The sequence below is a fragment of the Cydia strobilella genome, chromosome 8 (assembly GCF_947568885.1).
Source record: "Cydia strobilella chromosome 8, ilCydStro3.1, whole genome shotgun sequence".
Taxonomy (NCBI): Eukaryota; Metazoa; Arthropoda; class Insecta; order Lepidoptera; family Tortricidae; genus Cydia; species Cydia strobilella.
Window position 1 is genome coordinate 13,243,643 of NC_086048.1, and position 119,177 is coordinate 13,362,819.

A 119,177-nucleotide genomic window follows, 5' to 3' on the forward strand; every position below is an offset into this window, starting at 1 on the left:
GATACTGTAACTTTATTTATAACAATTCTATGATGTATACCATGGTTGCAATAAAGTATTATATTATATTGTAAATTGTAACGTGTTTTTGCGCAAAATCATCCTCCAAAAAGCAGGACATAAAATATTCAGCAATCTTTACCAATTCTAGTCCCTAATACTTCTATGATAAAGGTAAAGATGAATTTAAAGGCAAGCGAGAAGAAAAAAAAACAGCCAAGTGCGAGTGGAACACGAAAAAACTGCAAAAAGATCACGTTAGTTGTACGGGAGCCCAACTTAAATATGAATTTTATTCTGTTTTTAGTATTTGTTGTTATAGCGGCAACAGAAATACATCATCTGTGAAAATTTCAACTGTCTAGCTATCAGGGTTCATGAGATACAGCCGGGTGACAGACGGACAGACAGACAGACAGACAGCGGAGTCTTAGTAATAGGGTCCCGTTTTTACCCTTTGGGTACGGAACCCTAAAAAGTGCCTTTAAAAATGTGGTTGTCTGTAAAGTCGGTTTACGGACGATAATTTTGCGTGATAACGTCATAAGAAAACATTGATGAAAAATTCTATACTTTTAGTTACCATGGAGATCTGTCCACAACGTTTTCATGGAGATCTGTACATAACGTGACACTTTTTCGTGCATGCCACCGGTGCCACAACGTAGTGATTATATGCTCTTTGGGTGCCACCGGTGTTCATCAATTTATAAGACGTAATCACGTCAAAATGTTCTTATTTTATATTATCTTATCTTTAGCTTACTAAATTTAATTATCTACATAACATATAACATTCATCACATGTACATGCTCGTCAAGCGAGCGTCAAGCAAAACAAGAAAACCAGACAAGTTCGTGTTTCCATCAGTTTGTTTCATTGAGTGCCTTTAATCTGTGGCGGCCTGGTCTATCTGGCCTTTTTGGCCACATGTCTATGGTTTTAAGCTGAAGCATGACATTTAGGAACAATCGCTGATTTTGATTATATGCTTAACGTAGTGATTATATGCTCTTTGTTTGCGTGTCATTTGAGTGTTATTGTATTTATTGACCGAAGCGTAGCGAAGGTCTACGGTTTGACTCGCGCATTTTGCTTTTGTATGTCCGGATGTTCTCCTCTACAGGTCGCAATTCTCAACCGATTCTCGTGAAATTTTGTGACCAAATTCTATGACTAAATAGAATTTTTTTGTCGATCCGGTTTTTGGAAATTTTTCAAAATGGCGGAGGCGTGATAGCTCGCGCCTAAACAAATAGTCGTATCGATATCATAACAGTATTTTCTATTTAAGATATGTTTAAAGATTAAATGTCGAAAAATGCAGACATTTTGTAATGCTGGCTTTGGCGGTATTTAGATATTTAGTTTATACTCGAGAATGAGTAGCTGAATTTCGTCAGCTTAGGTAAGCACTATCATGGCGTGTTTTGCAAACATTCGCTTTTTTCGTTTGCACCGGGTGGTCCCTGGTTCGATCCCCAGTAATTGTATGCTGCTACGTAACTTTTTGTATTTTGTTTTTTACACTTAAAGTTAAATTTCGTAATGTTTTTTTATTTGTTTTTTATTTTTCTATTTTCAAATTAATTGATCAAACGCGGGCTTAGCGTATTCGTTTCACTTTTACAAGCTTTTATTTAACTAGCCCTAAAAAATAAGTTTTATTTTTGTTATTTGAATTTTCTAAAGTGTTTTGAACGGCGGTTCTCTCCTTTTTCCGAATTTTATACAATTTTATTTACAGTTTTTCTTTTAAAATACGTAGATTTCTTACACCACAAACTTTGAAGTTTATGTAGTATAGATTCGTTTGTCTGAACGGGTTTATGGAGCCAATTATTCAATAATGTTATTGAAAAATTCAATAAAAATTTTAGAAAATATCACTCAACGCCTGTTTGTGTGAGTGACCTTTACACTATACATGTCAAACAAGTTGTTTAATAATAACTAACAAAGATGTCACTTTAACACAGGTGACCTAACTAAGTAGTACCTAATTTGTTCGACAGGTGGTGACATCGTCAGGTCGGAACGGGCCGATTTTTAGGGTTCCGTACCCAAAGGGTAAAAACAAGACCCTATTACTAAGACTCCTCTGTCCGTCTGTCTGTCACCAGGCTGTATCTAATGAACCGAAATTTTCACAAATGATGTATTTCTGTTGCCGATGCCGCTATACCAACAAATACTAAAACGTAAGGAACCCTCGGTGGGCGAGTCCGACCCGCACTTGAGCGGTTTTTAAAGTTTCGTGCGCTTGATTTCTTGAGGATCCCTTCGACATATCTCCACTACTAAGCATTTCAATACTTTTAGAAATTCAAAAATCAGCCAGGTATACAGGTTGGTTTAAAAACGGGACCCTATTACTAAGACTCCACTGTCCGTCAGTCTGTCACCGGACTGTATCTCATGAACCGTGATAGCTAAAATCTTTTTTGTTGAAATCTTCATAGATTACATACAGGGCGCCTGTGGCGCCCTTTACACTGTAAGGTCGGGCGAAACCCGACATTCAAGCGTGCGAAGTGCGCTCTTTCACACAGGCTTCAGACTGTAGGGTCAGACGAAGCCCGACATTCAAGCGCGCGAAGCGCGCTTTTACACACAGGCTTTACACTGTAGGGTCGAGAGAAGCCCGACAATCAAAAGCGCGCCTTACGTAAAGGGGGCCTGCGGCGCCTTTTACACTGTAAAGATTACGTACAGGGTGCCTGCGGCGCCTTTTTCCCTTACCTACATCAACCTTTTCACTGTAGGTTCGAGTAAAGCCCAACATTTAAGTCTTATATACAGGGCGCCTGCTTTACGCTTACGCATACGCTTCGCAATGACTGTTTAGATTAGCTACCCAAAATTTTTGTTCCCCAATAGCTTTTGTTCCATTCGCGTTTTTCTCCATTCTGCTTTTTAACCAGGCGTTAATTTTTTCAGTAGTTAATTTAGTCACACGCGTATGTCCCAGTCGCTTTTTTCCCCAAAGATTAATGTTTTCACGATAGTCACACTAAGTCGATAGATAGGTAGGTTAGGTTCGTTAGGTAGCTTCAGATGCCCGAAGGGCAAGCCGCCCAGAAATAGGTGTGATTTTAAATTAACTACTGAAAATATAAACGCCTGGTTAAAAAGCAGAATGGAACAAAAGCTATTGGGGAACAAAAATTTTGGCTAATTAATCTATAAAGTCTTCGCAATAACTTCCACGCCACGTTTCACATCAACCACTGCGGCTGTATCCCTGATACAGCCTATCGAGGAAAACTTTTCCCATACAGTTTGTATGAAAATGAAAACTTTTATTTTTCACATGCTATTTTTTATGACAATTATTTTTAAAGCGAAATTTACAAACCTACAATATATTATGCTGAAGCGATCAACATCAAAATCAAAGTGATCTGTTAAGATTTAGTTAATGGAAACCGTTTTCTGCCGAAATGAAAATTGTATGAAAAAAGTACCTATTGTATGTAGCTATTCTACCCTCTTAAACGTAACAGGACTGATTGGCGAGATAGAAAAATGTGAATAAAATTTCACGTTTTCTGCATAGTAAATGTAAAATTTTGTTACCTACTCAAAAATGTGACTCGCACGCCAACTGCACTAAGCTCTCAATAGAAGCGTTTTTGTAGTTATCGGTAGAAGAATTCGCGTCAATTAATTGGTAATAAGAATAACATACGCTTAACTTGAAAAAGAACGTTAAAATTATTTTTAAAAAATTAGCACCGTCGGGGTTTGAACCATGTAGGTATCTCAGCTATTATCTGTTTTTTTTTTCAAACACGAGATTACGGATGCTACGAGCACATGACTATTAATGTCTCAAAATATCAGTGCCTTGTCAAAGTCTCAAACAAGAATTTTAATTTATTTTCTAATCTTTTTTAACAATAAACATTCCATCCGCTATCTAGGTTACTTTACATTACGAATCTACTGATCTTTTGCAGGACAGCTCTACACATCCATCTTATCTTAAGCTATGCTCGCGAGGTCTACAGCTCACAGAGCCACTAGTTTACTAATTATAGGAGATTTATAATAACGGGAAGTTTATTAGTATAAGTAGATTATTCGACTCCACAAGTAGTTTCTCCTATAAATCCATCCTCATGAAATAATTATACAAGTTAGTTTATGTACCTACCCTGTTCACACAACTGAAATTGTTTATGTATTTGTGGGTTACCTATAGCCAGTTTTCCATTAGTTCGAGGCAACGAAAGTTCACACAGAATACTAAGTAGAAGGCAGGTGGAAGCAAGGAAAATCTTTTATATGACTGCTAACTAAACTTGTGAATCAGTTATAGAATGGCTGAAAAAAGATGTCATTTACTAAAAAATAAGTTTTTGGCAAAAATTTCATTTTTGGTACAAGCTGTACTGTTGACTGTACTTTTCTTTCCACAGGCAGCTAATACTCATTGAGACAATTCTAAAAACCCCAAACACAATTAGGTTGCGTTGTTTTATCACAGTTCCTATGGCCACCTTCTGTCTCCATCATCAGATCAGCTCGGTGGTACCATAATATTGTATTGTCACCCAACTTACATGTGTGCAAATTTTCAGCTTCATCGGAAACCGGAAAGTGGGTCGAATTTAACTTGCAAATTCTGACCCGTACAAACATAGTTACATACATAACTACATACATATTAATTTACTTACAAAGGTACACCGCAAAGTTAAATAAGAGCTTGTAATAAAAATAGCCAAACCCTCCAGTGGCGGAGACCAGATTCGAACTGGCGTCTTCAGATATTGCGGCTAACGCTCTGGACTGGACTATCCCTGGAACTTGCCGCAACCTCCAAGCCTACTCCATCGATGCGTGGCTATCGATAATGTCACGTATGTCATGTGCGAAAAATGAAGTGACGGTAAAATACGTTTATTTAAAATAATTTTATTAAATATTGATTTAGTATGTAAACCTACGGATGGACGAAGGAACATGAACATTAAATTTAATGTCGTTTCTTTTCGTTTTCAGGTAAGGATGTATGTAGATTTTTCTATAGTTATTTTGTACGAATGTAAGGTAAAGATAGAAACACAGAGTAAATGAAACATTTTGTTTTCAGAGCAACGCATTATTTTATTTACCGACTCGCCCACCGAGGGTTCCGTACATATGTAACTTTTTTTGGTTTTTACAAATTTATAGTTTTCTGATTTTATCCTGTACTTGTAGTGTACTAGATGTCAAAACAAAATTTTTGACCCGCAGTTCCTAAAAAAAAAATTCCCTTAGGAGGGGAGTGCTGAACCGAGGGTTCCGTACTTTATTCTGTTTTTAGTATTTGTTGTTATAGCGGCAACAGCGGCTGGTGACAGACAGACGGACAGACGAGTCTTAGTAATAGGGTCCCGTTTTTACCCTTTGGGTATGGAACCCTAAAAAGCATAGGCAAGAACGCGATTTTATAATAGTTGCGTGTGCGTGTAGAATAGGTAAACGGATTTTGGTGACTTAAATATGTTTATAGGTATTTATTTGGAAGAAAACTAGTTGGAATCCATGCGGCTCTATTACATACAACTTGGAGGATGCTGCGTAGACTGTTTGCGAGGCACAAAAATGTTTAATCCAAATAGGTAAATATCAAATGCCGTAAACGTTACAAATATTTGTCCGCCATTTTTGTATTGTATTACATTTTTTTATATATATCAATTAGTTTTATAAATTTAAGTACATGTAAATATCCATCATTTAAACAGTCATTTAAGGTGTTAGGTAACTTACAGATTTCTTTTTCATTCTTATATGCTAAACACTCAATTAAAATATGGCTAACAGTTAACTCCAAACCGCATTTATCACATTTATTTTTTCAGTCTTAGTGATAAGATAGCAATGGGTTAAGTTTGTGTGTCCTATTCTTAACCTAGTAATAGCGATCTGATCTCTTCTACACGTGAAAGGTATTGGTGGGGTTCCAAAAACTGATTCTCTAACACGCGATAAGCCGCTTGAGTTACTACTTTTCCAATAATTATTCCAAAATATTTTGATAGTTGATTTGATCAGTTTTTTAACTTCAGGGTAGCTGGATTTAATTGAATAATCTATCTGTTGATTTTTAGTAGCATTTTTAGCTTCGATATCAGCTTTTTCATTTCCAAGAATCCCTTGATGTCCTGGAATCCAGATTAATTCAATTCTGAAATGATTTTCTAATAGGTCAATAGTGTTTTGTTTGATATGTAAAACAAGTGGATAAAAACAACGGATATGTGACATGCGTGAAAAAAGTTTTCTTTGTCGCCATTTGACGTGCAGTTTCTTTTTTAATTACTTTGTAAGTAAACAAATAATTTGTTTTGTTGATTTTAAAATAACTCTAGCAAAAGTTTCGTGTAAAATGTGCGATAAAGATATTTCGGGGACGCCACCAATATCCGCGAATTTCGCCAGAGAGCAACTATGCCCCAATGTCGGCTGTAATATGAGGTTAGTGAATATATCATAGAAAGTTTATAATATGTGTGTAGATAATGCAGTGTATGTAACTGTACATAATTAGACATTAAAACACTAGTGTGATTCTATTATGAAACTCACTTCGTTCGTTTCATAAACCCACACTCCAGTTTTGCTGCCTTTCATTATGTAGCAGTCACATAAACTACTATTCTAAAAATGACTACTAATTATTATTAAATAATAATTATAATATTCGTACTTAAAAATATGTATGTGTATTATACTAGACTAAATCTAGACAGATCCCTACAAAACTTTATTTACAGTTTTGCAGGCATCTGTCTAGATTTAAGGTCTGTACTGTGTATTAATAAATAAATAATAATAAACAGATTTTAACCTACGCATATTATTATTTGTCACAGTCCGAAATAGGCAAAAATGTAGGTAAATGACAGATGAAACAAATAAAACTTTAATTTGTGATTTCGATTTGTGTTTGGGTGGAGGCTGTGATATTGGTTATTTAAAATAGTATCACTAATCACTAACACCTTATAAAATAAAGTCCTCCGCCACGTCTATCTGTATGTCTGTATGTTCGCAATAAACTCAAAAACTACTGAACGAATTTTCATGCGGTTTTCACCAATCAATAGAGTGATTCTTGAGAAGGTTTAGGCGTATAATTCGTGTTACTTTGTTTTTGTTTACCCGCTATCAAAATCAAGCAACATGTTCAATATCTTAAGAAAACCACAAGATCGACTTCAGAACAAAATCTTAGCGCTAAAAATTGAACATCGTCCTCGAAGTAGTTTTTCTGCAAATGCTCTACTGAATTCAATTGTACTGCTCCCCTTCCAAATTCTCGATGTTCCCCTCGTCGGCAAGTACCACGAAAAGGTCGTATCTCTAGAGCGAACTCTCCAGGAGTCTAGTTCGTTGATATCGCTCAAGCTCGTCAGACGTGGTCATTCGAAGATCCCGAAACTGAAAGTTTGATAACGAGCGTTTTTCATTTGCTTCACGATTATTCTTTTTAATAGTTTAATTGTAGCGAAATATTTATGAGTGGCGGATTTTAAATTACAAATTGTGCTGAGATTATTATTTGCAAAGAAACTTTGTGTGCTTTGAATGACTCCAAAAAGTTTACGGAGTTATTAGCTTTGAGTTTCAATGTTTTAGTAAAATGTGACTTTTTAATTTTGGAGGTGAGTTTTGTTGTTTCCGTACAATCAGTGATTAGTGAGTGCGGATTGAAATCTGGACAAAATTCAATGTCGTATGAAATAAAAACAACATGGTTATTTTTCATAAATTTTCATGTATTTTAAAAATGTATTTAACAACGTTAATTGCAAGATAAAGTTTACTCAAATGCGAGATTCTTAACGGAAGTTTTGGTACTTTAAAGCCATCGGTGTCAAAAACGCAAATGTTGGCATTTTTATAAGTTAAAATTTCATCTTCCTTAGGAAAATTTTGTTAGGAAACTTTGTAGGCTCGACATATTTCACATTGTCGTCCGTTAGACCATTGGTGTTCTCAAAATAATAGTTATCTTGCCATAAAGGATGACTCACGTTAGACCGGGCCGGAGCTTCCGGCGCTTACTTTTCTATGACATGACAGGTGATCACGTGATGCTTTCCATAGAAAACGAAGCGTCGGAAGCTCCGGCCCGGGCACAGCCCGGTCTAACGTGAGTCATCCTTAAATTTCCATTTTAAGTGACATATGATTAGTCCCCCATAAATCCCATTACGCAAAAATAGCTGTTTTTGTACATTTTTGTCGGTATGACGTACCCACATTTTCAAAGCCATTTTCTTTTCGGAGACGGTGACCTTAACTTTTCTTTAATGTTTGCCGATGTCTATATCTTCAAGATATTTTTGAACAGTTTTACTGCCACATTTGAATAATGGCCGCTCTGTAAGATTTTGTGACTCAGCGGGCCGTCATTTTCTTCAATCGATCTCGCCCAGGAAACTGCTGGAATGTTTACCTGAACCAGACTTTGTAGCGGTAGTTTTTTTTAAAGAAAATGTTCCGCTTCCACAAAATGTTCCAATATCTTTGCTTTTGGGCATAGGGAGTACTGGAGAAATTACATACAGTTTCGCGATGGTGGTTTGACCACAATTTCAAGAGAAAGAATCGAATGTCCATGAAACTTACCGGATTCATTGTTAGATTATAAACTTTAAATTGGAAGTTAGGAATAATTTCAGTTTCATTTTTTGTGTAATTTTTACATGGTTAAAACTTTGTCCAGATTTCACTCCGCATACGTTAATAATGATATTTAAAAAGTTAAGTGTGATGTATTTAAAAATTATTTTGCTTAAATTTAGTTTTTAGGGTTCCGTACCTCAAAAGGAAAAAACGGAACCCTTATAGGATCACTCGTGCGTCTGTCTGTCCGTCTGTCCGTCTGTCACAGCCTATTATCTCCGAAACTACTGGACCAATTAAGTTGAAATTTGGTATACATAATATGTAAGTTTGTGACCCAAAGGCGGATATGTAACGTAAACAAATGAATTTTAAACATGGGGGCCACTTTTGGGGGTAAATGAGAAAATTAAAAAAATAAGTTTTTCAAACTATATCGTGTTACATATCAAATGAAAGAGCTCATTGTTTGAATCTCAATCATATTTTTTTATAATTTTAGGATAAATAATTTAGAAGTTATTCAAGAAAATAGGCAAAAAATGACCATTCCCCCCCCCCTTTATCTCCGAAACTACGGGGTCTAAAATGTTAAAAAAATACACAAAATAGATCTTAACCTATAGATTACAGGAAAATCTATTAGAAACGTGCAGTCAAGCGTGAGTCTGACTTAATTACTTAGTTTTTGATCCGACCCCTACGGGTTTTTTAAAGACATTTCACTCACGTTTCACATGAAAAATACATTGTTTAAATTGTGTAATGTACGGAACCCTTGGAACGTGAGTCCGACTCGCACTTGGCCGGTTTTTCTTTGCTAGTCTGGTGAAAAACATTGTGTAACTCTGGGGGTAAAAATATTGCAAACTCGAGTTCGCTAAATTTTACTTACACCCCTCGCTGCACAATGCACTATTAACTATTGCTCTCCAATAACCAAGGAAACAGTATAAGCAAATTAAGTCCCCGGCAAGCACGGCCGAATTTCACCTTCCCAAACAAACGGAGTTTCGTTTTCATTTTAAAACTACGTGTTGGATTGTACATATACTACATAAGTTATCTAGGTCTGAAATTAGTTTATATAGCTCCAGTTTATAAACCAACCAAAATAGAGCAAAAACAAGTTTTGTATGAAAAACTTAAATACGCTGTATTTTTTTTAACTATAGTATCTGAAGCTACATAAACTAATTACAGATTCATCATCGTCATCATCATCATCAGCCTACTCTCGTCCACTGCTGGACATAGGCCTCTCCTATTGCCCGCCATTGAGCACGATTTGCGGCAACTGTGATCCAGCTCTTGCCAGCCACCTTGCGAAGGTCATCGCTCCATCTGGTTTGAGGGCGTCCTACGCGACGTTTGCCGATACGCGGTTTCCACTCGAGAACTCGAATTACAGATATACAGATTACCTTATCCTATTGTAAGTACAAAATTTCAGAGCAAACTAGCTACTCGTTTTAAAATGAGAGCGTAACTACGTTTTTATGAAGAACCGAGCTTGCCGGGGACCCTTAAGCATATAAATTTAACTACATAAATAAGACAGCAAGCGGGCTTATCGCTAAAGAGTCTATCTCAAAATTGGTGATACTTATATATTTTTTTATAATTTCATAATTATTTATTGCATCCATGGCACAGATATTTAACAGAGTGTTAGACCATGAAAACTCTGCAACGATTTCGATAGCATACGCAGTGCAAGTGTTATTTATACAACATAATTTCATACGTTTATATAACACTCGCACTGCGTGAGCTATCAGAACCGTTGCAGACTTATCTCGAACCATGACGAAGATATTTACGAAGGTACCTGGTCTAATAATACATTTAAACTTAAAGTTTATACAAAGCTTACCAAAAAGGTCAATCCCATTCTCGTCAAAACAATTCAAACAAAACCACAGGAACCATATTTCCGGAGACAGTCCCGCATCCTTTCTGAAATAGAAATGTCGATATAAAATTAAATTTAACACTTTACTCTCGCGTTTTGTACACATCAAAAAAAAAAAAAGAAAAAAAGGTAAAATAATGAAATTTAATCGCGTTAATGACATTAATTATAAACTGAATCTGTTGGACACTTCGCCGAAATGAAGATGCTTCGGTGGATGTCCGGAGTATCGAGGCTCGATAAGATACGCAACCAGTACGTTCGCGGTAGCCTCGGAGTACGTGATATCGCCGATAAGCTACAAGAGAGTCGACTGAGATGGTTTGGATACGTGAAAAGAAGACCTCCTGATTACATCGGGCATGTTGCTATGGATCTGAACATTGCTGGTCCAGAGGAAGAGGAAGACCGAAGATGACATGGACAGATACCATAGCAAAAAACATGAGCGCCTGCGACGGTGTCAGTAGACGACACGTCCGATCGTGCAAAGTGGAGAGAAAGGACAAGAAAAGCAGACCCCGTACTCAGATGCGAATAATAAATGCTAAAAAGAGAGAGAGTTGGACACTTCTTGTGTTGTGGTTTTCTGGGCTTCTACAGCTGTAGGCAGATTGATTTAGTTTAATGAATTTAATACAATTAAATGTTCCCACATACTCCCACGCTAGTTGCCAGAGTTAAAATGAGTAGGTAGCTTGGCCTTTACATACCAATTTGTCTAAGAGCATTGAAACGGGTTTGAGTTTCAAATAATGCTTCTATCAAAATTACAATATCGTCTAAAAAAAACGTATACAAGGAACACCAATATTATACACAGTTGTAAAAAAAATTATGAACTGTTTAAGTATAGAAAAAATATCAAGTATCACAAAAATACTAGTAAACCATAACCCGGTTTTAGCTGGCTGCGCGCAAATTAAAAATATGGACAAGGGGATGTTTTGCGGTTGAAAGCTACGTATTCTAGCAATACCTTACCCCTAAACCTAAAAAGTTGTACTACCTCCTTTTATGATATCCTTGCCAAAGGCCTGATGTGCACATTAATCAAAAATATGATATCCAAAGTAATAAGATACTTTAAATATCGCTCGTAAGGAAAATTGCCTTGACACTTTTTCGTCTGCCTTTGCAAATTTGTTATTCAATATATCGCCGATTTTGTCATTGATCATTAAATGATAGAATCAGATACGCGCTACAAGCCTATTAATAAATGGTCTGTCATTTTGACTTATGAGTTATGTATTTGTAAGAAAGGAATAAAGTTGGTAATCCGCGAAATAATAACGTGCTAATGCTAATAGTCAATCAGTGCCAACTCGTTTTACTTCATGTCACGTCACGAGCAAGTCAGTTACTCCGTGAAAATGGCATTATACAACTGTGCCCATGGTATAATAATAATATGGGGAACTCGAATCGGCACCCAACTGTCTGTGTTCGCGACACAACGGATTATGTCTCCAGCAGATATAGGTAGATTACTTATGTAGCGCCTCATAGTGCTTTATTTTCGCGAAATACGCACGCGTTTTCTCATTTGAAATGACGTTTATCGACAATAAAGTGTATTGGGAAAATTGTATAGATAGCACTTTATAGGCCTCTGCTATATAATATTGAAACTCACAGATATTAAATTGTAAGTAGGAATAAAATATCGCGGTGGTTTTGTTACCCAACAACTGATATCCGTGAGTGTGTATAGCGAATTCGTAGGTATAATACCCAAGCCACAAATATATCGTGTTTATCTGGAATATTTATTTTAATCCTTTGGCGAAGTAAGACCTCATTACTGAATGGAAGAGCATGGGCATAAATTGAAAAGGCTAGTCATATTCTACCTATACCGTGTATTCCTTGTACAATAGTATTTATACTAGCTGACCCGACAAAAAGAAGTACCTACGGTATTTACCCACCTAGCACTCAATATCGTCATGCCAAGTAGGATCCTCAAAATTGTTGTATCTGATACACCAACTAATGCAGCTAATTGTTTCTTTATAAGTCGAGCATCTTTTAGTATGAGTAAATATATTGATAAAGAAAAATACATATATATTATTGTTTTATTTAATTTGCAAATACTTCATTCCGCGAATATTTGTACTTCCACTTGTACGTACGGTATTTGCAGAATTTGTTATTGAAAGCAAGGAGCTTTTATATTATAAAAATATTAATTATTTAGCTACGAAAATGAAACAATTCCAATATATTCTGGAACAACAGGAATTTTAATTTCTTATCCTACGAGTATATTCTTATTTTTATAATTAACCGATATTGTACAGCTCTCACAAATATCTGAACGCGCCTCTATTATCAAGTGCGTGTTCAGATATTTTTGAGCACCTCGGCCGCTCCGATATACATATCTGATAAAAAGTGTGTACCATTGCTTTTATACCATATAAAATTAAATAACCGATATAAAGAACTTCACTACAAAGAACTATTTCGGTATTCTCGATAATCTTCATTTAGGTTACCAAATAAAATAAATATGATACGATAATCTAGTAGGTAAACTGCTAAATAAGTATCTATTTTTGTCTTAAATTGTCGTAAAATGTTAAACGCGCTGTGTAAATTGTTTTCATAGCTTCTCACCAATTCAGCTAACTTTAAATTAGAACATTTGGACAAAATTGCATCGATCTAGTTACTTTAGTAATAATAAGGCTATTCTAAAGATATTAAATCACATTTAAAATCGGGTCTATCGCGAATATATTTTGTTACCTTTATAAACGCGAAAGTTTTAAATGTTATATTCTAAAGATATTTTCTGGTGTTTTGTTACAGATAACGACAATGTGAAGTTTGTAACCGCGTAAAAAATACCTAGAAAAGGAAATTTCCTTTCTGCGGAGTTCACCTTCTAGGTCATTTTTGAGTTAGGTCACGTTTTGAGGACGACACTTTCGAGGTAGGTCACTTTCTGAGCACGTCACCTAGCTTTTAGGACGTCACATTTTGAGTAGGTTTTTACGTCACTTTTTAGGTGGGTACGTCACTTTTTTTTACCGTAGTACGATTTATATCCCTGCCGAGGTTTTCTCGAGGGGCTACAGTATGCGGAGGGAGTAGGTTACCTTCTAGGACGTCACGTTCGAGTCAGGTCACGTTTTGAGGACGACACTTTTGAGGTAGGCTACTTTCTGAGGACTTCACTAGCTTTTAAGACGTCACTTCCTGAGTAGGTATTTACGTCACTTTCTAGGGAGATAAAACGTAGGTGCTATGTTAAAATAAGTGACGTACCTAGTCCCTTTTTTAGGGTTCCGTACCCAAGGGGTAAAAACGGGACCCTATTACTAAGACTCCGCTGTCCGTCTGTCCGTCCGTCTGTCCGTCTGTCTGTCTGTCTGTCTGTCTGTCACCAGGCTGTATCTCATAAACCGTGTTAGCTAGACAGTTGAAATTTTTACACATGATGTGTTTCTGTTGCCGCTATAACAACAAATACTAAAAACATAATAATATAAATATTTAAATGGGGCTCCCTGTATGGGACACAAACGTGATTTTTTTGCTGTTTTTTTCCGTAATGGTACGGAACCCTTCGTGCGCGAGTCCGACTCGCACTTCGCCGGTTTTTTTACCATAGTACGATTTACCTATATTAAACGTTTGAGAAAAATACTATACATACATCGGCGTGAAAACGGGTTGTCGGCCTCATAACTATTCGGCCTCACTACGTTCGGCCGTATATTCTATTCGGCCGGCAGCCCCTTCCTTCCCGGCCTCTGTAGTAATGTTCTATTGTTTACGTTACCTATCCGTCTTTGGGTCACAAATTTACATATGCGTGCCAAATTTCAATTTAATTGGTCCAGTAGTTTCGGAGAAAATGGGCTGTGACAGACTGACAGACAGACAGACGCACGAGTGATCCTATAAGGGTTCCGTTTTGTCCTTTTGAGGTATGGAACCCTAAAAATACAACATTAAATATATCTCGATCTAACTGTATGTTATAAGCTACTTTTTTCTTGCAGATGCCGTTTCTCACGCTATTGCTAACAGTGTTGGGTCGCAAATAGCATGGATTTTATGAATTTTGTGACACGATGAGAACCACAGTGAATATAAGTGAACAATCGAATTGTTTTGTGTGAAATAATGGGTTTTAACATGACTGTGGATGCAGAAACAGAGTTTGCGGGATCGATAAAGAATCTCACGAAAATGCAAGAGGTTGAGGTACGTACCTTTTTGTATACTATGTTGTTACGACCCGCTTGATGATCAGTGGACAAACAGCCCATGGACGATGGGTGTCTTAACTTTAATACAATCTGTATACCTCTTTTGGTTTGTTACTGAGGAAAGCTTGGAATAATTAGCCAATCAATGCCTGTGCTCGAATCAATGGATGCCCTTATAAATTGCCGGTCCTGTCCTAAATAGAAGGTCAGTCCCGTGTCCATTACATTATGTACTAGCGACCCGCCCCGGCTTCCCACGGGTTACACAAAACCCTAACAAATTATACACCTAAACATTCCTCTGGAATCACTCTATTGATAGGTGAAAACCGCATGAAAATCTGTAAAAAATTTTTTATAGCGTGTGGCAGTGACTAAATTTCCATACAAATGGAACTATGCCCAAAGACAAAGATTAAAAATGGTTACAAAAACACAGAATTTGGCATTTTAAACAACATTGATCATTGAACATTGTAATTTATTTTTATTTAATGCAAATCGCCACACTGTGATTGTAACAGCCAAAATTGTCACAAAAATGTACAGAACATTATTTTTCGTATTTTTTTTTTGTATGGAAAGGTATAATAATTATTTCATAAATTAACTCCTCGTCCCTAAATTATACGAAAATAATATATAAATTGCCCTAGTTGCTAAGAACAGGAGGAAATTTAGCATATATTGAACCTGGGGAGCCGACCCTTTCACCCCCCCCCCCTTCTTTGGGGGGTATGCACTGTACGATCTCGTGGCTACCTGGCCAAATCAGCTTTGTTTGACCTAAGGAACAATCATGCCAAGCGGCATCGCCTGAGACAAAAGTGCATACTCAATGCACTTACTTACCCTACTCTACTTTGTTGGCATCGTCCCTCGGCTTTTGTTTCCATTTATGTCATTGTGTTTTAGTTATATTTTTGTATGAGGTTTTAATCGACTTAGCCGTCGTAATCTAGATTGTTTCTCTTTCGCTTTCCATATCTTAAGGTTGTGTTTACCTACTCGAATACTCGTTCATTATGTTAGGAATTGTAAATCGGCTTACTATTGCTATGTTAAAGAAGTAGGAATATGTGCCATTTTCAACCAAAAGTGTACTTAATGTCGGTTGTCAATAAGGCGCTATGTCCATATAGCTTCAATTCGAAATCAACCTTATCGACAAGCGACAATGTGGTACCTTTTGGTTGAAAACGTCACATATAATCACACAATTTCATAATATTTACTGCAATAATTTTGTACATAAAGATTTGGAGGTTTTAATATTTCCAAAAAAATTCAAAAACCCAATTGAATTACCTTTCTTTAAAATACGAGTATACTTTATGGAACGTCTGTAATGAACATTTTTATGATGAGTAAAAATTAAAATAGAATCTCACCTTTATACTGGAAAATGTCGTCAAAGTTAGAGCTATAAAAATTATTTTATGCTGCCCTGGATAATCTAAAAGCTTCCCCAAAATCGTAATCGTTTTAAGTGTATTTTCATACATTAAACTTACATGTAATAAGTTTTTAGTAAGTAGACGTAACGTGTAATTTTATCTCGTAAAGGAGACATTTGATTAAATGGAAACGTTACCTATAAATTTTATGAGCAATTTCACATTGGGTGCCTAATTTATCTATGTAATGAAATTACCCGGGGTCGTTTGTAGTGCCTACGTTCGTAGTTTACGGCCTTACTAGTTTACTTATTTCTACGAAGCTCCTGATGTGCCGTATCAGACTCGTATTTGCCCCTTTTAGACACAGAGGATCAACATCTAAAAGCTGCTGTCCATTACAACAATATATTTTTGCAAGTCGCTGTTTACTGCGAAGTTATTTACTAAATTAGCAAATTAAAGGTTACGTTACATATTTAAAACATTAACGTAAGTAAAGTAAGTTTCAAGCCTAGAAAAATACTTCATGGACCGTTAACTTTGAAACCTTGTTGAATAATTGTTGTTCCAAGTTATTATAAGCTCGTTTGATATCATTCAAATCATTGCATTTGAAGGAATAACAATATCAAGATGTTGGCGTCATTCTAGCTTCCGTTTTGCTGCCACAAAGTGCTGGAACGACTTGCCACCGCCAGTACCAAAGATAGAATGTTTTAATTTTATTACATTACATTCAAGAGTATGTTAAAAGCTTAAAGCTAGCTTAAAAACAAAACAAAATTACTTTTCAGTTGAATTTGTAATAGGGATGATGACACATGTTCAATTTTAAAACACAATCTAGTAAAATAGATAGCAAATGAGCAATTTATCACAATAATATGAATATTAAAATAATATATGGAAATAATACAAAAATGCAGGACCTGGAAGTTTTTTATCCAAAAAAAAAGATTGTATAGCAACTATACATAAACGCAATATTTCACCGACAAAAACGCAATTTTCTTGTTTTGTCCATACTTCAAGTAGGGCTCTCAGTGACCTTGACGTCACGTTCACTTATCGTTTTGTTAGAAGCGTTTCGCGAGTGAGTAGGTAGGACTGTCGGACTTTGACTATAATTTCTGACTTATGTATTGCTTTAATACAATGGGTCCCATATAGACATTTGATCCTAAAAACACACCTGAACAATTAGTATCATTAATGAAAATTTGTCATCTAGCCTATTTCTTATTATAAATACGTATATCGGGTGCGACGACCTTATAAACCCGATTTATTTTTAGCTCAACTTACTGCCGGGCCTTTTATGACATTTAAAATTTTCTAATGTACTAAATATACGAATACCTAATGCGTAAAAATAAGTTACTTTTGTAATTAAATGTTACGACTGAGGTACATGTGACGCTCCGTGATTGTTGAGCCATTTAGGGTTCTAGCTATATTGGACATACCATAGAGTAAGTATTGAACAACCAATTTAGCTAGGACCCTAAATTGCTCAACAATCACGGAGCGTGAATGTATTAAAATACAAATAGGTATAGTATTTTTGGAGTTTTGTATCCAGATGTTTTTACAGTACCATTATGTTAATCACTTTGAGAGATCCGAAAAGTTCACCGATTTGCAAATATACATTAAATGGCCCGTTTCTAGTGACATTGATTTACGAAGCTTTAAAGATTGATGTTTTAAAAGCATTTACATGGATTCAATTCACTAATTTTTAGGGTTCCGTACCCAAAGGGTATAAACGGGACCCTATTACTAAGACTCCGCTGTCCGTCTGTCTGTCCATCTGTCCGTCTGTCCATCTATCTGTCACCAGCACGGAAGAAAGAACGAGCGCGCCGCGCTCTTCAGCAGGCTGAATCTCATGAACCGTGATAGCTAGACAGTTGAAATTTTCACAGCTGATGTATTTCTGTTGCCGCTATAACAACAAATACTAAAAAGTACGACTCGCACTTGTTCGGTTTTTTTATGAGACACATGAGTTAACTATGTATTAATGGATACTTAATGGTATTATGTTTTAAACTTGAAAACGAGAAAAGATGTAGGCACTATTTCATTATATACATGGTTGGTGAACCATAGATGCATGTTGTTAAACATTTGTCTAAATATTTTCGGGAGCTCGGCTTCCGTATCCGATCAAGTTTTTTGATGAAACTGCTTATATCAGATGGCCGTTGTCTCAGATCGCGCCCGATGTCCTGAAGGCGCTTCGCGCAGTTTTTGGCCAAAAACTGTTACTTTTTAGAGCTTATAACTTCTAAATGAGTCAACCAAAAATTATGAAAAAAATATATATGCATCTTCACTCTATGGAAAACAATCGCAACATTTGACTTTCTTCCTGAAATTTGTAGTTTCACCGAAAAAAAATAACACGACAGGCCGTTTTGCGGCTAACTTTGCTTATAACTTCTAAACGGCTTAATCGATTAAAATTATTTTTAAACTACCAAAAATGTTTTAACAGGTTCTACAAATGCAACATAGCTTTTCTTAATCAAAAAATATTTTCTTAAGAAATCGAACGTTTTTCCACATTTCATGCGTATGCAGCCTGAAAATGGCGTGGCCGGCAGTCGTGTGCCAGATTTGAGACGAGGAGGCTGTGTCGCTCGTCGCTCCGTGCCTTCCTTGCACTATGTTCGCTTATGCACAAGCAAAGTGCTATAATATCGGAGTTATTGTGGCCAAAGAATAAATAACTGCAGAGCGCTGATTTGGTTGCGACGCGCATTAGCGAGCGCAACACGGTATTTTGCGGTCTATTACAATGAATGTAATGATAATATCCGCATATATTATACTATAATATACGTATGTTTGAGAAAACTTCATTTAAAATAAATAAATAAATGTTTTCTAACCGACATATTATAATGTCATTCAAGTTTTACGTTTTGAATAATGTTCCATTCCATCTCGAACCAATAAATAATAGATCATAAGCTACCTATTACCTATTACGTTGTATGTATGAATAGTACCTGTTAAAAAACATTGTTTTTGTAGTTTAAAAATAATTTTAATCGATTAAGAACTAGCAATCGTATTTTTATTTACGGAATTTACGGAAAAACTTAGTATTAAATTTATTGTAGGTTAAAAATTAATTTGTTTACGTTACATGTCCGTCTTTGGGTCACAAACTTACATATATATACACCAAATTTCAACTTAATTGGTTCAGTCGTTTCCGAGAAAATAGGCTGTGACAGACGGACAGACAGACAGACAGACGCACGAGTGATCCTATAAGGGTTCCGTTTTTTCCTTTTGAGGTACGGAACCCTAATAATGATGATATTCCCACGTAATGATTGAGAAAACTTCGAATTTCGAAAAATAACACATTTGTAGTAGTATATGAAGCTAGTAGGTACTTTAATTTTATAAGTTAACTATTAATTGCATTATTTATATTTATTTATTACGGATAAAAAAAAACTGTATAAAATAAACGCACTGTACGCCTCAATTTAGTACATACCAAGCTTTAGCTATAAATCTTAATCCGTCGATTTGACTTAGGTATTTATTTGTAAGAAACAGATAAAGCACAAATTAACTAATTGAGGCTTGTAAAGTATAATGCATAAGGGAATATATTTTTATTATAATTTACGACCTCTACACGCATGATCTACTCATACTCAAACAACAAAATATCTGCAAAAGATACACAAATACGAGGTATAGCGCCAAATGCCGCGCGCCTCTGGGCTGTAGGTTATTCTATGAACCTCGTTCCGCCGCAGTCGCCGCACCGAGACGAAATTCACGTACGATCGCAGTGAGCGGGGTGCGGGTACAGAGACGCTGAGACGCTCAAGGCCAAATCAGCGAGAATCGTCTGAATATTTTTTAATAATTTTCCGAGTGAATTACGAACTGTTTGGGGTAAATAGTGAAACGAACTTAGAGCCTAGAACAACTGGAGTCGGCTTTCAAAAACTTACCCCTCTGCCAAAAAACTTATACAATTTCAGATCGAAATAGATCACTGTTAACTAAAAATGCCCGTATGTGCTGTGAGCGCAAGTGTCATGACACTCAAGATGTAATAAACGTTCAACACTTCAAGCATAGACAAAGATGGTATATCATTCCATTAATTTTATTATTTTTGATGTAAGTAATTTTGGTTATTTTTATTGGTCTAATATTATTTTTATAAAAAATTAAATCCAAACCCAAAATCAAAATGGATTCAAATGAATCCATTATTCAATCGATTTACAATTCGAACGTAGATAAAACACAGCACTCCCACGAGACTTCCTCTTCATGTTTTGTAATACTTAATCTAAAGGTATTTGAAATAGAATCGACAATAATATTAGGATTTTTAAGTAATATTACGGAAAAATACGCACTCCCCCGAGACTTGATTTTCGTATTTTGGAAGAATGAACCTTATTGTAATTAAAACAGAGTTTAAAATGATGTTTGCAGGGTTTATCGGAAATGAATAATGATGAAATGATCACCCTCTCGAGACTTGAAAGTAATTATTATGATCGATACAGTCAATAATTATCGATAATAAGTGTGATTCACTAAAAAGCTGGAAAATTTCTAAGTGAACACAATTTATTTGAAATATACATTGTGCTGTTTTCCGAAAGACCCTGAAATAAAAAAAAATATGGACCGCCTCATGCATCAGGGAAGAAAATTGGATGCCTACGCGTACAAGTTCCGTATGTTCGAGACATTTTGATGCATCTGAATATCGAACTATGCCAAGTAAAAGGCGAAAATTAATAGATTTCGCCGTACCTACCTACGTTATTTTTTAAACGAGAAAGTTAGTAATTTTAGTATATTCTACTTTTGACTCTTAAATCAGTATTTATTTAATTAAGGTAAAGACTACTACCCGGTCGCTTCAAGTTGTCCGTCGGCGATCGTTACATAATTAATGTCACAGGTCCAGTTACTAGTACCATAGACAAAAAAAATTACGTACCTACCTTATTTTTGAATGCAGTAAATGTTTTTATTATTTAATAATTTTTGTGATTGTATTAAATGTAAAGTAATAAAAGTAAATTTTCTTGGAAGATCTACCTTTTGCGCCAACATTTTATAAATTAGCAGCCTTTTTCTACTGACAGAGTGGGTGTGCAAGAGTATGCTTTAAAACTTTCCTAACTGTGTCTAATGTGATCATATATTATACGGTCAAAGAGTAAGTTTTCAGTAACTTACCCTTCAGTCAAAAACCCTGCACAATGTGCAAAAAAACATATAAATACAATTCCACAATCGACAAAATTTACCTTAAGCTAGGTTTACACGGCGTAATTTTTCTCATCAGTCATAATATATTATGAACCGGAAGTATGGAGAATTAGAAATAATTTATAAAAGCTGATGTTTTTAGTTAAACAGATATATCATAATTCTAGTATTATATACAAATTAGAATCCAACAAAATATCGTTATATGCTTTCCGGTACAAGTATGTATGAACCTATTACAATTTTTTTGTCTGTAGGATTATTATTAAAATATATTTTCTAGATTGTTTAATAAGCATCGAAACAAAGTTCTACTTATCTGGGGGCACGGTAGTGCCCCCGCCAAGACGAGCGAAGTGCAAGGGCACTACCTACCTTTTCTCGAAGCGCTTCGTCGTTTTTTTGAACCCTCATAACTTAGGTTTGGATTACACCAGATAAACAAAATTCTCGGAATATGATGCCAATAGTGGACTTATTAAGCATAAAAAATTTCAATTGCATCGCTCTTATACTTTAGATTTTATTCATATCTAAAATACCCCGATTTCGTCACTCGCTCACTCACTCACTCATCAAAACCTTTAGGGTACTTCCTGAAGTTCTAGGAAGCTCAAATTTGGTACACGAACAACAAAAAAAAAACAAAAAATTGGAATTTTTAGCCCCTAAGGGGGTGAAAAGGGGGGTGGAATTTTGTATGGAAAATCAATAACCGCTTTGCCGATTTAGTTAAAATTAGGTTTGGTATGGTATGTAGATAGTTTTGGTTATAGGGAATGATATAGAATAGTTTTCAACCCGAAAATCACCCTGTAAGGGTGAAAAAGGGGTGGAAAAGGGCGTAATCAGTAAAAAGCAGATTTCAAAATATTTATCAGTACGGTTTTTACTCACTATTATTTTTAGTCGATTTTGGCGACTTGTTTCGGATTCTTTGGGAATCCATCCTCAGGCACGAGTGTCCGCGGCGGTTGTACGTCGTGCACTGAACATGTCGCCAAAAGCGACTAAAAATAATAGTGAGTAAAAACCGTACTAATAAATATTTTGAAATATGTCTCACAATAGTTTAAGTGCGATTGAAAAAGCAGATTGTATAAAAGATGCCCCCAGATACGAAAATTCAGGATTTATAATAGTAAATTACCCCCAACCCTTTAAATTAGGGGATGGAAGATTGTCATAAGCAACTTACAAAAAGAAGTGAAATCCCACCAAAAACATTTCGTGTAAAATGTTGCCAGGACGAAACCATAAGACTCGCACTGTCAAAAAGTTATCAGATCTTTTGTAGAGCCAAGCTTCTAACTCTACAGGCCCTAACTTCACAAACTCTACACCTTAGTTAAAATATGTGGCTTGGCCGTTTTGTTACATACAAAATAATTTACTTATATAGTGAATGCATTATTCACCTTACGCCCAAGTTATACGCCATAGTTAAGGGCCTGTATAGTTAGAAGCTTGGCTCTACAAAAGATCTGATAACTTTTTGACAGTGCGAGCCTTATGGTTTCGCCTTGGCAACATTTTACATGAAATGTTTTTGGTGGGATTACTATTTGTTTCTAGCAGTATGAGAGAATACCTAAGTGTTGTGTTTCGCGAGGTCACCTTACATTGGCCAGTCTGAAGATCTGCCTGTTAGGAGAGCGAGGGGAATACTCCACACGTAATAGGAAGCCCAGATGTACATACATTACGCAATCAGATTAAGGAATTTATTCGTGTCACGATACAGGATTCGCTGTCTCTGTAAAGCTACTAATGCAAATTGAGCGCTTTTTAGATACATTTTGAAGCAATACCTATTGGTAACAACTGAATATCTTTCTGACAATAAAATCAAGAATGTTTTCGATGTCAATGTATATAATTATTGATTGTTAAAACTTCATAATCTGACTTTGGTTCTTATTATTAATTACATATTATATTATGAAACTTGTGAACATCATAAAAGGATAAAAAATTTGTAAACAGTAAAAAATACAGCCTGTTGTTTCTTAATTTTTTGTGCTATGAATAATATTTACCTACTTATATTTAAATACCCTCGTGGTCCGCTAATCTGGCATTTTAGCCCTAAGGCAGCGTTTCCACCCAAGATGTGCAAGGATAGCCAGGAATATGTTTGTTAAGATATTATCAACTATAGCTGCGCTGAGCTACGAGTAAGATAGGTACGTAAATAAAAAGTTTTTGTTTTTGTTTTTTAACAAACACATCCCTCGCTACGTTACGCATCTTGGCCCATGGCTTGATGGAATCGCAGCCTTATAGACCGCCAAACAAATCATGAGTTTCAAGGGTAGGTGGCAGGTGGCAACTTGCCGTATAGTAAATCCAATTATACGGAATATTACACATACGAGTCACAAACGCGTGTAAAACGGGCACGTGTAGAATCAAAAACGTAGGTCATACGAGTCACAAACGCGTGTAAAATGGGCACGTGTATGTAGTCAAAAAAATAGGTATATATTTTAATGTATCTACTTTATTGCTGAACAATGAAGTTGAAATATTTATTGCTGACAGTAGTCGGAGGTTAAAGATGACCACATCAAGCCCTAAGCCCACATGTCCAACATTGCTTTAATTAGATGGCTGGATCGGCTTGTGGTTTTATAAGAAAATTCGTGAATCTTCGACTTTAAGTCGTGCGTACACGACATGAATTTCAAAGCACGAGGGTTAAACACATTTTGCCCCCGAGTGAAACAACATTTTTTACCACATCAACCCGAAGAAAATATTACCTGTAAGATATTAAACAAAATCAATTCCAAATGAAGGTTATTAAATATTTATTATTAAAAAACCGGCCAAGTGCGAGTCGAACTCGCGCACGAAGGGTTCCGTGCCATTACGGAAAAAAACAGCAAAAAAATCACGTTTGTTGTATGGGAGCCCCATTTAAATATTTATATTATTCTGTTTTTAGTATTTGTTGTTATAGCGGCAACAGAAATACATCATCTGTGAAAATTTCAACTGTCTAGCTATCACGGTTCATGAGATACAGCCTGGTGACAGACAGACAGACGGACAGACGGACAGACGGACGGACAGACGGACAGCGGAGTCTTAGTAATAGGGTCCCGTTTTTACCCTTTGGGTACAGAACCCTAAAAATCATCATTTAAAAGTCAATTCCACCAACTCAAAATTTGCATCTGATTACTTTGCCCCACATCTGGATAATATGCAACTTTCTCGTCAGATTTTGAACAATTAAGAGAGCTTTTACCAGCTGGTGTGGTGAAAAATATAATTTATATCGAACTTAAAAAAAAACGGGTAAGTATTTAAGCCCAAGTGGTAGCTCGACTCTCAAATATTCACTAGTCAGAAAAAAAAACAAAAATCAGAAAGGTAGCAACAAAACAGTCGGTTCCGTAAGTGCTTGTACTAGCCCTAAAGGAATACAAGTTTTCAAGATTATTCGTGAAAAGTGAAATGGTTCCTACCTATAATATTACTGTTGGGAAATCTCAGACAAGCGGACTCTTACTTCAGTAAAACTGTCACGTATATTAAATGATTTCGAGACCGGTGCAGAGACTACCGCCTAAAATATATTATAGACTCCGCAAAAAAAGTGATCACTGGCTTTAAACGTTTTTAACACTTTTACTGTCCGTGCATTACATGACATGCACCATCAAACTACTCTGTCACGTCTGCGTGACGTCAGAAATGGATAGCTCTATACATTTGTGCATTACGTGTAATGCACGGACGTATCGATCCATATATTGAGACGCATTTAAGATTGATGACATTAACATGTTAATTTATTTTGTTTGTTATCATTTAATTGTATTAATATTAATCATACATATAATAAAGGAAGTAAATGATTCATCATAATCGCCAACCCTAACATAAAACTGTCATATTATTATGGTACGCGTTTTTCTACCTCCGCTGCGGGGTTTGTAGATGAGTGATCTGGTCCCTTTGGAACGTGATTCGTTTTCTACCTAAGAGCCAAATTTGTGGAGGGTAATGTACCTAGTGGATCCTAAAGCACCTTGATATATTGAGCGGGTCATTCTCATTTCCGGGAATGGGAAGCCGTTTGAGGGAATGTTGAAGTGTAACTATATTACAGGCGAAAATGGTTCCACGTGGAGACCGCGAAGTATAAATTATGCTTAAAGTGAAAAGTAAGCGACACAGAAATTGTTTGTCTCGTATATTTCAAATTGGTTAATTATAATTCAATTGAATTAGTTTTAAATGCAACATATTGTTTTATTGAAGATAGAAAGCAATGCAAACTTTTATTAAAACCATTGAGCGGAAATCAAGCAAACACAATCATTTTTTTAGCATTAGTTTAGGTTTTTAGCTGCACAAAATTATTAAACCACAGACGGCATTCGACAAAAAAGATAAAGTATTAAGTTAACATTGGGGTTCATTATAATAAGCAACATTGCTAAGTAATGTAATTCTGTACAGATATACAGGTTGACCTTAGCCATTGGACAAACCCTGAAATCGCACGTAGGGTTACTTCTTAGGAATGCTCTAACGTTAACATTATTTTATTTAGAACAAAAGATAAAAAAATAAATTTTTAAACAAAAATTAATTCCAATGATCGACAACAAAAAGAAACATACTGTATTAATCATTGGCAGTGTTTTTGACAACTCATTCGAAAATGTCCGGCAATGATGACATTTGTCAATAGTCAGAATCTTATTAATGTCATAAATAAAAAAGATAATCAAAAAGGTCGAAAAAGGTTTCATACTATTCTATTCTATTGGGTCAGTGAGGGCAGCTACCAGATCGATCCCGTGCTGCTACGCGGAAATGGTTTATATTTTTTACCTACATGCTATTTATTTCTGCCCTGTCTTGTCCTGTTACCATTATACTGTATCATAGAGTAACTTATACTAGAGCGGTACTGTCATAGTAAATTTTGTAACCCCAGTAAATTCACTGCCATCTGTCGACACACTTTAAAACTAAAAATAAATATTTATAAAAATACGTTAAAATTTATTTAAATATGGATAAATGATTTTTTTTATTTGCATTAATTATTTTTATGATTTTGACCCATGTTCTTTCACTGATATGCGTTAAAATTATAAATAACAAACGAAACCGTCAACGCCCTCTATACGAGTGTAGGCCAAAACTAGTGGCGCCCTCTGATCGAGAATCAAATTTTCGTGATTTTCGAGGCACGTTTTTTCCTTAGACTGTATCCATCTATTACGGAGTTATATCTATCTTTGACTGTATGAAGGCATTACTGAAGGACTGATTGATGGGCGAGATAGATGAATGTAAAGGCATGGTAGAAGTTTTTTTTTTAATTTGTGGCTTTTTAGTAGGTACATTACCGTAAGTTGACCCCTAGAAAACTATTGATACTGGAATTAATTGACATAAAAAATAGCATGTAAAAAATAAAAGTTTTCATTTTCATACAAATTGTATGGGAAAAGTTTTCCTCGATTTGTGGCTTTTCTAGCATACAAGCTTTTGATCCTGGATAGGATTGGCACAAAAAAAGGTTGCCAAAAATGACCTTTTTCTCAATCAATCTCAAATCTTCATTAGTTTGAAATTGAGGGAAGGTCTTCTAAGACCATTTCCGAGTAGCAGCACGGGATCTGGTAGCTGCCCTCACTGACCCAATAAGAAAATCCACCCTGTATATTATATTATATATAGCGTTGCAAAATGACGCTGGTCTTTGCAACTATTTGTATTTACCCCTTTACATATATGAAACTAGTGTGGTGAAAACAATAATATTGTCTATTACTATGTGTCAGGGACACAGCCGCAGTGATTGACGTGAAATGTGGCGTGGAAAGTTATTGCAAAGGCCGTTTAGGGCCGCTTAACACGCAATTGCAAAGCCGCCCTTTACACTATGAGGTCCCTAACCTCATAGCGTAACAGGAGGCTGCGGTGCCCCTTATATAAGGTGCCCCGTGCAACCTACCGGTTGTTGATTAAACAATCGCATTACATTGAAGCAATATCGCAAAAAAACATCATCGAGATTGAAACTAAATTAAACTTTCAGCTGAATTGAGCAAAGTAAAGAACTTTTTACTTATTTACCTAAAGCTATAGCAGTTTGATAGACAATATTGAAAATCTCAGCCAGCGGATATTCACCGGAAATAAACCTGAAGATCACTTGAAAATAAAGAAGCGGAATGAAAAAGTTGAAAAAACTAGCCGCCGTTGAAGCAGATATCGAGTTTAATTGAAAGAGAAATAAATGATTTGCTAGATTTGGTCAATAAGCCGGGCTAGCATATGATTGGCGCGACAGTATCTCGCCCGCGAGATAAACTACCCGCCCCTCTTTGATTAATACAGTTAGAAAAAGACGGGTAGACTATCTCGCGGGCGAGATACTGTCACGCCAATCATGTGCTAGGCCTAAAGGAGTGGGTAAATTTGTAGTTCTGTTGCTATATTTTTTTATCAAATTGTCAAACTTTTGACCGTCTAAAACATTGTAAATTACATTGTACGTGAAGATCTGCCGAATTTATTAATTTAGCTAATGATAATGATATAAGTAATGTATAGATATGTAAGTCTCGCTTATAATCTTGACAATAAATAATAAATATATACAAATTTTCTAATTTAAATGAAATTTAAAATAAAAATATCACATCTAGTAGGTATTAAGGATGTATGATGATGACCAAATAGGCCGAGTTTAAGTCCTCGCTGCCTGAGGAAACCCGTTGGGTGGTCGCGTTGCGCTGACAACGCAATTTGCACTTTATAGTTAACATATTATGAATATAAATTTAAAATACGAAAATACTTAGAAAACATTACAAAACATATTTAAACACATTATTTGATTGATTGATTGATTGAAACAAAAGCCTAACCTACGGTGCCGCCAGCGGCGGGGCAGGGCCCAAGCTGCCGGTGGTCAGGGCCGCAGATTGAGTAACCGACGTACTAGGTATATCCGATACCTATACTAGTAGATTTTTTTTTTTTTTTTTTTATATGGAGTTGCCGCAATCTTAACTGATACTTGTGCCAAGTCACTTCAGTATTGTTGCTTTTCAAAACATTGTTTATGACGGTAATAAAGTTAATAAACAATGTCCCAGCAGAACAGAGTTTTAGTAAGTACTTACGTGCCAAAGATAAGAATTTCCCTGTGCCGCAACGTTGACATTTCAGAAGCCATATTTTATAGCGCTTATTTTCTACATGACAGAAATTTCGGGCAAGTAATATTATTATAAAAAATATACCGACATTAAAATACATACATAGCAACATTTATAAATACAACATTACAATTACAATCATTTAATATATACTAATGGTAATGTTGTATTTATAAATGTTGCTATGTATTTTCATGTCAATAAAAATGTTAACTATGTACCTATATGTTTTCTTGACTTGTTAACCCTTGAACCCTATTCCAAGAAATTTTGAAGAGTGATTGATTGAGCTTTAAAATGGGTGATTTCGAAATTCCAAAAATCAAGTCATCAGAATACACTTTATACTTTGGCAATAGGTACTTGTCAAGATGCAATGTTTACCTTGGCCATCCGTTTATAACCGCTAAGTATTTCATAATAATCAGGAGAAACGTCCGACTGCTAGTTACTGACACTTGTTACGGGCGAGAAATATACTATTTATCTTGCGTTGTACGATACTTTCACTCCTGTAGAGATATTTCTAGACACTAACAAATTTATTTTGCCCGCTCGTCACCTGCGACCTTCATAGCTTGCTGAACCATCTTGTGGGTCGCCAATCCAATTTACTTTTATCAGGAACTCCAATAGCGCTTATACGTAAATCTAGTTCAGCATCATTGACTATCCATTTTACAAGCGATATATTTTCTATATTGTCATTTTCGTAGACGCTGTAATACAAGTTTGAATTGAACTACATTATTTAATCGCCATTTCACATACTATACAATAATACTATATATAACTGCAATAAAAGTGTACTTTCCACAATCATGAAATGTCTTCAACATAAAAATATTTGTGAAACACAAACACAAACAACCATTTAAACACTTACATATTAGCACAATCGGAATAAGACAAACTGCGAAATCTCTTGGACAGTATGATGAAATTTGGTATATATATGTTAATTAAAGGTCCCTTTTTCATGTTCGCACCATTTGACATTTGGGGACCTCGAGGAACCGCAGCCATCTTGGAAAATGTGTGCCTTCCTGGAAAAAAACCGGCCAAGTGCGAGTCGGACTCGCGTTCCAAGGGTTCCGTGCATAACACAATTTAAACATAAATAGTATATTCAATGTATTTTTTATGTGAAACGTGAGTGCAACGTCTTTAAAAACCCCGTAGGGGTCGGATCAAAAACTAAGTAATTAAGTCCGACTCACGCTTGACTGCACATTAGGTTTTCCTGTGATCTATAGGTAAAGATCTATTCTACGTATTTTTTTCAAAATTTTCGACCCAGTAGTTTCGGAGATCAGAATCAGAATCAGAAAAACATTTATTGCCACAAAAAAAAAATACCTTAAGAACTAAGTACAAATATAAATCTTAAATACTAAAAATAGGTACAATTTAATTAGAAATTTAAAACATTTAATATTAAAGATTGGGCAATGGGCTCTAATCTCAGCATATGCGAAGCACTCCAAGTAGAGGGCCTGGCGCTGGAGATAAAGGGAGATAAAGGGGGAATGGTCATTTTTTGCCTATTTTCTTGAATAACTTCTAAACTGTTTATCGTAAAATTATAAAAAAATATGTATTTGAGATTCTCACAATGAGATCTTTTATTTGATAATATGTAACACGATATAGTTTGAAAAACTTTATTTTTTAATTTTCTCATTTACCCCCCAAAAGTCGGCCCTATGTTTATAATTCATTTGTTTATGTTACATGTCCGTCTTTGGGTCACAAACTTACATATGTATACCAAATTTCAACTTAATTGGTCCAGTAGTTTCGGAGAAAATAGGCTGTGACACACGGACAGACAGACAGACAGACAGACGCACGAGTGATCCTATAAGGGTTCCGTTTTTTCCTTTTAAGGTACGGAACCCTAAAAATCGCATTTTACTCTGAATTGACGTATTCTATGGAAATATGGTGTAGAGCAACATTAAAGCTTATTAAATTCTACATGAAAAAAGGACCTTTAGTTAACATATATACCAAATTTCATCACTGTCCAAGAGATTTCGCAGTATGTCCTATTCCGATTGTGCTATATTATAGTGTCACTCAAATGCCAACAGGAATTTCACACTTTTACAGTAAAACATTGCTTTAAGTATTTAAAGAATATTAAAGAATATGTTGTACTTTTTCTCCCATACGAAATGCATGTCCTCGAAACACTTCACTGTTAGTAAAAATTCATAACTTAGGTATAAATTGGCTCAGTGTGTTTTTTTAAATGACGTCTTTTATACAAACTAAAACTTATTTATCAAATGTTTTTTAGACGGTTTTAAAGTATATTTTATATAGCCTACTCTTGTGTTTAAAATCGGGGATAGATTTCGTTCCTTTGTCTTACACACCTATGTAACGATATTTCACGCGTTTGAAGGAAGAATAATAATATTATTCTTCCTTCAAATTCATTTCATATTTCATATTATGAACGCATATATGCGTTTATTATTAGTCGTCGTTAGTCGTTCAAATGTTCAATCAAACCAACTCTGTCTATTCGGGATGCTGCCCGTAAAGCAAAAACTACTATAGGAATGATCCAGCGTATTAAGAAAAACAGCCCAAACCTGATGAAAAACAGACGGTTGCTGTTCGAAAACGCACCAGAAAACTTTATGACCGAGTTCTTACTAAAAAAGTGCAGGTTATCATAATGTATGACGAAACTTATTGTAAATTCGATTACAAAACTCTACCTGGCCCACAATTTATAACAGTCTCGGCATATAAAAAGATTTCTCAAAAATATGTCGATCAATAAATGCGGGCTGAAATCAAGCTTGTTTCGCTACGGGAACTATAAATGCCCAAGTTTACCGCGACGAATGCCTACAAAAGAGGTTGTTGCCTTTTATCAAAAAGCACAGGATGCCTACATTATTTTGGCCTGACTTGTACTCCTGTCATTATGCGAAAGTGACTAGAAAGTGGCATATTCAAAAAAATGCTAAGGCTGCAACTTCCTTTGCTGACTTTAAAAAAAAGTGGAATAAGGCTTCTGAAAGCGTGACCAAGAAAATCTTCCAAAACCTGCAGAACATCAAAAGAAAAGTTAGATTGCAGGCAAAGTTAGTACACGTTTCTATTTACTTTTGTTATTTTTCAAAAACACGATCTCATTATATAGCTCTTCTTTTCGATACGGTCCTTACTAAACTTGATCTAACGTTAATTAAAATAAAAACTCAAGAAAAAAGCGAGTTTCCATTGAATTGCGTGTTTTAAGTAACTAGATAACTATTACTTTTTTATCTCGTATAAATTAAAAGTGGAATAATTCACTGTCTCGGTTTTCACTTTTAATTTATTTCTCAGCTTAATAGCATCGCTTGCAGACGTGTCTGCTTTACAAGATTAATTTATCCCTGTGTATATTTTAGCACTCACATCATTTAAAAAACATGCAATTAAATAGCTGGTCAGTAATGGGTGGTCAATGAAAACACCTGGTCAAAAAAAAATATTTATTTTAAAAAGAAGGAAACGTTGCCGAGCGAGGGTCCTGGTAAAGTCCGTTGAAATTTAAATTAAAGCCTATCTGGTTCCGTGGTAGGTACGGTATCCCCCTGCCGCGCTAGCTGGTCGCGCCGCTGTAGTTCCGGGTTGATGGGGACCGATGAGGGAAGTGCCGTGGTTAGCTGTTGTCTTGTGGACGGAGGCCTCTGTGTCCTGGGGTACTCTGCGGTCGGCCGGCAACGAACAAAGGTACACCGAGCCGCCCAGGTTTTCTTGTCCGGAACTTGCACCCTGGAATTTATCACGACTATCCTTAGGCACTTGTATAAAATAGCCGCTCGGAATGAACCCCAATGATCTAGCCAAGCTAAGCAGAAGGGAACAGAAAGTAGTTGGTGGGTATTCATTACCAGAACGGAGTTACAAGGCGGGTGCAAACTAAATGGCAAGTCTATAATATATATAACTTGGAATACTGTTAAAACACTAACATTTACAAAAATACAAATACAAAATTCTTTATTTTATAATAATTTACATTTTTGTGATACAGGGGATGGAGCCGCCCGGTAAGCAAAACAATGCTTGTGTTGGGAGGCACCGCTCTTCCCTAGGTTTATAAATAATACATTTTTTTTTTTTTTTACAGTTTTTATAAGCTTGAGGTACCAATGGTACCATAACTAATAACTAAGAAATAGTGGTGATTATACATCCGTTTTTTTTTTTTTTTTTTACAAAATTTCTAGTTAATAGGCTTTTAACTTACCGTCACACCGTAGCGTTTCACAAGCGATAACTCGGCAAATAATATACAATGCATAACTAAGCACGAAATAAAACACAATTAACACTATTTAATGCGCATTTAGCATTATAAGCAAGAACACTCTTAAATCTAATAACGTTTCAACACTTACCCTTTACTCGGGGTGCAAGACGGAACGTATTGTTCTATATATTTAAAAAAAATTAGAATAAATTAAATTTTAAAGTGAGTAAGTATTAGATTACTCGAAACAAAGAACACTGGACCCGTCCGGCGCGTGTAAAGTCACGGCGCAAGGCGCGTGAACCCAGCCGGCACAGGTCCGTTCTCCAAGACGATCGGGGGCAGAGTGAAGTGCGGAGCGGTCACCGCGGCTATATATGCATGCTCTCGAGACAAAAACTGCTGACGCCTTTGTTTCGCACAGAGTACAGTCGCCCACATTATGGATTGAAATAAATTATTTTAATGCTAATTAAATATTAACCTAAACCTAATCGATAATAGTAACGTGCATCGTTACACCATAAAATATTTTACAGTACATATGGTGCTACTTTCTCGCACTAGTGCGTAAATAGCACTTTTCGTGCATATGTCGAAAGTTTAAAGGGTCATATGTACTGTAAAACGTTGTTCGATACACGTGCGAATAGGTAATTCGCAACTCGTGTCGATTTAAAACACTCCCTGCGGTCGTGTTTTAATTTATCGCCACTCGTTTCGAATTCCCTCTTTTGCGCACTTGTATCGTAAATAACTATTACAGTACATATGGTGCTACTTTCTCGCACTAGTGCGTAAATAGCACTTTTCGTGCATATGTCGAAAGTTTAAAGGGCCATATGTACTGTAAAACGTTGTTCGATACACGTGCGAATAGGTAATTCGCAACTCGTGTCGATTTAAAACACTCCCTGCGGTTGTGTTTTAATTTATCGCCACTCGTTTCGAATTTCCTCTTTTGCGCACTTGTATCGAAAATAACTAATTTCACATAGTTTACACATTGCTCTTGTCCCCAGGTGGTGTACACGTGGGAAATGGACTTTAACCGGAGCGTGCTGAGCGCGTCGACGCTGCTGGTGCCGCGGACAACGGCGGCGCCCACGCCGGCACCGGGCATGCCGGCGTGGGCGCACAACTCGTGGGTCTGCGTGTTCGCCGCCATGCTTGCGGTCGCTATAGGCGGGAATGCCATCGTTATCTGGATAGTTACAGGTAAGCTCTATTAAGAGATGATCTTGAGAGATCTTGATCTGATGTTCTGACGCAAGAGAAGGCTGCTTTTCCTTCCCTTAAGCCAATTAAAAATAACCGAAGTCATGAATAACAGCAAAAAATCAGCGTAAAACGTGTTTCAATTGCTCAGTAAGTGGTTGGTTTGAAAAAATTAAATTATTGTTACCGTATTACACCGAAATTGCTTATGTCTGCAAGTATCAACCGGGATTATTATGATATAATTGTTAAAAAGCATTTAAGAAAAAAAAAAGTTTTTAGACATTTGTAAATGCACATAATATATCTTTAGCTTGAAACTGTAGATAATTTCACATAAAACGATGTAATTATAACTAAGTTTCCCATCGGGTTTTCAGTGATTATTTAATGAGTACTCTGTAACCTACATTGAAAGAGAGCAGAACGGGTCTGTTTCTCGATATACTATAAAACTAGACGAAGTCTTCGTTTAACCCCTTTCATTAGAAACGGACTTTAGTTTGTCTAGAAATTGATAATTTCCTTGAAGCTGGCTCTGGAAATGGTCATAGAGCAATCAATCAATCAATCTTTAATGTCAAAAACACATGTCAAAAACTGCGATACAAATAAAATTAAAAATACACAACACACAATATAGTTATATATACAAATGTCAATAATAAAAAACCATTAAAAATCAAAAATACAAATGTCAATAAAATAAATTTTTTAATTTAAAAATACACAACACACAATATAGTTATATATACAAATGTCAATAATAAAAAACCATTAAAAATCAAAAATACAAATGTCAATAAAATAAATTTTTTAATTTATTTACATACAAGATATATACAGTGGTACTACTAATAAAATTAAATTAAATAAATTAAAATACACTGGGAATCATTTCATGTTAAACTTAGTATAAAATTCTTTCACCCTGAAAAATGCCTTGTCAATTAAAAACGCTTTCAACTTTTTAACAAATAGCTCGTAAGAAGCCGCCTCTTATTTCACGGCTCAGGCTGTTGTAAATTTTTATGCCAACAACCCTCAACGAGTTGGACGATTTTGCGAGTCTGACCAAGACGGATTTAATATCACGATCAGTTTGCCTCTGATCAGGTCGACGTATCACATATTCACTCTTATGCTTATACATATATTTTGCCACCTCAAGTATATATAAACAGCTCACGATATTGTGGCGTACAACTGCCCACACCCTGTGTATAAATTATAATGACTGTACTTTTTCTCCACAGGCAACTAATACTCATCGAGACAACTCTAAAAACCCCAGCACAATTAGGTTTCGTTGTTTTATCGCAGAGTCCTCCTCCGCATCCACCACCTCCTGTCTCCATCATCAGATCAGCTCCATGGTATCATAATATTGCATTGTCATCACAAAGTCGGGAAGTGGGTCAAATTTAATTTGCAAGGTTTGAGTCGTACATTCATACATGCATAGGTACATTGCAAGTTAATAAAAAGCATGGAAAAAAACACAATAATCACATAGTACTTCAGCGCATCAAACATACTTTTAATGGACTTTTCATACTTAATTCAGTATTTTCTTCAATGCATCAGTCACGACTCGCCCCAACTTTTGAATGACTTCCCGTAACAACTTTTTGTTTATTAGCCAATTATAACTTTTATTACATTGTCATATACGTCCTTGTTATTGTTGACACACACAAAAGTGAATAGGATCTAGAAAACAAAGCTTTTATACAGGCCGGGAAAAAATACATCGTATAATAATAACCTTTTACCCAAACTTGCAATGAAATATTGAGGTTATGTCTCGGCTCCAAAGTATTACGTTTCGGGCGCGAAGAGTCGAGGCAGGACTAATAATGAAGTTTCATGTAACGTCAAAAATAGCGGCATATTTTCTGAACAGCTCAGTTTAGATGCTTTAATGTATTGGCCTTTCTCTAGTGTATCTTATAAATATATTTGTAGTATGTATAGATAAACGTCACTTCGAGCAACGCAAACCAAATACCTCCTTCAACAAAATTGAACTTGAAATATTTATTGCAGACCGTGGTCCTTTATTTTGTAGGTAGTTATTTATTCAGGTACAGTATAATTGTAAACAAAGGTTTTGGTGTGTAATATTTTATACTACTTACTTTTGTAGTGTGAAACATTGTGAGTTGTTAAAGCGAAACTATGTAAATTTCTTTGTGCAACTCTAAAAATCTGTGTTTTGGAAGGTTGACATTTAATTAAAGACAGTTGGAGTTGAAACTCTAGGTCCATGGGGTCCCAGCGCGCATAAGTTGTTTGCAGAAATCGCGAAGCGTCTGGTTGACGTAACTGGTGACCGAAGAGCTGGCGGCTTTCTCGCACAACGTATCAGCATTGCGATACAGCGGGGAAATGCCGCCAGCATCCTTGGTACAATGCCTCAAGGGCCTATTTTAGATTTAAGCTAGTTATTAATTTCGTTTACGTAGTACCACTGTATATATCTTGTATGTAAATAAATGTAGTTTCTCATTAAAGACGCCCCAAATAATAAAAATAAGTTAGAATTACTTCCTGTTTTACATAATTAACCTACACATAAATTGAGTATGATAATTGGAACTAAATATTAATTTCTTATGCATCCTAAATAGGTATTTGCATAAAATAGGTATAAAACGGGATCCCTTTTGACATAATTATTGAGTCATAATGTAATGATTGTCATATTATCATTAGTCATAATTCTGAAACCATTAACTTTTCAGGATTTTCCTCGGGTTATCCTATAGATAGGTTAGGTTAGGTTTGTTTTATGGCAATCCTGAAAAGTTACGCGTTTCTGAGAAAAACCTAATTATGACTAACGAAAATGTGGACAAACAATACATTATGACTTAAAACTATATGGGAAACATTAGAGACCCGTATAAAACATATGAAAAATATTTCGTTTTGTCATTTTTACTGTAACTTATAAAAGGCCGATTATCAGTGTTTTTTGCCGACTAATCGCTGACAAATTCTAACTTTTCTTGTTTTAACCCGTGGAGCGTCCCAGTTTCACAGTAGTATGGAACTCCTATATTAACTACTGACACAGGTGTGTGAGTAGGGCGCTCCACGAGTTAAGCAAGAAGTTAAGATGTCATCCGGACCAAAAACATGTTTACTTATTCAAAAGTAGATAATTGAAAATCTGCCATCGGGCGCTCTTCCAAAGTTTATTTCGACAAAATGTTGACTTGTTGGAATGCGAGCCTCCAAAGTTTCAAACTAGGCTATCGTGCATATGTTTGGCAACTGTAGGGTTAACTTCCCTTACTCCTATATTACACAAGAAGCTATACACTAAATTTGAAGTTGAGTTTAGTTATGTATGTGGTATTGATACAGATCAAATATGTATCGATTAGGAATCTTGTAGCCGACTGACACCATCGCCAAAACCCCGGACGCAAGCGAGCTGATGTAGACCTTACCTGAAAGTGTGAAGGTTCCTTTGAAAGCGTACGTCATAACAATTATACTTGTCCATGGCGCGGTGTTCATGACTATTAACTGACTGACGGTCACTCGGACGCCACGTCACCGAATTGTCAAAACTGAAATTGAACTCTATGCACATACACGTAGGTCTATGTTGCTCTGTGATATGTGACGGATTAATCAGTCTTTGGCGTTGGACCTGCGGTACCGATATATCCATCATTGGTGTCCAAAAGGTTAACGACGACTTTAGGTGTTCTTGGCGTTCAAAATGTTAAGAAACGTTTTAAACTCCAAATTAATCTCGCCACATTGTAAACTTTCGATGTGTATAAATACAGTATTTCAGACCATTCATTAGCAGAGCCCAAGCCGAGTTATATTTACTCGTAGCTACGAATTTCTACGACTTGAGTGTGACCGCCATCATCATCAAGTACGGTTCGTTACAGTCGTGTAAGGTAATTTTGCGACGCTTATTCTCTATAATTTGGCGCCAACCAAATAAATAATTTTGATAAAAAATCGGCATTTGTGAATTGATGATTTAAACACATTTTAAACCTGTCGCGTGGAACATGATCCTTTATGACCTAGGAGGATATAACCAAACGGAGTAGCCATTAACAGGTGTTCCCCTCTGTCGAAAATAGTCGGCCAATAATCATACACAATGTATGGACTGTCGCTACTTTGACGTTACGTATACATTTGACGTTCCCCTCCCTCGCAAAAATTGGCAGACTTTTTTGTACAGCAAGTTACAGACGTGGCGCCTCCGTTGGTTATATCCTCCTAGTTTATGACTTCATTTTAATATAGTTCCTTTCGCGTAATTTTTTTATAGATTTTTTGGAGGTTACACTAACTAATTTATTTAGGAATGTACCATGTACCGTAACAAAAATACGGTTATAACATATTTCTTTAATTAGTACTTTTGAAATTAAGTCCAACCAGGGGTGCGAAACTCCTCGCTTCGGGCAAACTCGGCTACGTTCGGCTCAGCATTGCTCCAAACAATTATTAGGGTTGGCACAACTTGACGTCCCTTTGCGTGAACGACCACAGATAAGGATAATAACTTGATTTTTGTCAACCCTAAATAGCCGAAAAGGAAAGTACCATGTATAAGGAACCCTCGACCCTGAACCGCTGTCAAACTTCGGTTTTAGTAGGAAGTTTCCTTTCTGTACGGTAGTACTATTATTTATTCTGTTGCCCAACTAAAAGTCACTTGAAGGAACTGTAATAGGGACCATCAATCAACGCGGGGGGATAGTCATTAGTGAAAATGTCAAAGGGCGTGACATAATGTCGCATAGAATGCTGGGGGTATAAGTGCTGGCCCATCAGAATTGTTATTGTTAAAAATTTATCAACAGACAATTCGACACGACGCTTCCTTTATTAATATTCTATATGTAACCCATTCATTATGTAAATACTCACTGCAAGGTTTGTTCGCAGCTCATCGCCGTATGCGCACAGTAACCAACTACTTCCTGGTGAACCTGTCCTTCGCCGACCTCATGATGGCGTCGCTAAACTGTCTGTTCAACTTCATCTACATGCTGCATAGGTGAGAACAAAAAAATAACTACACTGCCTTAATTTCTTATCGTATAATTTAGAGACAGCCTAAAACGCTGAGGAATTTCAACCATAACACTTTTCAAAATTCCAAATGTTAACCACTATTTATTTTCAACTGTTAGGAATTTCAACCATAACTGTACAGCCATAACTAATTAATAATATAATACAATAAGACGGAAATAACGAAGAATGTACTAAGATGCAAAGCTGGTCTAGCTAAGTTTGACTTCTGGGAGAACTTTCCGCAATTTTCCCGGTATATTGGGATCCTGGTATCTCGGTATTGCATTCCCTACGCTAAACCGATTTATATGAAATTGGGTATTGAGATAGTTTGAGGCCCGGCAAAGGATATAGGATCAAGTTACAGCAAATAAATGATTATGAATATGAGAGTTGTCTCATATTCATAATCATTTATTTGCTGCAAACCATGATACTCGTAACTCTAATACCGTCTTAGGTTATAAATGTATTAATTCAGACCAAACCTCGAGGGTAACGTATCTTTTTGTTTGTTAAAAGTGTTCGCAATCCGAGGCTATCTTTACATTTTGGCATTTAACAGGCGGAGGCGTGACTAGTAGGTTGCCCGCTGATTACATTAACGCTCGATTTATCACGTAGAGGCCAGAAAGGCGGTTCCAGAGGTTTGCACCTCGCAATGTTCACTCGGAGTTAATTGCCAGCGTAAAGGTGAGCATCGACTAGAGCTGCATGAGGTTACAAAGATGCAGTGAAATGCCCGAATTAAGGCGGTTCCCTGAGCCAGAAGGCGAAAAATCTCCTTATATGATCATGTTTTTCTAAAAGGCGTTGATATTCGTAGACGTGGAAAAAATATATGTAAGTAGTTCTTGACTATATTATCTTTAAGGCCGTTCAAAATGCAAATGATAGAATTATTCAATTCGAGCGACCAAAAGAATACCAAAACTTTTTCATTTTCCACAGGATAATAATTTGGTTTCCTCTTTGAGCTCGAACAGAACAATGCATGTTAACGTTTTTTGTCGTGTCACACTACGACTGTCCCAGCTTTGTATTCCTACAACATAACAAACGTTTGCTTCAGGTTCACCAGTACAAATATGATCTTCGATTTCGTGTAGTTTTTACGGATGTTGAGGTCTACTTATAAGTTCCTCTGAGGCGATGCACATGGTTATGAGTAAGGGGTGGTAATAAGAGCTAGCTAGCTAGCTGGCTAGGATTATTCCGTCAGCAACTCTAACTTACAGGAAACTGGAACGTGAACGTAATACCGAATAGGTTTTGGTAACTTTCAGAACTTTTAAATAGTATTTTATGTGACATAATGAAATGCATTAAAATACCAGTGTTGTATTGTAATGCCTAATTATGTACAGTTACATTTATTGATCCCAGCGGTTCACGCGTGATGCCGTAACCAGGGAAATAGGGATTCATTTTTATACCTATATAACTATAAATTATGAAAACCTGCTTATGTTACGTTGTGCCTTGCGCTTATACTTCAAGCATTTGTTATATGTGAGTGAAATATGAACGGCGGCGTATAGATTCAGACGATGCACTACAGGGTGCCTAGCCAAGATGACATTCGCTTGCGCTACGACAACGAAACACCTTGTGTCTCTCTATCACTCTTCCATGTTAGTGTGACAGCGACGGTTGCGTTTCGTTCGCTACGTAGCGTAAACGATTGGCATGTTGGCTACACATCCAGGAGATAATCTTGTAATTCTTGTATCTAATAGTAATAAGGGGTTATTAATTACATATTCATGTATATAATGTTTTTTTATTTTTACTGTAAAAATAAGTAAAAATAAAAGAAACCAAAAATTGTTACAGAAAAATTGTAATACTCTACGAAATTACAGGTTAACGCATTCACTGCCAGTGCGAGCTACGCGCTACGCTCGTAGCCTATTACGCAGCGTACTACCTACGTAGGCGAAAAACACGCGAACGCGAAGCGGCGCGGCGCGGGGTTAATCAACCCTTTGATACCTGTAAAAGTATCCTACGTGGGCGATCTCGTTGCGAACGCGAACGCCGTGGGCCCGCCGAGCCACTTCGCGTTCGCGAGTTATAAATGTCTTACATGATACATTAGCTAAAACAACGTTACTTGGCACAAACTTCAAAATTTCCCATTTAACCCTATTTTTACGTTTTATCACGTACACTTTTTTTAAATAAAAAGCTACACAAATAAACAGTTGCTACATTTAAACATGACTAAAACGTTCAAGTTAATAAACAAGACCAAGTGCGGGTAATTCGAAAAACTTGCGCGCCTAGAAGATGTTGATGAGACCACGGGGACAACTCTGTCCTCGAAACGTTGGAGGTAAATTCAAAACTTATTTTACGCTATTAAGTCTCGTCGTTGTGAATAATAACGAGTAAAAATCGTGAAAGTTTAAATCAGTGTTGTGACTAATATTGCAATATTTTTAGGTTTTTCTTGGCTTAATAACCTAATTACCTTTCAAATTTGGAGCTTGTGGGTCTACTAGCAGTACCTTACAATTATGATGATCGTGAGTCAGTGAGTGTGTCAGTGACAAAACTAAGGAACTTTGACGTGCAATAATTATTTAAATACAAGGTCAAATTGAATGTTATTGAGAATATATCTTAATCATATTATGCTCTATACGTCACTGGAAATTAGGTTCTAGCTTTATTTAGCCATCACAAAATTACAGGACTTGGAAAATGGCCTGAATGGCTTCGAGAAAAGGATGGTACAGCCGTGCCTCTTTGTTTTGCTCGACTTGGCGGGGGCACTGCCGTGCCTCCAGATCTCAAAAATTCAAATGTTGTTCGCGCTGCTGATGCGATTCACTTAATCCGAATGATGTATGGAATGCAATAAATAGATCAAAGCTGAGAGTAGAGTAGCTGGGATCTAAAGCGTATTTTTTTAAATAAATTGCTTCACGTTGAACGTCTGGCCCTGAGGCCAATTCGAATACACATTTTGATCTCAAAATGGCAAGGATTAAGTAAAATTTAATTTAAACCTTTATTAGATTCTGTCCAATGAAAGTAGAGACACTAGAGACTAGAAAATGGCGTAAATTTAAAAAAAAACACCATATTGCAATACCTCGCATAAAGCGATAAAATAATAATGATACTTAAACATTTTATATTCTTACAGTTTAATGCAATTTAGCACTTATTTGTCTGCAATATAAAATATTAAATTATTTAATAACGGTAATAAGATTTTGATGACAGAATGTCTCTGAACAAAATTGTACCTATATGCGATTCGCATGCGAGATGTGTTTTAAAAAGTCCCAAACGAGTATGGTGTAACAAAATCGTACGTATACTCTACAAATTCCATATTAGTCGCTGAAAAATGCAAAATCAGTCTCACACACACACACACACACACACATATATATATATATATATATATATATATATATATATATATATATATATATACCTATACACACACACGCGCGCGCGCGCGCACAGAAACACACCATTTTGTAATACCTACCTACCTAGTACCTAAGCAAATCCGTATTATTTTCATTTGTATCTGTTAGGGAGACCTATTATTGGCTTCATGATTGTATCCTAGTTATTTATTTATTTTAAACTTTATTGCACATAAAAAGTATACAACAGGCGGACTTAATGCCATTATAGGTAGTTATAAGTCTATACTGTTTGTAAAAAGCTGTTGTCCTTTATTCGGCAATTGTTCAACAATTATAACATTTGACACTTTATACATTAACATTTAACATGTACAATTTAAACTTATGCTAAAAGCTGTTGGTATTCTAATAAAATAAAAATAAAATAAAATTTTCGGCATGGTTACTTGGGCATATTCATCAAGCATCAAAATGACTGCGACGTACTAATCCATGAAATCTAATATCGTGCATGAGTACCTCCTCTGATTTCGTATCGAAAATCACTCCAGTCTCGTCTTCTTTTTCTTTATAAATTGTATCTGATACGAATTACTTTTTAGGGTTCTGTACCCAAAGGGTAAAAACGGGACCCTATTACTAAGACTTCTCTGTCCGTCTGTCTGTCATCAGGCTGTATCTCATGAACTGTGATAGCTAGAGAGTTGAAATTTTCACAGATGATGTATTTCTGTTGTCGCTATAACAACAAATACTAAAAAGTACGGAACCCTCGGTGGGTGAATCCGACTCGCACTTGTCCGGTTTTTATCATGATTTATAGTTGAAGAAATATAATTAAATTAACGCCATCCGCTGCACGGCCATAACCCGCCACCCGTCCGCCTTAAAAGCCGCAAAAGTTTTATCAGGTGTACTCGCCCTCTGGTGGGCGAACACTCCGACGCTCGCTGCTCACTGTGGCGGAGGCGGTGTCCCCCGCCAGACACATATGTACCAGTGTCGGAGCACTTACCACCCGGCCATAAAGAACCATGGCCCATCTGGAAGGCGATGAACAGGCTCAGGTCTCAGGTTGGCCGTTGTAAGCAGAGCATGGCTGAATGGGGACTGCTTCGTGGCCACTCTACCCAATGTGGTTGCGACACAGCACCGCAAACTATGGTGCACCTGCTGGACTGCCCCGCGTGCCCGCACTCCTGCTCTGAATCCGACCTGAGAGACGCCACGGTCCGGGCTGTCAGCACCGCTGCTTTCTGGACATCCACTGTTTAGGGGAACCTCGACACGAGAGAAGAAGAATAAATATAATGCAAGCAAGCATCCTTTCCGTATATTTCCTTTGAACATTACATGTATAACTTTGACCTCGAGATTCCTAATAACTGTACTGTACCTAATCGGGGACCGCTGTTAACCCCCGAAGCCAGAAGAGGGGTGTTGTAAGTTGGACGCCAATATCTGTCTTTCTGTCCGTCTGTATGTGGTATCTTAGCTCTCAAACGAATGGACTGATTTCGATGCGGTTTACGTGAAAGCGAGTTTTCTTGCGGTGGTTTTTGCTATGTTTGATAAAATCGATCCAGCGGTTTAAAGGGTATCAGCTCTTTTCCAAAATTATGTAATGCATCTTTGGCATAAAATCGATTTTTTTAAAAGCGTGAAATAACTATTATTTGAATTAAAAAAATATAATCGCTAAGTAACAAATTTTAAATATCCATTCTGAACTTAGCGGTACCCCGTCGCGACTTTGAATATCAACTAAAAATCTATAATAGTACATTATGATACAAGTGTGCTAAGTTGATCATTATACACGAGGCGATATTGTGCGTGCGAGCTGTAAGCGAGCGCGCAATAAGAAAGCCGATGTGTGTAATGACCAATGCACACGCGTTTCATACGACGTTTTTCAACACACTTGCGAGAAAAAAAAAGAAACTCATATTAATCAAATTTTAATAGTTAAAACAGTTAGTATTGTGTGTTGCATCTGTCATACTGCCGGCCGCCCCTCGCCCCGGCCGCGGGCGGCGGGCGGGCCGGCCGGGCAGCGCACCGCGCAGGCGGTCGGGCGCGCCGGTGCCCGCCAGTCTGACCAATTAAAGAAGGCTCCCTTTCCATGTATATTATTAGCAATCAGTTACCTTCTTAACTCAGTCGGATAATATGATGAAAAAGCACGAGTGGAATAATACACTGAAAGAACACGCGTGTTTAATATCTAGGATTATGAGCCAAAAATCGGTGGAATAAAAACGTCGTTATGAGCAAGTGTGTTGAAAAGATAATTATGCTTTTACTTTGTACTTATATGTAGAGGTTCGCTTAAGCGTCCGAGTTCGACTGGAATAACGCAGCTTCTTTGTACGATGCTGCCTTTATCGTCGCCAGGCCACGGATCACGAAGAAAAGACGATTTGAATATGAAAGGAAATAGAAAAAGGGATGGAATATAATCGCGTTATTGCGTAAATCCGGTTCGGTAAAATAAAACTCAGAAACAAATATTTTAGTTGTTTGGAAATTGTTGGTATTTACAAGTACCTGGTCTGTTTACCGAGAAAAAAGGGTACGGCCGGACGTGCCTATTTTGTTTGTTTTGCTCGAATTGGTCGGGCACTATTACCGTGTGTTAATGTTTTAAGGATTAAATATCATTGTGTGTAGATGTAAAGCGAGTTCATAAGTTTACTGAAATAAAGAGCGTGTTGAGCCATAAATAGATTACAAAATAAGAATACTCCTTCTTTTTTCGGAAGTTGTTAATGTATTTACTTGACGCGTGGGCGTAGCGCAGGCAGCTGAACTTTGATGTCGTGCAGAAAGGGAAACAATGTCTGGTTATTTGCTCCCCAGACAGATGGGCTTTAGTACCTACTGTGCTGGGTTGTGAGGCGGCTATTCATGCTACTCGTCATTATGCTGTTGAACGCCATTCATTTTATTTTATTTATTTATTTATTTAAGGTTTACCAACAATTGTTGACATCGATACATTAATAATGTACTAAGCTAAAACATGTAAGGAGTGGTGTCACAATTACTTACAGGTAAACACCGCATGCATAACAAATATAAGTAAACAACCATAGAAATACCTAAATTTAAACTTATTTTCTAATTATTTATGTTTCTAATTATTTGTGTTTTAAGAAATATTCATCTGGTAATGCAAGATCAATATAAAAATGCGTTTAATACGGTAGAAATTAAGAGACCCCATTTTCAAGGAGGTCCTCGAAATAACACCCCCTTATACCGTTACCCTAATTTACCAATGCTATGCCTCTCCAAGCATTGCCACTTGCGCTCTCCTCACTGGTAAAATGTACTATAAAGTGTAATGTGGTATCAAATGTAGTCGAGTTCAATCAATCTTTAAGTAGTATGGCTCCATCGATACTGTCGATGATTTCGCCAACGTCAAAGTGGGATCCACGTGGGATCGAATTAATATTTCTTGATTTTCTTCAGCCAGTGTACGGTAAATAAAATGATGGGCCTCTAGGGCTCTAGCCAGACACGGTTAGAGGTAGAAATACCAAATGCTCTTAGAGCACGACGTTGTTCGGTAGTTATTGTTGTTGTCTCGTAAAACCGATAGCTGATTTTACGAGAAGCACGTGGACTACCGGTCGTTGACTCCAAAATGGTGGTAAACACGCTTTGAGATTTATTCTCTATTCGCTGCATACTACCAAATTAGATTACTGTATAATAAAGCTATCGATATTACACTTTAAACAATATTAATGAGCAAAAAACAAAGGAATTAATCACGAGGCTACTATCAAGATGGCGTTCGAACCGGAAGTCTACAGTCGAGTTAATACCAGGTGAAATTTTTGGCATGGGCTGATGAAGTGAAAAAAGTTCACCTGAAATACTATTTCGCTCAACTATAGAGTGCGCGTCTTATAAACTCCACTCATGGTCTCATGCAATGCATTAGGCTCGCAATCTCAAACTGATTACGTGTGCATATTTCATCATAAATGCTTATGTCTGACTTAAAAAGTATTTTCCAGAGTCTTTTAGCGCACGCTGAGTGTAGTAATGTAGTTTGCCTCGATAGTCCTCGAGTCTAAGTTTATCCAATAAAAGCTTTAATTAAAGACGGGGTTTAAATTTGTCTCAAAGAATAAATCTGTTCTCTAAATTTTTCGACAAAAAAAGACTGATACATTAGCCTCCTTAAGGCGAGGCGCGAACGTTAGCCGATCCTCCCCCGGGTAAGAGCATTCACTATCTCGGGTGAGCCTACATAATTTATTGGATGTATGGTGTCTTTTCCACACTTTTTATTCTCCTAAGCCCGAAAGGTTTGGTTTTAATTTGAAAAATAGTTCCGTATTTTGGTTTTATGACGTAGAATTCTGCGTCTTTATTAAATCGTGTTGTGCCAAGAATGTCGATATAATTATCATTAAGGCAACACATGCCCAAAAAAAATTAAGGGCTTACCCTGAGCAAGGATAGATATAACTCCGTAAAGTTACTCTATACCCTGAGTAATTCCGCAAATAAAGAAATTAACACTATAATTATTAAATTTCACAAAACATTTTAAAAGAAATATTCTTTTCTTTAGTGTATAATTGCATAACATAAGCATTTTAGGCAATGAAATGAATATAAATTTTTCATTTCTCATGCTCTGAAAGAGGGTCATTGTTGTTCTAAAAGGTGTGCAGAAAATGATACGTGTCTGCACTAGAGCATTTTACGTTCGATGTACGATTTTATTAATTTGTTTACAATAAGAAATTGAAATTTAAGTTTAAATGGATTTGTTATACAATTTCCATTCTAGTATTTGACTCTCCATTCCATAAATAACGATACTTTTGCCTGAATTGTTAATTGAAAGTACCCTCAAGAAATACTATAAAAATGTATACTTAGTCATGTTTTTTAAAAAACCCATGCATTTTACTTTTCTCGTATTCGAAATGAATAGTAGAGTGTTTAACTCGGGTGAAAGGCATCATTTCTGCCTCAGACTCTTGGCGCTCTCACTGCGTTCGAGCGCCAAAATACCTCGGCAGCGATGAGTGCCTTTCATCCCTTGGTTAACAATCTACTATTTCCATGCCTGTAGCTGATTAGTCTTTGTAAGCACTTGACGCAGCCTGCGTTGCTGATCACGAACTATAAATGGACTTGTTTTTTAGGGTTCCGTGCTCAAAAGGAAAAAAAAACTAACCCTTTATAGGAGCACTCGTGCGTCTGTCTGTCCGTCCGTCCGTCTGTCACAGCTAATTTGCTCCGAAACTACTCGGCCAATCAAGTTGAAATTTGGTACACACATGTAAATCTGTTACCCAAAGACGGACGTGTAACGTCAACAAATTATTTTAAACATAGACGCCACTTTTGGGCGTAAATAATAAAATTATAAAATAAAGTTTTGCAAACTATATAGTATCAAGTGAAAGGTCTCATTATGAATATTTCAAATATATTTTTTTATAATTTTAGGATAAACAATTTAGAAGTTATTCAAGAAAATAGGCAAAAATTACCCCCCCCCCATTATCTCCGAAACTACTGGGTCTAAAAAAACAAAATTCACAATAATATAAAATAGAAGTATTTCAACAAAAATACGGTTAGGCTGTTTTAGGGACACAGCCGCAATGGTTTACGTGAAACTTGGTATGAACAGCTATTGCTAAGGCCGAAGGTCGAGATCCGCGTAGTAGAACCGAAGGCCCGAAACGTCCCGAAGAGGCGTGCCTATTCGCGGCTGAGTGCGAAGGTCGAGCTGCGGGAGGTAAGTGCTCCAGCTCAGAAAAATAACAATAATAGTATAGGTGTTGGAATTCGATGACCGAAGGCCGAGCCCCGCGTAGAGCCGAAATCCTGGAGCGTCCTACCTGTGCATGCTTCCTGAAAATTCCACAAGTGACTTAAATACGAAGGCCGAAGGCCCTAAGCGTCCGTAAGAGTCACGTATATACACGCAAGGCCGAAGGCCAGCTGCGGAAGATTAGTGATTAAACACAGAATAATAGTCTAAGTATCTTAATTACGAAGGCCGGGCACCGCGTAGGGCCGAAGGCCAGAAGCGTCCGAGAGAGGCGCGCCTTTAGGATCAAGCCTGAGTCGAACTGAAGACAAAAAATGCGACTAGGCTGTATGTTGCACACAGCCGCAATGGTACAATTGTACTATTGATTGATTCGGTACTTGTACTATTATTACGTGTTTGAGCACTTTCATACAGCTCTCTCTTCGGCCTTTGCTATTAAAATACTTGGAGAAGTTGCGGAAAGCGCGCACCCGTCTGACGCTCCAAGCTTTCAGCTCTACGCGGAGTTTCGCCTTCGGCCTTCGCATTTGGGCACGTACTATTATTCTGCATTTGATCTTGCTATTTGAGCTACTTTGCATCAGTTTTATACATTAATTTTCGCACACAGTAGCCTAAAACAAAATCAATCATAAAATAGCTATAAAATATCACACTTAATGTTACGTATTTTATTTTTGTATTAATTAAGTAAAACCCATCAAATAAAATCTTTTATTTCTAAATACTTAAATGGACTGATGAGATCACTAAGTAAATACCACGTATAAGAGTTATTAACCTGAGTCATCCTTAACGCAGCTAGGGAAAAAGATATGCAGTACATTTAATTTTTCAATTTGTTCTATCGAAAACTTAGCAATAATATTTTTCTCTTTAGCTTAACTAGCTACTTTTTGATCAGATTTTGTCTTAGACTTTTCTCATCTACATGTTGACAATTATAAATTTATACGCACCGTATCATTAAAATATAGTCTCATTTCATGTATCTCAACGATTAAATAACTAATTTCTAAAGCTATGCCACTGCTGGCATATCGTCTAGCTAGCAATTAAGTGAAAGGAGGGTTCCTTGAATTATTATTTATTAACCAAGATCGATTTGCCCAACAGTAGTAGAATTTTGCTAACGCTCATAAATTAATATTTCATGGGTACGAAAGAGACAAAGGAACTTCAAGGGTGTGACAATTTGTGACCGATTAACATGACTTGCGTTAAAATGGCCAGCAGTTGTCAACAATCAACCCACTCGAATCTTCTAACAAAATGTTCGATTGATATTTTGCTCATCACAATTGAGACACTTCCAATTATGTTAAAGTCTTGGCGTGTGCTGGCAACCGTAGTATTTAAAGGCATTATTACTGCGTCATTCTGATACATATGATTTTATACATTTCACATTGTATTTTGGCTTCTTTTTTAAATTATTATTATTCAGAGCACACTGTGTCCCAGACTCGTGGGGCTCCCACTCCGTGGTTAACTTGGCCCACAACTCGTCCGGCATTCAGCAGACATGACCAGCCCAGTTTTTAATAGCTCGGATTTATGAAAATAGGCTTCTAGGCCTATTATGTTCCTAGCAATTCCGTTTTCGTTCCTTCCTCGAATAATATAAGTTGTCAAGTATTGATTTGAAATCAGTGGTTTATTTACAGTGACTGGGTGTTTGGAGTGAGGTACTGCCAGCTAAGCAACTTCATCGCCAACGTGACTGTTGCAGCTAGCGTGTTCACACTTACTGGCATATCCTTTGATAGGTAAGGTAGCTGTTACATACTGTGTATTATATAGGTAGCATTATTTTCAGAGGGATCCTGTTAGATAAGGTATTTTCTGCCGTTCAAAAGCCTGCAAGTCAAGCAAGCAAGGCTTTAATTAATACTGCTGCCATTGACAAAACTAGGGACCCAACGTCATTAAGTACATTTTGAAGCACAGAAACCCTTAGTTGCTATACCTTTCAACTCAGCCGAACAGGTTACTGGATAGGTAAGTAAGTTACATTAATTTACATCCGATTTAATTGTTTATGCGTTCTATAAAAAATAATAGTTTTCATATTAAAGCAGGAGGCTAATTCATTGATGTCAAAATTATATCTCAATGACGTAATTTTTTTTATTATTCGCCCGTGTGTCGCGCTCCCGTCAATACGTATGTAGATATATCATTTTGAAACCAATATGTATGTTTCAATTGGTCTCCTGAACACAAAGTTCATTCAAAGGGGCATTCCATGAGCTATCCCGTACAAACGCATTTTATTTCGTACTAGCGACCCGCCCCGGCTTCGCACGGGTAGTTCAACTAGTTTACACAAAACCTTTACAAATTATACATATAAACCTTCCTCTTGAATCACTCTATCTATTAAAAAAAAACGCATCAAAATCCGTTGCGTAGTTTTAAAGATCTAAGCATACATAGGGATAGACATACAGACAGCGGAAAGCAACTTTGTTCACTAAGCATTTTTAACATCCATTATAAAGAAAAAAAAATTCCTTTACATGTAAACCTTCAGACAATTTGCGAACAAAAACAAACCGTGGAAAGGCGAAGAAGGTTGTAAAAGGAATGTTGCCCTGATCAATAATTTATGGTCTGCTTTACGCAGACCATAAATTATAATTATGGACCCGGACGAGCCTTACTCGTACTGTTTGGGGTTCGTGATAACGTCGTTGAGAGAAGATTTAGACACACAATCTGTTCCGGAGTGTCAGGCCAATGCTTTTTCATTTATTTAAATGAAACTAGGCGACATTGGGCAATCATATGATATATAAGTAAGTAGTATATATAGGCAAGCATATAAGTAAGTAGTATCGAATAGATAAATTAATTGATTTTCCATGCAATCAGAAGAAGGAAGAATCATTTTCCATTTCACGGTTCAAGATACTTTGGTTCTTAAATACTTACGCTATGAAATATAAAGTGGAAAAACGCTACATGGCGTATAATACCTAACAAATTATATATAAATATAACAAATATATATTTACCATAGCGTGAAAAAATATATACGTATATTTCGATTTAAAAAAAGCGTTAGATACTGTTTCCGGACGTCCCACTACAACTTTTTAAAGACTATCTACAAAGCCGTAAGCAAAAAGTAAAAATAGGAACCTAAGTACATAAGCGAAGAATCAGATATATCTTTTGGTATGCCACAGGGGAGCGTCCTTGAGCCAACCCTATTTTAAATATATAATATAAACCAGCATTACAATTTTTCATTTTAATTTTTTTCAATCCCCATTATGTAGTCTGAGGCATTAAGCCCAAATCCTAATTTGAGAGGAACCCTTTGGCCATCAGTGTGAGACGTAGGTATGTAGGCTGTAAATGGTGATAACAGTAATTGTGAAATTAGATGCTAATGAATTCTGATTTTTTTTTTATCTTTTGCTGAGTATTTCAGACACGTTCTGGCATAATGTGACCCGAAATCTAAATCTAGATAAAGTAAACAGTCCTTTTTGTTTTTAGGATTCATAACCCAAAGGGTAAAACGCGACCCTATTACTATGACTCCACTGTCCGTCTGTCACCAGGCTGTATCTCATGAACCGCGATAGCTAGACAGTTGAAATTTTCACAGATGATGTATTTCTGTTGCCGCTATAACAGCAAATATTAAAAAGAACGGAACCCTTGGTGTGCGAGGCCGACTCGCACTTGTCCGGTTTTTATATGATATATAATAATATATATTTGAAATAGAGCTACTATATAACATGCTTAAGTCGTATACAATCTACCTAATATTCTATCTATCTATCTAATATAAACCCCATAATGCTAACGAGCCCTTATATTGGGGTAATCTTACAAGATAAGCAGGCCTAAGCTATGCTTTGTTTAGAATAGGCAGCGATATGGATATGGCTCACTGATAACATTATTATATGCGTGAAAGTTTGTGTATTTGGATGTTTGTAATGGAACAGCGGATTTATATTAAATTTTGCGCATAGACAAACTCGATAGTTTATACCTCAACCGTCAACCAACGCCTTACAAAAAACGCTAAATAAACTGATTAATTCCTTCTATAAATATATAGGATCATCTGGATTATGTGTTTCTACACAAACAAACTTTTAACGAAGACACACTGCTAGTCCGTAACCGTTCTGGCGTAGTTAAAAATATAAAATTATTTTTATTGTGACTTGTACTCAATTATGAGCGTTTATTTATGACTAAGTAATATTCATACGTCATATCAGCAATTCAGGCTACGATAACTTTCTCATTGAATTGGGAATGAAATTTCGTAATGAATTACATTTATGTGGAATATTTAAACAAGATATCCCTTTTGAAATTATTACCTATTCATATTTATTCGTCAATTAAAATTGCAAACAACAACTGTTTTTGGAAACGTATCAAACGTTTTTATTTTGTTTAGGTTGTGTTAAAATATTTTAAACGCACCTGATTGTTAAGGTCTTCCACATAGCAGTTATAAAACATAATAGGGTGCCTGCTATAGTTATTGGCCAGTATACATAATTATAGTAATTGGCCACTCCTAACAAATCAGAAAGAAACAAGCCAATGGAAGCCTTATTGTTAAGAGTCGCCAATTACTACGTAGTGTCCAATAACTATAGTAGTCACCCTAGATAGTTATAATCTTTTTAGTGCTTGTGCATGCCATCTTCTGCGATCTGTCGCGCGCCTTCGAGATGGTCGATAACCAGCTCCTCTTACAGAAAATGTGGTGTTATGGAATAGGGGGTAACTTTCACAAGTTAATTGCGTCATTCTTAAAAAACCGAACGCAGCGCACTCACGTCCTGAACTCCAAATCTAGTCTGGATACCACTGGCGACTGTGCCGTCCCCCAGGGGTCCACGATTGGAAATTACTTGTTTTTGTTGCTTGTCAACGACATTACGGCTGTTAGCTCCGATGCTGAATACGTAATTTACGCGGATGACACTTGCATCATAGTCAGCGATAATAATACAAAAAACCTTACACTAAAGCTGACCCATGTTATGACCAAAATCTCAAACTGGTTTCGTGCGAACGGTATGCTATTGAACGTGGAGAAAACCAACCTGATCCATTTCCAACTACGAAAGTCCCCCACGACATTTAGAATAAGTCTTGATAACTCCTCAATACCCCAAGTCGACCAAACAAAATATCTGGGCTTCGTTATCGACTCTGGTCTAACATGGTCAGCTCACATAGACTTAATGTGCGACAAACTATCTTCTGCAGCCTTTGCACTATCCAGACTGGCCCCAACTCTTTCAGATGACACTATAAAAAAGGCATATTACGGGTATTTTCACTCGATATTAATTTATGGTGTCGACCTTTGGGGGACAACGGCTGATCGTGAGCGAGTATTTAAACTTCAATAGCGAGCAATACGAATAATCGCGAGGAAACCTTACGACCACTCAGCACACGACTTATTCATTAAGCACAAAATTCTTACATTACCTAGTGTTTACATTTTAGAAGCGTGTAAGTACGTAAGAAGCAATCTCAGCTCGTATAAAACCCCTGAGCAGCAGTCAGGTAGAAGCACGCGCGGTGGAAGTCTCCTTCTGGTGCCGGCCCATACTACCGCTAAAGCGAGGAAATCACTTGGTGTTTTGGGGGTCAGACTATTCAACACATTACCTGCTGAAATCAGAGATATCTCTAGTGATGTCACATTTACTAATAAAATTAAAAAAACATTACTAGAGATGGCGTGCTACACAATCGACGAATTTTTCGCCAGGGTGTCATCGATCCACACACACGATGTAAAAGTCTAATTTCGCTGTTTTCATGGGACATTATTTTCATTGTGAATCTTTATTTTTAATTTATTCATTATTATATGAATTACTATACACTATTTAAAATTATGTGACCAAATTTAGAATTATTTTAATTTATAATTACGACTGACATAGTATATTATTGTATTTCCGTTTTCGCTTTAAGATATATGTATGCGATGATTTGTTTTTAAGTTTAAACGATGTTTACTTTTGTAATTTTATTTTATGTACTCTGGACGTGTAATTCACTTTATCAATAAATATATGAATATGAATATGAATCATCATCATATACCTTTTTTCGCCCACTGCTGAGCATAGGCCTCTCTTCGAGTACGCCATTTGTCCCGGTCCTGAGCCAATCTCATCCAGAAGTGACCCGCAATCTTCCGAATGTCGTCCACCCAACGAGCAACGGACGCCAGGCACAAAAATAATACGGCAGCAAAATTATTTCATAACTATTCCTGTGTAGTATCTTAAGGTAGTTTGTTGACGTCTAATTAATAAAAGACACAACAATGTTCCTGTCTGTTCTCACGTAAACATACGCAAGCTATAGAGCAATCTTGTTGTGCACTGGTATATAAATAACTAATGTTTAAGGTTCCAACAGCAGCACTTGAAAAAGGAATATAGGAAGAGGTAAGAAATATGCTGTAAAAACTTTGTTGTTGAGATAAGTAATAATATTTTAGGGTTTTTTTATTTACTTAAACCGTAATATAAAATTAAGAACCGACCTCATAAAAAAGTATGCCATCATTTTATGGTCTTCATCTACTGGAACGTACTGGATGCTTTCCGAGAGAAAATACACGACTTGTGTATAGCTACTACAAAAAATACTGGAATCACGATAGGTGTGCCCATATTTGGCAAAGTTCTTTTCAAACAAAAAAAAAAACTAAATTGGCCTAGCTGTCTTATAGAAATCGGGGAACATACAAAAACAATATCCCGACGAATTGAGCTTATCCTTTCATAATGAAGCCTTTTTAAGTTATTATCTTGTCGTTTCGTTTTACAGGGAAATTATTGTTATAATGATAAGCAAAGATTTCCCAGCGGAATGGAGAAAAATATAAATTAATGGTTATGCTAAATCGCGAAGAAAAACTAACGCAAGAGGAAATAACATTTTAACGAATTGAAATCAAATATGGATCAAACGTATTGAATACAGCGTCTTCTTAGTTATTTGTTTAGTGTTGTTCTGTTAATAAGATCAAGGGTTCTTAAATGTATATTATTATCTATTGTATAAAATTATTAATATTATGAGGAATATTTCAGACAAGCGTTCAGCTATTATAATTATAATGACTAATTACTCATTTGTTTCCTTATAAACATAGGTATATAAACTTATCGCGGTATTAAATCTATTTATCTCAGTTTATGAATAAATAATCTAAGGTTTACCTCGTAGTAAGAGCTTTAAAACAGTTTTTATTGCAGGTACCAGGCGATAGTGCGACCGATGCGGCCGCGGATGTCTAAGACATGCTCGCTCATCACGATAGCCGTCATCTGGGTGAGCGGCATGCTGCTCGCTGTGCCTTGTTTGCTCTACTCCACTACCAAGGAATACAGGTAATATATACTACCCATAAACCAAACTGGCGACCGGGGTCGTATCACAAACGTTTTCCCTTTTGCTACGATGATGCGATGTGGAAGTCTATACACGGTTTAGTTTGCGGGTACTGTAATCGCTTACATAGATTGCTTGCCTAGTTCTTGGTGCCACTCTACGTTTTTAATCCTGTAATTTTTGGTCAATATTTGTTTGAAAGCACGTCTCTATAAGGTTGCTTCCCGCGGGGCCGAATCTACTGCCGTTGAATCTATTCGGACCCAAATCGAATAAAGAATAAAGCTTTAGTGCGATTAGCAAGTATAAATTTAATATTTTATAGTAGACAAAACCAATGATAAACCATAAGTTAGAAAAAAATACAAATATGTAGGTCGAATTTAAACTATCGTGAGACATATTAACTTAGCGGTTACACTCACGTGTTTTTATTCACTCGTGCGACATGTTTCGGAGAGCCTAGGTCTCCATTTTCAAGCACTAACAGTGCCTGAGTGAGTAGCGGTCACGACGGATGGGCACACACCCAGAAACGTGGGAACACGTGAGTGTAACCGCTAAGTTAGTTAAATATGTAGGTCTATCCGAAATGGATATTACATCACGCATCACACATAATTCGTAAATAAAACTGAAAGCTGTATTAATCAGGAGCCCGTTTCCGATTTCACAACAGGTTTTGATCTTATTTTGATACGACTATGAAGATCGCTCACGCTGATTGATGCTTGCGAAATGAAGTGAAAGTCGAGCGTGAGATGCACGCCAATCGCCAAGACGATTGTCAAGGTCGTGTCAAAACCAGTTCTAACCTACAATAAATTCTTAAATTAGAATAGACCTGCCGGAGAGAAGTATATGAGTATTGATGTTGATGCGTTGTAAATTATTTCTTTGATCTACGGCACGTAGCTAATAACATTGGTGTACACTGCTCGGCGTTTGCAGCAGTCACTCCAGCTGTAAGATATAACCCCCATTTGTACTCCATTATTAACCATGGGACCTTCGTTACTGCCCTGTGAAAAACAATTTAGTAGCTACAACTACATTATACTTTACATAAAAATTAAATAACGTTAAGAGCAAATTATTAGTTTTATCACGAAATAGAAAAAGAGCACTATTGGCTTTGGTTATGCTCAATATTACAGCATTTAATTAAGACACATGAACTATTGAACGTTATTTCGCGCTTAATTATTTAGCTAGAAGGCAGTAGCAACTCTAAAGCGTAATACCGATTACAAATGTAGTTTTAGTTTTCATCATCTTCCACCCTAACCTTAAGCCCTATTAGGGTGATATAAAGTGCCATGCTGGGTGTGTAATGTTTAATATAAATATATATATGATAACATACATTTGTTATAACGCCATTTGATATATTATTATATGTTTTAATGTAATTTTTATTATAAGTTTCCTTTGTTATATTGTGATTTCATCTAAACTATCATTGATATAATGCCTATCGTAATATAAATTTTAAATAGTATATGGACATGTTTTATAATGACATTTGTTATATTATATTTTCATGTAACGTAATACTTAATATAATTTAATCAATTATAAATATATATATTGTATAACCATTTTTAGCATATTTTATTTAAGAATAACGTAACATTTTACATACTTTTTATAACTAGTACGCAGGCCCTACAATTAAATACAAATTATCCTAGTGTAAACACGCCTGACACTTCTTCTTGCTTGTGTGATACTTCTTTTGCTAGCTATTTTATTCTAGGGAGGTCTCAGTTCTAACCTAACCTAACCAAATTATTCACGGATTTCGATTCTGTGGGTGCCGGAGTTCAACCTAAACCACTTTTTTCCTAGGTATTTTATTCTACAGGGGGTCAAAGTTCTAATCTAACCTAACCCTCATTTTGCTAGGTAGTTATTCGTTTGTGCTGACTCGCAGTTTCAACCTAACCTAACCAATTTATATCATGCAACTATTATGCCATACAAATAATTATGTGATATCACTTGTTATAACAAATAATATGCTTTAGAGTATGTAATAATTATGGCAATATATATTAGACGAAGTGTAAATTTATATCATGCAACTATAATGCCACACAAATAATTATGTGATATCACTTGTTATAACAAATAATATGCTTTAGAGTATGTAATAATTATGACAATATATATTAGACGAAGTGTTAATATGCCTTATGACCATTATACCAAGAATTACATTATGTGTACCGTTAATTAGGTATTACGGTACTATGCCATTTATTACGTTATTCAAAGTAACGATATACCAAACTATAATATATGAAAAGTAATTATAACAACTGTAATGCACCCCGCCATGCTTAAAAGTGGCGGGCGGGCCTGTTAATGCATTAAAAACTCCCAAAACATCCCAAAGCATCCTCGGTTAAATTAATTATATCATACCATGCACGTATCACGAACATTTAATTCAGCGCCGTCGGTTCGCCGTTAACTCATGATGGGCCAGCCACGACACCAAACCCAATGAGCTTGCGTTGCTTTCTCTCTCCTTGATCTTGATCTTCGTCATCAAATCATTGTTTCATAACTTTTACCGTCATTATTTTAAACATTACATTAAATGCAGTCAACTTATCGCTGTTCGTCAAAATCAACGGTAATATTCAAATTATCGTGTTTATTCGTGCGTATGAAACGTGTAAATGTAGGTGCCGTAATAAAAAAAGAAACACAAAATACAATTGCATTGAGAGGGTGACTGTCCATTCGCGAGTGAAATTTTTTTCAAGAGAATTCATTCGCCTGTAAAGAAAAAACTCGCTCATCTTTACTCGCTTCTAGCTAATCGTCGGCAGGACAGATCACCTAGATGCACTTAGGTATACCCGAGGAAATTATTTACGTACAATTTAGGTACCTTAACAAGATATCCGCTGAGTATGTTGACCAGTTCACTGAGCTGTTTAACTGAGATGAAAATAGTAAATACCATAACCGAGCGTATCTTATCAAACGAATTTCCGCCGGCTGATTCAGTGCTACATTATTGGTTTCGAATACATCATTTTCCGACGAAGTGTGAATGATAATTTTGTAATTGGTTAACTTCACTACACTTAGTATAAAATTAAATACAGATATAATTCAAATTATTTTAAATGGGTTACTCACGTATTATTCAGTCGAATAAACGCTCGACATGTTTCGATCTAATTTTCGAGGATCTTCTTCATTGCGCACCGCATTTACTGGTCAAGAGCGCGACGTGCACTACGAATCGATCGAAATATGTCGAGCGTTTATTCGACTTAATAGCACATGAGTAACCCGTTTAAAATAATTTTGTAATGTTCGAGTCTCACGGGAGTTTTATAATTAAAACAGACCTTATTTATCTACTAAATATAATATTCCTGAATAATCGACATAAAACAGAACATAACACTTGAAAGAAGGTATAGCCCTGTTTATACTATGGTAATAGGCGCTTTACTTAATAGATAAAACCTTGATGTCTTCCAGATAACATTTGGGTAGATATTCTACTTTGATAGGTATGTTGCAACATTTTTAAATCATTTTTGATCACTTTGTAGTGCCGAATTAAATCAAAGCCAGAAGCAAAATGTTGTTATTTTAATATATCATACCTATCATTTTCAAATATACTCATCGGATCAAAGTAAGTAATTCCTGATCTTTCTTTAGAAATAATCGGATTTGGTCCAAGAAAATTTAAGAATAAGAATAAGTAAACATTTATTGCCACACAAAAAAAAGAGAGATTACAGGAATATATTTAAAAATAACATTAACAGTTAGCTTTATGGGCGACAAAAACCTATGCTGCGCCTGCCTATGCTGGGCCAGCCATTTCATTAAGAATTGACTGCACAGCGCTGATTTTCAGTCCGCCCCCTTACTGAACCACATTGATATGTACGAGTATGCGGGGTATTATTTTTAACAGAAATTTATGTAGATTAATTTTAGAATAACTAAATTAAACGAAAAATTACACGGTTAAACTCTAGCATAAGCATATTTACGTACTATACTCAGGCGTACTATCGCACCTTCGTCAGAATTAATGTCTCATTCTTTAATCACGCTGCGAGTTACCATGCATAAAACGTAAGTAATGAATAAAACTAATCACATTAACACGTGTGTTTATACTTCCGTATAACACACGAAGTTATGAGAATAAATTTAATATATTCAAGTTATGTAAGCAAATGGTGCCTTCCAAGAAGGAAACGAGTTTCTATTGAAAATACTTACCTACCCAAATCCTTAAGGGATTGCCTATCTTTGAAGAATTCTCTCGACATGAGTCTCGATGTCACCAATTTCGAAGATCAACAATAAAATTGTTGTAACCTTAATCACCTTTTTTTACTCTGTTAAATAACCGAATACAATAAAATCTAGAAAAAACATAAATATACAAATTTCATATCCCAGAAATTAAGAACCTCTGGGAGCTGGCTCTTGACAAAACCTACTCGTGCGAAATTAATAATGTTGAACCACTGACAATTGAAATTTATAAGAATGTTGAACCATTTTACTTATAATTTAATTTTTATTGAGATATTTAAATGGAAGGACAGAAGTAAATATGTTTAACATTCTAGATGCCAGTAAGTGAAATGTAAAAGCAAATGAAGATTCTGAATTGTGGTTTCATTTAAAAAAAACCGGCCAAGTGCGAGTCGGACTCGCGCACCGAGGGTTCCGTACATTACACAATTTAAACAATGTATTTTTTATGTGAAACGTGAGTGAAAGGTAAATTGCGGTTTACGATTTATGACTATTAAAAAAAAACTACGCACTAGATCTCGTTTAAACCAATTTTCCGTGGAAGTTTGCATGGACACACATTTTACCACTTTAGAAGTATCTCTCGCGCAAAATTATTCAGTTTAGAATAAAATGATATTAGAAAGCTCCATATCATTTTTGAAGACCTATCCATACATACCCCACACGTATGGGTTAGATGAAAAAAAAAATTTTTGAGTCAGTTCTAAGTATGGGGACCCCCAAATTCTTTTGTTCTTTTTTTATTTTTGTGTGAAAATCTTAATGCGGTTCACAGAATACATCTACTTACCAAGTTTCAACAGTATAGTTCTTATAGTTTCGGAAAAAAGTGGCTGTGACATACGGACGGACAGACAGACAGACATGACGAATCCATAAGGGTTCCGTTTTTTGCCATTTGGCTACGGAACCCTAACAGAAAGACTGCCGTGCAGATGGAAACCGGTGAAGTTTACTGGTTTTATTTATGCACAAACATGTCTGATTGCACTTTTCACACAGACTCAATTTACAATGGTTAATTATTAGTAGAATATGTGACTACACTAATACATAATGAAAGGAATTAAAATACGAGAGTGGGTTTATGGAAATAACAAACTGAGTTTCATAAAAGGTTCACACGAGTTTTAATGCCTAATTATGTAACGTTACAAAATACACTGTCTTATCTTCACACACCAAGTGTTAATAATGTTCAGGGCATTGGTAGGTACTTTAGACCTCCAACGGGAGCTCAATAATCGGCAAAATTATTCACTGATGACCGTCATTAATGATATGATTCTCATCAAGGCATTTGGCGTTGATGGCTGATAAAGATTAATATATTATGGATGATTAATGACTGTTATACTACACCTTGTGTTTGAACAAGTTTCCAGAACTGTGTTACTAAATCTAGGTTTTGTGTAACACAATTTTCTCGGAACATTCTATTAGCACGTCGATTATTAATTCCAAACATTGTTGGCAGGTCGAAAGGCACACTCAAGACGGCATGCTTGCTTGCTTGGCCGGACGGGCTGCCGGACGTATCATACATGGATTTTGTGTAAGTAAAATATTTTAGTTTTTACGTAATAGCTACCAGTACGGCTACCATGAGTTCCGTAAATGACAGTCGAAAGTGAGAAAGTTAAGGAAAATGTATGGAGTAATTGTACAGTGCCTCTACCGGTCACGTAAAAAACTAAAAAAATCAACTGGCACCATGAGTCACAAACGTTTTAACGTGAGTTTTCGATATATGCCTAACTTCACACCTAAAACGTTCTCTTTCTAACTATATAATGAAAACTGAGCCAGAATTATTCTAGGTAAATACTTTACGCCGTTTACGCGAATAAACGTGACAGATGTCATCGAAAAATACGTGCGTTTTCGATGTGACATTTTCCGTCAACTTGGAAACAACAATATTTGAACGAAATATTTTTATTCGGATGTTTATTACCGTTTTATCATGTTACAAATGCATTTCCGTTATTAAATTATCATTTAAATGCTTAGTTAATCATTGTAATTTTATCACGAATTACCTAAAACACACGAAAAAACAGAAATATTTGAACGTACGCTAAGAGTGTCAAACAGTCAAACAAGAGGCAAGTGCCCGTTTAGAAAATAATATTAAAATAAATAACTACACTGTGTAAAGTTCGGTCGAATTAAACGCCTTATATTAAAACTTTTGTTCCTCCAAGAAAACAACCCCACAAATATAATGATGGAGTGTTATTGTAAGGCCTAATCCTATCAGACAACCTGCCATGTCTGTCCATCGATGTCTTTATGATGTCTCGATACCTTTTCAAAATGCAAGGTAAATATACCATATGATTAGTGACGAATGTATAAAGTATGAATGTGTACCTATAATGCTTAACGTAGGTAGCAGTAAACTTACTAAATAACCTATAAACTTATTCTTTTTCAGGAGTATAAAAACAATGATAGTAGCTGATGAAACTTGGTAACTTAAGTAACAGCTATGGAACTGTATGATCACAGCCACATCATCCGATGTGGCCGAATGTGCAGTATTCTGGATGTGACCTGGCCAGTAAACATCATTACACATTCAGAAATTATAACAACAGGAAGATATCTGAAGAATATAGTGTTATACAGTGCTTTTTAAAAACTAAATAAGAACTAAAAATATGTTGGTAGTGAAAGTTAGATGTATAGTTGATAAATCACCTAAACCTGAGTAATCTTTAGGTACTTTAACTGCTTCGAACTACATATCAATGCAATTTGTAAATAAAATAGGCCACAGGCAACTCTGGAAATTCTAAAAATGTTATATAGTCATAGAGGTAGATTATGCTAGATATTTAACTTTGTGAACACGCTAGAAAAATGATGTACCTTCTGGAACGCAACAATATTTCCAAGGTTGTAATAAATAATAATAAAAGAAGTGGTATTTTTTGTTTAATAGGTTTGTAGCATATTTGGTAAGTATGTACAACTAACAGTAATAACTACATCTCATACTAACTTCATATATAAGTATATAAATAAGACTATATGAGATTTGATAATTTAGATTATCATAGTAATACCATTTTTGTTTGCATTTGCGTGGATCTAATCTGCTTGTCATTAGACCCAGTTCACACATACAGTTTCTGATACAGAAAATCATGTGTAATCAAAACAACACTATGGTTTAGCAAGAGGTGCATATGCATATATATATATGTATAACATTTAAAACTCGCGTTTTGATCACATATTAGATTAGGCCCCATTCGCACGAGAGCTTAAAAAGCGTCGCGTTAAAACCCGACGTTGGAGCTTTTTTACCGTTTCTGATATTTGTGTTCATATGAACGCTTAAAAATCACAATCACAGTCGTACTCCCTGCAGTCCCTGCCTTGTGGAAGTGTAGTAATAAAAACACGCTTCATTTTTTAAGTAGTTTATTTGCGTATTCCGGTAAAAATGGTCGGGACTCGACTTCTTGAATTAATAATTCGGGATCGAGCTCCTACATAGTTATTTGTTACGAATGGTACGATATGCGTTATGTATTCAAACGCGTCTCGGCAGAGCCATGACGATTGACACCAAAGATTGACACCGAAAGCCATCTGACAGCAGCGCCGGCGCTTTTATAACGCTTGTGAGAACAGATACACGGAGTTCCGTATGCTCAATTCAATTTACGGCCAACGCTCAACGCCGAAAATCGAACAGTGCTCGATAAAAACCGGCCAAGTGTGAGTCGGACTCGCGCACCGAGGGTTCCTTACATTACACCAGGGGTCGGAAACCGGTATTTGCTCCATACAGAAATACCGGTATTATTACGTTCTTTTTCGTTCTTTTGTTTATAATTTCATTTTTAATGGGACGTTTTAATAATGCAAAATTGTTTCCTAAATACATGATTCAGTCCTACGTAATGAGCATAAATAAAATCCAAAATATTGGGCTATTTCGGGTTTTTTTTTAAATACCGGTTCCGAGCCCTGCATTACACAATTTAAACAATGTATTTTTTATGTGAAACGTGAGTGAAAGGTAAATTGCGGTTTACGATTTGTGACGTATTAAAAAAAAACTACTTACTAGATCTCGTTGGTCGAAGTTTGCATGGTAATGTACATCATATATTTTTTCTAGTTTTATCATTCTCTTATTTTAGAAGTTACGGGGGGGACACATTTTACCACTTTGGAAGTGTCTCTCGCGCAAACTATTCAGTTTAGAAAGATATGATATTAGAAACCTCAATATTATTTTTTAAAGACCTATCCATAGATACCCCACACGTATGGGTTTGATGAAAAAAAAATTGAGTTTCAGTTGTAAGTAACCTCTAAAATCTAATGCAGTTCACAATATACATCTACTTGCCAAGTTTTAACATTATAGTTTTTATAGTTTCGGAAAAAAGTGGCTGTGACATACGGACGGACAGACAGACAGACAGACGTTTCCGTTTTTTGCCATTTGGCTACGGAACCCTAAAAAGCGCCGCGCTTAAAAACCGCCTTCGTGTGAATACATACATGGTTATCCATTTGTCATTCAAACGCTTTTTTAACGCGCGTTGAAAAAACTCTCGTGCGTATGGGGCCTTATTTACCGACTATAGTTGGTTAAACCAAATTGGCAGTAAATAAGAACAAAAAACTATACTCATCCTTTTCTTTTGGGTGCTAGTACCAGTGAAAGACAAAGATAGTATGATTCTCTGTGTGTTTGATATGAGCATGAATCTAGATTCATGTTTGACAAACTATAGCAATTTTATTTGGTATGAAGTTAGCTGCATAGTTCGTACGAGCGCGTTTAATAACCAACTTCAAGTATATTATTATTTAGTCGATGTGGCCTTGTTCAGTTACGCGTTTGTACTTACAATTTGTCCTCTAATTTGTTTGTAAAACTTATGAAAGTGGCTACATTAACTATGGATGAAGTCGTTTCTTGTGAAGGGAAGGGATGTGTCCACGTATTACTCAACGAAGGCAAGGTAAAATCGTTAAACTTTGTAGAAAAACGGGATATCATTTCCGCGCCAAATTCTACACACGACTTTTGTATTCTCAGATAAGTCAGTCGCATAAGAGAAAATTCTGTACGGCCGTTTACAAAACACAAGGGATTGTTGTTTTACTTCAATTAAGGCGTAAATAATTAGTGTGACAGAGAAAAATGCCTGCAACTTGCAAACTTCGGTGTTCGCGGTAGGCCCTGATATGTTTGTAAAATTCTATCTAGTAGTAGTATGAGTATGCCCTGTGCGCTATGATTAGCTTCCCTCGATACGCTAGGAAATTCATTTGAGTACAAAGAGTGAAGATTGGACAGTAATTACGAAAACATAATCTTTCGGTTTGCCTTACTCCAAAACTCTAGGCACGCCACTGATGATTTAGCCCAGAATTTTGAATTCAGAGAATTATAAACATTATATGATAGCTTAAATAATATTATTAATATTAAATTAACAATAAACACATACATATATACAATAAAGTAAATTACGTTGACTGCGTAGACGTGAGCAAATATGTCAATGTCAAAACTGGTAGTTTGCTAAGGATTTCGATAGGTAATTTACCGTTTACTCATACGTTTGATATTTAGTTCTTTAGGTGACACCTAGAGGCGCTGTACAATACTCCGATATAATTCTTGCTCTGTTTTTTAGTATACTTAGAAAGGGACAGCATCGTTTGCAGTGGAGTGAAGTTGGGCACATAATACGTAAACCGACGTAAATATGTGACGTACGGCGCGTTTATTCACTTAACGTAAGTGAAATTTACTCTGGCAACTGATGGTAGAGGTACAGTTCGCTCAGTTTCAAAATTGTAAGTAGTATGTGAACCACTGTTGGAAATTTGTATTTTTCTGACTCTGTGCAATGTGCATCGTTTATTAAAATAGGTTGTAAGTTGGATGCGCATACGCATGGCTCACTCTAGTGCTATTAAAAATGATACCGATTGGAAAACACCTTGAGCCCAAAAATGAGATGTCATTAAAAAAAAATTACGAGATAAATTCATTTTTCTTTTCTCGAGGATTTTGTGTCTGACGAGTATGTGCGAGTGTATTAAATAACATTAATTAGACAATTCATTAATAATTTATCTAGTTTAAGTTTTTAACTATCGACATCCCTAAGTTTGATTGATAGAAAATCGAATCTAAATCGGAAATAATTAAGTACAAATGTATACTAATGGGAACATTTGTTTTTCAGAACTTTAAAATTGACACTTTTTAGGTATGTACATATTTAATTGAACCAAACTCTGGCCCTAACTGTATAAAATAAAATTACCTTTACCAGTTATTTCCCATTTGGGAAATTGACCAGTAAATTACCATTTTTCCCAACGTTACCAAATACCGGTAAATTCAATTTTTGTGGGTTATGGCATGTTTTTACTTTTTACTTTTGTGATAGTATTAATTTTGTTAAATGCGATTAGAAATCGTAATTTTGTCTTTGCCTCGCTTGTTTTTAATTATATTAAGATACTTTTGAGAAAAATATAATGTGATAAAATTAGTGGCTCTGTGAGCTTTGGACCTCGCGAAAAGTTTTATAAGCTTAAAAAATGTCAAAATAAAGAATGCAATGCTTCGTTGGGTCATTATCACAGCGAAGTGTCCTTAACTTAAGTCCTTTCTACCATTTTGAACATACTTGGAATGAACTGTCGCCTGCGGTATTTCCGGACCGATATGACCTTCAAACCTTCAAGAAAAGAGCGTATTCCCATCTTAAAGGCCGGCAACGCACTTACAACCCCTCCGGTGTCCATGGTCGGCGGTAATCGCTTACCATCAGGTGATCCGTCTGCTCGTTTGCCTCCTATTTCATAAAAAAAAACATTCCAAAAACGAAATATGTTTTCGGAATATGTTTAAAGTGGTAGAAATTCATGACTTGACAAAGTAAGTAAGAACATTGGTTTTGTTAAATTAACCAAATTTTTACATTTTAGTTTTATTTTCTCCTAAAAACTTTAATTATTTAACATGTAATTAGTTTTGATTGTGAACAGGCAAGGAGTAAATTAACTGGTAATATTGGGAAATTTACCGGTAAATTTGGAAAATTTCCCAGTAATTTTGGTAAAGTTTTTAATTAGTTAACATATGTTAATTTATTTAATTTCTTATGAAGCAATAGTGTATGTGTAATGTTTTAATGAAAAAAAAAAGAAACATGGTCTATAAAAGAAAAAAATATAGTTTACCGTCAGTTACTTATTTTTGGGAACGTTACTGGGAATTTACTCGCCACATCACGATGATCAGAATGGAACTCATTAATGAGGCATAGTGTACGTTTGGCGACTTGTCCTCTTCTTTATGTTTGTTAAGCAACTTAAGTTTTTAAGACATATTTTTGTCAAGTTCGAGTTCTGATGATGAGACCCACGAGGAACCGAGGGAACTCCTCAAATGTGAAAGGCATACATATAGTGATTTTTGTATTTTCATCAACAAATCCAGCATTTACATTTAAAAAAGTGACATTTGATGAAGTGGAACTGCTGATGATGATCAGAATGGAACTCTTCAACGACACAGTTCACGTTTGGCGATTTATTCTCTTCGTTATGGACCAGACCCAAACTTGGACCTGGACTTTTTTTTTACTGCGATCCTCACAGAACCGAACTGCTATCAGAAAAGTGGGTTAGGTTAGGTTAGAACTGTGACCCATACAGAAACGAAATGCTATCAGAACATTAGGTTAGGTTAGGTTAGAACTATGACCCTTACAGAAACGAAATGCTACTAGAAACGTGGGTGGTTTTACCTCCTTTTAGTTAGGCAAAAGATGCTGTCGTTTTCATATCATTGTCTGGAGTGCACCATCAACAATAAGTAACCTTTCAACGGCATCCCCCATTGAAGCCGGTTTTTTTTCTTAAAAAATATTCTTTATGTTATTCTCGAACTCCCCATCAGCACACAAACCTCCATAAGGTTTTGCCTACGATGGGCTTTGTAATAATCTAACAAATTGTAATTTGTTTCCTTATTCAATAAATAAAAAATAAAACTACCTACCGTACAGTCCGGTACAAAGTCACATATAAATAAAATGTCGTCTACATACCTAGGCGTAGTGACTCACGCTAGTCAGTTAATTAATCGTCCACGAGACTTATCTTGGACGTAAGTAAAACGTGATTAATGTGCCTAAACGATATATGGTTTGCTTAAAGATCACTGAATTCATTTAGATGTCACATTTATCTAGACGGACTATTTAGTAAACATAGTGCTTGTTACACACATGTTTAATATTATAAAAATAGGTGCTACGAGTATAAACTATGATTACACTTAGTTCTATATAATATACATACAGTACCAGGGAACCTGAAAAATATATTTAGCTGCAGAGAAAAGTGCGACACTGGGGCGTAAAATGCGCAAACAACTTTAATTATGCTTGGTTTCGGGCTCAAACGGTAAGCCCTGACAAACCCAGTTTGTGCTAGCTACAACAATGGCACCATTGAAGTCTTAATCGTATTATTAGCAATATTCGGTTTTTAGTAAATTATACCAAATGAGTTTCTGCCACATAAAAATTCGTCTAAAGAAAAACATCATCATCGTCATTAAGAAAAACATCGTGAGGAAACCGGACTAATCCCAATAACTAGGCCAGTTTACCATTTAGGTTGGAAGGTCAGATGGCAGTCGCTTTCGTAAAAACTAGTGCCTACGTCAATTCTTGGAATTAGTTGCCAAGCGGACCTCGTGAGCCTGGGGTCCGCTTAGCCGTGACAACATGCCAGGACAACGCGAGAAAGATGAAACATTCGTCTAAAATCGATTATGCCAAGTTTAGTATGTTACGCGAAAAGCCAACAAAGGTATGCCAAATAGGGGGAACCCACTGAAACGATTTCTGTAGTAGGGCGTGTCCGCCCAATACCAACTCTACACAATATGGGTTAAATGCCCATTACATTATGTACAGTCAAATAATTTAATTTCCAACCCATTTTGTACCTTGCCACAGTGACAATAGTATGAGGCCTCTTAGCAACTTTCACTGATTGTCACTGTGACAAGGGTACGAAATGGGTCGGAAATTAAATTATTTGATTGTCAAGTACTTAAAGGTAAAGTCAATTTTTTATTCCGTAGACTAAAATGACATTTCATGTGTTGCTAGTTTTTTACGTCTTATATTTATATTTATAAAAAAAATAGACTATAGGTATCTGCACTCTAAATAATTATTTTAAATCACGTCTGGCATCGTAAACAATGTTTGAACGTCAAAACTCGATCCCTTTATTTATATGACGGTTCATTAACACAATATTGTTCACCAGGGAAACAAAGAGGTATTTGAAAATGATGAGTGTTTTTTCAAAGGTACGTGGGATAAAAGCATTGTGAGAACAAAGTAATCTCAGGTATCTTGTAAATACGTTTTCTTGTATGTAAAAGGTACTTTTACATATTTTGATGTAAACTTGAAGTACTATCTAAGAAAAAATATACGACTTTCTTGGAGTTTGAATATGGAAATTTTACCGAGAACCGAAAATTTTACCGATAATGTCGGTATCTTTGTAAAATTTTAAATAACCAAATAATACTTTATTTTGAACGACACAAATACTATTTTCAATTTATAAAGTTATAGTTATGACTTTATAAAAGTTATAAACTCGTCAAGACAAAGTACGATTATTAATATAAGTTTGTAACATAAAATAGTAGTTTATGTGACTGCTACATAATGAAAGGCATTAAAACTTGAGTGTGGGTTCATGAAACGAACGTAGTGAGTTTCATAATAGAATCACACGAGTGTTTTAATGCCTAATTATGTACAGTTATATACACTGCTTTATCTACACACATATTATAAACTTTCTATGATATATTCACTAACCTCATATTACAGCCGACATTGGGGCATAGTTGCTCTCTGGCGGAATTCGCGGATATGAGGTGGCGTCTCCGAATATCTTTATCGCACATTTTACACGAAACTTTTGCTAGAGTTACTTTAAAAACAACAAAACAAATTATTTTTTACTTACAAACTAATTGAAAGATAAACTGCACCTCACATGGCGGCAAAGAAAACTTTTTTCACGCATGTCACGCATCCGTAGTTTTTTTTTAATTCATAGACAAACTAGAGTGGGGGTCGATTGCCATATCGTTCGATACCAACTAACAAGCGAGAATTGTCAAATTTGTATGCAATTGACATTTCATTTCGAAAAAAACGTCATCTCGACTGATATTAGAATAGAGATCAAATCAAATTTATTTGTTTTTCAGAGATGTTCGAAATTTGAATAAAATAATATTATCGAAATCGATGTTATTATTTAGCAATATTTACATTTTCACAGATAAAAAATTCGCTGTAACAAAACAGATTATCTTAATGTTGGCCATTATTTACGGATTTATAAGGTAAGGCATCATAGAGGGTTTATGATATGTGTGTAGATAAAATCATTTAGTATTCAAATGACTAGCATTTAAAATAATGTACTAATATATAATTATTGTAATATAATTCTGGATACATTGATGTTAAATTGAAATGTAAAAATAAGTGTGCGTTACCACCGAATATGGAGGTTGTATCGAAAATGTTTCAAAATAAACTCTTAGTTCGAATATTTATAACTTATAACTAACTATAGTATAGTATTTATTGCGTTATAATAAATGTCAGATCTAATATGTCGTATTAATATTACTTACCATGTTATAAATACGTGCATGTTGTAAGCCATTTTGCAAATTCATAATCAGACGATCGCTCAGAGCTGGCACCGTTCCAGGCAGAATGCAGTATCTCAACCCCCACATGTAACTTTAGTTTCATAAAGCTGAATAACGTTACTAAAACCTCGGCACATAACACATTTTGTTAGTATCATGGTAGAATGTATGCAACGACATGGCCGAGAATTATATAAGCTTTGAGTAATGAAAACAAAACAACTGGTAAGGTTAATCGGCGAGAAAGTTCTTGTATTTTTTGTAAGCAGCATTTATACGTATTATAAGCAGACCCAGAAAATTACTATTCAGTAACCAAGCTGAAATTAAGGTAAGGTAAAATAGTATTAACTTAAACTAGTTAAGTGTTTACGGTGACATAAGCAACTTTGTATTAACTAAGTCAAACTAATTATGCTAATGGTGTATTTCTTAATGTTACCCTCGCGATTTGCATTTCTTTACCTCTCTTTTACACTAGTTACTAGTACACTACACACACTTATACACTAGTGCTAGTTAATAGTATAAGATACTATTGCGTAATAGAAAGTAACTAGAATATTTAATTTCCATGATAATCATTTTAGCTCAAACTTAACTTGTTAACTTAGATTCTTTTGTAAAAGGATTTCTACTGTAAATAATTTAACAATTTCTTGTTTGAATATAGACACCACTAAGTATAATAATACTACTTACACTGCACTGTGTGCTTATTGCTCTCGAGCATTTGTTGAAATTGCCTGCTTGAAAATTGCTGTTTTTTTTAAAAATATATTTTGTTGGTTATTTACTCACTTGATAATGATAAATAGAAAAAAAAACAGCAATTTTCAAGCAGGCAATTTCAACAAATATTAAAGAAGAATGAAATATGCTCGAGAGCAATAAGCACACAGTGCAGTGTAACAAACGAGTACTGAGCTGAGTCATTCTACGGGTCTATCCCTTGGGTACACCTTTTGGGTGTAAAATATATGCTCTTGTTTTTCATCTAATACATATTTTTATGCGTTACATATTTAAATTATGTCTAATGACTAATTAACTAAGCATCTTTTGAGTCCCTTTGTCACAAAAAATATAATTCCGTGTGTAAAATTAATTTGATTACGTGGTATACACATGTTATTTTGTAGAAATGTAAAGGGTTCGAAACGTCGGGATGTATTATAAATTTAATATACGCGATGTAATCCGTTTTCATAGTTTTATTTCATTTTATTTTCGCTTTCAAACAATTTATACATAAGAAGTGTTCCATGTACTTCACCTATCCAAAAGGACTTATTAAATATTGTCTTCGGTTACCGCGATAGTTACTCATGAAATAAAACTATGAAACGGATTATAAATTCAATATACGCGATATAATCCGTTTTCATAGTTCTATTTCATGACTACTTATTCAAGTTAAAATTATGTCATTTACATTCGACAAATGTACGAGAACCCTCACGATAATGAAAAACTGGTGACGCCAACGAAATACAGCAAGAATAGTCGGCGTATCATTGTCAGTAGCTCAGCGTGTTCATCAGGGGTTTATAGAAACTGGTGTGAATCTAGGCAGACCAGAAGTGCGATTCTATTTAACAATGTGTTACGGTTTTGAACTTGTTTTGATACGACCTTGAATATCGCTCAGGTGTACGACGGCACGGGAAAATCGATATCTAATCAAAAATAATATGCTGCCAAATAGTTTTCTTATAGAAACTGCATTGACGCAACAATTTTTACGGCTTGATTAACCTTAGCTAATATATATGTGTGAGGGGGCAGGTGGATGAAGCCTCACTTGGGTTGATGAAATTGAAGGCAGGATCTAGGGACTACGCAGTATTTATTAATTGAAATATAAGACACCTGTAACAATACAGGCTACAGGTTAGCTATCTGTAACAGTTATAAAACACTTTCCTAGATTACTTAAAAGTAGCTAAAAACTTACAGTAGGTATGTGCCTTTACGATGTAGGTATAGTCTGGAGGTGAGCTGGGCGACTTAACACTGCACACCACTACTTTATATTATTTAAATAAATGTCTGAATCACAATTACACTGTAGACTTGAGATAAGCAGTTTTTAAGTACAATACGTTAGAATATGAAGATGTTAATCGATCGAAGTTTTGGATCGAACTGAAACTGAAAACCAGCGAAAGGGATTCCAAGAAAGATTTGAATTTGAAAAGGGAATTTAGAATTTGTATATGCCAGAAGTTGATAGTGTAACGTTCTGTTATACGCACCGTTAAAATATACTGTCATAAAAAATAGGATATAGTTGGTCAAGCAAATCTTGTCAGTAAATAAGAACAAAAAAACCTATACTCATCCTTTTTTTTCGGGTGCTGGTACTAGTGTAAGACAAAGATAGTATGATTCTCTCTGTCTATGTTTGAAATGAGACAGTCCTTTGACAAGCTATATTTAGGATGATGATATTTTTGTAGAGCTTGTTCCAAAATTTGTTATTTTTTGGTCCACAGGTATCAAGTGTTGTTCTTCGTAGTGACGTACGCAGTCCCAATGTTGGGCATGACGTTCTTCTACTCGGCGATGGGCCGCGTGCTGTGGGGCTCGCGGTCCATAGGGGAGCTAACGCAGCGGCAGATAGACTCCATTCGGTCGAAACGGAAGGTACAATTTTTAGTGGCAATACACAAACCATAGCAGGACAGACGTTCTCTCGGTAATATTCCGCGTGCTTCTAGGCTTGCAATCTTTAGTGTAGTTGAGGCAACGGTAGATAAATAAATAATAATAAAAATAAAATTAATTTATTTCAAGCTGCAAGGTCTTTTACACGTCATAAAATATTGTACAAATATATAATAACAAATAATCATTTAAAAATCATCTTAATTAATATTATAATTATTTACAACACAATACCAACAATAAATACAAAAGATAAGGCTCCATCTGATGGAAGCGAAAGTGGCGAACTGACTATTCCTACAGAAATTATGCAAAATATTACTTCCTGCAAAATCGCGTACATTAAACTTAGTTTATTACATTCTACATCTCTTGATAAAAATGTACTCTAAACTAGATTTTATTTTTCTAGACTCGGAGCTCAGGTTTAGCTAAAGGTAGCACAGGCTACTTAGCATTGATATGCTAAATAGCCTGTGCCTGTAATGTTTCCTTTCACAAGAAGTTTTTGCGCGAAATTTTATAAATTTTAAACAAACTTGACATGAAAGGTACAAAATTTCGATAGTCCACTAACATATTTTTGCAATCGACTGACAAAAACTGACACACTAAAAACATTTTTGATACAAATCTCTTGGGCATAATCATGTTTACCGAATTGCGAAATCCTAGCAATTTTTTTGAGTAAGAACCGGGTCGAAATATAAATAAGTTTGGATGGACAGTTGTATAAAGTGATTTTAAATGGCGTTATTTATTAAACGCATTACAAGCCTGAATTAGCTATCAATCGTTTGTCTTTATCTGTCATTTTGATTTATGTATTTGTAAGAAAGGGATAAAACATAATTTGACTAATTTAGGCTCGTAAAGCTAGAAGAATAAGGGGGAAAGTATATATTTATGTTACAATTTTTTTACCTTTACATACTTATACCTAGTCGGCTCATAAGTTCTGTCACTGGCCTTTAAAATTTAAATTTGGAACTCCTAAAACAAAAACCGTTCTGCATTTGAATTTCGAATCTTTATTAAATATTTGAGTAGTATAATTTTGCAATTTTCTGTTTTCTTCAACATGGAGTGGACGCTTAAAGATAGCCGTACCGCAATAATTGCACTATATCGTTGTGGTCACTCGCCGACTAAAATTTTTAAGCTACTTGAAAATTTAAAATTCTCTAAGATTTGTGTATCGTACCATAGAAAGATACAGTGAGGTCTCTAGTTTAAATGACAAGAAAAGAAGCGGTCGTCCGCGTACAGCTAGGACTCCAGCGGTTGTACAAGCAATTAGGGCACGCATTGCCAGAAATCCCGCTAGGAAACAAAAAGTTATGGCCCTCCAGATGGGTTTGAGCAAAAACACGGTGAAAAGAGTGCTTAATCAAGACCTGAGACTTCGTGCTCATAAACGAAAAACTGGCCATCTTCTCAATGGTCGGCTTAAAGCTTTAAGGCTTAAAAGATCTAAAGCTTTATTGAAGAAGTACGCTAAAAATAAGCACCGTTGTATACTGTTTTCGGACGAGAAAATTTTTGACATAGAAGAAAACTGTAATAAACAAAATGATAGAGTGTACGCTCGCAATAGTAAAGAAGCGTATAATAGCATTCCCCGTATTCAAAGAGGTCATCACCCTTCATCTGTGATGGTTTGGCTGGGAGTTTCTTATGCGGGCGTCACTAGTATGCATTTTTGTGAGAAAGGAGTAAAAACTAGTGCCAAAGTGTACCAAGACACGGTGTTGACTAATATTGTGAAACCACTATCCCATACGATGTTTCTAAACCAGCATTGGGTTTTCCAGCAGGACTCTGCTCCAGCCCATAAGGCAAAGTCTACACAAGCCTGGCTCGCCTCTAATAAAATCGACTTTATACGGCATGAAGATTGGCCCTCCTCTAGCCCAGATCTTAATCCTTTAGACTATAAAATATGGCAGTATTTAGAGAAAAAGGTGTGCTCAAAACCTCATGCAAATCTAGACTCGCTGGAAAAATCTCTTGCTACGGCAGTGGCCAATATCGACATGAAAGTGGTGCGTGAATCCATTGACGACTGGCCACGAAGACTTCAAGCCTGTGTAGATAATTATGGCGGTAATTTTGAATAGATGTTATACATTTAGATTCTCTAGTTTATAAGCTTTCAAACGCTGTACAAATTATACGGAATAAACTTAAACTTTTGATTTTATTTGATACTATGTATATGACAGAACTTATGAGCCGACTAGGTAATTCCATGATCACGATTAAGGATAATAGATAAAATTAACGTCCGGGTAATTGACTTATCGGGTTAACCGACTCACAAGCGTTAAGTTTATTAATTACTGGAGCATTAAAAATTTCATGTTAATGTAATTAATATCTGAAGTAGTAGGTAATATAAAGTTGTGTTTCAGCATTATGTTCTATCCGATGTTATGTTGTTGTATCATAGGAATGCAAGACGCATACTATTCCATGATTACAAAAAAAAAAAAACATTAGCTACTACCTAATAATAGATTTGTAAGTAAATAAACTCAAAAGGTAACAATTTTGCCATTTTGGCGATGGGAATTCTTAAAACCAGCGTAAGGAAATATATCCTACCCTAAAAACTCATATTATAAAAATACAAATTCCGTTGAAAACGATTGTATCTTGTGTCATATTGTTTTTTTACTGCTTTCCTGTTTTAATATTTAAAATGTTTTGTAATATAAACACTCAAACAAGATCCCGAGTTTAAGGTCATTGCATGAGCCAAAAGGCGAAAAATCTCCTTATATGATCATATTTTTCTAAGAGACGTTGATATTCGTAGACGTGGAAAAAATATATGTAGTTCTTGATTATATTATCTTTAATTTATAAACTTCCGATACACGAATTATGACACTTCGCTCGATACAATTAATTCCCAAAGCAACCACTAACTAGGACTTTTAATTCAACTTTACTAGGTTATTTATTATGTGACACTATAAACAAAAAATAAGAAGAAAAACCAATCTTAACTTAAATAGTAATTTGACTGCTTTCGAATTTCGATATTGTAAGGCAACGTTTTTAAAATAAATAAAAATCGACAAAATTCGATCAAAATTGACACTTGGCGCTCATGGACGCAAACCGATGGAACGGCCTTAAATAACAAAATTTATTAAAGTATGGACACGAAAAATCTGGCCATGCATGATATGGTAAATCTTGTAAATGAATGACGATTGTCAAGGAGCGTTCGACAAAATATAGGTACGGTGGAATATATAATGCTGAAACTAACAGACAACTTGACGTTATATTATTATAATATAATAATAAAAATATTATGATTGTATTTTTATTATGTAGTTTGATATCCACAAATCATTTAAAAAAAGCGCTGCTTGAAATCCTCATTCATTTAAAAGATTTACCATATCATATTAATTAATAATTAATTTTAACTTTTATTATTTGACTTTTAATCATGATTCGACTATTGGCTACCTATTTATTTTTGACATATTGTATTATTTTGACATTTTGTATAATTGTAAATGAAATTATTTAATTGTAAATTATTTGTAAATATTGCATGTTTTATTTAATAATGTAAACATTCAAACACAATGTATTATTGTATATAAATGAAATGAAATGAAATGAAATAATACTAATAATGGTAATTAATTGATAATAATTATATCGTAAGGGCAGATAGTAGCGAGCTGTTGGGGAGTGACGACCCCACGGACCCGAGTGCTCAAGAGAATCGGTCAGGGTCTCCGTCTCCGGCGTGTCTTCGTCGGTCGGAGTGGAAGTGACCAGGGGTGAAAGTGAAAGATGCAAGACGCGAGTTTTCACAGTGGCTGCTAACAGCCACTGGGTAGAAAGCGGCGCACACCTCGCGACACCCCTGAGCCGCTCACACCAGTGTTGCTCCTGGTCGTCTTCACGACGGCAGTTTCAGGAGCCCATCTAGTCAGCGGCAAGTCACCACCTGCCTCGATAACGTGTTTTAACATTGTTATGGCAGGTGTCCGGAGTTCTTTATAATAGCCCAGTCTCATTGTCCACCCAAACTTCAATCCATAGACCGGTATTATACTGTTCACTTTTTCTGCAATAGTCCCAATGCCTGCTGCGTCCGGTTCATGGGTGTCTATTGTTGCGCCTGTGAACGGGTTCTAGCAGGCGTTCTTCATGACATTAAAGCTCTCCAAGGGGCCTCTACGTGTTGGATCTATATCCCCACGCAAGCCTATCAAAAGACCGGGATTTATAGGCTCGTGATATCCAAGGATACATATAATTAAATTTGCTGTTACTAACCGTAGTATAAGATTACCCATAAGTATTACTAACACTGATTGATCCCAGTTGGTCTTTGAATAAAAAAAAAATTATTATTATTATATCATGCATGGCCACATTTTTTCGTGTCCACACTTTATATTCATATTTAAAGACAACATAATCTTTTAAATGCAAAGATTTGTGAATTCATTCTCTCTTATTCATAATGCTAAGCAAACCTCTGGTAAATTCTGTATCTTTCTACCAAACTGAAATATCAAAACGACATAGAGACAAACGATATCAATGGCTTGTTAGATTTGACAGAACTTTTAGATAACGCCATTAGGATTTATAAAATATTTTTTATAAATTTACACGCGTATTTCTTTCCAGGTTGTGAAGATGTTCATATTAGTGATAGTGATCTTCGGTATCTGCTGGTTGCCGTATCAGTCGTACTTCATTTACACGCACTTCAACCCGTCCATCCTGTACAAGAAATACGTGCAGCACGTCTATCTGGGCTTCTACTGGCTAGCCATGGCCAACGCCATGGTCAACCCGATCATCTACTATTGGATGAACGCGAAGTAAGTGACGTGATATTTGGATATTCTTGTCCGATACCGGATCGAATCACTCGAGCTTAAACATGTGTGTTGCGCATATTTTCCAATAAGCTATCACGTAGACGTAAAAAATCTGTTATCCCTCCAGTGAACTGTAAATCTAAATTTGGAAAAAGACAATATCAGGCATTATCAATACACCTATATAATGTGATTAATGAAAAAATTAACATCTACCTTTTATCGTGGTATGAATGTAAAAAAGCCCTAATAAAGTGGATAAAAAATATAACGTATGATGATACAGAAATTCTATTAGAATGATGAGTAGGATAGGAACTGAAACACGCACCCACCCACACACACACACACACACACACACACACGACTTTGAAATAGTAATAATAATATTGGGTAAATTGTTATTTTGTTAAAATAATAGCAGTTTGCACAATGTTACATTTTATGGTTAACTGTGTAGAAATGTACTAGATAAATGTGGAAGAGCGGGGCTTCCTGTCACAGGTATTATACATACTTACTAGGAAGTCCCAACCATGAGAGTGTTATGATGTACTATTTAATGAAGTAAATGCTTTTTGATTTTTTTTGATTTTTTTTTTGAAGCTCGAACTGTTTTTTCAAAAATTCGAAAGAGATAAAGGAATAGTAGAAATAGTGCGAGGGCTTTTAAAAGCCACATGATGTTTCTATAAGCTCTTATTAGTGAGTAAGTAATTTATTGTGTAATAGATTTAAGCTACATACATTAAGTATATTATAATAAGTTATATAACTGAAATCTTACCTTTTCAGGCATTTACAAATTACCTACATTACCAATAAGCAATGCTATTGCAACTAAATTAATTTAATCACACAATAATCCATTGAATTAAATAAAAATAAATTAATAACAATTAAGTCAAAGTGCATTTAAGAGCCATTCAGATCATTAAAAACTATTAGTTAATTTATGTCACACCTAAAATAATCGTTGGCCAAGTAAAACATTTCGATATCAGCCATTCTTTAATTCTTTTTTTAAATGTTATCAGATTAGTATCATCCTTAAATACCTTAAGTATTTAAATTTACCTGACTCAGTAGCTGTTAGTAATTCATTTTTGCAAGTTTTACAATCTACCTACGTTTATTCGGTAGACGTTTTAACGTGTATTTTTGCCTTCGATATTATAATTGCTAACTGTAAACCATAGGTTAAACCTTTAACTGTACTAGCATTACACAAACCACCAAAAATGAATCCACATACCTCTTTGATGACATGCGACGACGGCGATGTGCGCTAGATTGTTCATGCACAGATTTAAATGTTTCGACCGGGCCCAGCGTATATCTTTATGCACACACACTTATAGTTATATTATAAATCTTTTTAGATAAAGATGAGTTCACTTCTCACAATATTTTTAATATAAATCTTAGTTTGATGCACTGAGAAAACTTTTACATTCCGACATTTTTACAACCGACAATCAAGACTAACTTGATTGGTCCTTTGAACGCTTGTTCTTTTCGCGGCTGCGCAGTGCGAAGTTTGGTGTTGCCATGCCATGACACAGACAATGGATTTCAAAATTGAGAGAATGAATAATGCTTGCACATATTCTCCCCCCGAACCAAGCTAGGTCTTGGTTAGCAACTATCCATCAAAGGCAATACACAGAGTTTTGAAACAGGCCGAAGTAAAGAACCGTTTTGAACCCTTAATTCAGCTACACGATTGATTCCGTCTTTTCCTGGCAATAATCTAATAATGCGGCCACGTTTCCACTGTAAGGGTGGATAGTTATCTTCCTTTATTAAAACTAAATCATTAATTTCCGGAGCTTTCGTACGTAAAGTCCATTTAGGACGCTGTTGTAGAGTATGAAGATATTCATTGCGAAAACGAGACCAAAAATGTTGTGTCAGTTTTTGAACTTGTTGAAATTGTGACAAACGCCCTATGTTCGTTAGTTCAAATGGATATTCCGGTAGAGCTACTAGTGGTTGACCGATAATGAAATGACCAGGAGTTAAAACTTCCAAGTCTGTCGGATCTGAACTAAGAGGACACAAAGGCCTTGAATTCATCACCGCTTCGACCTTAGTAAAAAATGTCGTCAAACATTCGAACGTAAGCCGTTGATCACCGAGTACACGATACATATGTGTTTTAGCCGATTTAACAGCAGCTTCAAACAATCCACCCATATTTGGGCTACTGGGAGGGTTGAACAGCCATGTAATTTGGTTTTTGATTAAATCGCGTTCTAACTCGCCGTCGTGATTATTTAAGTATATGAATAACTCCTTTAAATGTTTGTTAGTCCCGACGTAATTTGTACCACAATCAGAGCGAATCAATGAAGGTAACCCCCTTCGAGAAACAAACCTAGTAAAAGCAGCGACAAATGCTTCGACTGATAGTTGAGAGACTATTTCCAAATGTACCGCCTTTGTTGACAAACAAACGAAAATGCACAAATAACACTTTTGAATGCGGGCATTTCTTAAACTACTGCTCTTCATGAGGATTGGACCTGCAAAATCCGTTCCTACTCCTTCAAACACTCGATAACATCGAACCCGATCCGCAGGTAAGTCTGCCATAAATGGCTGTTGGTGTCGAGGCGTAGTTTTAAAGCATGGAATGCATTTAAATGTCACATTTTTAGTCACAAATCGCATTGATAATATCCAATAATTCCGACTTAGAATTGAAGCTAAAGTGTCAGCACCTACGTGACAATATACCTTATGATAATGTTCCACTAAAAGAAATGTGAGTTTTTCTTTTCCCGGAAGTAAAATGGGATGTCGAGCCGAATAAGGGAGTTCTGAATGACAAAGACGTCCGCCAACTCGAATCAAACCTTGTCCGTCAACAAATAAGTTAAGTTTTCGTAACGAGTCTCGAATAGGTTTCCCAGCACATATATCTTCGATATGATTATAGAAATGTTTCTTTTGAATCATCAGGAACAAACGAGACAAGGCGAAACGACGTTCCGATACAGAAACATTTTTGTTAATGTTTTTATTACCACGACAATTATTCATAAATCGAAACAAAAGAGCAGTTACGTTGACTAATTTTTCAAACGAACTATACCGATCGACTAAATCAAAGTCACCTAAAGCTAGACTGTTAGACACAAATTTTGAACGTAAACCTGGCAAGTTCTCAGGAAAATCTGGCTTGGTTTGACTAGGCCAATATTCTCGCGGCTGATTTAACCATTTTGGACTCCACCACAAAGGAAGTTCAAGTAATTGGGCGGCTGTACAACCACGAGATGCAACATCCGCACAATTTAAATCACTGTTAATGTAAAACCAAGAAACTGGTAAATTGAGCTCATTTATCTGGGAAACTCTGTTGCCTTGAAATACATCCAATTTATGGGGTGAAATACTTAGCCAAGCTAAAGTTATTGTAAGTGAGAGCTCACATAGTGCTAAATATACGTGAGACAATAATTTAGCCAGCAAAGTTGCGGCACTTAATTCCGTCTGTGGTATCGTCAATTTGGTTTTAAGTGGAGAAATTCTTGTTTTTGCAAAAACCAGGCGAACAGTAACTTCTCCGTCACAAGATTCTGATCGCAAGTATACTGCAGCTGCATAACCGACAGACGATCCGTCACAAAAACCGTGCAAAGAGTATGACACTTCGCTCTTTAACTTCAAACACCGAGGAATAACTAGTTTTTTTAAATTGAGTAAGTCTGAGAGAATGTTATTCCATTTGTCGATTATATGGCTAGGTGCCGGTAAATCCCAGTCTACTCGTTTAGCTCCATCACTTACTAGCTCCTGTAATAATAATTTTACTCTGAAAACTACGGGGCTAATCCATCCGAGTGGGTCAAATAATTTTGCCAACGACGAAAGAATACTGCGCCTAGTAGGCGTAGCTTGCTCGTCAGGTAAATTAACTCTATAGGTAAACGTGTCCGTTGATGGATTCCACTGAATACCTAAGACCTTGATAAATCCAGTACTATCATCATTGTCAAAACAACGAGGAACTTCACAATGATCCGTGGGAAATCCAGCCAATAAGCGAGGTTCATTAGATGCCCATTTTCGCAATTCATAGCCCGCAGTTCGCATGATCTCGATTAGCTCCTTCATAAGCATTTCAGCTTCCTGAATGGAGTCTGCTCCTCCGTTGATATCGTCTACGTATGTGTTAGCTAATAGAAGCCTGGCAGCATTCGGAAACCGCTCCTTTTCGTCCGCAGCCAGCTGGTGAAGACACCTAATCGATACAAAAGGACTCGACTTCAACCCGTAGGTATTAGTAGCCAGTTCAAAAAATTGAACAGGCTCAGTTTCATTCTGTCTCCAAAGAATTAGCTGGTATCTTCGATCTTCAGGATGAATCCACGTCATTCGAAACATCATTTTTACATCAGTAGTAAAAACAATCAAGGGCAACCGAAAATTTAAAATTATTGTAGTTATGTCATTTTGCAATTTTTCCCCTGAATATAAACAATCATTTAAACTAACACCAGTTGTTGTTTTTGCACTTCCATCAAAGACAACACGAATCTTTTCAGTATCCCCAGATTTCTTAAAAATTCCATGATGAGGCAAAATGAAATATTGATGACCAGAGTCCACATCAAAGTGTGAAAGTTTCATATGACCAAGTTCTTGATATTCCTCCATAAATTGTTTGTATTTTTCTTTAAATATCGGCTGCGATTTCATGCGCTTTTCTAAAGCTATAAACCGACGAATCGCATTTGGTTTTGAGTCACCTAACTCCGCATGATTAGGTATTAACGGTAAACGAACAACATATTTACCATCAGTCCCCCGAGTAACCGTAGTAGTAAAGAAATTCTCACAATCCACATCCATAGGATCCTTTATAGAAACCTTAGGTGGCTCTTCCGTTTTCCAAAACCGCTCGACCGTGTCAATCAAGGAAACACCCGAAAAACATTCCACACTACGTGGTATCTCCCGATTAATACCACGTAATGGACCGAAAACCGCCAAATCAAATATTGTATCGATAGCATATGGACCACCCTTCCGTATAATGATTTTATTTCCTTCAATTATTTCACCGAGTATGTCACAACCGAATATTATGTCCACCCTAGACATGTGTTCAAAACCGAAATCCGAAAGATATTCATTAGATAAACCGAGCCGAGAAGCAATATACGCCGTTGGCGACCGTAAAACCACCGCATTTACCGACAAAATAACGTTTTCTTTACGTTCCGACCGAAAAGTAAGAGTCACTATATGCTTACTATTACTACCTTTGTCACCGACACCCGATAGCGAGGTAAAAGAGTAATGTTTCTTTAGCCCCAAAGTTTCAACAAAATCTCTCCGCACTACTGTAGTTTGAAAACCTAAATCTAAAAGAGCTCGAGTCTTTATAAATTCTGCATTTTTTGATAATACACTAACGATAACAGTTGGTAAAATTACATCTTCAAGCAAAGCGGGCTTCGAAGAAACATTACTCGTGATTAATTGCTATTCCGTGTTGTCAATAGATGTCACTGGCGCATCAGAGCGCTCGGACGTACAAGTACAAGTACGCATGCAGTCCGCGGCGGCGGCGGCGGTGGTGCTAGAACTTAGTATAGCCGCATTTGTAGTTCGCTCATTTCGAACACGCCGATTATATTGTTCAACCGGGTCACGTGTGCTCATTTCCATCACACAAATTAAATAATTATGTCCAATATTCCCGCATCGTGCACAAGGAATGTATTGACTACACGTTGCCGCCGAATGGTTTCCAAAACAACGAAAACAGCGATTATTATTTCGTACCCAATTTTTGCGATCACTGGGCGTACTATTTTTAAACTTATAACAATCTGTTATAACGTGTCCCGACACAGAACAAAAAGCGCACCGCAAACTAGGAATCGAATTATCATAGTTTACGCGTTGTTCAATTATATTTACGCTTTTTCCCGTTTTATGTGCGATTATTTCTGACGTATTAGCAGTGTCAATAAGTTGACATTCATTTTGTAGAAATTCAACCAAGTTTTCGAATGCAGGAATCTTTTTCACGCCTCCATAAACTTGTTCAAACCGAGATTTAATATCAATAGATAATTTCGTAAGACTTATATGGAGTAATATGAAGCTCCAGTGCTCTGTCGGGAAACCCAAAGATTTAAGGGCCCGTGTCGACTCAAGTAAAGGATTCAATATTTGCGCCCGTAATGCGCTTTGTTTTTTAATAGGCATTAGATTCAAAATACGCGAAATATGACTATCCGCGAGCAACCGTTTATTGTCATACCGCGACTTCAAAATTTCCAGCGCTACATCTAGCGAAGCATCTGTCATAGGCAAATGTTGAACTAATGACTTCGGTTCATTGCATAAGTTTGAAACTAAATAATGCAATTTTTCAGTTTTTGAAATATCTGTCCTTGACTTGACCAACGAGGTGTAGAGACTCATAAACCCGGACCAAGCAAATATATCGCCATCAAATTGCTGAAGATGGATTTGTGGGAGGCGTGGCCGTTGTGCTGAAGGCACGGCCGCTGCGACCTCCAAGTTCATTTTTTCCAAGGACAACGCATCTAAATTATTATAGTGCATCTCAGCATTTTTATAGCAAACCTTATATTCTTTGATCTTTTCACCATCGGTTTCCACCTCGAGACTTTCAAGTAAACCCTCATACGCCACAGTCAATTTATCGAAATGAGATTCCAACTTTCGTAATCTCGCCGCTAAAATACTAGAACTAATCTCGGATTTTATCATCTCAAAAGATGATTGCAACCAGTCGCATTCTATATTAAACCGAATATAATTTGTTTTGTTCTTCGCCATTTTGAAAACACACAAAATAAACACACGTATTTATTTACATTGACCGCACCGCGAATTAAAGGTCAATGACCCGGTTCGATGGACCAAATTATGTTGTGTATTTTTGCCTTCGATATTATAATTGCTAACTGTAAACCATAGGTTAAACCTTTAACTGTACTAGCATTACACAAACCACCAAAAATGAATCCACATACCTCTTTGATGACATGCGACGACGGCGATGTGCGCTAGATTGTTCATGCACAAATTTAAATGTTTCGACCGGGCCCAGCGTATATCTTTATGCACACACACTTATAGTTATATTATAAATCTTTTTAGATAAAGATGAGTTCACTTCTCACAATATTTTTAATATAAATCTTAGTTTGATGCACTGAGAAAACTTTTACATTCCGACATTTTTACAACCGACAATCAAGACTAACTTGATTGGTCCTTTGAACGCTTGTTCTTTTCGCGGCTGCGCAGTGCGAAGTTTGGTGTTGCCATGCCATGACACAGACAATGGATTTCAAAATTGAGAGAATGAATAATGCTTGCACAGTTTTAAACCACAATATATCAACTGACAAAATTCTTACAAAGATATAGGTCCATCAAAATTGTCAGTGAAAAGTGCACAAACGTCATTTGCAAGAAGAAACAACCACCATGGCTAGATACGAATTCTCGTCACACTACACACCACAGGAACACTATTCGTCGGAATTCTGACGGAAGTTACGCCACTCTCATCAGAAAAGACGACTGACCCATGCCAAAACCATGTCATGCCAACATAAATTAGAAATGTACGCACAATGCCTCAGAATAAGCCAAGGACAATTTTTATCCTAATATATTACGTTTCACCGTACACAAGAATGTACCGAAATGAATACATTTATACAATGGTGTTCACCTATTATCATTATTACCATTTGACCTCAATAAAGAAGATTGTGTACGCTCATCCGTATAGAATTAGGAAGGGTGTTGCTTATTTTACGCACATAGTTTGGTTTGTTCGTATTTGGTTTCATTCAGAATATCATTTTTACATATTGAATCAAATATTTTTTTAATTTTTTAATTTCTTAGTTCTTAAGTATTTTTAATAATTGTATTTATTTTATTGTGATTTTATCTGAACTAAACTGGCGTTTTATCAAATAATAGAACTCATGTTTTACCTAAAATTTAAAATCCCTATTTTAAAAGTATCCTTAGTTCTAGCGAAACAATTGAAACCCAATATATCATGATATTCTTTATGAGAATTTGGAAAATATGTTGCAACATTAGTCGCAGTGTATCTCACTCGCGCCAATATGTTCGATTCGAAGGCCAATTCTAGTTTTAGTTATTAGATCTCATTCCCATAATATGATACTGATCTGTCAGTGCCAAAAGTGATATTAAATTTCTCCAACCAAAAACGTCACTTTTGACACTGACAGATCAGTATCATATCAGTATCACATTGGAAACAGATCTAATAATTAAAAGTAAAATAGGCCTGTATGTATTTCTGTAGGTATACGTTTCCGAAGTGTTACGTAATACATCGCCTATACATATATTGTAGAATGTAAAGCTTGCTACGAAGCCTACGACGTAGTAGCAGCTGATAACCGTAAGGCGTAACTCATTCGTTCACTCGATTGACTTCAAGATGATTAGTTGGAAAATGTGTTTGAGGCCTATTCAGTCAGTGATACCTGTACATTTCCCTCACATGTGTGAGAATGCGTAGTCTGAAAAATGGTCAATATCATAACAACGTATAGTCGTATATTAAACGACATAACTAATTATTGTCAAACCTCGGAACTTATTATAGATATCAGAGGAACCTGTCGAGGTTTTTTCAAAAGACTACAGTACGGGGTATTTCTAAAACGGAGGATACCAATACATAAAATATCTAATATACCCGACCCATGATACTTCGTTCTCGTCTATAAGCTGCGGTAATCGCTTACCATCAGGCGGGCCGTCTGTTTGTTTGCCACCAAAATTATAGGTACATAAACTTTACTAAATCGTACTTGTTATTAAGTCGTACTCTATTTGTGACCAGAAACAGTGACGAATAGAAAAAAATGAGCCACAGGCATGTCGGGCATGTTACGTCACGTTGAAAAGACAAGTAAACGTTGAATCGCGAAGCATTTTCGTGTATTTACACTATAACGGTATTATCAACTTTTTCCTAAAAATATCACACAATCACAATCATTGATTATTTTTAAATAACAGTAAACAAGTAACGTATTCGTCATCGAAAAATGTGCTTTACCCCCCAGGTTCAGGACATACTTCCGCACGGCCATGTGCGGGTGGCGCGACGCCCTGCGCCGACGCAAGCGGCCGCTGCCCGACTCCCCGCCGGACTACCTCTCACAGTCGGGTAGTCGATCCCGTTCAGGTTTTTACTCGTTAACGTAATTATTATTTAAAATGATGTCTTAGGTAACGATTATATATCACTATTTCTGAGTTTTTATATTAATTAAATGAAAATTGAGAAAATTATTTGGTTCGGGTAATTTGAACTCAAATTTTTTGTTTTGTTCCGCTCATTTTAACCTCTATAGGCGTCCACAAATAAAATGAGAGACAATAAGCTGGAAATTTGGATACACCTTTATTATAATCTGTCTTGAAAGTCACAGAAAATTTCGTGAACGCGTCGGAAGTTATTCGAGGACAAAGTTCACAGAAATCGGTATTTCACAAAGAATTATCAAGATTGGTATAGGTCCAAAGATAATAATAATATGTATATTTTGACAAGTTATATTTTATACATTTTTTCATACGCTTTAGTTGCTTAGCCGTTTTTAATATAGAGAGCGAAGAACGCGCGGCAATCAGCTATATTTAATTAAAGTACGTAGGTACTATAATGAAATTTTCAAGCAACTATTGGACCTTAAAACTAGCATACATATTATTATAAAATATATATTAAAACTAAAACTAAAACACACAATTATGGCTGCGATGCAATTCACAACCCCGCAGTGTCATGGAGCCGACATGGACGGAGTGGATGGATGGTTGTATGGATGTTCAACGTGAATCGCGGTGAACAATACCTTATGTAAAGTTGTTAGATATGATTTGCCAATAAATAATGACATTTATTGGTTATACACAGTCTTTATAGCAAAAGTCATCTGCCCTGTAGACAAAAGATAACAGTTTGTGTACAGTTTGTCGCCGACTGCATTTTTCTATCACACTCATCTACATCTCATCTAGACTTACAGAGCTTAACTTTCTTGATTAAACCCTAATATAAGGGTACCTACTCCTTTTTATATTAGACTATGTCATAAAATTCTGTGTCACTAGTTAACAAAGTCTCTAAAATATAATAATTATTTAAACATATAGCTATTAAAAATATATTAACTCAGAAAATATTATAAAGTTAAAACAATTTTTTTTTATTGTTATTTTATTCCTCAAATTAAACAAATTTCATGAAAAAAGCCTAAAATGCTCGTTAGTTCAGTAATAGCTTATTCACTCTTTATTAAAGACACCTATTTTTTTTAAAGAAACAGAATATGTAACAATTATAAAGAACGTCTTTTTTTCATAAACTTTTTAAATTGTGGATAAAACCGGCTATTTTATTTAAACCATCATTAGACGAACATTTTCTAAATGACCTAATAATAAGCGCGCGAATGTAAGCGCGTAATTTTAGCAAGTTGTGTTTGCCTATAATTGGGTGAATACTCTGGTATGATTTTTGTGTTCATTACTTAACTCTATATGTATCTGTATTCCACCTGTTGGCAAACCTTAATAATAAATAATAATAGTACATATATGTAGTTACTTCTGTTCATGCCAGTGTTACGGAACCCTAATAACGTTAAGTGCCCACCATACTGTGATGAAAAGACTGTCGTGATAAGATAAATATTAAGCAAAGCCCATTAGCCATGCTTTGTAAGTATTTTTAAAATAAGTAAAAATATTCCAAAAAAATGTATTATTGTGATATAAGTAAAATGCGTCGAGCTTTTGAGTGAAGCGGCTTAAATTTCGATGGCAAAATTACAAAAGCTTGCTCTTGTTATAATGAGTAAGGTACTTGCCAAAAAGTTTCCATCTATCGGATTATAATTTTATATGAAAAATTCAGTTAGGTATGTATAATATTTTTTTCTAGCATAATTTTTCATTTTGGCTAGGGTGACTGCTATAGTTATAATTGTGGCCACTACATAGTAATTGGCCACTCCTAACAAATCAGAAAGAAACAAGCCAAAAGAAGTCTTATTGTTAAGAGTGGCCAATTACTATGTAGTGGCCAATAACTAACTCTATAGCCTATGCGTATGCACTATGCTACTTCACATTATGTAGGTTATTCATAGTGTCATTCGTGTATACCTAATTCCTACGCCTAAATAGTAATTGTATTTCACAATTCACTGACTGTATCACAAAGATTAAACTTATTCCATATTTATTTAAACTTTATTGCACAAATTTACACAAAAAGAGCAAATGGCGGACTTAACGCCTTGAGGCATTCTCTACGAGTTAACCATTGGGGTAAACAGAGACAGTTAGTTTGGTGCAGGATTGTAATGAGTGGATATGAAAAAGATCCAAAGTCGAGACTACTATGCTACTATTCTTACACAAATATATATTTAAATATACCTACAATACCATTAACTAAACCAAAATATCCGGACTCCATCCGTATAATTTGTTTTCGTTCAAATGTGCCTTTCCCAGGCACTTTTCAAACAGCTAATCGTACTCACATCTGGGTTTGGCAGGGTATTCATCAATCAGGAACATCCATTCGTGCGAGGACGGTAGTTCGATTGCTCAAGAACAAAACACTCTTTGAGGTCCCCAAGACAGGATACAAGAATACTAGACGTTGGAATAATGATACTTTATGACATAAATATAGTTTTTTTTTCTTCGCTCTTTAAGATTTTTTTTCGAGCATCCACGGATGTGCTCGTGAGAATTTCATTTAATTTTTTTGACATACTTTCTCGTAACTGTTCTATTTTATCGATTTCCTGCACTTAAATCCTTCATACTTGGGTAATATATTACTTTATGTCTTCGCAAAAGCCAAAAATGTACACCATAAAATTACAATTCGAAAAATGATAAAATTTTATTCCAGTGCTTATTATTGATGCTTATAGTAGGTATGTATAAAGAAACGACGACGGCAAATGACAGTCAGTTATTTTGAGTTTAATTTAACAACTTATACGAGATGTTACTTGTCGAGTTGACTCGAGTAATCCGTGTTACCAACGTACTTAGTTTCCCATTTGCTCTATACTCATAGATCGTGAGTCAAAAAATCTGAAAGTACAAAATCGAAAACCAACCATGAATATACATATTTTTTTAGAACAATGTAAGAATTAGGGCTCCCGGTATCCGTGTTACACGCCGAAACGAATACCCGTGTTCTTAAGCCCGGCGGTACTAAGAACCCGGTTTACACGGAACCGCCGGGATTCGAAAACGTTTCGAAGGAACGTTCCCAAGAAACGTATCTCAGACACGTATCTCCGTTTACACGGGTACTTAAGACCGTTCCGAACGGGTCTGAATACTCCGAACCAGTTTGAGCCAATGTACAATGGTAACAAGGTCCACTTTCCACTATTATTATGTTGACTTCAGATGAATTCGTTTGTCGTACGATTTTTAAAGTAAAACTTTTATTCTATCGCCCCAATTTATTAAGTTAACATTAAAACCGCGATTTTAATACCGTAATTCGAATTAATTTCCGAAATTTTTTAATTAAATGCCTACAATCCGAAAAAAGTTTCACTTGCATCGTGGTTTTATAAAACCGCACAATTACTTTTTTTTAAATTGTTTTTAACCGTATTGATAAAACATAGGCCATTATCTTCCTATGTTTAATAGTATTTAGGTATATATAATTTTTATTTTAAACTATTTATATCATTTAATAAAACCGATTGCTTCTAAGCTAATTACATAAATTTGATATCGATCATAGTTTTTTTTTATAATTACATTATGGTGTTGTATTTTTTCATTAATAATAGGTGTGCAGACAGAATACAATTTTCATTAAAAATAACAGTTTAATTATTTCGTGGTTATTTTTATCTCAGGTGTATTACTGCTTTGCGAAAACAACAAACCTGCCAACGGCGCAAAAAAAGTTAGGTACACAAAAGCGGGATTATCGAGTAATCATGCTCAAATGAAAAGCAGAATTTTACCCAAGAACCATAAAAACTCATACTACCTTGGATAACTTGCGATAATATTGCTAATTACATTAAGATAGATCTTTAAATTGGTAATCATTCATAATTCACTTTGGTCACTTTCTCACTAGCGTTCAGGTAATAAACTTAAATGGTCCATCCATCTATTGTTTTCCAATATCCTTTTGTTTGTCATCGTCGAAAACATGTAGGTTCCCAAACTATTATCACAAGTGTCACCGCGAATTATAAGCTTTATGCCGTTGTAATAAGGTCAAAACATCTGCACAAGAAAATGTTTTCCATTGTTTTGTAGCCGCGCCGCACTAAAAAGCGTTTTATTATGGTAAGAGGTACCTAGAGCAAAAACAATTAGAATTTATTGAGAAGGTGCAATTTTATCAAGTTGATTTAAAATGTTTATTAATAACTAGCGACCCGCCCCGGCTTCGCATGGAGAGTCAAGCATAATAAAATACATTCTGTAACAAGTATTCACATCGGAAGCCCAATAATACTAAGACTTCCATCCACCTGTCTGTCACCACTCACTAGGCTGTATCTCATGAACCGTGATAGCTAGACAGTTAAATTTTTTACACATGTATTTCTGTTGCCGCTATAACAACTAAAATTTAAAATTAAATTTTGTACGGAACCTTCGCTGGGCGAGTCCGACTCGCACTTGTCCGGTTTTTTTAGAAGTTAATAATGGGTTAATTATTCTTAAAATATAGACAGACAGCCATCGCGCACTTTTTTGTAGACTTTTTTCCACCATACATTGTGTCGTTATATCTCAAATAGATTGGGCAGCGTTTCCGATTAAGCTCCTGGCCAGCGTGATTTTTTCTAACTTCATTTACGTCATATTTCTACCAATTTAAACAAAACCTTAACAAAATATACACATAAACATTCCCAAAGAAAAACTTCATTCATAGGTGAGGTCTGGTTATCGCGAACATACAGACAGACATACGGACGCGGCGGGGGACTTTGTTTTATAAGGTGTACCTACACTACATTATATGATAAGAAATATAATTTCATATCATGTTCTCAAATTAAACTAAAAATAAAGAAGCAAGTTAAAAATTTATTTTTTTATAAATACTTACCTAATGCCAATTTCGAACATTAGTTTGACTTCCTGCCTACATACTGAACTCGATGGTTCTAATTTTTTTTTTAAATAGGTACTAGCAGGTTTTTATTTTATTTTATTGCTAACCCGCAACGTAAAAAAAAGTAGCTATTTAAAGTGCTATATAAAATACTACTTTGATAAGAAGCGTGAATACTCGTAATACCCATTGCAAGCAAAAACTACCTGCTCAAGAAAGGGTTTTCTAAACCGTTTATTAAATTTCGACTCTATGACCCCACGGAATAAGGTTAAATATGACAGAAACTCGTCATGAATCTTTTGTCTATTCATTTGTAGCTGGCGTTCGTTCCTTCGCTACTATCGTCAAGGACGTGTCCGGAGCCACGGATAAATAAGATACGTATCTTCGAATACCCGTTTATCCGTGTACACGGGTCTTAACTACACGTTTCTTAATTAAACGTGCGGAACGGGCCAGAAAACCGTTTACGTATTATTCGGAGACGGGTATTCGAGACGTGTAAACGAAACACGGATTCGACCGCGAGCCCTAGTAAGAATATACTTATCGCTTGGTTTTAAGTGACCTGTCGATGTCTCAAATTAGAATTTAAATTTAATTTCCAATGTCTTCACCTACAAAAACCTTTCTATTCATTTGCGCCCTAAGCCAGTATAACCTACCTAGCAAAATTTAATGTCCCTTGTGAGTCTTGTGACTGACTATAGATACCTGAGTGCGCGTGGCACGAAATTGCATTATTTTAAATTAAGTATGTTGAAACAATGTTGAGTGCAATTAGAGTTCCATACAGGCCTAATATTTATATTTATTTCGCACATCTTATGAAATTATTTGGGTTTTGTGATAAATGGTGAAAAACCGTTACTTGTAAGAACTTAAATTACGGTATCGTTTGGCCGCTATTAATCGGAATGATCACCAGTGACATCCACCTTATTTAAATACTATCTGCAATATAATAATTTCATTACAATTAGTCAATTTAATGAAAGGGTAGTCTTTTTACAAGCTTTTTATTAACTTGCAATGTAATAGGTACATATACGTATGTATGTATGTACGGGTCAAATCTTGCAAGTTAAATTTTACCCACTTCCCGAATTCCAATAAAGCTGAAAATTTGGATACATATATGTAAGTCGGATGACAATGCAATATTATGGTACCATCGAGCTGATCTGATGATGGAGGCAGGAGGTGGCCATAGGAACTGTGATAAAACAACGAAACCTAATTGTGTTTGGGGTTTTTAGAATTGTCTCCATGAGTATTAGTTAACTGTGGAAAGAAAAGCACAGTCAGCGATAAAAGCTTGTTCCAAAAACGAAATTTTTGGCAAAAACTTATTTAATCATAGAATATGTTACTTTACCATTACATAATATGCAAAGTAAAATTTGACACCTTCTACCATGATATTGTTACTAATAACTTAATACTAAATGTCAAAATTAAGTAAGGTAAGGTGGGGTGGGGTGGGCTATCACCGGGCCAAGACAAACACTTGTGTGGAATCCTCATACTGTTTGTCTTGCCCCGAGCAAAATAAACTATGTTCGTCTTTCCCCAAATCCCCACCCTAACCTTAGATACTTTAATTTACTATTAATTAATTATTTAATTTATGCGAATTGCTAATAATTTGTCATTAATGTCATTCATATTGGAATTTACTTGATCTTCATTTATTAGATTAGGAATTGTAAGGTTGATACATTTAAAATTCACTTTCCCTCCCAGTGCCCGTTTTCGTTGCCCGTATCGAACTGGCTACTATTCTAATAATCCCTCTGAAGTATGCGTATCCACAGGTATAGAGGAACCGCGCGACTCAAGAAGAAATGTAGTGAGCGAGTGGCCGCTATTGTCGTGTCGGGATCGACCAGACCTGCGGTCGCAGAGACCGCCTTTGCTTGCTAGCTGCCCGCGCTGCCCGCACTCCTACTATAATGGTAAGTGTAGATTGCAGTTTTGGCACACATAAAATCTGGCAAGAAGTTGTACTCACTAATTATGATTTAGTAATAGTGTTCAAAAATGCGAAAGATTTGTGTGTATTTATTAAAACAAAATCTCGGTTTATTAAACTAGCTTCTCCGTCGAAAGAAAATTTTGTGTATCATTTTTGTCCCCTAATTATTTGGGGCATTTTCTATGAAAAGGGACCTTATTGTCGATGGCGTAGTAAAGAAAAATAAATAAATAATCCCTTTTGGGGGTGAAAAGAAGGGTGAAATAAAAAGCAGATTTGTTTAAAAATTATGGTACCCAAATAAAGTTCTAATTCCACGCAGGCGAAGTCGCGAGCAAAAGCTAGTGTTTTATAAATCCACCAGAGCCATGAACACGCACTACCAAGATTTATAAAAAGTTAGAATGGCTGGCAAACTTCCACTTATCTAGATATTTCACAGGAAGTTTTTATAGAACTGGCCTCTGAGTTTAGTTTGCTCTAAAAATACAAATGTAGTTTTTGTAGATCCGGTGTAACACTATTTTTTTTTTGTTTCAGCTTATATCCATGGACGCAAAGTGTGAATTAAATAAATAAGTGGTCATCAGGGACTGATTGATATTATCAAGTAGGTTGTAAATTTTGTAAATTACAAAAGTATATGTTTTACCTATAGGTAGGTAGTTAAGTAAAAATAATAGTCATAGGGCCAGTTGCACCAACCACAACTAGCGGACTGATCAACGCCACTCAGCAGTGAACTATGAAACTTCCCATACAATAAAATTAAGCGAACGCTTCAACGATGACAGCTGATGGTTTGGTGCAACCCCCATTTAGTAAGATAAACGTTTACTGTTTGGAAATGTCTGAGTGGTGCTCATAACGAAAAGATTATAATTATTATAATATCTTGTGTATTATTATTTAGAGTATTATTAGTATTTTCATACAGAATTTAGATTAACTTGTAACTAGGGATTGTGATTTGGACGAAATACTAAGTGTATTTTTATCTTACCACTATATGTATGTTATTTCGTACTACATACTTAACCCTTAAATGCATGATTTTTTCTTTTTGTCCAAAATTAATATATAATATATGGGAAAAATAGTAAAAAAAAATATAACATTGATTTTCACTGAAAAATCAGTGTTATAAGTTGCATAGGCTAAATCATATTTATGTAAATATATAATTTTCAGTGCGAGATATATGAAAAATCTTACTGCCATCAAAAACACTATTTGTAATACACGTATGATAAAGTTTTTAAATATGAAATAATTACAAACCCCCCAAAAAACCGTTTACAATCACATACTAAAAATCATCAAATTCTGGATTTATTAAAATTTTCCAACATTTTCTCTTAAAACGAATGTAATTTTTATAAATAAAAATATTTCGTAAATTTAAACCTTAAATGCATGATTTACCTACTAAGATTTAGACTAAGATTTTAAGGTTTGATTTTTTCTGTTGAATCTGTGAGCTGTCCAATGCTTTGTATACATTTGGCAACAATATGCATTTAAGGGTTAAACATAAATCCAAGTGACTCCAAATCTTTAAAGTGATTACATACCAATGTAATAGCGTGTCCCCTATTTTGGGATTTTAAAATATAAAAACCATACCCTCTAAATATATAGATACTAAAGCAAAAACCCTGAAAAAAATCAGGTCATTCCTGTAACAGGAACCCGTGCCGACTTGCATCTGAAATTCTTATACAAATTACTATGAAGGGTCAGACAGAAAGTTCATTTTTATTGGTTTTCTGATCGCATCGAGATTTTTTCTATGAAATAATGTTTATACAGCAGTATATGAAAAAAATGGTAAAAAAAATAATCATTTTCGTACAATGTATGTCAATGTCATTGTATGGGAGAATCGCATGAAGGTCGCACGGGTCACAGTTACAGGAATAACCTGAAATGTAGTTTGAAAGTGTTTTGGGGTAATGGAATTTTTTTTAGAGGGTATGCGTCAATAATTTCTGAAAATCGTTAAAAGGGACATCCTAATAACTAATATAGAACGAACAGACAGACAGAGGAACATGGCGAAACTATAAGGTTTCCTAGTTGACCACGGAACCCTAAAAGGTTGGTGTTAAACGAATTTTGCTAGAATTTTCAGAAGGCAATCTCAATGTCCTGTTCAATTAGCTTTGGCGTTAAAAAAATTTGCTCAAGTTTAACCTAAGGGAACGAATAATATATGGTACCTTCCTATCTTTAAAGGAATTCTAAGAGCATTTCGACGTTAAAAAAATAAAAATATAGAATCTTGTTTATGAATAAGTAACTTAACCAGGAAAATAACATACATCTTGGTAAAGCGCATTCCGTAGCTGAGGTATTTGTTTGCATTTTATATTATATAATATAAATATATTTGAAAATATCTGAAAATTTGGTATTTAAATGACTCACCGAAACATAACTCCTAATTTAGTTTTGACGTAAACACTTATTCATATAAGTACTGCCATTAAGCCAAATGTAATTATTTTAATAAATTAATTTAATACCCTAATAACTTTTGAAGGAAAAACTTTAGTTAAAATGTACATAGCTCGTTCTTCAAAGGCAAAAAATACCCTGTTTAAATTGTTGTTTGTGTTGTTGTTGTTAGTTGTAGTAAAACACTTTCTTGCAAAAAACAAGCACATAACACAGAAATAATACAATGAATGTGTACAAAGGCGAACTTATCCCTTTAAGGGATCTCTTCCAGCTAACCTTTGAGCGACTTAGGAAAAATTTGGAATTAGGTACATCAAATAACAATTCCAAGAAAAGCTGATTGATTGCCACGAATTGAAAACCAACGCTAAAACACATAAAAGTTATTCTGACACCAAAGTTATTATGAGCTTGTAAGTCTTGGTGACATTTGACATAAATATTATTCGGGATAAATAAATAAATATTAGTCTGTGAAGCAATTCCGTCAGTAGAAAAAAGCGGCAATTTGAAAAATGTGGGCGCGAAGGTTAATCGTTTCATTAGTACAGCGGCCAGATGGTCTTAAGTCTTAAACACCATTCGATGTGACTGTACAGTATGCTACGACAAGTGGTATCGTTGTGTGCGGTAGAGTATACTGAGTACGAAATAAGAATTTGTCACTTTGTAAGAGTGTGGGGGGGATAACTGTGACGTCACAAAATCGGCAGTACAAAGTTTCTAACTTTTTTCTTTTAAGCATACCATGTGGGGTACCAAATGAAAGGGCATTGTGAGTAGATTACAAATATATAACATACTTAGTCTAACATTTTCACTAGTTCAATTTAGAGCAGTTCAAAATCAACTCAGGATTGTGAAATTTTCGAGCGTTTTCTAATAATTTGTTAGACCAACTAGTAAAAATGTTACACTATGTTATATATTTGTAATCTACTCACAATGCCCTTTCATTTGGTACCCCACACGGTATGTTTATAAGAAAAAAGTTAAAAACTTTGTACTGCCGATTTTTTGACGTCACAGTTATCCCCCCCACACTTTTAAGGGGCCCACAGACTATCAGTCCGCCGGACGATATCGGCCTGTCAGTTAGAACAAAAATTTGACAGTTCCGAACAACTGACAGGCCGATATCGTCCGGCGGACTGATAGTCAGTGGACCCCTTTAGAAAGTGACAAGTTCTTATTTCGTACTCAGTAGACTCTACCGAACACAACGATATCACTTATCGGTAGCATACTGTACAGTCACATCGAATGGTGTTTTAGGCCATCTGACCGCTGTACTACATAGAAAATTTGAATTTCGCGCCCTTTTCTTCTGACAAAGTTGTTTGGCCTATACAGGGTGGGCACAGGGATTCCGACAGACTTTAACCGTGGATTCCTGGCAGTGTTACGAAAGAAAAATGTTATATCAACATGGGTCCAAAATTGCCTAATTAATTTACTTAATTTCTGGAACAAAATAAATCAATTAACGATAGTACTAACTTGTGAACGTATCTTTAGTTTGAAAGAGTGAAAAAGACAACATGCGACACCAATATGACACTTTATAGTCTAGTTTATAGCAGGTGACAGGTAAGTTTACTATTTTTAACACTTCTGCTTTGCATGTGTGATTGTTTGTGTCTTGGTATGTATGATTACGTCACATAAGGGCGTGTTAGCCTTGAGTTTTTTTAACTTCGAAATTACTTAAATAATTGAATATCTCGTAAATTAGGCTTTCTATGGCATTGTTATATTACTTTTTTTTTTATCCAAATAGGCACTAGAATTCATGGTTAAAGTGTGTCGGAATCCCTGTGCCCACCCTGTATATGTATAGTTAGGCTATAGTTACTAGCAAGTTACGCAAGGAACATTAGTTCGAAGTTGGTATTAGTGGCCACTTCACTAAACCGTCGTCGCCCAAGTTTGTAAATCTTCAATTAACCCTGTGAACTTCAGCTTCGTCTAGACCCTAGATAATATCGGCATTTGTTTAAAGCTCAGTGTAAATATTTAATTTCAGTATGAAGATAAGGAATTAATCCTTGTTGGGTGATTACAAGGATCAATTCCTTATCATCTGTTTTTGATGGTTGATTTGGGTAGGCATACAACTTAAAAGGCTAAAGATGATGCTTGATACAATAGTCAAAATATATAATATATCTATCAAATAACTGGGTAGGAGGATACCTCTTCTTGAGATGAAAGCGGTATTTCGGTCACGAAATAACTTGTTAGTGGTAATGTTCAGATTAAAATGTTATACTTACAGCAAACTTTTTGCTATCGCATAACCAGAGTATGTAAGTGAGTAAGTAGTTTGGCTAGTTCAGATTTTCAACGTCCCGATTTCCGATTTAACCATCGATCAGCTTAAGCGTATCCCGCCTTAAAACATATATGGTGTTTCGTACCAACTATTTAATTTGCATTTTTTTTTTTATTATAAACTGATCGGCGATTGGCCCTAGTCACACCTGATGGAAAGTGAAGACAGGGCCTAAGATGGAGCTCACCGGTTCAGTAACAGCCTATTCACTCTTGTTTTAAAGAGACCGAGGTCATATTGATCAGGGAATACAGATGGCGGGAGCGCATTCCATTCCTTAGCCGATTTATATTCTGTTTTTTTATTTCGTAGACTAAAATGACATTTCAGTGGTACTAAGAAATGTCATGTCTTACACATGAAACGTCATTTTAGTCTACGGAATAAAAAAACAGACCTTAGTCTACCGTATCGTTTTTATTCGACTTCGTATATTGAGCTCACTGCGATTCTAGATATTGTAACTTTACGATTTAGAGCTTAGCATATTTTCAGTAAAGAAGTAAAATTAACGTTGTAAGATTTTTCTACATAAACATCAAACTTTTCAAAATATTATAAATATTTACAAAGATATTTAACATTTTAAAACTTACTTTACTTTTAGTCTGGTTCATTATCATAAAATTTTCATGAATGCGATCGTTTTCCTTCAAAAACAACTCAGGCAAGTACCTTTATTTATACAGAGCTTACTAGTTTGTGATCTTTCAGTTCCAAGTTTTAGTATAAAGTTTTTACTAAAATAGCATTACTAGACATCCGGGACTACAGGGTAAGGGAATTTTGCAAACGTAGCTCTCAAAATTGTTTACCTTTTTTCAGAGCTAGTTCTTAGTCTATTAAAATAAATACGTGGACATATAAATTGGTTTTATGAATAAAAATGATTATGATTATACCTTATATATAACCTTTTATTATTACTTCGGTCGGAGAACGAAGATAGTATTAGCATGGATGAAATTGTGAAAGCGTTGAAAGGAATGAAATCAGGGAAGGCTGCAGGGTATGATAGAGTTTCTGTCGAGATGCTGAAAGCTGGACAAGGCATTGTAGCAAGTCAGTTGTACCGCCTTTTCAATATGTGCTTCAGAACCGGTCAAGTGCCCAGGGACTGGTGCAAGGCCATCATTGTACCTCTTTACAAAGGAAAGGGATCACAACTGGATTGCAAAAACTACAGAGGCATTAGCTTACTCAGCGTCGTCGGCAAATTGTATGCAAAGATATTGATTGAAAGAGTAGTGAAAGAAACCGATGAGAAAGTATGGGATGCACAAGCGGGATTCCGAAAGGGTATGGGATGTACGGATCAAGTCTTTTCCTTGCGATGCATAGCCGAAAAGTATTTGGCCAAAGGTCAGAAGGTCTATTGCGCTTTCGTGGATTTGGAAAAGGCTTATGACAGAGTGGTAAGGAATGAACTTTGGTCGGTACTGTCGGTGCATGGATTGAGCGGCCGTCTCATTCAGGCACTGAAATCGCTCTATGAGGATTCCAGTGCTTGTGTGAGGGTAAACGGGTCGTACACTGAGTGGTTTAGCATCGAAAAGGGTGTTAGGCAGGGGTGTGTAGCGTCACCGTGGCTGTTTAATCTGTTCATGGACAGTAGTTTGCATGATTTGAGAAATGATGAATGTGGGCTGAGAATGAGTGGGTTACCCGTCAAATGTCTTCTTTACGCTGATGACCTGGTATTGCTAGCGTCATCGGGTGAAGAGTTGCAGGAGATGGTAACTAGAATGCATGGATCTTTTGAAAGGAAAGGAATGAAAATAAATGTAAGTAAGACGAAAGTTATGGTATTTGAAAAGGAGGAATATATGACAAACTGTGAAATTTTGATTGGTCAAGAAAGAGTAGAACAAGTGAAAGAGTTTGTGTATCTGGGAACATTATTCACTAGGAACGGTAAGCATGATAAAGATATTGAAAGGAGAGTGAGTGCTGGAAATCGCGTGAATGGGGCACTTAACGCTTTTATGAGCAGCCAGAAGGTGTCGCAAAAGGCACGGTTGGCTGTGCATAGAGGGGTGCTGGTGCCTACACTTATGTATGGTAGCGAAAGTTGGGTATGGCAGAAGAGGCATCAGAGCCAAGTGAATGCAGTGGAAATGAGAGCGTTGAGAAGTGTGTGTGGTGTGAGATTACAAGATAGAATTAGGAACAGTGTGATAAGGGAAAAGTGTGGCCTGAGCGAAGATGTAGTGACAAAAATTGAGAAAGGTATGTTGAGATGGTTTGGACACGTGGAAAGAATGAGTGAAAGAAGGCTAACAAAGAGAGTGTATAAGGGAGAGGTAGAAACGGGAGTTGGAAGGGGCAGACCTCGGCGGACTTTCTCTGATCAGATCGGGGAAATCCTGAAGAAAGGCCAGGTCAAGAGCACCCTAAACCAGCGAGCGTGTATGAGGAATGTTATGAAAGTGAAGGAAGCGAAAGAGGTATGTCAGGATCGTAGCAAGTGGAAATCCGTGGTCTCTGCCTACCCCTCCGGGAAATAGGCGTGATTATATGTATGTATGTATGTATGTATTATTACTTACCTACGATTAAACTAAACAGTCAATTATTTCTTAAATATCATAGTATAATTTTTCCCTGGACTCTTCAAACATAAATTTTTGATTTGCATTTGAATGCACTTCCAACCAAGTGCCCTGAAATTAATCTGACTTGAGGAAAATAAGTCTATATCTATTATAATTGGAATCTTGGGGTGCAAGAGTATTCCCTCCGTACTTATTATGTTTGATGCGATAACAGAAGTATAAGAAGACGTGGATTTAAGGCAATACTTATATTTTCCTAGATACCACGAACAAGTCATGTTAAAATCTCAACAACGTCCCGCAACCCATGATAGTAGCTAGATATCGCTTCTGCTGCATAAGATTTTTTTTACACGACTTTTATTGTTTTTATTCCTTGTCAAAAGTTTACGAATTTTCTTAGAACAAAAGCTTTTAGGGTATTGGAACAATTAACCTGTATAAGGCGCTCTAAACACCCTGAAAGCCATGCTTCCATTATTACGTTGTCTCATAAGAACGTCGTTTTAGTTAGAACAACGCTTAATTATTGTGTCCTTCTCTGTACTCCGTGTCAATAGTTCAATTCAATATCTATTGTCCGTGGGATTATGATGTTCATAATTATGTAACTATATCTAAATATACTCGGCAATATTAGTATGTATTTCATGGTATGTATCTACTTAATAATAAAAACCTTTGACATAAATGTGCATTAGTTATTTGTGCAACAAGAGAAGAAAAGTTGGTTTTTCTTGCGAGTGTTTATTTTGAGTCCCGAGAAAGAGAAAGATACTATAACAGAATCACGAGCGAAGCGAGTGATTCTAAGTTAGAATCTTGAGCGTAGCGAGGGACTCAAAAACACGAGATGTAAAATAACTTTGCTCTCATGTTGCACATATATTTTTTTAACCTCAGTAGTGAGAACAAACTAAAGGTTAAAATGTATTTCGAATTACACAGAATAATACAGAAAAAAAAGACAATTTGTAATAGAAGTATGGTGGCAGTTCATGGCCTTCACTAAATTAAAAAGCTACTTTGTTTCGCTCCCTGGAGTGAGGAAAGTCGCACTTTCGCCACTCCCTGGAGTAGTAAGTAAGTAGGCTTGTTCGAGCTGCTGAGGTGGAAAATAATAATTATGTAAACGTGCTCTAAATATTATAGCTTTGCAAAAAAAAACTAAGCTTAATATGCCACTGAAAGTATAATATATAATTGTACAGATCTATTTAAGCAAAGACATTATTATAAATATATAAACTTGTGAACAATATTTTAAGTGCCATCAACTTTGAATATTACGTGAGTGAGAATCGAACTGACTTTGAAGTGTGAAGTGTTTAAAAGGACTCCTTTATCGTTTGTACGAGTACTAAGTCAAACTCTAGTTTAGACAGTAGTTTAGACAGACGCACGAGTGATCCTATACGGGTTCCGTTTTGAAGGGTTATTGGTCATAGTCAAATCCGGAATTGGTGGTCGTAAGCTTTATTTATTACGGCTACCTAAGAGTGCCTGAGGTCATTTGTGAGGAATGCTTTCAACTTGTGTAATAAAGATAACACCCTTTATGACAAATAGGTACATCTCAATCAAATTGATGAATGCTCATAGGTCATAATCTCATAATATGTACATAATATCTAATATAATAATAATATCTAATCTTTAATGTAAAAGTTGTTCAATGTTAAAAAAATATCAATGTTCATTATATTTAAGGTGGTTGTGATAAAATTGTATTGTTTTATTCGTGATTAGATGTTAAAATATTTTTTGACCAAATAAAATCCGAATTCCTGATATTATTAATTGTTTGATTGACTTACGTTGACACGCATGAAACAGAATAACAATCTAAGTAATTAAACTATTTTCACGTCGAACAGAGGTTAGGAAACGAGCATATAAATTTGATATTGAATTTAGCTAGTTAATTACTATTATTTCAATAATGATTAACTAGCTGAATTGGGTGATCAATATTCTAGTTAATCATTATTGTTTCAATGAAACCTTTAGTGAATCAGAGCATATTTGAACCAGAAAACACATTCAATTTTCTTTATTAAATAGTTTGGTGTTATATTAAGTAGTTATGCTACTATAAAATAAATTATAAATCGATAAAGTGACCTGACCTGAGAGATACACCCCCTCTAATGCAAAAAAAAAAACGTATCCCAAATCGGCCATGCTATCTGTGAGAAATCAGGGAACAAAAAAAACCCGACGAATTGATAACTGCATCCTTCGAAATCTTGAAGTATGTTAAAAAGCAGCTCAAATAATTCAACCTGTACACTGACGTCTAGGTTCCCGCAGTTCTATGCTTCAGTAGGGCTAAGATGGTCAGTTTTTTATCATCTGTCATCGTGACACATGACATGACAAGTGATAAAAATGCGACCATGATACCACCGCAGGCCTCGTTAGTTTATTTATGTCGGATAAGTGGCATCACTGTGGGTTCAATTTTGCTAGTCCGCCGAAACCCGTATTGGAAAACTAAAATGTACATGTGTAACATTTATTATCGCTACAATGTGAATATTGAATCGGTTTCAGGCGACTGAGATGAGGATTAAAGAGAGCTAGCAGCTTTTCTCAGCAGCGAGTGATACCCCAAAATTTGACTTACTATTTTACGAAGGTTTCTAACCATTCAACCTGGAAGGAGAGTTTATTTAAGAATATATTTTTTCCCTCAGCAGCTCGAACAAGCCTACTTTCGTCACTCCCTGGAGTGGACGAAAGTGCGACTTTCCTCACTCCAGGGAGTGAAACAAAGTAGCTTTTTAATTTAGTGAAGGCCATGAACTGCCACTTCATACTGCGGGGTTTATTACAAATTCGAAATAGAACATTTTAACCTTTAATATGTTCTCACTACTGAGGTGAAAAATTATATGTGTCACACGAGAGCAGTTATTTTACATCTCGTGTTTTTGAGTCGACACTCGCAAGAAAAACCATTTTTTTATACTACGTCGGTGGTGAACAAGCATACGGCCCGCCTGATGTTAAGCAGTCTCCGTAGCCTATGTACGCCTTCCTCTCTTGTTGCACAAATAACTATTTGGGCCGATCAACTTTTTTTTGTATAAACGCGTCCCGTTTACTTCTAAAATATTAAACACTACTTTTTATTACATAGAAGATGAAATTAGATGTTAATTATTTAATCAGATCTATTGTTTTGTGTTTGCCTTAGTTTTATAAAGCAAACTTTTTCCATTTTTATAGAAAATTCCTCGTGACTCGGGTGACGAAATTTTTGTTTCATACAAAATCCCACTGTCCCCCATCAGGCGTACTGACTTGCTATTATTGGAAATTCTGAAAAATAATTCTATTACTACTTCCTATATTTCGAGCTTTTTATAAACAAATTAGTAACTTTTATTTAAATTCTTATTAACACGCACGATATTATATAATTTAAGATACAAAATATTTTTTCAAAACTATGTCCCCAAGGCGTTAAGATAATAAGAGTCGGCTGAGTCACAGGATACATTGTTTTGCTAAGTGTGAGTGAGACAGGCTATGAACGGCTCAGCTAATAAGAGCTGGATCTACGTACCGCGTGATGGCGTCTGCGTTTGTTAGGTTCATACTGGCTTAGCTATTTCGTCCGTGACTCACGAGGTTGTAGCGTGTGTTAATTGTGTGTCGGCTGAGTGACATTAGAATTTCGGTAAGTATATATATCTTTCGAATCAAATGTTTATCTTAGTTTAGTTCCTTTTAAGTCTAAAATGCTCAGTGTATATGTTATTATCGTCATTAATATAGTATTGCGACAAAAACAACAAAACAATGTTAAAATGTCTCTTTAGTAACACTCGCCTCAGTCACGAAAATCGTGATTCTGAAGACTTTTTACGTTACTCAAGAGACATTTTTAGGTTAAATAAACTTTAAATCCTTATATACTACGTTAAATTTAATACTGATAATTATTGATTCCGTTGCTAGAATAGTACTAAAGCACAATATTTTTTTCCTAATCTTCAAAGTTAGTGTAATTGTGTCTCTTGAGTCACATGTTTTGTCTCTTCGCTGACAATGTCCCCCTAAATTGCAACAGATTACCGGCTTTTAAACAGTTCATAAGAAACATTCATTGACATTATATACAAATAATGTTTCGCTTAGAACTCTGTTAAGTACCGTCACTATATTTGTTTAGTTAATATTGAGTTCATACTGAGTTATGTTAAAAAATATTCACATCAAACTACCCATGTGACTCAAGAGACGAAATCAACCCCAGTATTACGAAATTGAGACTGACTTTTGTACCTTTTATTTTGTAACTGTGTTCATTATTAATTACTTTCAGTGATAAAGGAAATAATTTTTAAATTAAATGTAGTTTTCTTATCAAAATCAAGAAATCCGTATCTGTGACTCAGTAGTTTGTGTTATCAAATCTTTGTTTAATTTCCATCAAAACACAAGAACGAGCTATGCTCGATATATATTTGCAATCTTTGGAAGTGTTATTATCAATATTAAATATTATTGTAAGGAAAAAACAAAAAATATTTTTTAGCAAAAAAAGTTGATTTGATACAAGCAATAGTTGATCCGCCCATTTTCAAGCAAGGAGCTAAACTTACCTAGTTTAATAAATTAAAACATTTCAGCAGCACAGTTTTGTGTAATCCATTAGAATTTCAGAGACAAAAATAAATGACTTCGTATTCAAAAGAATGAGATTGTTCTTTGTTCCTTTTTTAACCTTTATATTTTTCCTAACGTTTTTTACATCCTTTTACCATTTTCTGTAGTATCTAATTTACTTAAAGCAAATTGAATCTCCACGTGAATTTATTAGCTACTCGTACACTTACTGGCAGTATTTATCTAGTCTAGACGAATTTGGTTTCATGCTTAAATATAATTTAAACTACGTTACCCCTGAATTTTTAAAAGAACACGAAAGTAAGCATTTTATTTCTGTACATCTAGGGCCGAAAGGGCTGTCGAAATCTCTGCAGTCTTCTCTTGGTCTAACTCTAATAACTACCATCTCTGGTCCACTTTGATATGTATAGAAATGGCAAATGAATAATTAAACTATTTAACGGTACTTATTTAAGTAAGTAAGTAGGCAGGTAAGTATGTATAAGACCGCCTGTTGTTTAGCTTAACCTCTTCTTTTCTGTATTCTTTGTATTGTTTTCTGTAATGAGGTGTGCAATAAAGAGGATTTGTATTGTATTGTATTGTATGTATGTACTTATAGTTATTTGCTTAGTTTCAGTTTATCTAAATAGGAATTCTTACTTAATTTTAAGGTAACGCGTCTGCTAACGATGTGTAACAAAGCTAATCTTTGTCGTCACTTCAACATTGAAAAGGTCCTCAATCTTTGGCCAATGCTCTTCGCAAATAAGACAACGCATTTACTGAAAGAAATTGTTTGGCAATTTGTGTAGTGCAGTCATTCCGGGGCAATCGGCCGGAACAAGGAAGAGTGGAGTGTTATTGTGTCCGTAAGTGTATTGGAAATCAGGCTTAGAACGTTAACGTATAAGACTGACCTTACATGAAAATAACGAACTAATAAATATCTGAATAGACTGGGTACTGTGGCTGTTCAATAAGATTTTTTTCTGATATTGTAGCAATGCATTGTATAGAAATGTGCTTTTCTATTATTGAGGCATTAATGGATTTTCAATTTTTTTATCTTATCAGTAAGAGCAAATCAAGCAGCTCTTGAAATAGACTTTTAAAATAAATTAACATAAACCGACCACTCAATGCATTGAATATCGAAATATTAATTTGGTTTTATGTACGAGTATTTGTGTAATTTAAAATTTGATGAAGAGATATAGTAGATTGTTAACCAAGGGTTGAAAGACACCCATTCATGTGGAGGTAGTTTGGCGCTCGCACGCAGTGAGAGCGCCAATAGTCCGAGACGGAAATGGTGCATTTCACCCGAGTTAAACACTTCTTTTCATATCGAATGCCAGGAAACCAAACAAGACAAGGCAATTTTGCTAAATCAATAAGTAAAGTACCTAATGCACTCAATAGCCTACCTATAGTATACGTTTTAAATTCCATTAACACGAAGTAAATATAGTAGTCCTTAGACCCTGACGCTGACGGTTGCTGCCTCTGCGTTTGTACACACGCAAAATTTGGGCAAAGGCGGTAGGTATCGAACTCTAGGTTATCTACTCGGTGTAGGGGTAGGTTAGGAAACAGTGGCTTGGAAAAAATAGCCGGGTATAGTGGCTCACTCAACCTAATTTCAACATGATAGAGGCGATATTGGGGTGACTGAGCCACTGTTCGAGATGAGCTACTGTTCCTACCCTACCCCTACTTTTAACATTTTTTTAATTGTCGAAAGGTTCACCCTTTCTTAAAATACCGTACGTTAATCTGCTAAAGGCAATATAATACGTATGGACGTAATACCTTCAGCTATGTGCGCATGCATCCCAATGCTCCGTATAAGGGAAAAACATACATTAACAATTTATAAAATTTGAACACCGCTCCAAAACGATATCTAAATTATGTCACTCGCCCGTGCGTCTCGCTCGCGCCAATACATGTACACAGGGCTCGGAACCGTTTTTTTTTTTAATCCCAAAATAGCCCAATATTTTTAATTATTTTATGCTCACTTCGTATTATTAGATTGTCCCATTAAAAACTAAATAATAAACCAAAGAACCAAAAAAAAAAAAACGTAATAATACCGGTATTTTTTTGTATGAAGGAAAAAACCGGTTCCGAGCCTTGCATGTACAATTGCATTTGCATGTGCATTTATATGAATTTCATGTTAACCATTTTTTTTGTATAATAAAGTGATTTACTACTACTACTCGCATAGGTACGAGCGAAATGCATTCGGCGACTGACAACATTTAGATATCATGTTGATGTAACAATGTAAGTTTGATTCTCTCTTGGCCTCTGTATTTTTATGTTTGCAGCGCAGCGGCGAAAAGGAGGTGGCAGACACGTGAGTTACATTGGAGGTTCGCGGCCCGCGCGGCGCTACGACGCGACGTGCTACAAGCGCGGCCGCTCGACGCGCGTCTTGTGCTACGCGTGCTAACTGGTTTTTGCTCCGAGCAGATTATCATCCTCATTAACAATGTCATCAATATCTACGGACAAAATCCAAAAATAACAACTTGAAATAATTACTATGTTAGTAAAAACAGAAAAGCTAAATATACCTCACCCTAGTGGCTACGCACGCTAAGTCTTGTATAAATTTACTCAGACATTAAGTATCCACGCTATTTTTGACGACCGGTCTGGCCTAATGGGTAGTGACCCTGCCTGTGAAGCCGATGGTCCTGGGTACGAATCCCGGTAAGGGCATGTATTTGTGTGATGAGCACAGATATTTGTTCCTGAGTCAGGGGTGTTTTCTATGTATTTAAGTATTTATGTATTATATATATAAATGTCCGAGTACCCATAACACAACACAAGCCTCCTTGGGCTTACTGTGGGACTTAGTCAATCTGTGTAAGAATGTCCTATAATATTTATATTTATAATATTTATTTATTTTAAGTACAAATACGTCTTTTATCCAATCTTACAAAAAAAAACCAATACACTTTTACTTATTGTGGTTCTTATTTGGTCGCTTTTAGGCTCATCTCATAATCCAGTGTATTAAAGAGGCGTGTTTTTTTTAAATTCATTATAGTTAAGTATTTAACGAAATACGTAGTGTTGTAATAGATAGCTCAATCAAGTTGACTAAATTGTGTTTGTACTATGCATTGGACTTTCTATTTTCTACTTTATATTGCTTACCTGAATTACTGAATACCTGAATTTATTTTACTTTCTTTACATATTTTATAAAATAGTGAAATTCACCTTTTATAACAATGTTATTTTTGTATTTAAATTATTTTAAACGTGCTAACGATGCAATTTAAGTTCAATTATCTCGACATGTTTCCTCGAAACGGTTCGAACATGTCAAGCAATAAATCGAATAAAATTAAGTGGGTAACCTGTATAAAATTATTTTAATAATGTACGATCGAGTTATACGGTAGTTTTATGATTAAAATATTATGGTTGCCTTTCTACGGAATAATTTGATCAACATTAGCACCCCAGTTTAATAATATCATCCAGGTAAGATTCAAGCATTAGTTACACAGAGTTTCAGTATAATACGTAAGTAAGCAAACTTTGGACTACGACCTAAGTTGTTACCTCTATTTATTGGCCAATGTGCACTTTATAAAGCCCCAAAATGTTATTAACATAGGACTCTAATCTGGCGATTTACCAAATACCTTGAGTTTGCTAAACTACGCTCAATATCAATAATAGTGGTACAGTTTGCTTGTTTGCTTTATCAGATGCCCCTATTTGTCTCGGTAAAGTCCCTACTGATGAGGATTGCATAAAATGATTGCTAACGCTTATTTTATTTATTATGAGTGGCTAGTACACGGTTTATTAGCTCTTGACTATTTTCTCGTTCACTGGCCGAAAATATTTCTAAGAGATTAGGTTTAGTATGATAGATAGATATAATACTCTTTACAACAATTGATTAAATGTAGGGGCAAACAACAGGCGGCCTTATCGCTAAAGAGCGATCTCTTCCAGACAACCTTAGGTAATATACGTATGTATTGTTACTCTTAGCGCCACTTGCACCATCCCACAAACCCGGGGTCAATCCGTTAAACCTGGTTACCATGCTTACCAGTACAATTTTACACTGGGTAAACGGTTTAACCGGTTAACCCCGGGTTAGTGGGATGGTGTAAGTGGTGCTTAAAGTTATAATTAATAATAATAGACACAAATCACCAAAATATATTTTATTATGTTATAAAAATAAATTTTCATTATGAGTTTGACTCTACTTATCGATCGAATCTATTCCGCTCGTGTCAAATCGTCACAGTCGCGTCCATTTGTGAAGGTACTATGTTTACTAAAAAATATAAAGGATCATCAATATAATCGATTACATGGCCTTTGCAGATTTAATCGAGAATCGTAAAAAATCGTTTTTAACTGTGTCAGCCTACCCTACCCAGTTTGAAAAAGACTATAATACTTAAGGGGCCCACTGACTATCAGTCCGCGAACGATATCGGCCTGTCAGTTAGAACAAAAATTGGACAGTTCCGAACAACTGACAGGCCGATATCGTCCGGCGGACTGATAGTCAGTTGGCCCCTTTAATTGTTACCTAGGCAATTGTAAGGCCACATGCGGGATTTCGGGGAATGTATGCCAGTTAGCACTAATTAACTAGCACATTATAGCGGCTGTGGCCTGTAACATAATCAAAAAATTTAACTGTAGGCTCCTACTTCTCAAACTGACCAACATTTGTTCAGCGACTGAAAAATAACTTGTGTTTTGATTTTTCATACATTTTAAAGTTTATTCTGATGCAATGTATTGCGAATTTTGTTATGTTTAAGGCGTGACAAGCAACGTCAATTACAATGATAATGGTTTAATTTGCATGAAAAATAGGAATTCTAAAGACTTCATAATTTTAAAAAGTTCGAAATAAAGGGTCACCTTTTCAGGAGAACAATCTTTGTTTTAATTTTATTTGCTCGTATTACAGGCCACACCCGGTATATAGCGAAATAGCAAAGCAAAATTATTGTACTCGTAGTATGTTGTAGTAATTAGAATGTCCCATAATGCTCTACAGAGTCGAAACAAATTGTTTAGATTCTCCTTTAATTTGAAATGCAGGTCTCTATTATTACCCTTTGAGAAGCGCTTTTCACACGCCAACTAACGCCGCTTGTTGACAAAGCCGAAATGGTCAAGCTTCTCAAACCGGAACGGCGGTGTGCTGGCCGAAGTTAAAGGGTTTTAGGTTAAGCGAAATGGTCGAGCCAAGGACGGTCAATAGCGTTTCCAAGTTTCATCAAATGTACGAATCTGGAAAAAGAAATCAAAATGATGGAATTATCGTAAATTTTACAAATAATTTATCCCTTTTTTTAACAATTATCTACAAAGAGGGATTAACACAACAGTAATTAACAGTACGTATTATTAGGTCTAAGTAAGTCTGTGTCCCCGAAGTCCGGACACGAAAAAAAACTACCTTTTTGTTAAAAGGGTTGATACGGAACATCGAATTTGTTTCATGAATTATTAACGTGTGAAGCGGAGGCAACTACGTACTTATGTATTAAGCCAGCAGCAGTAATGTTGCAATCATGCATGCCCAGTGCGTGACAGCAGGAGCTATTAATTACGAGTTTTCTTTACCGGGTTTTTATAATACTTTACATGACGCGACGCGATTTTACACCCACTTAGGTAGAACTGATCGAGTACACAGTATGATTGAGTGGTGGTGGTAAAAATAGGTTTTTCAATAATAAGCGGTAATTTTAATCTTTCTGCATCAACTATTTTAGGTAGGTACTGTAGTTCTAATTAAAAAACACTCATTTATTTCAAACCTTGGTCCATACACTTTGTATTAGTACTTACTTAATATCTTAAGCACACAAAAAATTAATTAGGAGGCAAAAAAGAGTTTTCAATAGGAAAATTACTACGTATACATTTTATTAAATCTCGTCGAGCTATTAAACAGTAAATAAGCGGCAGGGTACGTAATTAAAAATTAAATTAAACATTCAAAAGCGCTATTAGTGGGTGTCCGAGATTAAACTCTGAGCAATGCTAAGCTTAAACCTCGTAACTTATATTTATGTAAATAGTAACTTGCCTTTGTTCGTGTTTTTCACACAATGCCATGTCTATATTTTTATTTTTAGAGTGCACTAGATGGATACGATTTTCAGAGTATGTTTTAAAACTGACGTAAAAACCGGCCAAGTGCGAGTCGGACTCGCGCACGAAGGGTTCCGTACCATAACGCAAAAAACGGCAAAAAAATCATGTTTGTTGTATGGAAGCCCCGCATAAATATTTATTTTATTTTGTTTTTAGTATTTGTTGTTATAGCGGCAACAGTAATAAGTAACAGTAGTAAGTCTAGTGAAACTAACCGTGAATCATTCAAAACTTATAGTAATACATCAGGCTAGGCATGCATGAGTGGATATTTCACCTCGCGAGAGCGGCCTATTACAATCATAAAACGTAATGTCATCAGCATAAGGTTCAGGGTCAATGCTGTCGTGAGATGAAATGGGTACGCATGCTGGCCGTACAGTATTACAAACCAGTCTTGTTGAAGTATTGGTGTTTGCATGTTAACATACATAGATTAAACTTAAACTAAGTATAGTATACATATAGTTTGTTCTGTACTCAGTAGATATAGCATAAAAAAGTACTTACTTATAATATAATTGAGAGCGCACTATTCGCTAAACTTTTGAATACCTAGACATGTGTATTTTTTGAAATTAATAAATAAAAATAAAAAAAACATCTGAAAATTTCAACTGTCTAGCTATCACGGTTCATGAGATACAGCATAGTGACAGACAGACGGACAGACAGATAGACAGAGGAGTCTTAGTAATAGGGTCCCGTTTTACTCTTTGGGTACAGAACCCTAAAAAGAACTAAGAAAATAAAAGAGCCGGTTCAAGAAACCGTTTTTTTTTTCTTCATATTTTAGCCTACTTTTGAGTATTTATTTCTATCACTGAAAAATAATTCTACATTGGTATGCACTTTGCTATTCGGTTTCGCCATAAAAATCTAAAAATATCCCAAACTTTTCCACAAAACATCAAGCGCCAAGAATTTAAAGTGCTAAAGGGTTCAAAGGGATCCGCCCGCAGCGGAAATCTGTCGTAGAAAGTTGAAAAGGCCGCTGTGAATGAAAATTCATATATCAATACAAAGTTTCAAAATTGTAGACAGGAAATAGCAAAACCGCAAACCGTGGTGCAATGCGGCTCGGGTGTTTTAGATCATTATGCTGATTTCCTCACTATCATGATCTTATATATTATAATATAGTTGATGGATAGGACGCAACTTCTTCCGGCAGAAGTGGGGTTGGCATCGAAGACCATAGGGCCTACCGCGAACCACGTTCGACGTGTTGCCTCTCTGTCGCACTTGCACATTCGTACGTAAGTGTGACAGGGAGGCAACACGTCGAACGTGGTTCTCGTTAGGCCCTCAGACCATGGAGCACATCATCCAGAGCGGTGCCCACTCCGCGCATAATCGGGTAGCCCGGAATGGCCCGGATAATTTATTAGACTTGACGCTGGGGCGTGCTGTGCAGCGGTTGCAAAATTTGGATGTTGCATAAAAAAATATTGTACGAGTATTTAATTTTGCCTATGTGACTATTATAATAATAATATCGCTATACGATGAAATAAAATAAATAAATGTTAAGACGAAAGTGGAGGACCCGCCCTAAATCGCGATCATACAAACGTAGTCCTCATTTTCCTCTCTGTAAGCAATTACACACAAGAAGGGCTTCAGCAAATTTAAAAACTTTAGCTGGAATGCAAGTAGCACAGCGCGGCTGGAAACCAATAATACCGCGTGCATATGACAGTACTAAGAAAGTAAATCATCAAAATAAAAACTTAGAAACTGTAAACCTAGCAAAATACGTGTTTTGTTTTAAAAATCGTCGTTCTCGTTCTAATAATAAATAGTTTCCGTTATTTATGGCATATTTCGTTTTTAGCAAACATATTTTACGTTTTCGAATTCTTTTTTTAGGGTTCCGTACCCAAAGGGTAAAAACGGGACCCTATTACTAAGACTCCGCTGTCCGTGACTCGCACTTGGCCGGTTTTATTATATTTAAAGTTGCTGCACCCGCGCATCCGTTCCTCGTCACTCGTGGGATTTAATCTCTATTGTTTTTCCCTTCCTCTCCTAGAAAATAGAATACTTTTAAAAAACCGGCCAAGTGCGAGTCGGACTCGCGCACGAAGGGTTCCGTACCATTACGGAAAAAAACAGCAAAAAAATCACGTTTGTTGTATGGGAGCCCCACTTAAATATTTATATTATTCTGTTTTTAGTATTTGTTGTTATAGCGGCAACGGAATTACATCATCTGTGAAAATTTCAACTGTCTAGCTATCACGGTTCATGAGATACAGCCTGGTGACAGACGGACAGACGGACAGACAGACGGCTAGACGGACAGACGGACAGACAGACGGCCAGACGGACAGACGGACAGCGGAGTCTTAGTAATAGGGTCCCGTTTTTACCCTTTGGGTACGGAACCCTAAAAACAAAGTATGTCTTTCTCTAAAACTAGTATATACGTATCAATGCTTCAACTTGTTACTGTTAGGTGGCTGAGTGGACGCGATACCTACTTCGTATGTGAGCCGTGAAAAAAATGCCGGGACAACTTTAGGAATAAAATCATATTTTTTTAATAAACTAATTATACTAGCGCTAATATTAACATCTAAAAAAATTGAGCCGACGAGTTTTAATAAATTTCATTATTTCAGTGTTTAGTTTAGCAATGCAACATCATACCTACAAGACCATACCTATATTAAAGATAAAGTTTAAATAAATAAATAAAATTTATAGTTTTTAGGGCTTGGGAACGTCACTGTTGGGAATTTGTCGGGAAACAATTTTAGACATTAATTCCTTTAGCGGCTCTGTTTGATCCGCAGTGGCGGACCTTTGATTTAATTTTAAGCAGAATTAATTGTTACTGACGTGACTTATAAGAATAAGAATGATTTATTGCAGTACTGTGTACATTTGTAGATGGTAATCATGATACAATTTGTTTCAACAGTTACCCATTTCGGGTAGGTATGCAATACTTAAGTAACTTATGAACTAAACTATAATAGGCCTGTCCCTTCAACAAAGCGATCAATCTTATTTATTTATTTTCAACTTTGTTGCACATAGAAAGAGTACAACAGGCGGACTTAATGCCACTGCAGGCATTCTCTACCAGTCAACCATGGGGCAAAACAGAAAAGCGTCAAGATGGGTGCAGTGAGAAATAAACAAAAAAACCTAACTTTTGAGCGAAGTATAATTTCCACATAAATACTATAATGTGTTTAATTATACCGTATGATCTGACCACCTTACTTCTTGTTCTAATCCTAAATAAATTTCATTGACACAGGACAGGATTAATCTAACTTCTAATCAAAGTAAATTTCGATAAACCTGCTAAACTTATTTCACGTTATTAATTTCGAATATGTAACGTATATTCCGAGACTTTATTACTACGAAGAAGAGAAGCTAAAGCTAAGTTTTTACCTAAACCTATGAATTGCGTCTGCAGTGAGCATAAGGGATAGCTTAATCAGTGGATTATTAATCTACTACTATTAGCACCAGACGTCATCTGCCGTCACCGTCTGCATACTGAACAGACATTACAGTATAATCGTTTAGGGCATTACCTAATACAGTGCAATTTCTGTGAAATACGATAAAATGGTAATTAAGCATTATCTATGTTACGGTACGAGTATTGTGTTAATTATTGTATTATATTACTTAATTGTACTGTTTATTTGTAAATGACTTTTATTTGCCTTGGCAGGGTATGCTACTGCGGACAGATGTTAACCGTATTTAATATTATAAAATGTTATATGGATGTGCTCCAAGAGCTATAATAATAGCCGTGGACCCGCCGCGCCGCGGCGCTTCGCTTCACGTTCGCAAGTTGTTCGTTTACATAAGACGCTGCGTTAGTCGGTGGGAGCGGGGCAATAATATAGGATGTTTAATCGAAAATTTAATAAGAGAGTTTGCATCGCCTGATATTTGATGTAAGCACATGCTCAAATTGAATTACACTTAATCTAGGAATCACAGTAGTCTCTCAATATTCTCTCAAATAAGGACGTTTGTATGAGGAATCAATAAAAAACCGGACAAGTGCGAGTCGGACTCGCCTACCGAGGGTTCCGTAGTTTTTAGTATTTGTTGTTATAGCGGCAACATAAATACATCATCTGTGAAAATTTCAACTGTCTAGCTATCACGGTTCATGAGATACAGCCTGGTGACAGACAGACGGACAGACAGACAGACAGACATACGGATAGTGTAGTCTTAGTAATAGGGTCCCGTTTTTACCCTTTGGGTACGGAACCTTAAAAAGCAGATTGGATAAAAAATAAGCTACCCAAATTACTAATTCCACGCAGACGAAGTCTCGGGAAAAAAGAAAAAAACGAGTTGCTAATAAAGTAAGCTTAAAGGTCATGTACTAGGACAGTGACAAGCAATAGCATGTCTCAGTAACACGTAGCACGAGCTTAAAGTATTTCAAGAATGTAACAGCACTAAACACAAAAAGCCTGAAATATTCATTTATAATAAGTTTTAATTTTATTGGTTACTTATAACGAAAAAAACCAGAACAACTTTAGCACCGTAAAATAAATTAGGTAAGTTAAATAAGCGTCACGTCATAAATGTTATCTTCAATAAAACCGACTCTTTTTTCTTTTCGTCTATTTCCTTTTATATTTTACGTATCCATTATTTTTCATGAAGCCATTCACGTTCATTTTTTATTTTTGAAGGTAATAAAGCAATTTCATAGTCTCAAAGAAGCTTAGACACTACATTATTTATGGTGGCTTCCGCTTCCTCTAAAATTATTTATTTGGCAACCAATTCATGTCACGTAGCAAAAGGATCTTGGTGTTTGAAAGGCTCCTTTATTTTATTTATGATGTACTAAGTTTGAAGATGATTTCTATTATATTCTATCAACTATTAAAAATAATCCTAAATGAACATAGGGTAACCCTTAATCACATGCAGTTTGAGTAATATACACAAGTCACAAACGAGCATAAACCATTGTGTGCGCTTGCCAAGTCATTTTATGTATTAAAAAAACCGGACAAGTGCGAGTCGGAATCGCCCACCGAGGGTTCCGTACTTTTTAGTATTTGTTGTTATAGCGACAACAGAAATACATCATCTGTGAAAATTTTAACTGTCTAGCTATCACAGTTCATGAGATACAGCCTGGTGACAGACAGACGGACAGAGGGAGTGGTCTTAGTAATAGGGTCCCGTTTTTACTCTTATATATACTCTGGCACTGACTAAAATAACCGACTTGGTTTCACATTACTTACATCTCAAAACGTTTTTGTAGTAAAAGAAATGCGTTGCGAGTTGCGAGACTTGCATCTTTTTGCATGTAATGTTTTTGATGGGATCTTTCAGCGCTCATACCTATACCATACTCATACCCACCCCACACTATATATGCTCGTACTCATACCTATACAATACTCATGCCCATACCAAACTATACTCGTACTCATACAATACTCATACCCATCCCACACCATACCCGCACTCATACCTACACCATATTCATATCTATACCGTAGGTACTCATAGCCATACCATACTCATACTATACACAATAATACACATCTTCATACGCACATCATACATCGTAGCGTAGCTTTACTTTGCTTAACTCTTTGTAGGAACTGCAAAAGTAACTTTGTAATCGCATACATTTATATAGGATAACATACTTACTTATGCAGTTTTTTATACCTATAATAATATCAGTCACGATATTGGAATTTTTTTTTTTTGGCTTGACAAACTAAAAACTAATTATGATTAAAATTGGAAGGAAAATGATCAGTCAGTGATAAGTGAATGTGTCAGTGACAAAACTAAGGAACTTTGACGTGCAAAATTTCTCAAACTACAAGTTCAAATTGAATGTTTTTGGGACTATATCTAAATCATATTATGCCCTGTATGTAACTGAAAATTCAGGATTCTAGCTATAACCAGCACAAAATTATAGGTCGCTGAAAATGGCCTGAATGGCTTCGAGAAAAGGAAAGTACGGCCGTGCCGCTTTGTTTTGCTCGACTTGGCGGGGGCACTGCCGTGCCCCCAGATGATATTCCGTACCATACATAGTTCCGAAAAAAATATTTGTACGAGCCAGAATATGAACCTCCGGATTGAAAGTCGGACGTCAGAATGATCTGATCCATTCGGCCACCACCGCTTTGGATTATCAAAATATAATTATACAAAAAGTGTGGAATAAATTTATGAGCCCTGGAGGGAAAAGTACATAAAAACCTTAACTTAGCTCATTTTACAAAGGGGACATTCTTTTATAAAAAAAAAACAAAACTGCATTCAAAGATTTTTTTAAATTCGCTTCCCTCGTCC

At 35.8% G+C, this 119,177-nt stretch overlaps 1 protein-coding gene across 1 annotated transcript; it reads left to right on the top strand.

Annotated features, from left to right (window-relative positions):
• Window positions 1-33,958: 33,958 nt before the first annotated feature.
• Window positions 33,959-94,668, top strand: LOC134743803 (tachykinin-like peptides receptor 86C). Its single transcript, XM_063677463.1, has 9 exons — window positions 33,959-34,146; window positions 39,085-39,196; window positions 50,100-50,201; window positions 55,716-55,850; window positions 61,649-61,726; window positions 73,444-73,594; window positions 78,290-78,486; window positions 87,612-87,749; window positions 94,513-94,668. The coding sequence occupies exons 1-9, from the start codon at window positions 33,969-33,971 to the stop codon at window positions 94,619-94,621; spliced, it is 1,200 nt and encodes a 399-aa protein (XP_063533533.1). The 5' UTR covers window positions 33,959-33,968; the 3' UTR covers window positions 94,622-94,668.
• Window positions 94,669-119,177: the final 24,509 nt, after the last annotated feature.

Excerpts from the sequence above, each read along its gene's own strand:
- LOC134743803 (XM_063677463.1), top strand. The coding sequence starts at position 33,969 with ATGGACTTTAACCGGAGCGTGCTGAGCGCGTCGACGCTGCTGGTGCCG. Across the intron at positions 61,727-73,443 it reads GTATCATACATGGATTTTGT|GTATCAAGTGTTGTTCTTCG; the intron begins GTAAGTAAAATA and ends TTTGGTCCACAG. Across the intron at positions 73,595-78,289 it reads CCATTCGGTCGAAACGGAAG|GTTGTGAAGATGTTCATATT; the intron begins GTACAATTTTTA and ends ATTTCTTTCCAG.